The sequence below is a fragment of the Gambusia affinis genome, linkage group LG05, assembly GCF_019740435.1.
Source record: "Gambusia affinis linkage group LG05, SWU_Gaff_1.0, whole genome shotgun sequence".
Classification (NCBI taxonomy): domain Eukaryota; kingdom Metazoa; phylum Chordata; class Actinopteri; order Cyprinodontiformes; family Poeciliidae; genus Gambusia; species Gambusia affinis.
Genome location: NC_057872.1, coordinates 3,638,150 through 3,760,045, shown reverse-complemented (window position 1 = coordinate 3,760,045; position 121,896 = coordinate 3,638,150). Strand labels below are relative to the sequence as shown.

General features: G+C 39.3%; 4 protein-coding genes across 13 annotated transcripts; 1 reads left to right on the top strand and 3 right to left on the bottom strand.

Moving 5' to 3' along the window:
* Positions 1 to 229: 229 nt before the first annotated feature.
* On the bottom strand, positions 230 to 8,741 carry LOC122830712 (14-3-3 protein zeta/delta-like). Its single transcript, XM_044116304.1, has 6 exons — positions 8,588 to 8,741; positions 5,779 to 6,090; positions 3,034 to 3,157; positions 1,763 to 1,926; positions 1,330 to 1,425; positions 230 to 1,199 (listed from the first exon to the last, which is right to left on the bottom strand). The coding sequence occupies exons 2-6, from the start codon at positions 6,079 to 6,081 to the stop codon at positions 1,143 to 1,145; spliced, it is 744 nt and encodes a 247-aa protein (XP_043972239.1). The 5' UTR covers positions 6,082 to 6,090; positions 8,588 to 8,741; the 3' UTR covers positions 230 to 1,142.
* Positions 8,742 to 13,981: 5,240 nt separating this feature from the next.
* LOC122830711 (zinc finger protein 706-like) lies at positions 13,982 to 19,679 on the bottom strand. 3 transcript variants are annotated; one of them, XM_044116303.1, is made up of 3 exons: positions 19,599 to 19,679; positions 17,013 to 17,161; positions 13,982 to 15,396 (listed from the first exon to the last, which is right to left on the bottom strand). In XM_044116303.1, the coding sequence occupies exons 2-3, from the start codon at positions 17,145 to 17,147 to the stop codon at positions 15,301 to 15,303; spliced, it is 231 nt and encodes a 76-aa protein (XP_043972238.1). In that variant the 5' UTR covers positions 17,148 to 17,161; positions 19,599 to 19,679; the 3' UTR covers positions 13,982 to 15,300. The 3 variants fall into 3 exon arrangements, with proteins under 3 accessions (XP_043972238.1, XP_043972236.1, XP_043972235.1); XM_044116301.1 differs by lacking the exon at positions 19,599 to 19,679 and adding an exon at positions 17,873 to 18,077; XM_044116300.1 differs by lacking the exon at positions 19,599 to 19,679 and adding an exon at positions 17,845 to 18,073.
* On the top strand, positions 19,627 to 36,136 carry LOC122830709 (grainyhead-like protein 2 homolog). The gene is made up of 15 exons (XM_044116290.1): positions 19,627 to 19,765; positions 20,224 to 20,410; positions 21,796 to 22,209; positions 22,315 to 22,370; positions 23,923 to 24,139; positions 24,221 to 24,332; positions 25,741 to 25,835; positions 31,466 to 31,624; positions 31,749 to 31,806; positions 32,912 to 33,051; positions 33,148 to 33,185; positions 33,391 to 33,476; positions 33,572 to 33,657; positions 33,765 to 33,829; positions 35,158 to 36,136. The coding sequence occupies exons 1-15, from the start codon at positions 19,752 to 19,754 to the stop codon at positions 35,270 to 35,272; spliced, it is 1,842 nt and encodes a 613-aa protein (XP_043972225.1). The 5' UTR covers positions 19,627 to 19,751; the 3' UTR covers positions 35,273 to 36,136.
* Positions 36,137 to 36,653: 517 nt separating this feature from the next.
* LOC122830710 (neurocalcin-delta A) lies at positions 36,654 to 101,969 on the bottom strand. Of its 8 annotated transcripts, none has more exons than XM_044116296.1 (7): positions 101,851 to 101,969; positions 98,463 to 98,576; positions 87,025 to 87,080; positions 49,298 to 49,708; positions 41,710 to 41,815; positions 40,516 to 40,635; positions 36,654 to 38,435 (listed from the first exon to the last, which is right to left on the bottom strand). In XM_044116296.1, exons 4-6 carry the CDS (start codon positions 49,673 to 49,675, stop codon positions 40,538 to 40,540), a joined length of 582 nt encoding a protein of 193 aa, XP_043972231.1. In that variant the 5' UTR covers positions 49,676 to 49,708; positions 87,025 to 87,080; positions 98,463 to 98,576; positions 101,851 to 101,969; the 3' UTR covers positions 36,654 to 38,435; positions 40,516 to 40,537. The 8 variants fall into 8 exon arrangements, with proteins under 8 accessions (XP_043972231.1, XP_043972232.1, XP_043972233.1 ...); XM_044116297.1 differs by having other exon boundaries at positions 49,298 to 49,705; XM_044116298.1 differs by lacking the exon at positions 87,025 to 87,080 and having other exon boundaries at positions 49,298 to 49,705.
* Positions 101,970 to 121,896: the final 19,927 nt, after the last annotated feature.

Sequence of the window (121,896 nt, the reverse complement as noted above, 5' to 3'; positions counted from 1 at the left end):
TGGCTTTTTTAAAACAACTTATAATAAAACAAGATAATGTAAATGCGTGTCCTGTTTTCTACAAGAAATTAAAATCTTAAAACCTTATCCAGATTACCATGTTTAGCCAAACTGAACTTTTAGGTGACCATGCTTAAATGCTGAGCTTGCAGATGACTTTGAAACATGTCATGAGCTATGGCACTGAAGATTACTACATATTTAAGTAAGAAAAACAAAGGACAAATTAAACCTTTTAAATTGTTTATTTTACTTAAATGAAATTATGCATTACCCCCAAATAACAGTTACGCTCAAGTGTTTAGTATGAAAACTCCAAAGACAGACAAAGCTAACCCGCCAACAACAACCGTTTACTTCTCCACAGACTACCCTTTGACCAACTTTATGCAAGAACTGGAAAAAAAAGAAACTTATTTTCAAAAACTTTTAATTATATAAAAAGTGGGATTTTTTTTATACTTACTGAGGTGCTCATACAAAAACAGCAACAGTACAAGCTTGTGCTCTTGTTCTTTTAATTTTCTATACCTCGTAATGGATACATAGACATACAAAAGCAGCTCCCCCCAACAAAAGAAGAAAAAAAAAGACAGTAGAAGGTTGATAACAGTTTATGGAATGTAACCTGTGTAAAAATCTGGCCCTTCATCATCAGCTCCCCCCCATTATGTCATCATTGTGTCTGCCTTTGCTGTAATTCCTCCTTCTGCCAAGTCAGGTACAAGCAGGCAGGTTGGTATTGAGCAACCACTAATTGATCATCAAAAGATGTGGCTGCTTACAAACAGCACCTTTTATATTTAGGACACACACAGAGTAAATTTTTTTTTTGTGGCTTTTAAAACTGCTTGCTGCACGTCTCACGACTGGAAAACCCCAAAAAATGCTTAGACTCTGGAACAAGCTCAGCGGGCAACCCAACCCCAAAACATGCATGAACCCTCCCATCACACTTTAAAGCCCCTACCTGTTTATCTGCACTTACTGCAGAACAACAGCAACCAAAAAGAGAGCGATGACCTAGATAGAGAAACAAAGGATCAAACTGGATGTCATGGATGAGGTGGTCGAAGTGCTGATCACAAAATAAAGAGGACTTTGGATGGTGTCAGGCAGACGGGGATGACTGAGGGTGAGGCTCATTCTTTGGGCTCCTCTGATTCCTCTCCCTCGACTGCGTTGTCAGAAGTCCAAAGCTGAGGAAGGAGACGGTGATCAAACTTTTGAATCGCACAACTCTTTGCTTTGCTCATCCAATTTTCTCCAATGCCAAAAAAATGTTATTGTGCAAAAATAATAATAAAAATAATAAAAAGGGAAACTTACTGTCAAGTTGTCTCTCAATAGCTGCATGATTAGTGTACTGTCTTTGTACGATTCTTCACTCAGTGTGTCAAGCTCTGCGATGGCATCGTCGAAGGCCTGCAGGATATAAAAAGCCCATTTTTAGAGGTATGATAAGATGATGCGATTTGTCTTTCATGTCTGCCTATTCAGAAGGTCAATCCATTCATCAGTCACTCAGACCTCACTGTAGGGAACATATATAAACTTTGTGTTCCTGGGAACAATTTGAGATGCCTCAAGAAAAAAGCCGGAGAATATTTCTGGAGAGAGGGATGTCTGGGTTCCACTCCATCACATTTGAAAATGAAAGGATAAGTGTGTGTGTGTGTGTGTGTGTGTGTGTGTGTGTGTTGGTGATCTGCAATTAACCGCATTGAATACAAAGCGTCTGCATTCTTGAGTATTGAATTACCTGCTTGGCAAGCTTGCAAGCCTCTTCGGGGGAATTGAGGATCTCGTAGAAGAACACAGAGAAATTAAGGGCTAGTCCGAGGCGTATCGGGTGCGTCGGCTGCATCTCTGCTTTGCTGATGTCAAAGGCCTGTTGGTAAGCCTTCTGTGAATCTTTGATGATGCCTGAAATAATGATGATGACAAAAAATATTATGAGAAAACAAAACAATCATCTGAGCACAGGACCTAATTTTAAGCATTCTATAAAGCAATTGGATAATTGGACATACTGAAAATAATTGGGTATACTGAAAAATAATCAAGTTTAAACTTGATTATTTTTACTTTTTTGAGAGGGAATAATTTTTAAAGCTTTCAGACACTGCCTCTGTAATTCTATACTATATATAACAGTGTGACACTTATTTAGTAATTTATAGGTTAGCATAAAGGAATATAAAGCAAACAAAAAAAAGTTCTGTAGCAAACACTGGAGAATTCATCCTATCTTTTCTGTTTTAAACATATACTAGGATCAGGTTTTTCACATGTCATTTAAATTAAAGGCTGCAAGTTTTAGCAAACAGGATTGCACATGCTGCAGCAAAGTAGCAGTTAGTGTGTATTGCACAGTGCCATGTTCGGCTGCTTATTTTACTTGCTTACTTTTTAGTCTAATACTGTATGAATCACCCAGAACAGATCGATTTCTAAGTGACGTGTTGCTTCTGTAATGTAAAGTGCTTTGACTTCCTGTCTATGAACTTGCTGCTTTGATGCTTCGTTCCATGATGCAGTTCGAACTAAAAACAGTTGTGTGTTGCTGAATATCTAAAAAAGTTAAAAAGTATTGATAAAGGCCTGGCAGAAAGTCTTAAAACACCTTAAATACAGTATTTGTAAGACATCATCGCCACCTGGGAATTGTTTTAGACGGGTTTAGTGAAATAAAAGAAGAAAAAAAAGTCATTGTGGTGACAAAAGTGAACTAGATTATTTTAACACCATTTCATTCTTAGCACTGGAGCCTGTCTTCTCTCAGACCAAAAAACAGGAAATCACAGCCACTGAAAAAATGAAAATTAAACTGATTAAGAAAGAACCAATGACAATCACTTGCTGTTTAGACACACCGAGACATCAATTGGATGTGGTGTGCAATACGTTACAATTTCATATTTGTCATATAAAATAGATTCCTGTATCATTCACAGAAATGCTGTGAATGACAGTAGTTTCACTGTGACACATCAGCAATGTTGCATATAGCAGAAGTGAACAGAGGCGTACCGTCCTTCTCGTCTCCTGTCGCCACCTCAGCCAAGTAGCGGAAGTAGTCTCCTTTCATTTTCAAATAAAATACTTTGCTCTCTGCTGCCTCTGCTTTGGGGATGAGGAACTTGTCCAAAAGACCCTGTGAAAACAAAACCAAAAAAGTAGTTTTATTTTTTCAAGTTTGTATTCATCTGCCCTCTAGATTTTACATCCACTTGTTCCCCCAAAACACAGTTGTTTGTTCAACGTGCAAGTACACAAATTTTCCAATCCATAGATTTCGGACATAAATCGGTGGTAGAAATAAGCGGGGCATGTCTAATTAACCTCTAGGTCTGAAAAATTGGCCAGGCTATATCACAGATGCTTCAGGGACCACAGAGGGGGTCGGACCTATGTGGATGTGATAGCATATGGGCGGGGGTGCATTGGGGGAGAGGAGTGATCTGAAGAGATACTAGGAGTATGGATGGAAGCTGGTGTGAGTAGCGAGAGAAAGCAGGCAGCTGAACTGATGAGGAAGTAGGTCACATAGACACCAGCTTGGCTCTCCATGACACAAGCATGCACCGCTTGATAATCTGCTCTGGTTGATAACCTGAGCGCTAGTTGAAGGAAAGCCGGTCATGTCATTGTGAGCAATGGTAACCTGCTGTTAGAACTCTTCATAATGAAACTTATGACATGATGGCATAAATCTATGGAGTCTCCTGTTAGAGAGAAGCAAAAGACCTTCATTTATAAATAAATTACAATGTGGGATCCCTGCTCAAATCTAAATCGACTGGAAGACAATGGGCCATTTTTAAAGTTCTCAAGACCCTCTTTGAATACAGCTCATTTGCATATTAAAAGAATAACAGGATAAACAAGGCTAATGAGAGCATGCATTTGCTGAATGCTCTTAAACCAATGTGAAAGATAGCGGAAGCCCTGTGGGATGTGAATGTAGAACTAGGCCACTGGCAAGGGCACAGCTAAAATCAGGATATCACTATGGCAGTACAGAGCAGAAGAAAATTACACTGAAGTGAGGATGGTGTTTCTGCACACTTTAAAAACAGAAAAACCCTTTATAGGCAAGTAGGAGTTTCATCATACAAAGGTCTCACATGGCTTTTTGGGGTCAACGGAAAATCCAATTCATGTCATTTAGAACAGGAAAACATGTGCAAGCCAGTGGTTTATTGATCTGTGAGAGCAGAATGGGACAGCAGTGTAGCATAGTGAGCATTAGATTCCACAAGCCCAGCTAATAAAATTGTAGTTAAAACTTAAACAGACCTCTAAATAGCACATCAGGTAGGAGTAAAACTGAGTTTATTCCCATTCACCTCACAATAAAACTGACAACTGCATAAAATATTAAATGTAAGTATTTCATTCACGCAGTATAATGGATTTAAGACTAAAATGGAAATGCATGAGACCATAAATGTGTTATTATCCAACAGTGGCGGAAAAGAAATAACACATGTTGCTGTTAGACTAGTAATTATTGGAGCTTTAATTACATAAAGCATTGTTCTTACCTATTAAAATAACAAGGTGATGTATTTTGATCAAATAAAAAGAAATCTCAAATATATTTCCATGTGAAAAGCGTATTCAAAATATTTTAAAAACAATGCTGTTGCATTCAGGAACAGTAGGGGGAGCCCAGCAGGACAAAAAGCTGCCACACCCTCTATGTTGATTTAAAGCAGCATTATAACAGTGCTGTTACTACTGTTGAATAGAATCTCAAGGTGGGAACAATATAAAAGGTAGATAGTTAAATGCATACTTCATTATATTTTATGATTTTAAAACATTTTCTCCTGTTAAAATGAAAACATAAATAAAGTCCTTTAGTTTCAACTGGACAAAACTTAAACTCAACTCCTCTTCCTCTACCAATACAATCTGTCTCTTTTATTCTCCATAAGGCTGCAAGTGATGCTCAATACTAGAGGGTCAGCTTTGGTCATTAAAGGATTAAGACTTTGACTCATCTCTGGGCAGATGACATGCTGAGGCCCTGCGCTATGATGAAGAAGTTTATATTGGCACAAAATTATAAACACTAATTTAACAAATAAAGTGGCCTTAAGGTGACTGGAATTTAACAAGTACTAAAACTGATTCAACCAAAGCTAAATATTAAATGGTAAGTTATCAAAATATTTTTGTGGTATAACACTACTTCATCCCAACCACTACAGGTAACTGATTAACTATTGTATAGCAAGTTACACATCCTCATGTCAACTGAAAAAAAATATATAGAGATTGGTAAGTTATTAAAAATAAACTTTAAAGCTTCTGCTTTCTTACAACAGTGGTACATACAACTGCAGGAGAGATGACTCACTTGGTATTAGTATTGTTAAGTTGAGCCTTCTTAATAGACTTACACATCTGCTACGTCACATAGAACAGAGGAACCTGGGTAAGACCAGGACCAAAAACATTCAACATATTTACAGATCAGCTTTTTCAGGAAACAATTTGGTTTTGTTAACAAACCAGGCTTGAATTCTAATATTCAGATGACCAACTCTTTCTGTAACTGTCTTGGTTTGTTAAATAGGTTTGTTGAAATCCTATTTAACAAACCTAATATGAAAGTGATCAAATTTAAAGATTAAACCCAATGACAAAAATAATATACATGCATGTTGCTCTCTTTTTAAAGGAAGAAACAGGACTTTTCGTGTCCTCATATGAAGCCAACAAAAGGGAGGTGATAAAGAATAAGACGGACGGATCCAAACTCACCAGAACGTCATTGCAGATTTCTTTCAGCTCTCCCTCGATTTTCTCCCGGTACTCTTTGACCTTGGCTTGTCTGCCCTCGCTGGGATCTGCTTTCTGCTCGATGCTGGACACCACGCGCCAAGACGAGCGTCGGGCACCAACCACGTTTTTATAGGCCACCGACAGCAGGTTGCGCTCCTCGTTCGTCAGCTCCTCGCCCTCCTCCGTCACCGATTTCATGGCGGCGGCCATGTCGTCGTAGCGCTCGGCCTGCTCGGCCAGCTTGGCCTTTTGTACCAGTTCCTTCTGAGATGATTCGCTCATGGCTGCTCACTGTAGAAGCAGGGAGCAAAAGACAAAGAAGTCACACAGAGATAAATTAAAAATTAAATAGACAGCTGAGGAAACTGTAAGGCTGCAGTGCAGCACTGCTAGCTGCCCTTCATTAAGACATTCTGCACTGACAGCATGGACCCTAATGAATGCCATCCATCATTCTTATTAAAAATAACCGTTTTAAAAGAGCAATTTTTGAGCTAGCAGTAGTATGTCTATTAAGCAGCTCACTAATGGTTGGCTACCAGAGCAAAAACCCTGACTAATTATTACCAACATTAGAGAATAGAGAAAAACTGCTAAAATAGTTTAGAGTGGAATAAAACACTTTTCTGCTCAATAAGCAGCTAAAGGTTCAAGCTAGTGTTTGCCCTCCACTTTTTTAAATCTATGTATCACAATGCTGAACTATTAAAATCCATGTCTGTCCTTACTGGACTTAATGCACAAAAATACACAATGGAATTCTTATCAGTACAATAAAAGCCTAATAATTGTATTTATTTTTACAAGAAATGATAAACAAGGTTTTAACTAAGTTTTCATATCATTGACCCATCACAAAAATGTAGGAAAAAAAATTGGTGGAAGAATGTATGCCAAAAATATAATCCATCCAGATTTAGTTTCACACAAAGTTCTGTCTAAACCATTATTAAGTGGTAATGTTCCTGGTGTTCCAAACAGAGGGAAACTTGTTAAATACCTCAACTATGTGGGCAAGGAAAGTAAAGGTTTGAACACGAACAGACTGGCAGTGTACCTGTGACGACTGGCATTTTCTTGGCTACAGCAAAAAAAAAATTAAAAATAATGAGCTATTAGGCTATTATGTAGCTGCCATTGTGGTTCCAGTCACTGGATTTATGCTTTTGCAACCTGGCAAGGCCAATTTCTCTTTTAATGAAGCAAACTGCTATCGAGGCAGATTTGAGAAAAAAAAATAAAATAAAAATACACCCATAAATTTGCTTAATAATGTTTGACTTTCTAACTGCTGGAAGGTTAGGGCAAATTTAAAAGCATGGCTGATTTTGTTGCGAACAGAATTCTTGAAAAGAAAAACAAAACTGATAATTATATACATACTAAAATATGATTGCTGTGATAATTACATCTTTGATGTCAATAATGGACTTTAAGATATCTGCTAATGGGGTTGTACTATGTTTTTTAAAAACACTAAAATGCACTAAATATATTAATTAGTGAAAGGGCAAAATAGTTCAAATGTATTTGTTGAATGGTCTGTGGTAAAAACCTAAAAATCTGTAGAATCCTGGCATTTTTGTGCTAAATATTTTCTTTGGGTTAACAGGGGGATTCCCTACAGGGTGATAATTTTATGGATATTTCATCTAGATGGATGATCTCTGTATCATTCTAAAGGCCATTTCACGAACTTTCGCCTTCAAGCCCGTTTTGTCAGCCACTCCTTATTAAAATGTTGCTAATCCACCCACATTCGCAACAAATGAGCGTTTTGAAGACTAAAAAAAAACACCTAAAAGAAATGTTGCAATCACAGTAGTGTCACTCCATTCAGTAAGGCTTTTCTAGCCTTCAGCGTTAATGTGGGGCCCCCCTTTTCTCTCATTCACACTCACCACACCCATCCCCATACCTGTAGCTTGTCCGACAAGCGGAAGCTAAAATACGAAAAGTTGGTTTGAAGACTTCGTTAAGACGACACGTTCTGGCAGATATTAAAGCAAATGTGCAACTGGTGAAGAGGATAGCATATTCCCTCAACAGAAACAGTCCCGTTAAAAAGTGCAACGGGCTACAAGCTAGGCCCTCGTGACCGACGACTTTCTACTATGGCGCCAACTATTTCCTGAAAAAGACGCTTTCCAAGTTAGACAGCTTTTCCAGACGTAATAACGGTAAAATTAACACCGTTCTTGCAGCAAACTGAACATAACATTTAACAATGTGGTCAGGCAAACTGCCCACTTGGAAATGTTACGTTTATTTAACTCGTTTGTTGTTTTAGTACCTGAAAATAATCACTTTAGGGGGGAGGGAGGGGGGAACGGAAATTACTTTGTCACAAACGAAGTGTGTAACAATGTAAATTGACCATATTCGCAAGATGTCATATAGATGTCGGCTCTGGCTAATAGTTCACTGCCACAATGCCATTTCCAGCAAGCCCTCATTTGCCTTATCGGTTATCTACGGCATAGTTTCAGGTAACATGTTTAACATTTGTGTCAAGCAGGATTGTACGCTACTCTCAACTGACACGCCTTTCTATTTTCAGTTAGAAAATCAGCCATTAGACACATCCCGAACTGAAACGTTAGCTTAGCTAGCCTTTGTTCTGTAGTTTGATGAGCGTCCCCGCTACACCCAGTCCTGCCAGTAACCCGCAGACAATGGGCTTCTTCGACCGCCAGTTATTTATTTACAGTCATTAAAAAAAAAAAAAAGTACATATAAAATACATCAAACCGAAAAGACCTTTTCTAAAGCCGCCGTTGTTTCATACCTGAATTTTTGCGGATGTCGGCGTACCAAGGTGCAGCTGATTCTCTCAGCCTGTCCGAATGAGTTCAGTCAACGGGGTTTCCTCCCAATCACACCGGTCCAAGACACGGCCAGAGTAGCGCCGAGGCAAATGAGGACTGACGTCAAACGTTGCCAGGGCGACCAAACGTGACGGTTTGTGGGAGTTGTAGTTTTCTTGTACATCCCTTGCTAGCTTTATTTTAAAAACAGTATGGAAATAATTTCTAACTATGGCCATCCTTTGCTGTGATTCTGTGAAACACGGAAAACTGTACTCCCCCTATCGCGGTTTTCTTGCATCAAGAAAACCGAAACCTATTACCTTTGAAACCCTTCAATGTTCTGAATCACATTCTCTGAATCAGAACTTTGGTGCAGGAAAATAAATAGAACTAGCAGACACAGAAATTAATGGAATATCCTAAGTAGTAAATAGCTATGATAATCATCTAAAAAGTCTTGTGTTTTTGAAAACATCAGGTATTTGCTCAAGACGCAGAGGGCACCACAAACTGGAACACAAGACACAGCTATGGTACTTTTCTAATAGAAACTACTATTTTTGCATTCTGGTTGGTTTCCAAAGGGAGAGAGTGAAGCTATTTTTGCTATGTCACATGATTTCCCCTTGAGCAAAGATTTCAAGCTTGTAACCTATTTAAGGACGAATCAGATAATATTGGCTGCAATGTACAGAGACAGGAGCAAAAGAAGAGGAAGAAAATAAGGGGGGAAATACATGTCTACTTTCGAAATAAACCGTGGTCAGGGAAGGGTGAAACTCCAACCCATAGGGATTCTACTATAAAAGCTTTAGAAACCAGTTAGGTGGGTTTTACTGTCCGTGAGCCATGTCTTGTATGCACATGCACAGACACACACAGACAAGCAGCTTCTGCACACCGGAACAATGGCTAAGTGTTGAACACAAATCTTTCTGTAATGGCAACAGTTCTCATGTTAGATTTAAGTTGAAAACACTAAAGTGGAGAGGATTTGCACATAGAATACAGTAAAAATGACTGAGGAAATTAACACAGAAAAAAAAAGAAATGTGTCACATAATCAAAGTAATTTAAGTAATTTTTATTATTATTATTATCATTTTTACTAAGACTCAAAATCTTCCCTTATTTTGAAAGGGCAAAGGCAATAAAGCATTATTATCTGTGAGAAAAACTAAAACTACAGAGGCAGTCTGAAATAATTGCAAATAATCCAGAAATGAACAGATGGGGAGTCCTAGGCAAATCATTTCCTATATTATGAAAGCCATATGTTGTGTCTTTTTAGCTCTCTTGTGTAACATTCATAGTCACATTTCACTGAAGTGATATTGAAAAGCTGTCTAACAATAGTAGAATTATTGGTTGCACTGTGCACACCATCTATTTCTTGACACACGGATGCCGTTATTAAACTCTTCTCTGGTGTGAAACCAGGAGGACAAACTGACCAATTCTTCCTGCTCTTCAATTTTGCATTATTCCCAGTTATTTCAACATTTAACACTATGTTAAATGTTCTTCACTCTTCATAAACATTCTTTGTAGCTTTGACATCTTTATGATTGTTATGTCCTTTAGGTTAGTGCTGTGAATGTGACCCACCCTTTTGTAAAAGTGGCCAAAAGCCGATGACTAATTTCCAGGTGTTACATTCCTGGCCCTGGGAAGACATAACATGCTATCTGACTCTCAGCTCTTCCCACACCCATGATGGGCCAGCTGGATGGTAGCAACTTAAGGAGGTGAACAATTTTCATGGTAGCTAAAAGTTCATAAAAGCGTGTTGTATAAATATCAGAGTTTTACCTTAAGCCTAAGAGAAGTAAAGATTCAGTTCAGAACAGATATATTTAGAGAGAAAGACAGGTAAGTATGTCAGAAATCTTTATTCTTCAAGGACATGACTGTAACTTTCCACTACCATCCCACATAGGTCTCTCATTAACACTCACAGAGTAAATACTGAATGCGAGTCAGTTGCGGTAAAGTGTGAGGAGAGAATGACAGTGGTGTTGATTGGAATTTAAAACACAGCTCCTCTTTAGTCCCAGTGCACACACACACACACACACACACACACACACACACACTTTTCCGGAGGGGGAGAGATCTCTTACAAAAACACATTTCCAAAGGAGACGAGCAGATGGGCGACACTGAAACAAAACAAGCCGGGTGGCCTCAGAGGGCCACCGACGTTTCTGAGCAGCAGAAAAGCGACTCAGGTCTGGTTAGGATCGGGAGTGATGCAAGCGCACGAGAAAAGGTCTTACGTAAACACCGGGAAACGCCCAGCATTCCTCTGAAAACAAGAAAGTGCATGACTGTATTACTGGAAATCCAGGAGACTCACACCTTAGCAGTGGCGTTCAGGAGTTTACACACAGCCATCATCCGGTGTGTAAACCTACCTCCATCATGTGAAAACCACATTCATTTTGGCCTTCTGATGAGGTGGTGAACCGTTAATTTTTTTTTACTTTAGTGCTTTCCGGTTAGGGTTATACTTATAAAATAAACAGTCTCACTGATTTTTAAAAGCAGAAATTGCGGCCATAGGGACTTTTTCTAGTACACTCGGGGTAAAAAGATAAACACAATTTGTAATATACAGGGCTAACATACATTTTATGATATTTCTTTCACAATGTTTGAAATTAAATCTGAGTAAACCTTTTTTTTTTTTTTTTTTACCAAAATGTATGTGATTTAATCAAAATAGAGATTTTTTTAGAGCAATTTTATACACCAAGATAAAGTATAGACAGTGTGGAAATATTCCCTATTTTACTAAGGGTATGAAAGAGTTTTGTTACATAATGTCTGATTCAGCCTGTGGAAAAAAAAGAACCAAAATACCCTGTGAAGAGGCTGACTGAAGCTGGTGAAAGAGCGACTGCACAGTGAAATCAGTTCTGCACCAAGATGGGCTGGAAGGCCACTCAGAGAGGAAGAAGCCATTATTCTAGAAAATACATAAAAATCGACATCATAATTAGAAAACGCACATAGAGACAAAGACCATAATATTTAAAGACATGTATGTCCTGGAATTCTTGAGGCATTTGGCTGTAGCGACCGTCCTTACATTTAGAAGAAAAAGAAACATTGGAAGCATGAGAACACCATCCCAACTGTGAGGCCAGGAAGTGGGAACATCCTGTTAGGAGGCTGTTTGACTGCAGGACGGACTGGACTGACTCCACAAAATAGATGATCGGTATCACAAGGAAGAGATTTTATGTGGCAAGTTTGAAGGAATATCTCAGGATATCAGACAGGAAGTTAAAGTTTGACCAAAAAGCAGGTCTTCCAAATGGGGTCTGGACGGAACACTAAGTGTATCATCAACACTGCAAAAACTGCAAAAATCTCACCAAGTATTTTTGTCTATTTTTAGTGCAAATATCTTAGTACACTTGAAATAAGGTAAAATTGACTAACAAGTAACTTTCCAGCAAATTTTAAGTCAATAATGTTTTAATATTGATGAAAAAGTACAAATTCCACTGGCAGATTATTTCACTTATAATATCACATTTTTCCCATACTTTAAGTGAAATAATCTTCCAATGGAATAATTACTTTTCCATGAATTTTAAGGAATTACTGACTTAAAACCAGCTCTTACATCTTTGCTGAAAAGTCACTTGTTAGTTAATTCCGTCTTATTTCAGGTTTTCTAGGATATTTGCACCATAATTCCTTGGTAAAATTTAGTGTTTTTGCAGTGAAAGTAGTTAAATATCTTTAAGACAAGTGTTCCTCGCAGAACCCTGATTTCAGTTTTACGGATTTACAACAATCATTCCTTATAAGTTGGAAAGCTACAAACCTCCAAAGATGGATGCTGTGATGAGGATTTTCCTCCTCTGCAGCAGAACAGAGCTTCAGCTCCAAATGTTCCTCAGCTTGTTCTGAACTGTTTGCAGTCCAAAAAGCGTTCGTTTGTCTTCACAGCAGGCATTCAGTTACGTTTTTTTTTTTGTTTTTTTTTTGCTTTATTTATTTTTTATCTTAAGAGCTTCTCATATATGCTATGAAATCAACCTTACAGTTCAGGTAAACCTTTATTCCCTGAAACCTGAAAAAAATGAAACTACCTATAGAATTTATGAAGTGGCTTGTCGGGATCAGATAGTTTATTTTACAGACTGTGACAATACTTGTGACAGGAAGCCATGACTGATGACTAATGGCATTAAGTCATTAAATTCCTAAAATCCCCTGGACTGGTTTCAATAGTGAACAAGTCCTGACAAGCTAAAGAAAAAAAAAGAGTTATTAGATATCTCTTTTCTAATTAGAGATTAGAAATCTGAGAGCTGATTTAGTGGAACATTTATCTACTTGTTCCAGTTAAAATAACTGTGTATAATTTTACATTCATACATACACTTATAAATGTAAGTATTATAGTACATTATCCTTGACAATTAAATTATATACTACTCATTCTGTGTTATTTACAATATTAGGTGTGTATGTTATTCAGCTGCATTTTTTAAAATATGTATTAGCTTTAGATTTTTTGTTAAAATTTCGTACAGATTTTAATTACCTTGCTTAAGCTATTCCATAAATCCATTCTCTGTAACACCCACTTGTTTTGTTGTAGTATTAGCACTTTTTTTTGAAGGTTTTCCCAGTAGTTAATTTTGTTTTGCTTTAGAAATTGTTTGTAAAAGTTTTCAATTAAACAAAATCTCCAAATTTTAATATTTTAGATTTTAAAAACCCTGTGACAGACTGGCGACCTGTCCAGGGTGAACCCCGCCTCTCGCCTGGAATGTTAGCTGGGGATAGACACCAGCAACCCTCCCGACCCCATTAGAGAAAATGGATGGATGGATTTTAAAAACAGTGGATTTGAATAATCTCTAAAAATCAGAATAGTGGGGAATTTTAATTATTCCGTTTTGTAAACTGAAAACTATTTCTAAATTGCTCTTGTAGCCTCAACTCCTCAGCTAATGTATGGTAGTGTAAGTGTGTATGGAGTTAGAGACTAACAGGTATTTTGATTTCTCCATTATAGAAAAGCTCCTGGCCATCTTGGATTGTGTGTTAGCAATATAAAGTTTCCAGCAGACTTTATGATCGAGTTATGATTCAAAATTTGTGCCCAGGTTTTTAATAGATTCATAGCGGTTCTAATATTAAATGTGTTTATTAGCATTAAGCCCCATAAAGCATCCATCCGAGTGTATTTCATCAATGTTTCATTTAGTAATTCAAGTCAACGAAATAAACTTTATTCTAATATTCCAATTGATCAAAAATAAATGTAAAAATGTTCCATGAAAAACATATCATGGGACATTTCTGCTTATTCATGCAAGAATGCTAAAAACAAACACTGAAGACCTGATATAAAAGACCTTTATTAAAAGACTAAACATTACATTACACTGACAAGATATGATTATTACAAAAGTAAAAACAAGGCTGGTCGTCAGTCCAGACTTAGAGCACAGTGATACAATGTTCAGTGGTTCAATACCAGAAGGTCCAAACCTGTTGGAAAAACTATTCTTTTCAATAAATTAAATCTGGTAGTTGGTCGTGATAAGGAAGTTTATACAAAAATAACCAAAGCTGATTTACAGTGTAATGCAATTCAGACTTTTAATGCAGGTTCAGAGTCGGAACACTTTACCTCAATCGTGATTGGAGAACAAAGACTTGCACTTAAGAATGTCAGAAATTTGACTGTTAAGACCGTTTACACTGGAAAACTCTACAGTGATGAACTAAATTGTTATCAAAACTGCAGCTGTGCACGCGTATGTCACAAATGTCTTACCATGGTAACCTCTGGGAACTGGAGAAGCCCATTACCATCATCTATACTCACTTCAAACTAAATTTAGGTAAGAGATACTTCATGAGGTCAAAGGATTTTCCTCTGGATAGAGTTTACTGTGAAATCCTCCATTTACCTTTCACAGGAAGTGAACTATGTACAATTCATGAAAATCTGAGGGGAAGACGGAGGAATTTCAGTACCCGTGTAGCGCAGTGTCTTCAACATATTCTTCATATCGACAACAATAACCAGCATGCTAGGCTCTGTTTAATCTTTCCAGGCAGGAATGATATCAGTGCAGCTTGGAAGTAAAAAGGAACAAACCAACTGATTTGACATTTCTCTTTCCAGACACATGAACTCGAATATTTTGCAGAAATCGCTGGATTGAAAAGTGGAGGACAGATTGACCGAGCGGAGCCACTGCCACCCGGCTCATTGCTTTACAGCCTGCTCTGCAACCATGGGAGACCTGAGACGGTGCAGTAGTCACAAAGCACACAGACGAGCTGCTCTTGTAACATTAGCATTGGAAATGAGCAAAGAATGTTTACAATTCGACATGCAAGACTTTTTAGAAGTGAGGCGAGGGGGGAATACCGGTCGGTTCTGCCTCATCTGTCCCTCGGTAACGGGCCTGGATCAAATTTTGGCAGGTTAGGGAAAAGAAAAAAAACAAAACACTGGGGGGTGAAAAAAAAAAGAAAAGAGAGGAACCAGTAGGTACATACCATCTCTGCATAAAACACTCAAAGACAGATAAATCAGCTGGAGAAACAGATATTTCTTCTGAAACACTCAATGTTATGTGTCCAAAGTGGAGACAGAGCCTGTCCTGAATCAGCTTCAGCTGTCTCATCAGAGGAGGTGGGTGTGTTACGCCTCCACGCCAACTAACTCCGAGGGCATCGGAGACTTTGGATGTTTGCTTTCGAAGTGCTGCTTGAAGGTTTTAGGGTCGGGCATTTGTGTCTGATAAAAAAGAAAATATATAGAAAAAAAGAAGAGAAATTGGAATATGAAAACAGAAGTTAACAACTGCAAGTACAAAAAAAGATTCTTCCTACAAACAAGAGGACTGTATCAAATGCATGCAGTAACAAGAAAATGAAAATTTAAAAAACAAGTCTTTTCCAAATAATATAATGAATAATCAACCCAAAAAGGCAGGAAGTCAAGTTGAAAACGTCAACATGACTCAGCATTGTTGGAGTGACCCTTTTATTTTGTTTGGTTAGATTGTTGTCACAATAAGGAAAGAAATACCACAGTCTACCCAGTTTCCACTTCAAATTAAAATTCAAAACAGGCAATTATTATTTTCACATTTTAGGTGCCGATTTACAGCTTCGGAGTAGAAACTCATGTTACCTATTGCTATTTATTTTTTCAAATAAAGAAGGATGTTTAAAGCTTCTTTCTAGGGTTCAAACGATTAGTCCGATTGATCATCGATGAATCAATTATTGGAATAATAGTCAACTAATTTAGAAATTGATAAATCGTTAATGGGAGCATACAGACTCAAAAAAAGGTTAGCTGCTGAAAGAACAACACGCTCAGAGCGGTAATTAAACCAAAACTGTATAAAAATATATACATTTTGCATTCTAGACATAAAAAAAAAAAAAAAAAAAAAAAACTATCAACAGTAAAAATGTTCTGCCTGAACCTCCTCAAGTGGGAATTTTAGCTTCAAATTCTGCAACACAAAAAAAGCCAAACAAAACAAAATAAAAAATAAAAAAAACTTCTGCTATGCACCGTTTGCTATCCAATTATTAATCGGTTAGTCCAAAAATAATCAGCAGATCAGTTACACACTGTATTGATGTTCTGTCAGACAGAAAGGACTGAATTTTTCATGTAGATGTCACAATTATTTTGTTAGCTGCAGAGGCATGCTTTGCAACAAATGATCAAGCATACGCTAAAATGAAATGTTATTGCATTTAGGCAAAAAGAAAAATAAAAAAAATCTAATTTGAAAAAGAGAATTGATTTGTTTGGTTGCTATTTTAAAACAAACGGATTTAATGAAAAATCTGCAGAATCTGCCAATTTTTTGTACCCAATCAATTAATCAACAGAATAGATTAATTGCTAAGTAAAATAGTCAATTATCGCAGCCTTTATTCTTTACAAATTGAACATTCATATGCACCAGATCTGATGAGAGGAAATTCGTCTCATGATGCAGCATACAGTAAAATCTGCTGAAATGTTTCATTTGAATTTGGCAGTAAAGCACTTAAATTAGTTTGCCAACAGTCAATAAAACCAAAAGAATAAGACGAAAATGGGATGAACACATACAAGCCACACTTTTCAGATTTTTCAAAACCATTCACCATATTTCGCCCACTTTTACAATTTTGCACTACCATGTGACGACTGTCTCCCAATTCAATAAAGCTTGTGATGCAACATGACGCGGGTACAAACACTTCCGTAAACCATAGATGGTTTGGGTAATACTTAGCAGGGAGTGCATTTTTTATAACTGAGACTCTCCTGTTTTCTTTTTAAAAGCAATTTAAACACAAAAGCATAGCATGTGCTCAGATTGAAGCATATAATTTACGTACCCGGCATACACTGCAGGTGTACACCAAGGCAGCTTTGGCTGCTGCCTTCTGGTCATGACCTTTGCTCTTCTTTATTTCCGCCTGCTTTTTGGCATTTTTCTGCTGGGACTGAAACTTCTGGTGCCCACGGGCCATATCTGTTGTTACACCTGAAGGAATCAAGACAGGAGGCGGAAAATGGCAGCGTGTGAGAGAGGATGGATGAAGAAAGTGGTGGAAAAACAAACTATGAAACCAGGAAATCCATTTAAAAAACCAATGATGTTTGAGCACGTCCAATGATGTTGATGTGTTTTAAAATGTTCAGAGCAACATGAAGTGTCAAATATCTCTCAAAACTGGGTTAATTGTCTCTTTTTAGGTCACAAGCAAAAAAAGCAATTAACTTGGAAATTTCCCCAAAGAAAATTAAACAGCAGACCTCTATAAATTTACCGGAACTGGGTCAGTTTTAGTGGCTGTATGAACCCTGCTTCAGAGGGGAAACGATAAATGTATATAATTTTACTATCAGCAGTCCAAACAACACCAGAGTCTTTCTAAGCCTGTACAGTACGTGCCGTGGACGGAGTGACGTAAGGCTAGCATTGTAGCTTAACCGCTCATTGCAAGCGTTGAGTTAAAAGCAGTTATAAACGGTAACACTGACAGAGACGGTGGAAAACACATATCACATTTTGGTAAATATATACAAGATGGACATTAATGAAACCCTAATGTCATTTTAAATTAGCTCAAACATACACATTTTATCAGCCGGTTGCAATTTCATACTAGCAGAAGTAATACGTAGACATGTACAAAAGATGCTAAATGTCGGCTGTTAACTTACGTAAACACAGCATCTGTAAATGGCTTACCAATCAAAAAAAAAAAGTATTATTCACAACTGCCACAAAAATGAAATTTAACAAACGCCAGCTTCCTCTGAACAATCCGTCGATTTCGAACGGTTTGCATACAAAATGCTCTAATGCGCATGCCCAAGCCGTCTACCGTGCTGCCTTCAGGGTCGTCCCTAAACGCTGGGAAGAAAATTGAGTTCACTTTTGTACTGATATGGATATAGTGGATGTTTTTTTTTTTATTGACAACACATTAATGTAAAATCGCTACTGAAAAAGAATTCAGAGCGAAATGAAGATTTCTTTTCAAAACAATGATGTCTGTTATTTTTTAAACTGTTATTTTGTACAGTTTACAAAATAACATAAACATTTCTCAGCTCATATGTATACAGTATATATACACACACACGTCCGACCTAATCGTGTAAAATTAAATGCTCGCCACTAGATGTCAGGATACAGCCTAAAAAGCCACTTTACAGGATGAAGGTTATTTGAGGAATTGATTGACTAATCAAATTACACTAGTATCATATTTTATGATTTGTATGAAGACATTTAAAACAAATGTAATTCTTCTTGTCATTTCATTGCACATGAAATAGCAGAAATGTACCACAAAATGAGACAGAGTCTCTGAGCTTTCTAAAAACAGATAGGCAATTGAAAACAAAAGCAGATAAAAGGACAAATCTAATATATAAAACAAGTATGTCTATCTTCAGCAAACATTTCGGGCGAGAGGCAGAGTACACAGGTTACTAGTCTGTCGCAGGGCAACATAGAGACAGACAGGACAAACCATGCACACACACTCACACCTAGGGAGAAGTTAGAGAGACCAATTAACCTGACAGTCATGTTTTTGGACTGTGGGAGGAAGCCGGAGTACCTGGAGAAAATCCACGCATGCACATGGAGAACATGCAAACTCCATGTAGAAAGACCCCATGACGGAAATTGAACACAGTGCTACCAACTGCACCCCTGTGCAGCCCAGTTTTCATTTATGTTATTTTATTTTTAATAAAGATGCTCAGCGTGAAAACTAGTCTTACATACTAAACTATTAAAAAAGCGTATGTAGTTATCTTTGTGCTTCCCCGGAGTGTCCACACTGTCAGCTATATATGCTACATAGTCTCTTGTGTATATACACAAGAATATTTAGAATACATAAAAAATACTGCAGACAATGCAACAATGCTATTTGATGTTATTTGCCCCAATACACCCAAAGTTGTGCAAAAATGAAATTAGTAAAAATGACCAAGAAGATCTTGGTCATCTTCTTTGACCAAGAAGATTAACACTTCTTGGTCAAAGGACCAAGAAGAATTCAAATATATTCCCTGTAAACCAGCTGGTTTCTATTGTTTTTTGAGTTATTTCCATGAACTACATAAAATAATAGACGTACAGCCCACATCGCTTCCCTGTCCTTTTAAGTCAACCCTCTCGTCTGTGAATCCACCAATAGGAGCAAGAATGCACCACCTGTGTGGAGTCGTTTGACCAATCAGCAAAGCCGCCCCCTTTTCCTCGTTCGTCCTGCCTGTTTAGGTGCCGCATTGAACACCTTTATCCCTCGCAACTAAATATAAACCCTGTCCAGTTATACACAAGATTCTTCTTAATGAAGTCAGTTTGATGTTTTGTTGGTGTTGTTGTTTTTTTTTTTAAGTTGACAGTAATAAGATGGACATTGGACCACGGTGTAGCTGGTAAGATTACATACTCTTCTGTTGGCTGTTTTCATCGAGAGCTTCCTCCGAGACAGCCTCAGGGGCCCAGGCTGCCGAAGTTTGAAGAGCCCCAAACAAAGTGACCAGATCCAACTCGAAAGGCCGGTTTCTCGCGCCAGTCCAAAGAAATTACGACAGAGTGCAACATGGACCTGGATAGGTAAGACAAAGCCATTAATATTATTTCTCTCTTCTTTTTTTTTACACGCTGGTTTGAAATTCATGCGGAGTACTAATACAACCCCATCAATATTTAGATAATTAAGCACAACTAGAACCTAGCTTAATGGGGGGCGGGAGGGAAAGGCGGTGTTTAAGCTCAACATAAACATATTAGAAGATGTGTTGGTTGCTAAAGCTGTTTCTGATTTTAAATGATAACATATTCTCAAATGAAGATGTTTTATGGTTATCTTTTGAGTATCGTGGGTAACAACAATATGATTTACGTTCATAGTTTGTGTTCTTTGCGCATCTGAAATGAATCCCGTTCACCCACACAGACAGAAGTCTGGTGAGAAACGGCCTGAGGCATGGCTGTTGGCTCCACAGACTGTTGTCCCGTGTTGACAGATTGACTTTGATCTGACACCCAACGCTTTCCCATCGCCTCAACAGCAAACGGCTGGTGGTGGTGGTGCCAAATGAAATGTCGGTGGCCCCCCGCAGAGTGTTCGGCAGCGAGGATGAGGCGTGGAAGAACTACCTGGAAAACCCGCTGATCGCCGCCACCAAGGCCATGATGAGCATCAATGGAGATGAGGACAGTGTGGCAGCTCTGGGGCTGCTGTATGACTACTACAAGGTCAGAAAGGACGGCCTTGCACGCCAAATAATGGAAAAAAGAAAATGTGCATTTTTGATAATTAGTTGACATTTAAGGGATGAAAAAGATGTGCTTTTGACAGAGAGAGTGCAAAGATTTTTGCAAGATCCAATTGGGAGAAGTTACTTTAGTATCCCATCTACTGGGAATTCATGATCTCCACTAATGGACGTTTGTGTATTATCAAAAATGTCTTGTTTGCTTTGGAGATTGCTTCAGTTGCACAAATAGCTAGACTCCTGAATAAATGTGCCAGAAATCTAAACACTAAAGAAGAGTCCACTCTTGTCTTGCACATGGATAACACTTATAAAGTCTAAAGTTGGTGAAAGGTTGAATGTCAAACTTTGACAGGTAAATATTTCAGAATTCTTGTTTCAATATTGTGTGACTGCACCTTTCCTGCCCTCCCTTTTTGTGCTTTATTTTGAAAATCCCTGAGCGATTTAACCATTTAGAGAGACCAATTTACCTAACAGCCTTCCTCCCACAGTCCAAAAACATGACTGTTGGGTAAACATACAAATATATATTATTTATTTATTTGTTTTTTCTCTTTTAATGTTAACTATAACCTGCAGAAACCAAGAGGGAAAAACAAACTGAAATCCTGAGAACAAAATGAAACGCTAAAACAACCTGTTTGCAAAAATGTTCATACTCTGGGGCCTAGTCCACATGTAGACAGATATCTTAAACAAATACATTTTTTATGCTTTTTGGCCTTTCATCCACACAGAAACTCTATTACTCATAAAACACCCAACCAAAGTGGAGATTTGAGAAAACTCTGTATGTGTGCTTCAGTCCCAGCCGAAGAGAAACGAACGTCTTCACTGTAGTATATTTATCATCTTTCTCCAGACTAATTTGGATTTGACAATGCAGTCCCTCTAATTTGTCATTAAAATTGAACTAGAACAGTCAGACGTTACTTGTTGTCATCGGAGGTATTTTAAATGTGGCAGGTGTGTATGCACTCCTATTTACTGTGTGTGTGGGAATTCATTCTCAACACAGTTGATTAGGTTTGCACCGATCGCAGTTTTCTTTACCGATCTTTAAAAAGCCTGACCTGCTGATTCCGATTTAGACCGCTATCAAATTTTATTATGTCTTTGTCTGGAGTGTTGCTAAATATAGCCTAAAAGTCGCTGAGTTGGTAACAGTGTGGTGACTAGAAGTGAAAAAAGGTCAGAAAGGATTTCTTAATTTTTCTTTTTAATATCAGAATCTGTCATTTGAACAAGAATGACTTTAGATATGCATCATACATCATTTTTCCCCCCCTTCTGTCCTGTGTGGGGCTTGGTAATGACCTCAGGTTTGAGTTCTTATCTTTTCCATTGCCTTAATACGTTTAGGTTCCTAGAGAGAGAAAGCGCTCGTCCGGCGGTGTCCCGCCCCCGGACCCTTCCAACGCCTACGGCGGCCCGGACGTCCTGGATCACCACAGCCAGGCCCTGAGATCCATGCCGGTGAACCTCTCCCTGAACGGCTCCGCGGCGGAACACCACGGCTCCAAGCGTGCCGCTGCCGCCGTCGCCTCGGATACCAGAGGAGGAGACGGTAGAGGCGGCGGCTGTGCGCCTCTCGCCCTGGTGAAAACGGAGAGCCAGGCGTCCACTCCAGTTTTAAGCTCCCACCTGGAGGAACCCAGAGAGCAGCAGAGGATGCTTTATGAGCCGAGCTGCTACCACTTATCGCTCTCTGGGTACCAAAAGGACGAGCAGAGCAGCCCTCCGGACAGCACGTATGAGGAACGGCTGGAGGAAGAGGTCAGGTGCCGCTTCCTGCATACGAGTTCTGCCTTCCCCGACTTCTGCTCCACTTTCTGTTTTTTTTTTTTCTCAAAACACACTTGTTTTCTTTGTCTTTTACAGATTTATCACAGAAGTCGATCTTCACGAGTCGACACGTCCCTCCATCAACTACCAATGTAAGACTTTATCATCACACATAACCTTCTGGTACTAAAAGCTTAAATGAGGCCTGTCGCCATGGCAAAAATGACTGGGTGGTAAAATGTCCCAGGAATTATTGCGATAAGCGGTAATACTAGGGGGCTTTTTGAGACCATTTCAAGTAACACATTAACGACATAATAACTTGTAAAGAACTCTAAACAGTGGAACTGGAAGATATATTTTAAACAACCAAAATGAAATGAACAAGACAACCAAAAGCAATCAATAAAGCAGAAATTAAAAACACAAGTGAAACCATGAATAAAATGAATTATGAAGTCTCTGCAAACAAAATTGCCCTTCAGAAAATAGTCGTCCTCACAATGGAAATGATCAAGCTAATTATAATTCATTACGAGATCAATTAATGAATTAATTGCTTATTTTGACCGGTTGACTGTCGCTATCATTTCCAGTTTAGTTTCAGGACATGAAAGAAAACCTCATCCAGTCCAAGGTTTTTAATATTCTTTGCTTCAGATGAACTTGCTAAACAGGTCGGACTTCTTAAATCTACAAACCGTGTTTGCTCTGGAGCCGAGGGAACCGCTGGATCACCCACGATCTGTAACCGTTTTTATCTTTTCAAATTCAAATCCAAAAATACGTTAAAAATCCCAAAGGGAAATTAAATGAACTCCATTTATTTCAGAGGAACAAAATGGATAGAAAACCTGCTCACGTCCTTCATTGTTGGAAGAGTTTTAAAAGTGTCAGTAAAGAGATAAAAAATGAAAGGATTTATCGGGATGAAATAATCGTCAACTAACTTAGCAATCGATTAATCGTTACCTGGAGAATACAGAATACATTTTGCTGAAAGAACAGCACAGTCAGAGTAAAATTTAAGTTAAAATTGTGCAAAAAATATTCTCATTCTACATTTAAGAGTTACAAAAAAAATCCTTTCACTGTAAAAAATTGTAAATGTTCTCCTGAAGCGGGAGCTTTAGCTTCAAATTCTGTTTAAAATAAATTCTCCTATTAACCACCTTTTGCTGTCAAAATTAATCCAAACCATAAACACCAGATCAGCTCTTCACTGTATTGATGTTCAGGCGCTGAGCTTTTCACATGTTGACGTCAGAAAGATGTTTTTAGCTGCAGATTCGTCCTTTGCTCCAAACGACCCAGGCGTCGCTAACGGAATCCTGTTGATGCATTTTAGGCAATAAAATCTTTATTTTCTCATTTTTAGAAAAGGAATTGAATTGTTCATTTACATCTTTTGATGTTTTTCTAACACTGTACAAAAAGGCTTTAGTGGTTAAATGAAAACTCTGCAGAATGTTTCTTTTTTTAATTTTTTTTCCTCCCTGATTAATCATGACAATAATTGATAGAATAACCGATTGCTAAACTAATCGTCAGCTCCAGGGTCCGAACGGAATACAAACCACATGATTTGAATTGTTAGTAAAAAACCTTTCCATGGTCACTACCTTGACCTGTTATTTGCATGAAAGCTTGTGGGCATATTATGACATGACAGTTTAAGGATTTGACAACTCGATGTCTTTGCAGTGACTGCTTCTCCTACAGCCTGGAGGCCAACATGTCGCTGCGGCCGCGCCAAGGGGAGGGCCCCATGGCCTACCTGAACCGGGGCCAGTTCTACGCCTTGTCTCTGTCCGACAGCGGCTACAGGTCGGCCCACTGTCAGCCCAGGGGCCCGGCGTCCAGCGGCGAGCGGCGCGCCTCTCTGAGAGGCTCCGACCTGCAGCGGGACACCGTGGTGCAGGTGAGGGATCCTCGGAGTCCCGGCTAGGAGCTGGACGCGCTCGGCCCTCGTAACGCTGCGTGACTGTGTCTCGTCACGCAGAGTGTGATCATGGTGGTGTTTGGGGAAGACAAGTCCAGAGACGACCAGCTAAAGAACTGGAAGTACTGGCATTCCAGACAACATACTGCAAAGCAAAGGGTACTGGATATTGGTAAGAGGATTTAAATTTGTTTTTTATATACATATAATTTATTTATTTTTTTTACACAGATTAGCTTTAGCTGTTACTCTCGGGAACTGCTAACTTCCTCCCCCCTTACTCTACAAGAAAAACAAGGTGGGAGCAGGCGGCACTCCTGACAGAGAATCCCTCCACCTGCTGGGCGGTAAAACCGGATTAGATTTGAATAACAGTTGATGTTCGATTCCCACAGGAGTCATGTGAACAGACAGCCAGTGGGGCTGCATTTGAATAGACGTTACGGAGAAATGAGTGCAGGCCTGGATTGCGGCCATATCCTGTATGATCATTCAAGAGGCAGGCCTCAACCTGCGGCCCAAAAACTCCGGAATGAACCAGATCTGTCATCCACTAGAGGGTTTTTCTGTGCGGGGCAAGTTCACGCCACAAACGCTGCTGGCATGGACTTGCTGCACAGTGTGGCAGGAGAGTGGAAGTGAATGCGTGACCGGGGTGTGTGCTGGGATGATTTTTTTTATTTTTCTATTTTTTCTTAGTTGGAAATCGGATTAAGAAGCGAAAATATTTCCACGTCAGATTTTGATTTACTCAGAGATGCTGCATGTAAGATAAGGGGATAAGAGGTGGAAAAAAAAATGTTGTTGAACTCATAAACTCTGCAGATTGTTTCGGCGGACTGCTGAACGTTTATTCAAATAGATTAATAAACTTCATATTTTCAAGCTGAACAAAAATATTACGTCCCGATATATTTGGATTATTTTGTCTGTTGAACTGGTGAAATCGGACGTTTTAGGTTAAACAACGTGTTTGTAATGTGTGGAATTTTGAAAAGTAAACAAGGGATCTGGGAAATACTACAGTTGAATCCATGATGTCACCACCACGTTGTTTCATTGATGGAATGAAGTGTTGACATTATAGTGCTGTATAACGTCATCTTCCCATTCACCCACAAAACTATTTGAAGTATTCCAGTTAATTAGTTCAACTTTAAACGAGCTGTAAAATAGGATTTCCTCCTCCTTAACTAGTCACTGTCGCTAACGAGGCTACTATCGGCCTGGTAAGTAAAAAAAGAAAAAAGCTTGATGTCATCAACTGATATTGGTTTCCATCTTGTTGCTGTTTGTTTTTCGGGGATTGGTCATTTGGTGTTTGTTTGGTCATGTGACTGTGGAATGTTTACATTATTGCATCCCTAACTGTCCAGTACAGTTTTTTTGCATATAACATCCCAAAAATAAGGTTTTAAATCATAATCTTTTTCGACTTTAAAGTTATTTTAGGATATATTCCCCCCGTTGTAATTTTGAGATTGCATTGAAATATTAAAAATGATGACAGATGGACGTTTGCCCGGACGCCACCCCGTCTGAAACGGTTCTCTCTCGTGTTTTTCTGTCTTTGCATCCAGCCGACTACAAGGAGAGCTTCAGCACCATTGGGAACGTGGAGGAAATCGCCTACAACGCCGTGTCTTTCACCTGGGACGTGAGCGAAGAAGCCAAGGTAAGAGCCAGCAGCAGCAGAGGCGTGCTGGGATTTGGGGTTTTCAGAACCCGGCCGATTCCCTCGACGACATGCAGTCCAATATGTCCGTCGGTCAGATCTCGCAAGAATTACAGCTCCATTTTCACTTCCATTCATTAAACTATTCCATGTTGAGCTTATTGTTGAGCAGGTAAAAGCAAAAAATAAATAAACAAATAGTTTCGCTTGGATGAAGACAGAAACCATATTTGCAGGCAGTCTGCGGCCAGCTGCAGCGACCCCGTCCTCTCACACTCAGGGCCGAGTGTCACTCTTTAAACGGCTGTACAGAAACGCAGACCGGTAATTGCGGCTTTGCAGGTTTGACTGTAAATATTTACTGTTTGCCGCACGCCTTCACTGCGCTCTGTTGGTTTTCGGCAGGTTTCCGCTGCGGAGCGCCCCTCGTGTGTTCACTGTACCGCGTTCCTCCACTGCTCAGTGAACATGATTGCACACACAAGTGGTTCCATCTGAGACAGGACAGTTTAATTATCAGCGTTTTTTTAATTCATATTGTAGCTGAAAAAAAAAAAAGAGGTACAGCTGAAACCAGAAGTTTAGATACCCTGAATAACAAGACACACACACACACACACACACACACACACACACACACAGAGTTTTTTTCCTCACTAGACTAAACTTCCCTTGTTTTAAATCGGTTAGAATTACCAGAATTATTTCTATTTGCTAAATGCCACAATAATGAAAAAAGAGTATGCCAGAGATTTATTTATTAATGTCTTCAAAATTAGTATTTTCTAGCATTGCTGTTGAATAATATGGATTTGGATGCTGAAGGTTACACACTGTTTTCACTTTTATTTTGGGGTTGATTTGCACATTTTGGACCAGAACCCGTTCATCTCTGGAACACAGAATCCGTGTCCTTCCTGAGCGCTGTGTAATGTTTGAACGAGGCTCCTTCAAGCATCGGTAAATTGTTCCCAGGATGCATCAGACTAATGAAGCTCATCAGTTCTCTTCCTGAAATCTTGGCTGATTTTTTATTTTATTTAATTTATTTTTTTGACTTTCCCATTGTGTGAACCATTGAGTTCCAGGTGCGGCCATCGCTTTGGATGTGGCCTCATTTTCTTTATTGCGATGAAGGCTGTGAAATTCAGTGTCAGGATGAAGTGAGTTAGTGCTTTGTGATTTCATCTTTGTATTTTTTTTTATTCCTTATTTTCTCAATAATATGAAATAATTAAAACATGCATTTTGACATCTTTTAGCTTATGATTTATCTTTTAAACGCTTTGCTGTGGCAATTGGAGTGAAATTAATTTCCAGTTGCTCAAAGCATTTATTTCACCGGTGTTATTACTCAGAGTGACTGCCAGTTAATGTCATTATTATATCAGTAAATAACATCCTAGGACTTGAGTGCTTCTACTTCTGTATGCATGTGTTTTTAATCTTTCTACTCAAAATGAAGTCTTCGAATCTTTAAGTCAACACATTAGATCAAAATTTTTGTCTTTGTTTTTCCACAGCCCTGCCATGCCCATCCTTCCCTGGGTTTTGACTAGGCCTTGTCTGTGTAAATCTGCTGCAGTTACTTCATCTTCAGATTTCACTTTGCAAACGTGGCTGACTTCTGATGTAGATTTTTGGATCATTTATTTGGCACAAATATATATTTACTTTTTATTTGTCACAGTCTGTTGTTGCCAGGCAACAAGCCGCTCCATCCTCATTGCTAGCGGGTCTTCCAGCAGCATGTTTGTGTTTGCTTCGTGGCCGGCGGACGGCCACTTCACAGCGTCCTCTTCAACTTTCCGCTTTTTACGAGGGCATTTGAGCGCCCTCACACAAACACAGCAACCCTCCTGCAAACACCCCCCCGATCCTCCCCCACACACACACACACACACACACACACTTCCACTGATGCTGGCAGCAGCGCATGTGCCGCTGGCGGAGGAACTAAATGGCTCGGGTCGGTGGAGGTGGGAATCGGCGGAGCTGTGTAGGAGGCCCGTTTGCGCTTTAGGCTTTCAGTGAAATCAGCCCTCACCTCTGCAGGTTGGGGCACGACGCTGTTGACGCGGCGCAGTGGGAAAATGATCGCTGAGCCGCGGTGAGAGCTCACCTAACCGTTATCCGTCTCCGCCGACCTGTTTGCTCGAGCCGCCCTTCCCGTTTTACCGGAAAAATCTACAGGTGTTTGTGTTTGGTTTATGCGATTTTGGCATCAGTCATGAGAATATGTTCCTCCTTGTCGCTAAATTTGTGAGGCCGCCGCGTGGAGGAGTGTTTACACTGTACTCTGCCTGGCCGCTCTGTGATTTTTCTTCTTTCGTTTTGGGTGTGGTTTGAGTTTTAGAAGTTGAACCAACATGTCGATTTTATTTGTAGTCTTTGAAATTAAGGCTTTTATTTATTTATTTTTTTTACGCCTCCCCAAAATGTACGATTTATGAGAAGTGGGGCTTGTCTGATTGGCACTGTGAGCTGTTCCTATTTACTTAATGACACTGTGACCTTCTGTCATCACTGTGCACTAAATCACTCACAGATTCACAAGGGAACAACCGATTTATTTGTCGATGACTGACAAAAAAACAAAAAACAACAAAAAAACCCTCTGCTTTTATCAATAAAATATAACTTTGTTACTGTTACTGCCAGCAGAGTATCAGTTAAAAACCCAATTTTAACGGTAATTTCTCTCTTTAGTTCTTTTAATTTTTTTTGCCTTATGAGTTTGTTGCAGAGAATTTTTGGAACTAGTTTATTTAAAACATTGCTTCATCATGTTGAAGTTTGAAGACATTTGGTTCTTCACAGCTCTCTTCAAATCCAGACACAGTTTGAGATCTGGGTTTTGACTAGACCTTGATTTCTTTTTTATTTTTTATTTTTGCTGTTGTTGTTGTTGTTGTTTTCAGCCATTCTATTATAATAATTATCCTGCTGATGTGCCAGTTTTGTGGCTTTGCTCTAATTTGACCAGAGAATACAAACTTTCTAGGTTCTCGTGGAACTTTTTTTTTTTTTTTCCAGTCATCAAACCTGTCTGCTTACCCACCCCTCACACTCAACCATTCACACACGCTTTACCGCTTTCTTCTTTTTCATTAAGTCTGATGTAAGCTGTGTATACATTACAAGACTTTGATATATAAAAAAAAAGAGATTAGAAGTTTACGTGAACAGACTGTTCTTGCTTCGCGACTTGGGGGGGAAAAAAAAAACCTCCAACAGAAACAAGGTTCTCACACTTGTAGCGACTGCACCTGCTGCTGGATCGCAGACCGCCGCACTTTTCAGATTCTCTTCAGGTCAGTTTGGAGGCGGTAGTGGAAGATAGCCTCAGGAATTTGATGTGGTCTCCAATAACATGATGGAGCTTAAGAACTGCTTCTCTAATGGTATTGCAGAAGTCTTTACATGTTGGGGGTCGTGTTAACACTCACCTAGCAACTGTCAAAACTTCACATTTTCTTTAAAATGGAGGTTGTGGGTTGAATAGCAGTACCTGGCCGTCTGCTGTTACCTGTTAGATTCAAAGGAAGGGTGTTGGCACAGTCACGGGGAACGACGATGATGGACTAGCGGTCACGGAAACATGTTTTTTTTTTTTTTTTATTCCCCTTGTCTGCACTTGGCTGAATAAGTTTACTAAGAGGGAGCGACCCAAGCAGCCTTCGCAGTCCCTACACCGGTGGAACAGATGAATGTTTCTTTCTCTGGGAGGAAGAAAGAAACTCCTGTCACATCCCACTCATCCTGCTGGCTCTCCAACATGTCCAGACACAGACCGTGGATTTCTTCTCACTTTCCTTTTCCTTTTACCTGCACACCAACTATAAACAGGGAGGTGTTTACAGAGAGAGCTCAAAGTGCCATGGCATTGTCAACCAGGTGGTTTTTATCTGATCGAGTGTGGTGAAGCGGTACTTAAGGTGGGACTAAGACTGTGATGGCGCATGTTGGCAGGCTTTAAGGCCAACATGTAAAGAGTTGCAGGTGTGAGTCAGATGTGTTAAAGGTTGGTCAGATGAGGCATTCTTGGAAGAGATGAGTCTTTGGTACATTCTCGATGGGAGCGAGACCGCCGTTGTGCTGGTGCAGAACCAAGGCTCCTCGTTTTGCTGAGGTGGCGCTGACGACGTGGGAATTGAGAACCAGTTCTCAGTCACCTCACCACGATAAAGAACGGTTTAAAAAAAAAAAAAAACCTCCTTAAAACTTAAACGCAACGTTCGAAGAAGAAAAAACAGTCTACATACTGCTTTCCATGTTAAGTTGACTTACAGAGGAAAAGCGTTACTCCCTGAGGAAAGAGCCCAGAAGGAACGATTGATTTGAATGCATTTTGACACACATGAAGGCCTGCAAATCATCTGGGTTTGCATGATGAGCTGCTGCACCCACAATGAACACCAGGGGGCATAACTGGAAGCATCTTGATTGAGCTGCAGTTTCTGAGCCATCCCTGGGAAAAAGTCCAGTGACAATCATCAGCTGATGTGTTGCAGACAAAATAGGGAAGTCAAATAAAAACCACATACTGGTGGTTGTATTATAAAACATGAACACACGTCACATGGGCTCCTGGTGTAAACATCTGAGGGCTGCATAGTCACCAAATCGGCTCCAGTGGAGGCAGGTTCCTTTGGGTCCCTGAGGTGGACGAATAGGTGAAGCCATTAGGTTGTGCAGTTCAGCAGTCTTACCTTCAGGAAGTTGATCTTAATAGAGAGGGGTTAGTACTTTCAAAATAGAAGCCTACCTAAAACAAACTTCTTACCAACTAGGGCCTTGCATCCTTCACCCCAGTGTGAGAGATGCTCGTCTCTCTGTCCTTCTATCAATGTAACCTGCTTTCAAACAACAGCTGTGAGCATCTGTAGAGCTGTTGTTTAGGCCTGAACGTAGAGGCTGTGATGGTGATCTAGGTTTACTCGGGAGCAGTTGTGGCAGTAAATCGGGTATGTCTATCATAAACATCAGGAAGTGTCAAGATCATCTTTTCAGATGATCTAGTTTAAATAAACACAGTTCTGAATCGGGCCGATGTAGCAGAGTTGAAGGCTGAAATATGCAAAATTGGAGAGTAGTAGGAGAATGGAGCATGATGAGGAAAAGTGGTCAGTCTTTCCTTCAGTCTATAGCAGCATATGTCTATAAGCTTTATCAAAAAAAGGAAAGTTTTAAACCTGGTTGTGAAAGTGGGCCGGGTCTCTGCCTCATGGACTAAAACTGGGAGTCGGAGAACTAAAGGATCCGTCTCCCATTCTACCTGTAGCAGCTCTAGGAACCAGCATAAACCCGCAGTCCGAGAGCAAAGTGCTCTGTTAGGAATATACAGTCACATCTCTGATGTGAGATGTGATTATTAAGGGCTTTAGATGCAAGAAGGAGAATCGTGGATTTAACAGGGAGCCAATGAAGGGAAGCTAAAACAGGAAAAGATATCATCTCCCTTTAATTTATCAGAACTCTTCCCAGTACCATGAGGTGTTTTACAAGAAGATACTTCAAGTGTCACTGCACTTCACCTGTCCACCATCAGCAGCAGCTCAACGGTCTGATCGTGGTTTAAGATCTGACCTAGTTTTTTTCTCTTTTTCTTTTGTCTTTCTGTCTTCCAGGTCTTTATCTCTGTCAACTGTCTGAGCACAGACTTCTCGTCTCAGAAGGGAGTGAAGGGCATGCCTCTGATAATCCAGATCGACACCTACAGCTACAACAGCTGCAGCAGCCGGCCCGTCCACAGGGCCTTCGCTCAGATCAAGGTCTTCTGTGACAAGGTGAGGGAAGGTCAAAGGCGACGGGGAGCCGTCTGCTCAGCGTGGCTGACTGGCCCCGGGTGGATCCGTTCTTTTAATTGCCGTTTCCCCTCTGTCCACCTCCTCCCCGCCACCCCCACTGCAGGGAGCTGAGAGGAAGCTACGCGATGAGGAGAAGAAGCAACTAAGGAGGAGGATAAAAGGTGACGCATGTTGTTTTGTCCTTTCTAAACATTAAAATGTCTAACTTAAGCTAATTTGATGTAAAAATGATATTTTCTTTTATGGAAGCAAATGTTTGAACTATACTCTAAAGAGGCAATATTACCTAAAACCGACTTTTTTGTAATTCTATGCTTTGATTCTTTCCTGCATGTTTGAGAAATCCTTTAATCTCCATGGCAACCATTCAGCTGTGCTAAACGCTGAATGGCGTCTCGAAGGCGGTGCAGCTCCTCCGCTGAGCTTCTGCCTCACAGAGCAGCACTAACCCCAGGAATCCTCCACTCAGATCCTTCAGACTAGTCGGCAGCAATTAGCAAACACCTGTTGGAACTGCGCAGCTGCTGAGCTCATTGTAGAAAATGTGACACCAAGGTCTGACGCTGGCAGGTTTTATGATCAGCATCGCTAAATGGTTACAAACGTAAACCGTCTTCTCTGTTAAAAGAAATGGTGTTTTTCCTCTTAAATAGCAGTGGATGATCCTTCAGGATTGGACGCTTCTCAGTGCACTGCTGGTAAAAACGTCTAAGGGTTAATCAATCAATCAATCAAATTTTATTTGTATAGCACATTTCAGCAGCAAGGCATTTCAAAGTGCTTAACATCAAATCAAACACAGAAACACAACGCAACATGGAATCAACAATCAAAACACGACATTAAGTCAGGTTCCGTCAATAAATTTGTAATTGATTACGCTCCAACTACAACTCTAAACAAGGGGATTTTTAGTTGAGATTCAAAGGAAGTCAGTGTTTCGGCTGTTTCACAGTTTTCTGGAAGTTTGTTCCAGATTTGTGGTGCATAGATGCTGAATGCTGCTTCTATGCATTCTATGCTGCTTCTATGAATAGAGGGACCATGTGACCACTTCCTCAAGGCAGAGTTTAAGAAAGACAGAGACCCAGTTTCAAGGAGTTAAATTACAAAGTCAAAAATGTTTTAAGTCATATTTGATACATATAGCATTTTTAGAATAAGTGAAGGTAGCATAGCTACTTGTTAGTGCTGTTTAATAGCTCAATGTGTCTGAAAAACACATTCTTGCCTATAAAGAGATGCTGAGCTCTCTCTCTTAATTAGGAAAGAGCAGCAGCTTGGGGCCGAGCTCCCCCATCAGGAGGGCAGAAAGCACGCTGTTCAAAAGCATACTGGACCTGGACTCCCAGCCGGTCCTGTTCATCCCTGATGTCCACTTCGGGAACCTGCAGAGAGCGGGGCAGGTGAGGATCCAGTCGGTTTGCTGACAACATCCGCCGTGACGCGCGCCACCTCCGTCTGGCCGAGCGCTTCTCACTTCTTTCTGACGCTTCCTGCAGGTGTTTGCCGTCAGCACTGATGAGGTTCTCGTGGAGAGGTGAGCGTCTCCGGTTCTGTTAGACATCCTGCCTGCTGCAGCTCAGTACGACACAGAGGGTTTGTGTTCGACGGTTACGATGTGTTGTCCTGAAACGCGGTGCGACAGGAGAGACTTTGGAAACAAAAACATTTGTTCTAAATGATTGATTTTTCAAATAAAGTGCTAACATTCTGGACTGTTTGTCTGTTCATGTGTTCATCAGAGGGCAGCCTAACAAGACCATGTCGAGTCAGGAAGAGATCTGCCCACCGCAGCCCAAGAAGTCCAGAGTGGAGCCTGAACGGAAAGGTGAATTTTTCTAATCCCAGTCAGATTCTTTGTTTCCAAATATCGATTATAGTTTATTCCATTTTTTTTTAAATGTTTTTCTCGTTCTGTTCTAGTTCTGCTGTATGTGAGGAAGGAGTGTGATGAGGTGTTTGATGCCTTAATGCTGCACGCCCCAACCCTCAGAGCGCTGAGGGAGGCGGTGAGTGACCGGCCTTTTGATGTTCGACGGTTGAAATGTGGAAGGCTTCGTCTGGACCTGGAATACTTTTCACAATTTTTATTTATTTTTTTACTTTATCTTCACAGATTTCTGAGAAGTACACAGTGCCTGTTGAGAAGATCGCCAAAGTTTATCAGAAAAGCAAAAAAGGGTGAGAAAGTTCACAGACACAAGACGTCCGATTGATGACACGTGGTTAACCACAGGGAAGCAAAATGCATACTAATGCAAAATTATATACACTTAAGGTTTCGAAAGGCTGCTTTTCTTCCACCACAATAATTAATCTAACATTGAGGAAAACATAACTGCTGTGCTTATACAAGCAAATGATTGCCATTGTAGTGGAGAATGTAAATGAAAGTGTGATTTCAAATATGCAACAAACTAAGATGTTGCTAAAAATGGTCAATAAAGCTGCATCAACATGATGTAACAGCGTAATAAAGGACTATCGCAGCATAATATCCAAAAGTAATAATGTAGTTGTGTAGGATGAAAGTTGGATCTGTAACTAATATTTCAATGAAACTACATAATTTAGGACATTTCTATTCTAATTTGTAGGAAAACATATTTTCTGGTGTTTACAAAGTTAAGTCAAACTAACAGAACACCACAGCAGTCTTGTTTATTAAAGTGCTAGAAACGATAACGTGTCTACGTATGCTAACATTCAGAACTTGAAGTTGTAACTTTTTAAGTCATATTTGGATAAAGGGCAAATTGAAATTAAAAGTAACAGTTACTTATTTTATTCCTTGTCTTTTTGCTAACTGATGTAATTTGACCAACGAAATGAAAGCTATTACTTGATATCCCAAAATCTGCAGTTTGCTAATTGTTGTGCTAACTAGAGTTAGCAACACAAATCCGTAGCAATGCCTTCCTTTGTATTTTACATGCTTAAGTACTGTAGCAACATGTTCATTGGATATATGTGTGAGACTGATTTTATAATATACAAAGTGAAGGAACGGCAAATAATTTTTACTGCCGCCATCACTGCTATTTATTTGGCAGCCATATTGAATGTTAGCTTTCCAAATCAGAATTTCAACTTCTGGGGATTTTACTTGGAATATGTGATTTAGGACTTGGAAATTCTGTCTTCAGAGTACAAATGTAGCACACCGTTACATTTGTGTTTCTAACAGCCGCTACATGATTACCTATGCATGTTAGCATGCTACGTTAGCATGCTAATTTGTCTTAAAAATGGGGACTGAAGTGGACATGTCTTGTTTTGTGTTGGACTGGAGCTGAAAACTAGTGGTGAGGATTAAAAAATAAATGGCTACCATATTATGTAAGGTTTTTAAATAAATTCCAAGCTGGGCAAAAACAGTGTAAAACGTTTTGATAAAGTCAATGTATATAACGGAATAACCAGGAAGTAAGGTATTACCTATAACCCTGGCTCTGTTTTCTATAGTCTCTTCTGTTTTTAACAGCATTCCTTGTTTTTATGAACCAAAGGGTCCTGGTGAACATGGACAACAACATCATCCAGCACTACTCCAACGAGGACACCTTCATCCTCGCCCTGGAGAGCTCAGCCGACTCGTTTCACGTCACCCTGTCAGAAATCTGACCTCCGTCAGCCTCAGCGCCGGATTCAGTCATTACATTATACGGACAGAGAAGATGCCTGCTGAGTGAGGCAACAGAACTGGGTAGATACTCACAAGCATCACAGGTAACCGTTAAGAACGGCACCAAACAGGGTTCCTTGAATGCCACGCGGCAGCCTGGTTAAGAGGAGATTTTTTTTTTTTATACAAAGAGCCGAAATGTGTGACAGTTTATGAATGTTACGTTGTAGCAGTCGCTTTCTGCTACAAGGTTGTTTTTTTTTTATTCCGTTGTAGCTGATAATATTCCAGATCTACATAAAGCAACATGCTGGTTTGCTGAGGTTCCACAGGATGAACACAATCAACAGCAGTGAGGTCTGCTGTCAGCGCCTCGTCTGCTTCCTGTCTCAGCCAAAAGTTGTGCAGGTTGTGCATTACTCATGTTTCAGGCAGATTTTCTTTGTTTGCAGCTGTACATGATGCCTCTAGAAAGTAATTTTTATGTTTTTCTTTTGTTTAGTTTTTTTTTTTACTCTGAATTTTTTCAGATTGTTGACCTGCATTTTTCTTTTTTTTTTTTTTTTTTTTTTTGGTATGTCAAAAGTTTGCATGTGAGTTGTAAATAGATGTTTGAGAATTTTAAAATGACATGATATCAGTATAGTGTTTTTTCTGGGTTCTTTCCAACATTATTTATGATATTTGCTCCAAACTGAAGAGGTTTATACAATTTTCTGAGATTTCAGATCACACCTTTACTTTCCTCTACTTTTAACCATACTGAAAATGATATTGAGTGTCAACTTCTGTATCATTCTGTCTTTGGCACCATGATGTATGCTCTTATTCATGAATCATTAAATATAGTTTTATACGCAGAAGTCTGCGTGTCTCCATTTGGTTGCAACAAAATCTAAATGTTGAGGATTAAGTCACTTTTGGAGGCTTTAAAATTTTGTTTTTACTAGAAAAAAGCATTTATTTTTAATCTAAGCCTTGAAGTGTTGCACTTCTTTTTCTTTGTCTAGTTTGGATTGGAGCACCATATAAATATGGTAAGCTGCTAACGGTGCAGTTCTAGTTAAAACACCTTTGAAGTTCCACAGAAACAAGTTCTGATCTGACAACGAACTTTGTGGTCATAATTCCAAAAGCTACGTTGAGTACAAAAACGACACAGCACGGTACCAAAAGAACACCCACGGTGAAGCAGGTCAAAGGTCGCATGGCAGGTGAAAAACAGTAAATGATCTCATTCTAATTTTTTTACATTATAAAAGTGACATTTTAACAAAAAATGCTTGGGCTTTTTCCGTCCAATGTAAGACGGATTCACAATTTTAACGAAACAAAAAATGAAGCACACATACAACATGAATACGAGAACGCAGTGTGCCATGGATTTAATTCTTGCCTTTTAATTGACCAAAAAAGAACAAAAAATAAGAGATAATCCTGTGTTTCAAAACGTCAGTCACTAAAATACAGGATACCTTACAAAACCTACAAAATTCAACAATTACAAACATTTTGTTCAACATATAACCATTCTATAGTATAAATGTATACAATACTGTTTTGTTTTTATTTGGCACTTGATCACAATTCGCTAATTAGTATTCGACAGAAATATTACACCTGACGCATTTCTTTTTCGTTTTTTTTTTCCTTTTATAAGAAAAGCTTCTCCGTGTACATTGATAGAAAACAGTAAAAGCGACACATTTGTGACAGCATCGTTGCAGTAGTTCGCATTCTCTGTTGGTCGTCTTCTTTAGCATTTTTCTGAACATTCAGAGCTTCTCGATGCTCGGTTACATTCACGGGGCGGCTTCAGGCGGATCCTGCTCAGACTCCAGACTCTCTCCTCCCGAACGCGGAACGAAGCCGAGCGAGGAGACAGAGGCGATGAATCCGAGCGAATCCTCCCGCGCGCATCCGCTGGGACGCGCTCGACGTTTGACCGCCTTTCCGCTGGCAGTTTGAGTATCTATGAACTTATAGTAAAAACACACATGCGATTAAGTCACATGCAAACGTGTCGTGTTAGTTTTACACGCCCGTGTACCCGACGACTACATGCAGCATTTCATTAAACAAGTTAAAAGAGAGCGCGAGGCGTTTCGGTGCGCCTCACTTTTTAGTCGAAATAAAATAATCTGGTCCGCATGCTTGATATCCGGCGACATTTAAATAAACATCTTCTATTATTATTATTTTCATTATTATTATTTCATCACAACTTTGTTCGGAAGCGAACGTTCTGGACTACAGGGAATTGTTCAATGAGTTTAGGTGCACTTAAAAAAAAAAAAAATACCTACACTGTACTCGAAATACCTGGAAAGACTAACGTGTGTGTCGTGTGAGAAGCTCGAGCACAGCAGCACTTCCTGTGCTCTTACTTCTGATATTTCAAAATAAAACACATAGGAACAGACGGAGGGAGAGGGACGCTTGTCACAAAGTCCAAGTACGGATCCGGGAGCATATGCATAGTAGCATAATGTTACGCGATGTGTCCGTTCCAGCACGATATATAAAACAAACAGTCTATCAAGTTTACAAAAAAAAAAAAACCCCAAACCTAAAACAAAAACAAAAAAACACATCTTATGGTAGAAAATGAAATAAAAGTGGGACTCATTGTGAGTGAAGGACAGACTTCACAGGTCCTCTCTTGCTCACCTACAGCGCATGCCGTCTCTTTTCTGCACGAGCTCAGTCCGTCACACTCAGCGCTCTGTGTGGGCCTAACTGGAAGTTTCGAGAGAACAGAGAGCCAAGCAAAGACACTGATACAGAGACTCCAGTTTACACTGCATATATACACACAACCTACGGTAAACCTTCTCTACACTCTAACAGGCCTACAGGAGAACTGAGGAGGCTCATTACAGTCAGAAAGGGGCGGTGATGATGGTCTGTAACCAGAAGTGCAGTGGATTCTGCCTGGATTTCAGACACAGACAACTGTTTAGTTGGTGGGTCGGGCAGAGGGCCGTAGAAGAGGGAGGGAGGGGAATATTAACGAAGAATTAGGCTCCTGCGGCCATCTTTAAAAAGTCCTCAGTACATGTTGAAGGCCTGGCTTCTTCTTCATCTTCATCTTGTCATTCTTCATCATCAGTCTGCTCCATAGTGCAGAGTTACAGGCATGTAGAGTCACCCAAAGAAGCACTGTGAAGAAAACAATCTGAAGTCAGTCAATGTCTCCGTGCGCAGATTATTTTAATATCTGAGTGGATCTACATAACGTAAAATGTCTAGCGAAGCCATTCATACTCCCTGAATTTTTTCCCTTTTATCGCTTGCTGACAAGTGTCAGTGGTTTTTTGTTGTTGTTTTTTTTTTTTTTTTGTCAAATTAAAAGCTTCTTTTGAAAATAACACCCTAATAGCAGGTATTAAACAGATGTTTCACTAAACTCACAATTCTGTATTCATTTTTTTTTTTATCGGTCGGATATAATATTCTCATTTTAAATGTCATGTTTTCATTAGGTGTAAGTGGAAAATCACCATGAATAACAGAAATAAAGGCTTTCGAAACATCCAAATGGGTGGAATTGATCTATATAATGCGTGGGAAAGTGTTCAAGAAATCTGTATATTTTAAAATCTTGTCAGGATAAAAGAAATGAGTTGCGATCAGGAGTGCCGTCCCTTTAATGCAGCGCTCAGATGACACGCTGTACATCGGTGTATTGTTATTGCGCAGGGACAGGATGCTTTCACCGCGCTGCAGTCGGTCGGCAGCATCACTCGGTGAGTTCTGGCTGGGAGGCGGGGCTCCTGTTAATCACCACGGCTGGGAATCCACTGACTCACACTGAGGTCACACCGCTTTCCCTCTGCCTGTTAGAGCAAACTCACACTTCACCCTGAGTGAGTGGAAGGTAATATCTCACCAAACACAGTGTTAAAAAGTGCTACTGAACCCATTATGTTAAAAGGAGCTGCATAAAAAGCAACCCCAGCCCTTTTGTTTTTTTTCTCCACAGCGTTTTTTTTTTGTTTTGTTTTTTTCAGTCAGCGTTGGAGAAATGAGAAAATGTCTTTCACTGCAAAAACTAATTCTTCAGTTATTGTTGATCTGCTTTCTAGTTTAGCATACTTGAAATTAACCCAGAAGAAAGTTTTCAGCAAGATGTAGGAGCTTGTTTTAAGTAAATAATTCCTCAACATGGATAAAAAAGCAGTTCAACTGAGAAATTATTTCACTTACAAGACATTTTTCCCATGTTAAAAGTAAAATAATCTGCCAGTGGAACTAGTATTTATTAAGTTATTGTTTACTTGAAAGAAGCTGACATATCATTGGTGTCCACAGTGTGGTATGAGGGCCATTTGTGGCCCTTGAAATGATTTTGATTGGCCCCATGACGACGAGTGAACAACGGTACAAAAAACGTACTAACAAAATAGAAAACAACTGACGACCCCAAACATTTGTAAATTGTCTTTTTTCTTTTAACAAGGCAGCAAGTTTTTGTTTACGTTTTGGATCATTATAGATTTCATAAAAATGGTGTTTACTTTCAAGCATGTAAAGTTTAAAACAAGACAAATCCCAATAAACTCCTTTTTTGCATTTTAAATTGAGTGAATTTTGTGGCCTGAAAGCAGTTTCCATTTGCCAGTTTTGGCCTCGTGGGCAAAAGGTTTGGACACCACTGACCTATAACTAGCTGAAAAGTTATTCGTATGTTAGTTTTATCTTATTTAGACTAGAAACCAGATAATAAAAATACTTGGTGAGATTTTGTGTTTTTGCAGTGTTCACCGTTTGTTAGGCTGCACTCTGGGAAACTTTTACAATATGCTACAGAAAACGTGAATCTGATCAACCTGGACCCGTCTTAATGAGCAGAGATGGTGAAAATACGACTTCAAAATAAGACTGTACCAATACACTTTTTATCCATTAAAGTAACATTTCACAAATGGCTATAAATGACATTTAAGGGCTTTAAATCGATTTTTCTGCAGGTTTAGCTCCAGCCTACCAGGTCACCTCCTACAGCGCTGCAGCTGAGCCCTCCCACATCAGCAGGGCCGGCTGCCGGGGAGGAACCAGGCTTCGTGGGAGAAGAGCACAGCTAGTGAGGCTGGACCTCTGCCCTGCCTCGGTTACATCAGCGCTGCAGCCAGGTTTGCACGACTCTGAACCGATGAGGCGTTCCCGCGCTTCATCACCTGTCCTCTAACTGCCTCAAATAAACTTTTAGTGGAAGACCCTGATGGAGCGTGAGGCTTACAGATCGCGATGCTGCCCCGGGTTTAGAACTGGCCGGCACTGCTGGGGTCGCACTGCAGCAGGCGAACGATGGACGGGTCACTTTTTGCTCCTTTGATGAACTCTTCCAGAGACAGTTTACCTGTACACACACACACACACGCACACGCCCACACACACACACACACACACACACACACACAGCAGCAGAAACAAGAAAGCAGGAAATGTTTCAATGATCATGTGGAAATTTGAGGATGAAAAGACTCAATCACATAAAAGAAACGCTAACTTTTATGTGACTTTGGCAAAGTTACTTTATGAACCCTGGATTTTTAGTGCTCAGGAATGGCCACCAGGTGGCAGTGTTTGGCTGTTCAAATCACCCTCAGGTTCTGGCTTCTTCCGTACAAGCCACCCATTCGTCCTCCTCCTCCTCCTCTTTCTCAGAGGATAAATAAGTACTTTCTCGTTCTGCTCCCTCACATCATGTCTGTTTTAACAGCTTCACACATCACGCTTAAAGCATCACGGTGGATACGCTTTGGTTTGGTGTGTGTGAAGATCATGTGTCCCAATTCTACCGTCACAAACTGTTAGGACTCTCAGAAAAATGTAAACAGAGGGCAGAAAGTCTGATCTTGGAGTGAGGGAGATTCCACTTCCTGTTTAAGTTCAGCTGCAGAAATACTCTGGCTCTCTGCTGTGAGATTTCAGAAGACGATTCTGCAAATTTTCAACAGGAAGTGGAATGAAACTAGCAACATCTGCAACTGGCACAAAAACAGTTGAAAGGGCTCAAATGTCAGAATTGTATAGAGATATTGTTTATAGATAATTAATACTGTAACAATTGATATTGTATACAGTCTTGGCCACAGTGGAAATAATTACAGCATCTCTGTTGTAAATTCAATTAATCACATCACCTTCTAGTTTTCATTTTAGTCATTTTCATCAGAGGTTATGATTCTCATACTGATCCATGATTAGTGTTGTGTAAAAAGGAAGCTTATTTTCTTTTCTGTTTTTTTTTTTTATTTTTTTAGCTGAAACAAGAAGAAAGCCTCCTTCTGATTCTCTTCAGATGAATTCTGAGACACCTACAGGAATGTTCATTAAACTGGTTCTTTCTGAGGGAGGCCACTGATCCCAGAGTCTGCAGATGACATATGAAGACCCAATAAAAAAACAATACTGTTTAAGAGAAACTCACCGTCTCTGTTGGTGTCCATCTGCCTGAAGATCTTCTCCGTCCTCTTCTCAGGCGTCGACTCGTCCTCAGGCATCTTCATCACAGATGACACCATTTTATATATCGCCTAAAGAAAAGGACACATTGCTGTTGGAGGAACATTTTAGCATCTCCCCTGATTCATAAGGAAGCTCCGCTGTCAAGGTGCATCCAGGGCTTGTTGACATTTCACTTTAGAAGGTTTCACATTAAAATCTTACTCACAGGAATATCTATTGTTCCTTCTAACTGTACGAAATATGTCACAAAAACATACAGAAAGAGAGAAGACTGAAACAAACATGAACTCAGTTATGTTCCATGGTAACATGTGAAGCTTTGTGATTTCAGAAAACCTGGAAAATGATGAGCAGTCCACAGACGTCTCACCCATATAAAAGCAAAACTGTTTCCAGGCAGAAGAACTTCGTGTCATTATGTGGCACAGCGGGTGGTGCTGTTGCCTAGCAGCAAGAAGGTCCTGGGTTCAAATCCCAGCCTGGGATCTTCCTGCATGGAGTCTGCATGTTCTCCCAGTTGATGTGTGTGTTCTCTGCAGGTACTCCGGCTTCCTCCCACAATCATGAGGAGGCTGAGCTCACATGACCTGTGAGGTCAGCTGAACACTTAGTGTGTTTTGTGTGTAAAGTGTCATTAAACCAGAATCTATTTATTAGCAGAGCATATTAAAAATCTGAATCAAGTGTTATGACTGTAGCATGTGAAGCTTCTGCTGATAGGAAACCGTTTTCAGAACAGCACAAGCCCAACAACTGGAGAAGTTATTGCAATAAACCACAATACTGTTGTTTGGAGACCCTTTTCAAGTGATTCGATGGTAATGGCATAATAATGCAAGAACACATTCTTAAAGATCAATAAACTTTCAATTCTAATCAACATTTAACACAGGAACTGCAAGACGTTTTACATATCCAAAATAAATAAACAAAAGAACCAAGAAACAACAAATAAAGTGAATTATAAAGTCTCTGTAGACAAAAAATGTCCCTCTAAATATGGGTCTCCTCCAGACCAAAACACCAGACTGAAGACTTTTATCATCCAGTTTTTTTGTAGAAAGAGGAAAATGATAAATCATGCAAAATGGAAATGATTGTGTTTTCATTCATGATGCGATTTACTGATTTGCTCCTCATGGCAACAGTTTACTAACAGTTCACAACCCGTCTCATTCAGAGTGAGCGAACATCATTCCGGTATGAAGCCGTTCTGCTCGCTCCGCTCCGCTGCCCTGCGATTGGACGTTTGTGGCTTAGGTAGACAAAACATATGCACGCACACAACCCCTGACAGACCATTTCCCAGTGTTGCGTCTCCCCCTGCTCCGCGCTGCGTGGCAGGCTGTTTGGCAGGCTGTTTGGCAGTAAACAGTGGAGTCACAGCCCACTCTCTGTGCCTTCAATAGGGAGGTGGGCTTGAGGGGAACCGGAGCTGACATGTGAGCAGAGCAGGGCTGATTGTGATTACAGGCCAGCCAGAGCTCCAGATAGGTGTTGATTATGCTGCCTATTACCCAGAAGCAGCATGGAGGAGCGGAGGGACAACCAACACTGACACTTAATATCAGGGCCTGATTTCAGCACAGAGCCGCCTCTGCTGTTATCTGATGAGAGTTCAGGACGTTTAGCCAATATCACAGTCAGCTGTCGGCCTTATCGGGAGAAACACACTCACACCGGATCTAGTTCCTAAATCCCTACATGACAATAAGGAGCGAAATGATGGGAAGTGCACCGCGTATCGTCTTAACTCGATTTACTCTGAATTCATTCCCTAAGATCTCCAAATGCTGCAAATCCCCCCAACAGTGAGCTGGTGTCTATTTGATGCTGTGTAATCTCAGACGTTCGTATGATCAAAATCACGTTTCCCACTGAAGATGAGACGCGCCAAATGTGTGCAGAGTCTCGCCCCCAGGGGGCGCACTCACTCCCAAATTCAATCAGTCCAGTTAAGATTTTTTTCTCTCTTCATGTAACTTCTGTAGCAGAGCAGCAGGGCAGTTGTAGGTAGAAAATGGATCAAATTTCCAAATGTTTGAGATTGATCTCAGAAATGTTCAAGACAAAACAAGAACACTTCTGAGTTCGCAAAGTCAAAAAATTTGCTAGAAAAAACTTACATTTTAGAATTAAATTTTCAAGAAAAAAAAAAAAGTCAAAATTTCTGAGTGTGAGAAGTCAAAGACTTTTGACTTTTAGAAATTTTGTGAGGTTGAAAAGTCTAGAATTTATCATGTTTTGTGAAGATAAGGCAACAGAAACTCACTTTCCATAAATACTTAAGGTGCTGGTAGGAGCTTAACCTCATTTCTAAAATCTGATTTTAAATCACTGTAAGAAGAAAAGAGTACGTCATTTTTACAAATTTCTTGAGTTGTTGCTTTCCCCCCCTTGCTTAAATGTTTCAGAACATTAAACGAATAAAATGTGCTGTTGGGAAATTAAGAAAAATAACCAGAGTAAGCAAAAAAGTTCTGTCACATAATGGTTTCATTTATTAAAAGGGAAGAAACCTATCCAAACCGGCTTTGTGAGAATATAGCTGTTCCCTTTCAAATATGGTATGTTTGGCTCCAGTTTCACATTTTACAACCAAGCCTAAATAACTTCAGACTAAAAGAATCAAGACATCCTTTAAATAGGACCATTCTGACAACATGAAGTAGGCAGATATATCTCAAAAAGCAGCCCTAATACAAAAAAGGAACATATAAACTTGTCAAAAACTATTTCCAAGTTTTATAGTGGCCTAGTAAAAGTCCATACTCAAATCCAAAAGAGATCATGTGGCCTTAAACAGGTTTTCCATCCATACTGAGGATGGAAAACCATTCTGCAGCAGTAGTGGGTTAACTGAGGACTTGAAGCAAACACGTCATGGCAGTTATCGCCTCAAACCACTTTGGAGGTTTTGGGGGTAATTACATTTTCACACAAAGCCAGGTTGATTGAGCAAGTTTATCTTAATAAATAAGTGACTGCACATGAGGGTAAAAGTAAAAAGTAGCCAGCAAACATTTTTTCTCAAGTAAGAGTAAAAAAAGTATTTTGTAAAAGTCTACTCAAGTACTGAGTAACTGGACAGATTATCAATCAACAAAATATAAAGTTAAGTGGAAATGTTGGTGTTTTAAGAAACAAAATGACAATAACTAATAATATAAGAAACACAAAATAACAAAATGAGGCAAAAGAAAATTTTTTCCAAATCAGTTTCCTTGGAAATACATATATCAGACATCTCAGTCCAGAAATGTGCAGTCCTAGGCACAGCCAAGATACTGCGCAGAACCCTCAAGCTCCCAGGCCTCTGGTAGAGGACCCGAGCTAAGAGGAAGAAGAATCACCACCCGCGGTGGGTGAGAAGGGAATTTATATATATATATATATATATATATATATACAGGCGTCTTTTAGCAGGATATATATATATAGTGGATATATATATATATATATATATATATATATATATATATATATATATATATACATATATATATATATATATATATCCACTAACATAGAACTCGTGTAAAAATATTTAGCAGACAGTGAGCTTGTTTCTAACCACAAAGCACAAAGCTCTCTTTCTATCGAGAGGAAGCGCTAACCACACTGGCTAGCAGTTGGGTGAACCGAACTGGTTAGCAGCGGTTCTGCCTGGGTGGCTCAGTCAGTTTTATGAAGAGAAAAGGCAAAAGAAAGAGTTGCCATCCATTTGTCAACAGTGTCACCAGAGCAAGCTTTAAAGCCAGTCTGACCTGCTCTAGCTAAATGTGAATGATTCTTTTCCCCTGAACTGCTTTCTTCTGCCTCACCAGATGACCTGTCTGCATGCCCCCCTCCCTCCGTCTGCCAGCACCCGTCTGCTCTGCTGGCAGCACAGCCTTCCAGATGAAAGATACGCCGGCGTGAGATATCAACTGCTGATGAGTGGATGATGCAGCTTTATGCGTTTCTGTGTTCGGCTTTCGCCATTGTCTGAAGAGCCGCGCCGACTCTGATCTGTCCCATTCAATTACTCCCACAGCAAGGCTAATTACGAGCATCGGCAGCGTTTACACACTCTCTGCAGGAGAGAGCATTAAATAGTGGGAGAGAGCTGGAGTTGGCCAATGGCGGCCGGTGTTTAGCGAAACATAAAAGCATCAGTGGGAGAGATGGCAGCGTCCTCTGGGTGAAGCATCGGAAAGTGGCAGCAGTCACGCGGCTGGTGATGGCTCTACTCGTCACCAAAACAGTGAAATCTGAACAGCAAGCTGTCCAAAATGAAGATTAGAAACAACAACCATTATGTCCTTCTGAAGCAAATAATTCCAACTAGGTGCTTTTTAATACCTAACATACAAACTCGAGGAACCAGAACCGAAAGTATTCGGATCAGATGGAGAAATTCTCTTTTTTTTTGTCCTAACCTGAAATCTCACTTTGTGCTGCGGAGAGCGGTGAGCCGTCACGTCAGCAGAGAAAAGGTGAACGGATGACAGCGTAAACGTTGTGCCTGCAAGCAATTACAGTATTTTATCTGAATAACTGGCAGGTGGAGTAAAAGGTACAGAAGACCTTCTTGCTGCTGATCGATGCAGAAAAAACTGCAATACTGAGAAGAAACGATGAATGTGTGACATATACTGGGACCCGCAGATCAGTGCAAACACAATTAATTACCGCAGGTTAGTGTGAAAACTTTTTAGATAAACTAATTAAATAATCAGGGGCCCAATTTAGCTCTGAAGTCGTCAGGCTTGAACTCCACCTTTAGAATAATTAAACATTCCTTGTTATGCCAGCAATAACCTGTTGAAATATTGAGAAATAATGTGTTTTGGTGCCGCTGATGGTGAAAGTAAAAGTATGTCCTGTAAATTCGATGCCAAAATGTAACTTCATAAGACTCTCAGTATTCCTCGTTTTAATTTTTTTACTGTATTTTGTGTAGCAGTTATCATAAAATTACTACTTCATTTTTCTAACATTATGACTTTATTCTCATACATATTTCTCTCTTATCTTATCACAACTATATTCTCGCATTATTATGACTTGATTCTAGTATTTCTCTTTTTTTTTTTATCTTACCCTGTCAGTAATACTCCGTCATATTAATGTGATGATGATAAACTGACTGATTAGCATTTTTGCCACTGGTGTTTCTGTGAGAAGACCCACAAAAATCAATATATTTCAAAATAAGGTTGGATGCAGTTATTTATGTGTTGTCAAGTGACACTACTCGTAACCAGTGTGCTAAAAGACGCCTGTAATGATGATTATAATAACAGGAAAGTTTTATTTCAGACCAGTTCTTGTGTTTCCTCCTCTGATTGGATGTAGTAAAGATTTGTATAATCTTGTATAATCATAATGAAATTTTGAATTTGAGTAATAACTACAGTAAGAAGAAAATTCTTTCTCAGTTAACTGCAGTTAGATAATTTAGTAAATGGATGCAGATTTGTCTACTAGTCATGTTCTCCCTCGTTTGAGCAGGTAAGGCTGGAGAAAATCTTGACACAAGAATCTGAGTCACTGCGTCCAGCGCTTTAATCTGGAAACAGTTTAAGAATCCAAAGGGAAGTAGGCAGAAGGTTGATGTCATACGGCTGCAGAAGGAAGTGACAGGTTGAGGTGTGACTCACTGCAGTCTGGGTAAGGTTAAGGTAAGAACATGGACCACATGTCAGATCTCTTTCCTTTAACTTCCTGCAGCTGCCTTGAAAAAAGTGAGGGAGGCTTAATTTAAGTCTAAAATGTTCCTACATGTTCCAACTGTCACAGGAAACAATTTCACTGGATATTAGAAAGGGACCGAGTCATAAAGTGATGAGGAAGTAAAACCAGCCGGCGGAGCTCCTGTCCCAGCCAGAAGTTTTCATCCACTCATCATCATCATCAGGAAGATCAGAATCGTTTTGAGCTTTTGATGATTTTTAAAACTTTTCTCCACCATAAACTTAAAAATGATTCCACGCAGTAGTATTTAGGAGCCACTACATTTGGATATCGTGTTTTTGCACCAGCAGAGACTGGTTTAGGGTAAATAATTAAAAAAGGAAGTGACATCAGCAGCTCACTGATGAAATCATATGGACTGAACTTTGCATTTTTCTAGAGCTGCTGACCGCTCACTACATGTCTCAGTCAGCTAGAACAACACTACTCAACACTAATGCACAGGTCAGTAGACAACCTGGGGTCAACTGATCAGGGGTCAAGTGCCTTGCATAAGGGCACAAAGGTCGTTTCCTATCAGAAAAAAAAACTTCGAGCTTATTAGTTAGTGTAGAAGAATCAAAAAGAAGCTGTCCTGTGGACAAAGCTCAGACCACAAAAACGCATGTTTAATAAAAAGAAATTCACTCTAAGCTGTAAAATAAACAGAATTTAAAAATGTATCAACATTGTTGGCAATTTATTGCCAAAAGAGAATATTTAATTCTACATTTTTTGGTAAATAAAATGTGTATTTTAGTCACATTTTGGATCTGTAAAAATATTAAGCAGTCTTTGTAATATAGTTGACATGCGGATATCTGGGAAAACACATTTTTATGCATCTTGACATTTCATTAATGCAGAAACTCAGCTTCATATCACTAAAAATGAATATTTATAAAAACTCCATCCAAAGTGTAGATCTGACAAAATGCTGCATTTGTGTTCATGGGAAAACAGAGACTCAGGGTCTGTGACAAATAATGCACCAATATATCCACTCACTTGCTTTGACACGATTCCTGGTCAACATCATTTTGTCTTACTAACTTTATATTCTAATAGGCTATTTAAAAGTAGTTCAACCTATATATCTGCCCACATCAATGAACCTTCTGGTGCCATGTTTAATTCCTGACAGGAAGTCCCGATTGCTTTGAAGCAATCTGATTGGCTGACAGGTTTCAACTTTGCATTACACCTCCCCCTGTTGTTCTAGCTGGCATATTTTTAACAACGTTCAGGAGCGGATTTGTCCGGGTTCATGTGGAAGAAAACTCTCCTGAACCCGATCCAGCGCGTGCCATACTATTTATTTAAACGATGTGGTGAAGACATTTGTTTTTATGTGTGGACAAGGCCTCAGAGTACTCTCTGCCCCTTAACGTCCACCTTTAAAAGCTATAATCGGATACAACTTTAAAAACATGCTGTGGCTAACAGGGCAGTGGCAGTCGGAGCTTAGAGGCAAAAAGAGTTTCTACATCAACGAAACGTATCATTAAAGCTTAGATGCATTTCGATGCTCGCTAAAAGTGGGATCTAGAACGACTTATCTTCCAGAAACCATGTGGTAGAAAGAGCCATATCCAGCTCCTTGTCTTTCAGAACTTCCTCTCACTTCCTGGGTATTCTGTTCTTAAAATATCAGCAGAGGCTCACAGTGTCAGACACGGTCTGTGTTACGGATGCAGCTACAGCGCTGTTAGTTTCGGCTTTAGACTGAGGAAAAGTTCTAGTTCTTACATGTGCTCCCTAAAAGTCAGTGAAGGCACAATCAGGGAATTTTAGAACGTTTTCTGTACTTAAATATGACGCGAGACACTCACCTGTACAATCTCCAACATCTCAGCTTTACTGATGTACCCGTTCCCGTCCAGGTCGTACATACTGAAGGCCCACTTCAGCTTCTGCTCCAGCTTGCCGCGGGACGTCACGCTTAAAGCGATGATAAACTCCCTGAAATCTATCGTCCCGTCACCGTTGGCGTCGAAAGTGCGAAAGACGTGCTCCGCGAACTTGGAAGCGTCTCCGTACGGAAAGAAATTTCCGTAAATCTTCTTGAACTCCTCCATGGACAGGTTCCCGCTGGGGCAGTCCCTCAGGAAGCCCTTGTACCACTCCTGGATCTCGTGCTCGGTGAAGTCTGTGCTCTCCAGCAGGTCCTGCATCACCTCGGGACGGAGCTTGCTGTTCTGCTTCCCCATGTCTGCTTGTCCTGTCAGTCGCTCAGCTCGCTGCTGGGTGGGAGACACAGAGGAAAGACGGTTTGATTTTAGGACGCCACAGTTAGCAGACACTTCAGGACGTCTAGCTTTCATCTCAGGAGAACAGTTCAAAGTTTACATGTTCTTTTGAAGTGTTGAATTTTGATAAATGCATGTTACGCAGGTCTAAAGGTGAGGAAATAAAGGTGGATTTTGTCCAACGAGAATCTGTCACTTCTGATGTGTTTCTGTTCTGAATAGTTCAAGTGTATTGGGATCAGGAGTGTGGAATTAGTAGTGGGATGGGCAGTTTTAGTTTGTGTGATGTGACTTTTTTTATATAAATGTTGGTACTTTTCATACAAATGAAATGAAATGTGTGATGTTGAGTCCATAAAAGTGGTGTGATGGACATGGTGTGTGAGAACCGAATCGGTGTTGTGGCCGAACCGTTCAACGTGTCCAAATAATGTAATCTCTAGCTTAGCTGGAAAATGATTTTCCTTTGCTGCTGCTGTGTTACTACACCACTGAATCAAAAGATACATATCCAATAATGTGGCAGGACCAAAGCATAAATGATTAATTATGAGACTTTTTTCAGTTCATTTTTCACTACATCCCAACGTTCAGTTTTCATCTGCTGCTTCTGACTGTTCACAATTCATTATAGGCAACTAGAACCAGCAAAAGTTTGCTAACATAAAAAAAAAAGTGTTGAAATGTGAGGCAGGAAAATGATCTATTTGAATAGTTAAATAGGAAACTTCACAAAGTATGACCCAAAAATGAAAACACCTCAAAGACACCCTCATTTGGACAGAATAAAATCCCTCCTTACAAACTCCTGGAGCTTTCCATGGAAAGCAGATCTGTGTGCTCTGAGTAAACACAGCACCATATGCACACCGTGCCTGTAACAACCCTATTAAACTCTCTCGATTGAACACCAAATTAGGCTGAGATGCACAAGAAGGAAAACGCGGTCTCATCAAATATTATGTAAGATGAGGTATTTAAACAAGATCCTCCACATTGATAAATTCTTCTGAAACTATTTCTCCCCATCCAGAAGTTGCCTACAGTGTTTGCAGTTCAGATCTTTATAGAGCTTTACAATGCCCATTTTCACTGTTTGTACTCAAATTTATAAGTTCTTGGTAAATGAGAAACTCAATATTTGCTGAAAATATTCACCCAGACAGGATGGCCACCAAGCATTTGATTGAGGATAAAGTGACACGTCCTCTTTCATGGAACACTGTTTGACTGCAGGCTGAAAGTGGAGAAAGGTCAGCTGAAAATTATAGTCATAAAACATCTCAAGGAAGAAACCTCAAAGTACTTTATCACAATAACTCACTCACTAGAAACTATACAGTGTTTCATTTTCAGATCAGCTTTACGGTGACATCATGGGCAGATGTTCCCAAGTAGCTCCGTTCATAAAAATGCTTTGAATCTGTACTTTTGTTCGCACAGCAGTGTTGGACTTCTAATGAGAGACATGAGAGACATGAGCGACGCGGACAGAAAGTCAGCCTGCTGAGATCAGAACAGTGAAAAGAGGCACACTGGTGATGACTTGAGCCTGCCTTTTTCTCTGCTAGCACAAACAGGAAGTGCCTGGTCATAAAGAGATTGCACTCAAATATCGCCTGTATTTTTCTCGTACAACAGGCGTTCATGCTTGTATTGAAATAGCTCTTAATTTTTTTTTTTGCAGCAATCCAATGCAACTCGGGGTGAGAAATAGCTCAATAGCCGACCTCTTTGGTTTGCACACGCCTCAGTGTTTGAGATTGCATTTAAAGTGTCAGGAAATGAGTCACTTGTGTCCACAGAACCGGAGTGAATTAGAGGCTGCAGTTGGAAACCATTGGAGATGGAATCGACTGCACTGGTGTTGGAGTTCACTTCCCTTCAGTGGCTGCAGCAGTCTCACTTTTCTAACATATCAATGTTCACCAGTGGACCACGTTCTCACAAATTTGCTCTGACTTTTTTGTGTTCTGTACATGCAGATATACATATAAATGTAAGTAGCACAGTTCATAACGGCGCACACTGTAAAAAGCTCAGGCGGGATCTTAGAATGAGAGGTTCAAACTCCACTTATCCATTTTTAGCTCACAGAAAAAGCAAACTGACCGACAGGGGCTCAACTACATATTTTTGAGGTGGATTCGAACATCTCACCGGCGCCCCCCCCAGGACATAAATTTTATACAAGTGAGCCAAAGAGCTGCAGGTCTGAGGCTTTTTGTTAGCATGTTTTCTATCATTCTTACAGCTTGATAGGAAGCCTGCTCCAAACTGGCAACACACATTAGTAAAATGGTGAAATAATATTGACCACAAAACACTATTTATAAAAGATATTTCTATTTATTATATAATTTTGTTAATAGTAAAGAGGGTTAGATAATAAAAAATACAATAACTTTTCTTTTCTTTTTTTATTTAAAGGAAAATCTCACAGCTGTACAGCTGCAGCTGCAACAATCCGTACTTTCAGTCACTTGTGGGCAATTTAGAATCACACAGAAAATCTCCAAAAGGGAATCAAACTTAAAACTCTGAACTAAGAACTTCTGATTCCATAACAGCAATTAACCATATCTGCCATGGTAAACCATTACTGATAACTATTGTCAGTAGTCCCTAACATTAATATGATCCGGCAGCATGTAATCAGATATGTATATATAAATACTATTGTTATAAAGGCTGAGCCAAGAAAATGTAAGTTTGTATCAAACAAATAGCCCTTCGTGTTACTCTGTATCCGTGAAGTAGCTCCCAGTCTCAGAAAGGTTGGTGACCCCTGAACTAGAGTTTAAATAAATGTTACTCGCTTCATTTTTTTTAATCTGCTTTTACCAAAAGCTACTAGAAAGAATATTTAATCCATAATTTGTCTTTCCACAGCGTAAACAAGATGATGGCTTGGATTTTCCTCCCTGGTAACATTTCAGTTTGTTGCCAACCTCTGTAACTATGAGAGTTCCCACCTGACAGTAAGTACTGACACCAAACAGCTCAAACACACACACACACGCACACACACACACACACACACACACACACGCACAAAGCTGTTATCACCGACCCTGGGTGCTTTGTGACCTGTAATGATCCACTCTACCTGCAGCCTGCAGATATACACCTGTTCCCACTCCACTGCTTTTGATGAGATCCTCAGCCAACCGAGGTCACTGCTGCAAACCGATCTGTGTGACTCTGAGGACTCTTTGTGGGTGTGTGTGCGTGTGTGTGTGTGTGAGTGTGTGTTAGTGTTAAATTACTAAAAAGCAAAATTCCTCAGACGGTTGTTCAAGGAATTATTTTTTTGTGTGCTAAATCTGCTATATAAGTGTCAGGGACTTCAATGAATGCAGATAAGACGCTGAGTGGACCTGAGGATACCGAAATGTCAAATCATAATAATTTAAAGAAAAATTAAGCTAATCTTTAGAATACAATAAAAGCAAGTTTCTTCACATGCTTTTTTTTCTGTTTGAACTCTGTGTGTTTTCTTATTGTGCATGATTTCCTCTCAGATCTATCAGTATGAAAACATCAAAAGGCAATGTGGCTGAGCTGTCACTTTACGACAAATACACCACAATCTAAGCAGCTAGCTTAAAGAAATAATAGGGCAGTTAGGCTAGATTGACCTGTCTTGTCTCTCTCTCTCTGTGTGTGTGTGTGTGTGTGTGTGTGTGTGTGTGAGTGTACTGAACTGGTCTCTGATAAGTGTGTTGTATCTAAGCAGCTGACATTAAAATGAGTAGGCATCGCTGAGTGGCAGGACATGTTTCTGTCTTTCAAGGCTGACGCGAGTAGGAATCACCTCTCGTTAGCGGTTCCAATGAAGCTTCTGGAAGCTCGTCTAATACAAGGCTGTAGTGTTGGTTTGCTCACTGAAAATGAAGGGACAGTTTGTTCTTCAGATGACACCTGTTATCCACACACACAGTGTATAAAAACACACTGTTGGCAAATGGAATCTGCGACAAAGATCTCAACATCTGCACGTGTCCTATGGTTTAACGCAGTGATTTTTTTAAATCTGATGTCTAAGATGTACAAGTTATTACATTTTCAAATATCAGACCTGTTGTGTAGTGTAATACATCAACAAAGTCAAACAAATCAAATAGAGTTTGGTTCTTACTCAAGATATTACATTTTGGTTTGCAAAACCCCCCATCAGTCTTTGGACTAGTACAACATTTTGTCCAAATCTTGAGTGATTTTGTTGATTAAAAGTCACATTTTGCTTTTAAAGCAGCAGCACTAGCTGCTCAAAGCGACTTGAAATCCCCTCAGTCACAAAGGGCAAACATTTAACTCAAACAGCTTTTCAAATTCAGATAGGAACACAAGCGCCCTCTGGCTTGGATTCAGATGTTCATCTCAACAGCCTAACCCACCAGTTCAGAGGCAGATACTCTTCCTCTGTAGAGACTCTTGGGTTTTATGTAAAGCCCTTCTGAGACTGTGATAAAGCTGTTTGAATATTAGCTCGATTGGATCTGGTAAGCTACCAGTAATCAGCCATGGAGACTAGAACAGATCAAATGGCAGACAGCACTAGGCAAACATTATGACTATGTTATGTATGCCTCTTGTTTTCCTGAATCATGTCTTTGTTTTCCTATGTCTGCTCTACAGATGACCTCAACAAATCTTTTCTCTCTGCCATTCATAAATGCCTCATCACTCTCTCGCCCTCCTGCCTACATCTTCTATACTCTTTATCCTCTGATTTAATTCAGCCTACACATGACCGTCTCTCTCTTATAAAGCAATTTCTCTGCTGTTACCATAGCAACATTTGGCAAAAATCTCACAGCCATTGAGAAGCTTTCTGGCTGAGGGCTCCGTGCTCACATTTGAATAGAGGCACATGCACAAACACCCACAACTTTAAAAATATTGTAAGATAGCACAACCAGTGCAATGTGTGTGTGTGTGTGTGCGTGTGTGCGTGTGTGTGTGCAGGAGAATATGTGGGTGTACAAATTTGAGGTGTGCAACAAGTACACAGATGTGATCCACTGTTATAAAAATTAATAAATAGATATATATATGCAAAAAGCATAGCTGTGAAGCAGCCAGTCATGTATAATGGATCTGATACCAGTGCAGAATTGCTCACTCAGAAGATCAAATAGAAACAGTGATATCATCCACAGACTGGATGTGTGTCAAGACTGATCTCAGTCTCTTCCAAATAATGAGTCGCAGCGAAGTGGAAGTGCTACTAAACAGGAACGCTTCAAACTTCCAGTGCTCTCTCTCTTTTTTAAGCTGTAGGAATTTGGTGCAAAGTATGTAAAGCAGCTGCTGCAAAGAGACTAACAGGACTTAAAGGGCCACTGCATAAGGAACAGAATAGGAAACGGAACATTACCTACCTACCTACCCACCCACGCACCTCTAGTGGGGTTGGGAGGGCTGCTAGTGCCTACCTCCACCAGTCAACGGGCGAGAGGCAGGGTCCAACCTTGTGAAGCTGTTGGTGTATGTAAGTGTGCTATACTGGCGCAGTTATTAAATACATTTGTAATTCAGTACATATGTGTTTCAAAAAAAGAAACATTTTAAGTTCATTTGGCTGTTTGTCTGTATCGGATCAGCCGATACTAAACCTCAGATATCGGTATCGAAAGTGGAAAAAGTGTATCGGTGCGTCCCTAATGTATTAGCTTTGAAATCCAAACCATACCACTATAAAGACAACATTAAGAACTGGCTGTGGCTGCCATCACCAACACTATGACATTTTATATAGTCATTTAGATGCAAAGAAATGTAAGTTTTCAGTGAAGTTTGTTTGATTCAGGGGGTCAGAGGTCATTAGCTGTAACAATCCAAATGTCATTTTGGATCACATGATGTTTCCTGAGCTGTAAAATTTACAAGGTCAATTAAAAAAAAAACTATGTACAAATAGTTAAAAAAAAGAAAAAGCTATTGCTATACTTTTAAGATTCAGAAATCCGTCTGTCCAGAGATTTGACCTTCTTCGTTCCTATCCATATTAACGGCTAATTTGTGTAATGTTATTACATTACTAAGAAAGGGTGTGGATTAAAATGAACCCTCTTTTCTGGCTGCAGACCCTGGGGGAGTTCGCCCAGCCTTGGACTGAACCACATCGATCCTCAGTGCTGGGTTTGAAGAGCCTCCAGCATCGGGCTCTTAACTCCAGCTGTGCTCTAATCCCCTCAGACAGGAGAGGCTTCTGTCGGACAAATCCAGCCAAAATCACACACACATACACACACGCGCAACGGCGGCGCATGTCCTACAGCTGGAATATATGATGCAACACCTGTGATCAAATGTTTATATGAAGCATAAGTACTTCATCATGGAATTATTTCTTGGACTCACAAAAACACATTTTAGTAAACAAAATCTGATTTTGTTTATTTCAACATAGTTAGAGGCTATGTATAAAATATGAAGATGGAAAAAATAAAAATCCACACAGGAGGTAATGTAGTTATTTGACTGTGCTATAAAATAGCAATATGAGGCTGAAAAATACATAACACTGCCCCCTTAAGCCAACATACATTAACCATGGGTGCATGGGTAGAAGAGGGAAGAGGGAAAATAAAAAGTGAAAATAATAATAGAAAATAATAAAAAGTTTAATGATAGGATGATTCTGTCAACCTGCATAAAAGATGAATGTCCCTATTCGCTAGAAATGAATCGCTACAGCTAACCCTGTCATCTACGATGACAAGTCTCAACCTATAGTCATTCTGCAACATTCCACAGCTTCAAAGACAATTGCAGAAGAAGAAACCTCTCCCATCAAAACTTCCTGCCAAAGGCTGAGGCAAACGAGGGGAAGCCACTGAGACAGACGCTGGAAGCAGGGTGACAGTGACGGGGGTGGATGAGTTTTGTATGCGTTGGACTGAAGCCAGATTTTCCAGGATCTGAACCTTTGTTCGTTCCCTGCTTGCACTCACAAGCAACCTCCTTCTTGGAAAAGAAAAGTGCATGCGAGCGCATGAGCTGGTTTCCTTCCAATCATCAGCGAACCCGACGGCGCAGGCCGTGTCTGAACTCCTGTCACATCGATTGTTGCTTCTTGCTGGTTGGCTAGCTTGATGCTGCCCACAGTGGGTATTTTCAGCCTTTACACTTTTAAATGGCCTCCTTAGCCCTCATTAGGTTGCTATGGTAACAGACTTGATAGAAGGAGGTGGAGAAGGCAACCAGATGAAGTGCCTTATTGATTCAGGAGAGCAAGAGTGAAAAGCTAAGAAGCCAAGATGACAATGTTATTCAAGTCCATTTCATAATCAATTTAAGGCAGTTTTAATAGAATCTGGGAAACAACTGCATGAATATCTGTGGAGCAGCATATTACAAAGAAATATTCACAGGGTTTCTGCAGGTTTCACCAAATCAAACTCAAGACTGTTCAAGACCATTCTGAATCAAATGTAACACCCATCTTGCGACAGAAATGTACAAAATGGAAAATTATTGAGGAAGAAGTGGTACTACGTATGAGGTTAACGATAGATCTTCTCACATTCTTACTTTAGTTGAAGACATTAAACCATGTTTTGTGTATTTGACATTAAACCTGTAGCTGTGAAGCTACAGGTTTAATGTCTAGCAAGGGTATAGCTAGCTGTTATTATTTTGCCCTTGCTTGCTAGTTAGCATGTTTACTATGTCCTAGCCAGCAAGGGTATAGCTAGCTGCTAATAGCTGCTAATAGCAGCTAAAAGCAGTCTGCAGGCACCACACCGCACAGAATCATGACAAACGTGTTCAGGATCATCAAGAAAGGCTATCATGCCATCTTCATCAATGTAGCCCCACTGGCAAAGGCGTTCTGGGCAAAACTACTGTGAGTGGACAGAGCTTCCTGCTGCATCTGTAAATGTAACCTGAAACTGTATTACACAAGGAGGAAGCCGTACATCAACTCTGCGCGGAACTCTGCCAAGTTGGAGCACAAGCTTCTCAGACAGAGAGCATATGTGGCCGACAAGCCTGCTTGCAGTCTATATTTATCTCCTATTTAAGGTGTAAGGAGAATCACGAAAGAAAAGAGACAAACGGTGCTGAGCAGCAGAAATGTTTTATTTAGTGATAATTTTATGAGAATTATCTGTAAAACAAGGGGACACAGCACCATGCTCTATGCTAACTTCCTGGACTGGGTGTGTTGGTGCCTTTAACTTAACACCCCCAACATTTATCTCACTATCTTCATCACCAACATATTATCTGTTTAAATAACATGTTTAAAAAAAGACAACAACTTTTATTGTCAAAAGACAAACAGAAAAGAAAGATGTGTTTCTGTCATTTCTCTTGCAGATTAGCGGTAAGATCAGTACGGATACAGGCCTGTCACGATGATCAACTTTGCTGGACAATAAATTGTCCCAGTAATTATTGCGATAAACGATAATATTGCTGCTTTGAGACCGTTTTCAGGTAATATATTGCTAGTGGCATAATAAACCAAGTTCACCCCCTCAAAGACCAATAACACTGGAACTGGATGACACTTTAAATATCCAAAATAAAACACGACAATCAAAAACAATAAATAACAACGGAAATAAAAACCACACGCAACCAAAACCATAAATAAAATTGAATAGAAAGTCTCTGTGAACAAAATTGCCATTAAAAAAATATTAATCATGAGAATGGAAATTATCAAGCTCATTTTCATTTATTACACAATCACTTGATTATTGCAAAAATGCTTTTAGTGGTTTTCTAAGTTAACCAAAACACCACAATTGTGAAATTGTGTTTTTCAACATTTATACTGAAAGTTTTGTGCACATTTGTAAAGGAAACGCAGCTACTGTTTTAAAGCACACTTCTTTAAATAAACTGAGTTTTGAAGGAGCCTATTTCAGTAACAGAAAACCTCCTGAGTTCAAAGACACTTTATTTATTCTGATGGAAAACGACATATTGTCATAACTCGATACCGCCCAGCAACTTCAGAGTCGTCATGGATTCATGGTGTGGGCAGGAAGGATCTTCAGTAGCAGTCAGTTTCGCAACGAAACTGAGGCCTCTGACTGAACACTGTTACTAACAGCTCAATATCCCAGCAGCAGCAGAGATGATATTCCACAGTAACATGCGCCGAGCAGAGGAGCTGAAGTTCTGTTCTGCTCTGTGTCCAACAAGCCTCCTTTTCAACTCAGCTGGGATGTGAGGTCATAGTTCAGCTATTATTTGAGCTCAGTCGCTCCCAGTTGTAAAAACAATACCTTGTTGCCACGGTTCCGCATCATAGCAACCGTCCGAAAGTAAAACAGTGAGAGCAAAAATCCTGCCAGATGCACAGCATCCGAAACATCAGGGAGTAATAAAAAAACGAGGTGTGACGGTTGTACGATTGTGCAAAGCTAAATTAACCGTGATGAAATGTTGGCACATCTGCTTGTTAAAGGAATAACGGGGAAGGAGAGCAAAAACGGAACATCGGGTGTGTAACATGGGAAGAGGTGGGCAGTAAGAAAGAGGGAGAAACGGAAAGAGAAATGAGAGGCAGCAGCTTGGAGATATTTCTGATTGATAAATGCCCCAGAGGTTAGCAACAAGCTTGTGCTTCCTGTGGTCAAGGAAAAAGATAGAAACAGGAAATAACATCATGGAAAGAAAAATCTAAAAGGAGATTAGTGACATCACAGCGAAGGTCAGTGGTCAGGATGAACCCGCTAAACTGGTCAAATAGTTTTTCAGGGTTAAGATTTCTGAATTGGCCCACCAGCAAACCATTAGGAGTCATTTCCTGTGTTGTGCTAAGTCAGATAACATCCTGCCACTGTTTCATGTAAATATAATTATCTCTAAAGATAGAATAGGATGACTTTTTGCCGGTCACATTATAATGCCGCTGTAAGAGTGGTTTTTCTGGATAAAGAACGGTGGCGTTCTGTTCTGACATCGAGTCGATGTATCACGTCTGAATGGGAAGCCAGGAAACGTCGTGTACTATTTATTCACAGCATAACAAGCCGGCGCGGCTCTGAAAAAGCTTGTCGTTGCGATCAAATACCATCAGAAAATGCACAGATTCGGCGTCATTAAAATCAAACAACAACTTTGCAATGCAAACTTTCTAATTCCATTATTATTTCTCGGGCCTACGCAGCGTTTATGCAAAGCTTTAGGCAAACCAGCAGATAGAAAAAACACTTCAGCCAAATGCCTGGGATCAGATTTTGCAGGCTTTCCTCGATGCCTGACAGATAAAGCTAAATACACAGCCGACATGGAAAAAATGTGCAAAGTGGATGTTTCTGTTAAGTTTCACCAGCTGCTCTCTCCACACACACACGCACACACACACACTCACGAGTTAAGATGATATCAGACAGGAAGGCTGTTCCTTCACACAATTACAGCTATAGATACTAGTAGCTACAGTCAACTAAATGGACTGAATGATGAAAGTATAATTATTGTGTGCCAATTCATAGAAATGATCACTCTATTAAAATGTGCTAAAAAAAAATAGCTAAAAGTGTTACTGCTCTCATCAAAGGATGCCTTCTTTATTACATTAAGTCTGTTTTCAACCAGATATTTGGATTTAAGAATGAGACCCGCTGTCTCAGCAGGTTTGGAGGACCTGCTAAAAATGTAAAGAATAAATGAAAATCATAAATAAATTAGGGCTGAAACCAACAATTATTTTAGTAAATCGATTATTCTGACACTTAGATAAAAAAAAGCAATATTCTAATTTTTTATTCAGCCTTTTTTTAAACATAAAAGATTGGAAATATAGGAAAACATGCAATTACACAAACAATTCAATTCCTATTTGAAATAAGAAAACATCTTCTAGCCTAAAATCAAGTAACAGCATTCCTTTAGTGAATGCTTGATCAATAGTAGCGAAGGATGCATCTGCAATTAAAAACAATTTTCTAACATCAACATGTAAAAATCTCAGGGCTTTCTGCTTGGCTGTCCTGGTGATTTTTATTTTGGATTTATCAAATAATAAACGGACAAAAGAAAGTTCTTATTGGGATATTTATTTTACACAAATATGAACCTTAACAGGAGAACAGAAAAGAAATCACGTGACAAGTCTCCAGTTGGACAGCACTAGATAATGTTACCATACTTAAGGGGGCAGTATTATGTATTTTCCAGGCACATAGTGTCATTTTATAACACAGTCAAGTAACTATGTTAATGTCAGGTGTTCTAAAAATACTTTATTTAAATCAAATATGACTTAAAAGAAATTTGACTTTCTTTGACTTTCAAGGTAATTCAGCACCTTGAAATTGAGACTCTGTCTCTTTAAAAACTCCTGCTCTTTGAGAAACTCCGCCTTCAGGAAGTTATCACAACATGGCTCCTCTGTTAACCCTTTAACTACGTTTTTACCAGCGTTGCTCTGAGAAGCAGCAACATTACAGGTATGTTTTTGATGAGGGAATAACATTATGACATGATGAAAAGCTCAAAACTTTACATACTCCTGTCCCTTTAACAGAAGTTGCTTCCTAAGGTGGTCTGGATAATTAGCATTATTAGCAGTCTAATTGCAAGCATTCATGTGTAAAACAGACAACTACTGTAATCTGAGGTGACTCCCCTTAGGTAACCAGTTTGTATTGGTTAAAAATGAACACCAATGTTATAATCAGGCTAAATTAAAACCATTAAATAAATTAACCATTAACCATTAAATACACAAATTTTTAATAAAAACTTGAATTAGACAATTTCAAACTGGTTCCTGTTTTTTAATCACATACAGGCTTGACTGCAGTAAAACACATTGAAATGCGTCAAAAAGATTCCTTCAAAATATTACAGCTAATCTGGAAATATGCAGCCTGAGAGCCATCAGATCCAACAGAGACAGAAAATATTATTCTAGCTTCCTAATGTTGGAAGCTAGTTTTTGTACATGTTCTTTTTTTTTGTCATTACTGCCACTTGTTTTGCCCACTTTGTTTAGTCTGGCTCTTTTAATAATGTCTATGTGTTTGAAAAGTGCTATTAAAACAACGTTTACTAGATTTGAAATTAAAAACATAAATTGTAAAAATCGCCTAAACCGTGCAGACAACTCCTCATTAAAATCATTTTAAGCAGGCTCACCAGGGATTGAATTATACAACAGCCCAAATTCAGGTTTCTCAAAACCACAAGGCTGTTTTGTTGTTTTGCAGAGCCAACTGTAAGTTTTACAGACCAAGAACACGGATTTTGGATTTTATTTATTCCTTTATAAGCAATAGCTGAGCTCCTGAGCACAGTTTATCTCTGCTAATGAGTCCTGTCCAATGGCCGCCGGTGTTTACATAACGTGTGTGTCTGTTTGTCACCACTTTATGGAAAAAAACTGCAAAGCAGCTTGTTAGGAGTGATGGAACCCGGTAGGAGCCCCTTGCTCCATCTTTCTGCTCAGGATGCTCCTCTTATCTCTCATAAGCCTTCCTGCAGTGGAGACTTTGTTGACACTAAACAGAGCTTCAAACCTGACAGAGCGATTAAAGAATTTTACGCTGTTGAAATAATGGTCCTGTCGGACTTCTCTTTTAATGTGATGGTGTACTGAATTGCTAGGTATTTCATACACTTATCGTTTGAAACATAAGGAACCGATAGCCACTCAGCTCCAACGTTAACAGCTCTAACTATTAAATTCATACATGTAATACAAGACCAACTAAAAAACACACAAATAGGAAGACAAAAGCCCTACTTAAATCCATACATTCTAGTTATGTCAAACTCAAATGTAACAATATTTAAAATTACAGTAACAATACACAAAGTATTAAGTGAAAATTCCCCATTTAATATAAACAGCTTACAACTGGAGTCAAGATTAGGGGGCATACCTGCTTATCCAGGATCTTAGGCTATGTTAACAATGGACATTTTTCTCCAACTACAACACATATTTTAACTTCTTCACAGCCGTCTGAATGGCCCAATTCAGATCTTTTCCCCTCACAAAAAATCCCACTTCCATCAGTGGTAATAAATTGGATATGTATCCGATAGTTTTCAAAGTGTCTGCAGTCAGAATGAACATGTCGCATTTTATCCGATTTTTATGCCATAAGAATCTAGACACTGTAAATCCGGAAACAAATGATGGCTGAAAATTACAACTGAAATTCAGAAAGAGGTGTGTGTCACAGCCTCGCCACTCTTGGCTCAGACTTCAAATCCAAACAGACTTCTGAGAAGATTTCAGTCAATGCTGCAGTCACAACAGACCATTGCTGTTAGTTGTGCTTGACTTTTCTTGTCGGCTCCCATTGCTGTATAAACTTTAAAACTGATTCATAGACGGCGGCATCCATTATTACTTGTGTAAACAGTGCGCTGCTTTGTGACGTTTACTTTCTTTCTTCTTTGCTTCGGGGTTGTAAACCGTTCACACAGCAGTCTGACTGTGGCTGCATTTCATTAGAAGTATAAATGATAATACAGAAAAAGAAAATTCTAAAATCAGAACTGAGCATCTAGACCTGCTGTGGGGAAGTAGCTTTAATCTTAGAAGTGTGCTTTTGCATAGCAACAGGTGGAAACTGCAGCTGTATTTAAGGTTTAATAGTCATAATTTCATAATCCTGCTTTTTCACTTCTGCAAAAAGCAGGATTGCTGATTGCAACTTAAAATGCAAAAGAAATGCATAAAGTAAAAATAATTAGCTGTTTAAGCAGAGCACGAGTTTTTAAGTACTTATAATACCAGTTATAGTTTACCTCAGAGAAATATTTATGAATTCTTACAGTTTTCATAGCCACTTGTCATTCTTCACAGCAACAGCTAGTACCAAATGCCCCACAGTGCACGCTAATCTATATTATCAGTAACATAAAAAGGAATCTCAGCTATAGTTTGGAAAGCAAATGGGGCTGGTGATTAGTCCCGATCTGATTATGTCCTGTTGAATTTTCCGTTGTGTGCTGACGTAAAACAACAGCGATCAGGAGGTCAAGTAAACTCAATCAGCCGTCCTAAAGTCCAGCTTTTCAAGAGACACTAAGTGACTGTGCAGATAGCTACAAGCAAAGCAAACACGCAGTTTAAACAGCAAGCCAAAATTCTAACACAGCAGGAGCCGTCTTAGGCGAAACGATATCCAAACCCAGTGTGGACTTATAGGATCTCAATCTGAATTGTAAACAGCAACCACCATGACATGTTAGACAAATCTTCATCTTATTATTAGCACACACCTTGGAGAAAAGAGAGGACTTGGAACGCTACAATTAGTAACAATTGTTTAAGTGTAGTTTAGTGACAGCCATCTTTTTTTTTGGCATCAAAAATTCTTAAAAAGGCATGTGTCCTCCTCGCCAAGCATCTCCACAAGCACGGAGGAATTCTAAGTGGTTTTGTGTCTAACATCCATCGTCTCCTTAGGGCCACGCTAATATCCAGTGACGGTGCATGCATGTCATCCTTCAGGAAAAGATTTACGAGATCTATTTTAAAAGATTACATTTGGTTCAGCAGCACAGACAATAAAATATTCAACAACTTATTTGGGGAAGAAAAAGTTTTACTTGAGGTATGACATGGGTTTCGGTTTCAAAGTAAGAGACAGTTTTGAAGTCACGTTTAAAACCACTAAAATGTTGTGTTGCACAGTTCTTCCAGTTTAAGCCATCTTAAGCCACATGCAGTGCAGAGTTTTCTGAAACACACCAAAGTGTTAACAGGCATAAAGACCTCATCCAAATGTAATTCAATTTTTTTCAAAAACAGAAGAGCTTTCAACCATGTCTGCTTGCCGTCCACACAAATACACCATTTAAGGAGATCCTAACTTGTTTTGTTTTTTTTAAGGGTTCCAGAGTCAACATGTTGCCCGGGCGTATTCACGTGTACAGCAAAAACACCTTATGTGAAACACTTACGTATGAGCCCAACCTCGAGCCTGACCTATAACCCCAAATGCTTCATACAAAACAACAAGAACAGCTGCGGATTACATGTTTGTCTTGAAGTTTATTGGTTTTGTAACCCAAAGTGACACAGACAAAGAAGCTCAACTTTAGTACGTCACACAATATACTCTACTCTGGTTTTGCTGTTTTCCTTTCTGGTTGTCTTGTTGCGTTTACTCCTAGCCTCACATGATGATTTCATGTGTCATACCCAAGATTTAGTGCCACCTACAGGCCTGGGGGAGTAAAAAGAGCATCTTAGGCTTTTTGCTAAAATTTTCTTTAGGCTCTTCTGGCCTTTATTTGAAAGTGTTGTGACAGGAAAGTAGAGTAAAGACAGAGAGGGAAGACATGAGGTCACCAGGCCGGGAATCGAACATGCGACACCCACGTCAAGGACTAGGCCTCCTTCTGTGGGCTGTGTTTAACCCCTGTGCCACCACAGCAAACCCTTTTCACTGAGTTTCTGTGTGGATGAAAACATTTCCAGAAATGTGTGGACAACCCGCGTTTGAAAAGAACATCCCTATGTGGACTGGGAGAGAATTATTAAACATGACAGGAAAGGAATTCCTTAGGAACACATTTTCAAAGTGTTAAGAAGAAGACAAAAGCAGTTTCCATGGAAACACCTCCAGTAGTAGAAAAATAGAGAACCTTAGAGATCAAAGGAGTGATAGGTATGATAAAACAACCAATGTTGTTTTCTATCTCATGTTTGTAACAGGAGTCATATTTATTCCTCTTTAAAAAGAAATCTCTCTTCTGGTCAAAAAAGTTGGAATACATGTGCTACAACAGCGAGTGGCAATGACATCTATATTACCTACACTAAAATTTAGAAGAGTGCTAGTGTGACTAAAGCAGCTTTGACACATTACCTTCTTCCACCTGGATCTGACGTTCCATGGAAACAGAGTCAGAATAAAGCAAGACAGATGTGAAAAGTTCGCATAAAAACATCCCTCAGCCTGAGCAGAGTAAGTCTCCATGTAGTATTTAATCATGAGCAGATATCCAGTCTACACGAATGCACCACAGTCAGTAGTTTTATGTGTGTTCTTCTTGCAGACTTCTCTGCGTGAGAATTGATACCACGGCTACAAACAGCAAAAAATAAAAACCAAACACCTTACCTGGAAGAGGCGGAGTTCTTGAGTTTGAGTAAACCTTTAGCTTTCATTCACAACTGAATTGATTGGAATAATCACATTGCCAGAATCTTGCATGTACATGAGAATGTGAGCAAAGCCAACAAGCATCATCTGGTTCTGTAGAAACTGGAAGCTTACAGACAACTATGACCTACCAGCGTGTGTGAATTCCACCCTGTGACTAAAAATAGAACATCTGTTTCCCATAGCTTTCCCTCCTCAGATGCATGGATGTTTCTATGCGAGAGATTTCTTTTTAAAACCTGCCACTTTGCGTGCTACTTTTAGCAAAGGCTAGCATGTCCTCAGATCTGATAAAACCCTATCATGAAAAAGCCCATTAGATAACACACAAAAAAAATCTAACGTTTCCAAAATACCTTTGGAATTTTTCATTCATATACTGAACCAAAATAAAGCATCGTATTTTAGAGGTTTCTACTACATCCCAAGCTCATGCCTACAACGATAGGCAGGGCTGTTTGTTAAATCATTGTTGTAGAACTATGAGTAATGTGACCCTTGATTTCCTTTTTGTTCTCCAACAGCTTTTCCCCACAGTCGCTGAATAATACTGGAAGCAGCGTAAGTCAGACAGGCAGCCATAATGCCAACTCATCCTACTTGATCCACTAATCATTAATAACCAAGCTGATATGATACACATACTTAATAGTTTTATAATGTCTCTTGTTTTTTTTTTTACATTAAAGCTTTTAATGAAAGCGGTGTAATATCTTCTCCGGCAGACGCTGACACGGCCATCCGGAGAGGTTGTGCTTTGACAGTCGGTGAGTAAGCACACTTCACCCGGGGTGAACCACGCAATCAAAACACAACACCTCAGAAGAGAAGTATAATTGTCTCTTAAGTGTCCCGGGTCCTTTCTGTTTTGACCTTTACAACTGAGAACAGACAAAGTGCTGGAAAATGTCACATCCGCTTCGTTACAGTTATCACAGAGAGGCTTTTAAGTCTTCGCTCTGACTTGTTCTCCAGGGCTTGCTTTTCTTTTCTTTTCTTTTTTGGAAATGTGGAAAATTTTTGCAGGGGAAAAAAACAACAAAAAAAAACCAGTCGTGAGGATGTGAGTATCATGCATACTAATGAAGTGTAAGTGAGAGAGCTATTAGTATTTCATCCTGTAAATATTCAGTTGATTTTGACACCAGGGGTGGTGTTGATGTTTTGGCTTTCATGTTCAGTTTAAGTTTTGTGCAAAAAAAAAAAAAAAAAAAAAAAAAAAGGAGCTCTAAATAATTTTGTAGAACAATAATTCTATTAATAATATAGTATTTCCAACACAACAACTGCTGAAACTAGGCATCCCTCCAATAAGACGCTGACAGAATTAAATGGCTGTAGAAAATGGACGAATAAAGACGGACCTGCTCAGTCGTGGCCTGGTTATCATTAAACGTTGTATTCTGAATTTGTGGAAATCCAACATGCCTCCTCAGTGATGCTCACATAGTTTAACGCCCCACTATCCACACCTGGTGTATTATTTTGTTTTGGTTGCTATAGTGTTTTCTTATCTCTTTCAATATTATATATATATTTTTTGCTGTCATGATTTGCAAACATGATTTTCTTCAATCTAGTCACAGCTGCATTTTTTGGTATTTGTTATTGTACTACAGATTTAATGCATTTTCTTCTATTTTTTGCACATTTTGTTCTTTTGTGATTTATGATGTAGTAGTCCCTTGTGTAACATGGACAAAAGACAAATACTTTGAATGTTAAAATTCAAAATATGTAAAAATAAAGCTGAGAAACGGATGAATAATAAAGGACTTCCTTGAACGCAGGTGTTTTACAGTGTGATGTTTCTGGAGTGTAATTAATTAGTCGTGAACTTTTTGTTTTCATGAGTTTTCACAGCTAGTATCACATCTGCAAAGTGTTTACAGGACTATTTATTATTTTTTTTATTTGTGACAAATTTATGACAGGTTTAAAAAGTTGCATCACATGAAATTGCATTTATTGAGATCTGTTTTTACAAAAAAGAAAAAAAAAAAGTCCAATATTTGATTTAGGCTTTAATTCATCTAGAGAGTAACTTTTTTTTACTAAATAATTGACTAGGTAAAAGAGAGCCCAGGTCTTCTGGGTTTTAAAAAAGCTCCAGTACTTTCAGCTTCAGTCACCCAACACCAGGTAAGAGAGTCGGAAGAACGGAGCAAGGAAAAATGGCCGACTGCCTCCCCAGGTGCCTGCCTCTTCTCATATCTCAGAGTATATTTCCCACTTCAACTCCTTCTTTCTTTCTGTCTGTGGACATAAATCAACAGTTACATAAACTGCCTTCAAGTTAACTTTCCACCAGCGTTACAAGAGACTCCCTGTTGTACCAAACGGGATGTTTGAGAAAAATTGTTCATATGGCTCAGCTCAGCTTGTATGTGTGCGTGTGTGTGTTTGGCCAGGCTCTTTAAACCAATGTGGCCATAAACGCATCACTCAGATATCACTGTTAGTGTGTGGGCTCCTCTGCTGGAACATCGGGAGGCACAGGTGCTGACTTTTTCCATGACATAACCTTAAATCAATCGAGAACTAATGCGCAACCCACACACACACAACACACACACACAAGGCGACTCCCCAGGCCAAAGAGATAGCTTTTGCACTCATAATGACAGATGAGAAACACACTCAGCGATATGTAAATATATAAAGCCAGAGTCAACCATGCTCGCCCATCTGTTACCACAGACACACACCCACACACACCCGCACACACATAGTGAGGTGATGGGGATGATCTCTGTGCAAAGTTCAGGTCCTAATAACTTTAGAGCAGATTAAAAAAGGCAACAGCATCGAAAACAGTTAAACAAATAACAATGAGTTATTACATAACTCAGTTGTTTGCTAAAACATTGTTATTTACTTCCAATCCCAGGTGGTGGAGCAAAGTAGAAGTAGCTATTTTTTAACTCTTTACTTTCTGATTTTGTTTAAATTATTATTATTACTTTTTTTTTTTTTTTTACTTTTAAGGCTGTTTGAGGAGTAATTAATTTTTGGATTATTGTTATACTGTTTACAACCATAATTGAACAGATAAATCTTTTAATCAGATTTTAATAATATATATGTATATTTTTAAATACACTCAAAAATGTTTTAGTCTCATGGGATAGAGTTAGGTTCTGAAATACAAAATCTACTCAATATTTTATACATTGTACTTGTTGCCTTCTGAAAAACCAAATCTCATGTGACTGGTTAGCAGATTATTAGATGTTTTTTTAAAAAAAAACAAACAAACAAAAAAAACAGACAAAGAACAACATTAAAAGAAAACTTGTGCAGAAACAAACCTCTGAATGTGGGATGGCAAGAGGTGTGATGTATCATCAGCCCTATGGGTGAAATCTGCTTGGTAAGGACTGGCAGCCCTTGGTTGTTACTAGGTAAAAAGATTAAGATTCATATGCTTCAGAAATAATCTTAGTAAGATGCAATCAAATATTTCATTATGGAGAAGGAATGCATCTAATCAGTAGTAACCAAGGAGAAAATACCCCATCATCATGTAGCCTACCATGTACAAAAAACTGGGAAGCATCTAGACTTTTGTATACTTTTAAGTCTGCTCTGGTGTAAATGCTGTGTAAGACATATTGATATAAATCATGTGGTATGAATTCAGGCAGATTAGATCACATCAGATATGGGTCGTTTTCACAGGCATGTCCAATTTTTGTAAATACATCCGTCTGTGAGCACAACTAGGTCTACTACTTCCACAGACAATAAATTTGACTTGAATAAGTAGAAGCTGTGGGTTTACTGGCAAAAACAAATTGGGAAAGTGATCCTTGTTGCTCTGTTCAACCCTCCCGTCTCTCAAGTTCAACAACCTGACGATTCACCGTGACTAGGTGACGGAGTTGTAAAGGGTCAGTTCACCTCTGGACGAAATTCAAATCAGAGAGCTCACCATTTTACTCTTCTGCTTTGAAATGATTTCTGAGGCTTGCCTCCACCTGTACATCCTGCGGCTGACCGGTGACACAACCCACAGGTCATCACTGCATCACTCCCTTGACCCGTGAAGTTGGCTTCCACTAACACGAGTCACCTGACAAGCCTGTGAAGGGAATGTATCGGACCAATCAATGTCTGGGGTAGAACCAATATATCAGTCAAACTTAGATCTTCACCAGCTGCTCTTCCACAAAGATTTTTATGGCCTTTTTAACTCCAAGGTGCATTGAGTCAAACCAGACACAAAGTTGTCCAAACTAAAATAAGTTCAGGTTGAAGTCAACAAATCAAATGTCACATAGGTCGATTCCCACATATGTGGGCGAACTTCATTCCACAGAGGTCTCTTCAAAGCAAGCGTCTGGCAGTCCCGTCCACACAAATGTCAATTTTCACGACTGCTTACGCATACTTGGTGTCGCACAGTAAACTGCCTGGAGGGAAACAATGCTGACATCAAACATTTTTTTATGCAACACCGGGCCAATACGTTTGACAGTCAGCTCACCAACGTGTTTGGCTTTGGCTCATTCTGCCAAAGTCTACATGCTCCATCACTTTTTAAACTTGAAGAACTGCATAAGTCTGGCTTTTTTTTTTTGTAGAGTTAAAAACCAGTACAGCATCGTTCTGCTCATCTAAATGCTACAAAAATCTCCCAGCTGAAGGTCAGATTTGTAGTGTGCATTATGAAAAACAATCTTCTGCTCCCTGCCATCTTCATACATCAAAGGCTCCAATGACAGTAAAAAAAAAAAAATCGATAGTAAGCTTCACCTCTCCTCTAGTTTTGTGTTTCTTTTGGTGCACTGCAGCTCGCCTCTTTCTTTTTCTCTTGAACCTTTGTCAAGCTCTCTTACAAAGTGGTTAGGGTGATGAAAATGATTTTGTTTTGATGGATCTGACAAACACAATTCACAAAAGTTTTGTCATTACAGAGATTTTTAAGTCATTTTCTTTTGTTTTTATTCCTTTCATTTGATGTATTTCTGAGTAGTGGCAGTGTGAAAATGTATGCTAGAATCACTGCAGTGCATGCTGCTTGAGATAAACTAGTGTACCAAGAAAACAAACTGCAGAAGAAAATCAAATAGTAAGTAAGTTGAACTGTTTCAGCTTCACATCCGGCATTAAATTCTGAATTTTTAATGATGCTATTCAAAACTATGCTGGTGACCATGGGACACCGCCCAACCATAATGATCTTAGAGCAACAGTGAACATTCTGCCTCCATTGTGATCCTGCATCTTGCACCATTCATGGAGTGTTTTGTTCCACAACATAAGCGCCTTGTAAAACCTACAGTGGTCTGTCATTTTGGGACGTTTCACATTCTCAAAGCAAATTTAATAACAGACAAGACAACCAAATGTAGGTTTCATTCCTTAAAGTAAAACTCCATCAAAACAAACATGGTCCAGTCTGAAAATGTAGCTGTTTGAAAAGTAATTATGAATGGTGAAGTTTGATTTACCACATTTTGTTTTCAGCAGCCATAACTTGAATCAAGACATCTTTAGAACAGAAGTAGGCTGAAAGATCTGAAAACACTTCTCAAAGTTCTTTACATGAATTAGAAGGAAATACAAAAAAACCCATATATTTAAATGATCAATGTTTGGGAAAATATAAATCAAAATAATACTGTGGGCAGACATAAGGGAAAGTGCCATAAAACTAACACCCATTTCAGGAAAAATAAGTAAATACATTATGTTCACACTCAAACATGATGCTACTAGTGTGATGGTCACAGAGTGCTTTCCTCCTTAGAAATAAAACCTGAAGGAGAACTCCCAACTCTCCCACACTTGGGTTATGCAGCAGGATAATGATCTGAGTCACACCAGTAAGTGTACGTCTGAATAGCTTAAAAAAAAAGGAAACAACCCAAAATCTAATAAAAGTTTTAGAGCAGCCTGGTCAAAGTCTTGACAGGCATCAGATTTAGGTACTGTGGTGTGAAAAACATTAAGATGTGGCAGAATCAAAACCGTTGTGTTCAGAATAGTGGGCCAGCGTTCTCCCATAGTGAGATTCATTGGCTGTTATCTCCCAGCCTGGATGGCAGATGTTGTTGCCAAAGTTTGGAGCAACCGGTTATTGTCAGGTTTGTTAAACCTTTTTCCCATAGGAGCAGCATTACTTTCACATTAGGCCTGCCACGGTGACAAATTTTGCTGAACGATTAATTGTCTCAAAAATTATTGCGATAAACGATAATATTGTTTGAAGAACTTTTTACACCGATTTAATGGAAATGACGTAATAATGCATGCAATTTCTGGCCAAAGATAGATACACTTTATTTTCATAAGAACATTTAACACTAGAACTGATAAACAAAATAAACAAAACAATCAAAAATAAAATGGATTCTCAGTCTCCATTAACAAAAAATGTACTTGAATAAGAACTAAACAGCATAAAGCCAATGTGGAAATAAGTACTGCATTCAACCAAAAGAGAGCAGATTATGAAGTCTGTATACTATATTGCCCTTCAGTAATCATTAGATTTAAATAGAGAAAATGGGCACATCCGACTACCTGATGCAATAGTTCACACTACACGATTTTCCCCTTAGATCGTTCTAAGATTGTCTCATGTGATTTCATAACCGATCATCCTGTAGAGTGTGGTGTGATAAGGTAGATGTCCGATCTGATCTAAATCAGGGGTTTTCCCCGACTGGGAGCATTAGCGCAGCCTGTTGAACGTGACAGGTAGCCAATCAGAAAGCCCGGATTCTCCTCGTGCTTTCTGAGGGGAAATTACAGAGGGGAATCCCAAACAGCTGACACGGTGCAACCCGAAGTCCAGCGGACATTGGAGATGATATGTGGAAACAACATTAATGTTTATAAAACATTTCGTGCAAAGAATACAGAAATGACAAGAGGAGGAGTTGGAGCAAAATTGCTACGCAATTGATAAACCTGGTAATTTTTCAGCTGTTCTTCGTTAACGTGACATAAATAGGTTGTAATGATTTTCATTCAGGCAGGACTGACACTAGAGCCACATGCATAACAGGTAGATTTTAGTAAGGCATTGATTAATACCTGGTTTTAAAATTAGTTAACTGGACTTGTAGCCATTATTTTTTGCCCAGTGTTGGACACCACACGGCGGACGCTATACCTAGGATTTCTGTCGGCTGTGTGGTCCCTCAGGTTTTGAAAATGGGCCGACAATCAGCCGGCAACTCTAAGATGGTGTAGTGTGAACTAGGCATTACACTAAGGAAATGAGGAAGGGAGGGTCAGTGGAGAACAGTGGAGTTGAGCCTGTTTTCATTCAGTGTCATCAACAGAAAGAGAAAAAGGCCGGAAGAGAAGATAAAGCCGATAATTAAAATGAGGTTGATAGTTTTAATTTATCGTGTGATTAATTGATTTATCGTTTATCATGACAGGCCTACTTCACATGGCTTTTTTTCCCCTCTATAAATGGAATTAACGTTTCAAAACTGCTGTTTGCTTTCATACAGGTTGTCTTTGACTAAAATTAAAATTTGTTTCATGAGCTGATGTATTTTATTTATATTATTTTAAGTGTTACATAAAAGAAGAAAAGAAAACCCTCAAGAAATCCTGAAATCTTAATCTTTTCCATTACTGCACTTACTCATCTACAAAGCCTTGACAGTGCATTTCAAACTTTTGCCTGAAAGAATTTTATAAAGCACTGATTGGTTCTATTAATTGTATTTCTTTGCAAAACACCAAAGATTAAACCTTTCCTCTTAAGCTGAAAGCGTTTCTTTAACTCAACGTTTTTTTTTTTTTTGTTTTTTTTTTGCCAGACCGTTATCTAATCTGGTACGTTTCACTGACAAATGCACCATGCAGGATATTATGTCACCATGACATTTCTCTTAAATCCAAGCCATAAATCCTGATGTAATCAACAAATGCTAATTTTTTGTCTTTATCTTCTCAACAGCAGTGGACATTTAATTAGATGGGCTGGCAGATATCTGCGGCTTTAAGTCTTCAGATTGTGTCACAGAGAGCTGTTACATGCCACTGGCAGGTCTCCACATCATTAAATAAGAGGAGGGAGGCTCTGCTGAGCAGCAGAGGAGCAGATGAAGAGCTGTCTCGGAGCTGAAGAGAAGCAGTGACAGAGAAGGTGGAAAAAAAACACGCCAGAAATGATTTATTCTACAGATTATCGGTCTATTTGAGCCGAATATAAGCCCAAGTAATTCATTTATGCTAGGTAGCTTGCTGGCTGATCACCGATCTTTAAAAAGCTTGACCTATCAATTTTGATTTTAGCCGATTTCATTTTTGTGGTGTGAAAATTTGCTAGAAATAGTGACAAAGTCACTCATTTTCAGACCTGTTAGTAGATAAATACTATCGGTGGATAACACTGGTTTGTTGTGTACGAATCAGCTGCTCTCTAACCTCCCAAAACGAACAAAAACAGTAGAAATGTTGAATTGGAGTCGTGGGCCACACAAAATCAGTCCAGGCTGCTCTGTGCAATCTGAAAACGGATACATGAGGTCGACTGTGGAGGGTACTAGTTTAGTCTTCGAATCATGATGTTGTATATTTTTGTGATCCGAAATATTCAGTATTCGTCTTTCCTTTCAGATAGCCGACTAGTGCAGCAACATGTGGGGGAGGGGCGCTGTAGAATTAATTTCTGCTTCATACGGCTGGATGAATCTATGAGTAGGCCTGTTGAAATAAGCAATAAATCAATTAATGGCATGATAAATTAAAGCAAGCTTGAACATTTCCATCTAGATCATTTAGTGGTTTTCGCTTTTCTCTCTTTCTATTACAAAGCTGAGGGTAAAAGTCTTCAGTCTGGTGCTTTGATCTCAGCTATATCCTTTTTTGAAGAATAACTTTGTCTATGAGACTTCATAATTCATTTTATGTGTTGTTTCTGTTTTGTTTATTTATTTGGATATTTAAATATCTTCCAGTTCTAGTGTGAAATGTTCATTAGCATTTAAAGCTCATTAATCTTTGAGAATGTGTTATTGCATTATAATGTTGTTATATTACTTAAAAAAAAAAAACGATATTATTGTTTACTGCAAAAACTTTTGGGGCGATGTATCGTCCAGTGAACTTTGCTGCCTTGTCAGGCCTGTCTATGATAACTCCATGACTTTCTCTGGTATCGCAATAAAAAGAGGAGATTAAACCAAAGGAGGGAGTTTGGAACCCTTGGTATTATTTGATACCAGCTATAATAACCAGGGGGAAGAAGCAAGAAATTTCCCTCAAATATTTCTGTAAAAATGTTTATTCCCCCCCGACATATTTGTTGGAAAATAAAAAAATAAAAATCTCAGATAAGTGTGAGGAATCCAAATGCATGCGTGTTTTTTGAAGCGGCTGAGGCTTTCCCACCTCATCGCAGGGGGCAGGTGCCAGCTGCTCTGCTCCCCCCAGGCCCCCATTCCGATTCTCTGGCAGTCAGCGCCAGCAGCTCCCAGCCCACACTGCTGCCTCTAACATTAGCAACGCTCGGGGAGGAGAAGCCATGTGCCGCTACACATCACGACACCCGCACAGTCCTAATGTTCACTCTCTCCTTCCTCCTCTCCTCTGTGATGCACTCACTTCCTGTTGGGGGTTTGAAAACAGATGTAGCTATGTTTGTTGATGTGAAGGAACGCTGACGGAAGGGTGGGGGTCTCCTTGAAGCCCCCCACCCCACCCCCGACACACACATCACACAGGGTTTTCTGCGATCACTCAAATGTCAGGTTTAGCTAAGAACGTGAAGGGCTGACTGAAAAAAAAAACAAAAACAAAAGGAGTTTCACAATTCACAACTTCCCTTCTACACAAGACTGACAAAACCAATGAACCCCTTCTTTACCCAGGCAGATCCTGGCTACTAAAGCACACATAATCCAGCGCGCGGAGACAAAATATAGATTCTTACCTCACTTTTGTAGCCGACCAAAAGCTGTTCAGCAGCCCATCACACAGGAATTTCACTAAAGACTAAGTTTACGGCAACAGCAGCAGCAGGAGGAGCAGAAGAAGCAACAGGCGAGAACAGCGGACAGCGCTGGAGAAAACAATGAAAGAGAGGAGGAGGGAGGGGGACAGCACACTCGAGGTGGGGGAGGCGAGAAGGAGCGACTGAAGCAGAGCTAACGGTAACTGACAGACTCCCGGACTGAGCTGGAGGTTTATTCAAAGCCTGCAAACTAACTCGTTTCTCAGCCTGCCTCCCCGGTCTGACGTCAATGTCGTCACATGACCGTGCTCTAGTATGTGGACGTGTATGTGTGTGTGTATGTGTGTTGGGAGGGTGTTTTAAAGTAGACGGGAGAGAGAGAGAGAGAGAGAGACGGAGGGAAAAGACAGAGAAGCAGAAGCCCATGTTGCTGTGGCAACAGGGCCCACTGCACCCCAATGATTTCAACAGGTCATCTGAGATATGAGGACAGGTCTTCAAATATCTGTCCTTTAATTTTATTTCGTTGTTTAAGCTTCCCATTGTTTGCTGAGCTCTGCGACAAGATCAGTAACTAAACTGGAAAACGTTCAGCTCAATGTCATTTAATGAACGCAATCAGATGTGAAAACGTGTCTGTAGGATTTGAATTTACCTGAGCTAACCCAGCGCTCTGCGTTGCTATGGTCTGTCTGGGGCTTTTATTCCTTTGTGAGACTGGTCATGTTTTACCCCCACTGCACATACCTCAGAGACCCTCCGCGTTCCCTCCTACACCCACCGAAGCAGCGAGCACCAACAGCTTTCGTCTGCTTCCATTCATTCCAACAGCATCTGCCCGTCTGTTGAATGGGACAAAGTGGGGCCCAGGGTTGGCAGTGGGTGGGGCGGGGGAGTAAGGACTAGCCTGGAGACAGCAACCAGCCCCCCACCGGTGGAGTGGGGTGAGTTAGGGTACGCTGGAACTGGCGAATCAGGGAGAAGATGCAGAGTAGTGGAGGAAATTGACAGAGAGAGAGGATCAGTCATTTAATAATGTCTGCAGCTACAATAAAAATGATTAGAAAGATCCTGCTGAGGAGCCAATCAGACGCAAGGAAGACAGCTGTAGGCACACTTTCGATGATGACAGAAAGTGAAATGATGCTCAGGTCGGTAATCAGTTTGACACATTATTTTTTGAACTAATGTTTGTGTCTTCTGAAATAAAAATGTCTCCACCATTTTCCTTATCTTTATTTGCCATTTGCACACATACTGAGTCAGTTAAATGTCTACATTCATACATGTCTTGATGCTCAACTCAAGATTTTTTTTTAGCTGAAATCCTTTTTTTTTGCGTGGTTGTTCATAATATTAATTAAACATGACTGCAACCAGACTTCTGTGTGAACAGTTTATGGCCCCTAAGCGACCCGCATGCAGAAGACGAACGTAGACATCTCACAGCAGTGCATTGTTTACACAAGTAATAATGGCTTGATGCAAACGCAATTGGAGCTGACAGTATTGACACAAGATCATAGCAAGATGAAGGAAGTTAATAAAAAAACAAAATCCCACCTAGTAGCAGAGGTCTTATGTGCAGCATTGGCTGCAGCTTCTGTAGAGAAGTCTGTTAGGATGCAAATTCATAGCGAAGAGTGGTGATGTGCTTCACTGACACAAACTTCTTTCTTAACTTCAGAAATGTAATTTTCAGCCAATGATTTACAGCGTCTGGCTTCTTCTGGCACAGAATTCTGACGAATGTCTCACGTCAATGACATAAATGTCGGAAATGCTTCATAGCAGTTCAAACTGCAAACGATTCGAAAACTATTGGGTGCTTATCCGATTTTCTTTGGGTTAAAAGATTGAATTTTGGCCTGCTCAGATTGTCATGAAAAGTCAGATACAGATCGCATTCGCTGTGTGGACGAAGACTCATGGTCAAGTCAGTGATTCGACTTTGACCACTAAAAACAATAACAACATGGCAAAGTTTAAATTTTAACTCTTGGAAAGATGTAACATAAACAAGAACATAAGACTTTCACACTAGTTCACCTGATATTTTTTGGCAGGAAACTCAAAGGAAACAAAATAGTAACACATAGAAATTAAAGAAACAAACAAAGGCAAATAAAAATATAGGTGTGGATCATAATGGCAGTTATGGTCCACGCCTGAATATGGTTTTGCGATTCAGAGGCTGTCATATAGAGCTTCAACCCGATTTGCTGTTATTTAATGCAATCCAAGCATATCTTTGCGATACTGATACTTCATATACTACATATTGTGATATCTTTGCGATATATTGTTCAGGTCTATTAAAGAACTCTCTAAATAAAATAATTACAGCACAGTCACTGCATGAAGGCTAAAACAATACAGAATTCCTGACTGATTACATTTCTTTAAGAGGAATTTAAATTGGTTAAAATCAGCATTGACTGGGGAAAGTTTTACAAAACCCAGAGATCACATATCTAACATAAATCAGTGCAACACTGGAAAAACTAAATAGATTCTATTAAAGAGTCGCACAACACACAGTCAGTCCTTTCTTTATTTCATTCATTTGTTTAACCTATTTTGTTAAAGGAGAGGGAGTGCTGGATAACTAAAGCTCGTAGACTGGAGAAAAATGTCAAACATAAATGTTGAAGCAAGCCACATAGATTATATAAGAAGCATTTCCATGGAGTCGTAGGTGTGTGTGTGTGTGTTTTAGCGTGTTTGCATGTGTGTTAGGATGTAGGGTGGGTAACAGGCACAAGAAGGAATTCCTTCCTCAAAACTCTCAGGAAGTAGCAGCAAGAGCGGAAGTGAAAACAACTTTCCTTCCAAGGCAAAATCCATTGGAAGTTCTTCCTCTGGATGCTAAGAAAAACAATCGATGCACAATGGCTGAGGGTTTGAAACCAACATAACTCCACTTCTGACTGCAGTGTTACTAAAATCAGATGAAGGAATGATAAAAGGAGGGAATAAAAATAACCATTGAACCCTGATCAAATAGTAACAAGGAATGCAGCCTATGCTGGATGAGTTGAAAGACACTATCGGTCACACTTGATTGATGCTGGGAAGTCAGATTGAAATTTAAAAAGGCAACATTTGTAGTTGAAAGCTGGGATTATATTCCCTACATCTGGATTTCAGGGATTAGGATGCAACAAATCATAAACTGGATAATCAGCTACCGGGGACGAAAAGGCAACAACAGGGCAACAGGATCGGAGCGGCAGAATAATCAACTGACACACACACACACACACATACAGTCCTGTTTTCCTATGTGGAGGTTTTCCATTGACTTCCATTTATTTTCTACATCCTAGCCCTAACCCTAACCGTCACATACCTAATCCTAACCCATAGTTAATTCACATCTTAGCCCTAAACCTAACCCATAAACAACATTTCCCCTTATGGGGACCAAGAAAATGTCCACACGACAGAAATAGATCCCCACAGGTATATAGGAACATGGTTCTCTCACACACACATATATGTATGCTCGAGTTAGATTTGATCTGTCCTTTTATTGTAAATGTATTGTTGAACCTCTCTGCAGCCACCAGAGGTCCATAGCGTCTGCTCTCATCTTTCATTCTACTTAAAACATTTCTGTTCTCTGCTTAGCATCGGTAGACCTCCATCCTCTCCACAGAAGGGAAACCTTCAGGTCCGTGCTTGCTTTGCACATTAGTATCCTGACATAAACTCAATTAGGCCGTAATCCAAATAAATCGCTGCCATGTAAACAGCTTTTCTGATGAACTAAGTCTAAGGAAGCTTAAATTCGAAGTAAACAATTATCAAATGTGCCAATCGTGGTCACTTCCTAGACATGCAAGCATGTATGCTGGTTTATTAGTGTTTTGTGGGGCACTGCTGCATTACTACCATGCAATAAACACAAGAGAAGCTGAGCAAACAGACTCTAACCAGACTGTCTATTGTGGAAAGTTGACAAGAACAGGAAGGAATTATCCAAGACAGAGGACATACAAAGACCTTAATAGGAATATTGTTTTACTCAAAATAAATTCAATACTTACACCTAAGGATGTTATTTTTTGTTTGTTTGTTTAGTTTTCTCCTAACTAGTTCCTTGGTGTATGGCACATAATTTCATTTCACATAGCAGGTTTTGAACTAATTCATACCAAGATCCTTTTAAATGGGAAAGAAGACTTTGCAAAAGATCAAATTGACACAATTTGAGCAACACAGTTATGGCAGTGCTGTACTTTAGCTCAAACTACAGCACTGTACCCAGCTGTGTCTCAGATATTGCAGCATATCTGGGTATTTAGATATGCTGCAATTTCTTAGTCCCCAAGATATTGGGAACCACTGTCACATGTTGGCCATGTGACAGTGATGCAGCAAGGGATTGTGGGGAATTTAACTGAAACAAAAAGCAGTGGTGAAGTCAGCAGGGTGGTCACGTCATTGTAAAAAGGATAACGACTTTTATATAATATATACAATATAGGTAAGTATTGGTTTCCAGCCATAACAGTAATATTTATATTGGATATTGATATAGTCGGTGGTTCCATACTTGAAAATGAAAGTGATACTGACTAAATAATCCTCCCACCAGTAAGAGGCACTTATGGAGCCCAACATTAAGAGCAGGGAAGTCAAACTCCAGGCTTCGAGGGCTGGAGTCCTGCAACATTGTAGATGTATTTTGGTTTAACACACCTGAATCAAACAGCTGAATTACCACCTCAGCATGCAGTCAAGTTCTCCAGAGTCCTGGAGATCGCTGGAGAACTTATTTGACTCAGGCGTGTCGAAGCAGAGAGACGTCTAAAAGTTGTAGGCAACTGTCTGGAGTTTGGACCCTGTGATTAAAAGGAACTCATGGATCAACTCCAGAGTATTTCTGTCATCACACACAAGTATAATTTGCAAAAGACAAAACAAAGAGGAGCCTGGTGTTGCACAATAAATGTGTAGCACTTTCCTGTGGATGCCAGTTATATACCCAGAAACCATCAGAAACTTGGCTGGTAGCCTGGGGACTTCATTCAGCTCCCACATACCATATGGCTGCAAATATATCACAGCTTAATGCCAAAAGGAATCTGTGTGACTGCACTCTGCTTTATCCTACAGCAGCTGGAGTCAAAGGCACAAACAGCAGGCTGAACTCAGCTGATCTCAGAGCTTTCATCAGTGCAAGTGGTTAAATTCACAAATCACCGGGATGAGTAGACAAATCTCCTCCTGGTGTGTTATGTAACAGCAGCACAAGGGGTGGGCGAGCTGATGCACCTCGCTGAACAGGCTAATCCAACACACCGCTCTGGGCGCCAACACGAGTGACGACAGCATCTTGGAGCTCTACGGTGTTGTGTAATGTTATAGCCTGTTTAACAACACATGGATTTCTAACTTTAAAAACAGCACACTATAAGAAACAAATGTGATAGGTTGACAGAAGTTCAGGGGAAGAACATAAATGGAATTTTGCTAGTGGCACAAAGTTTATGCAAGGTTGTGCACACTTGTGCTATCAAGGTATACTGTACATTTTCTACATATATTTCCTTCCTAACAGAATCTCAGTAATTCATGAGCCGAGATTGGGCGGTAAATTCCCGCCTAATCTCGAATCAGCACTCACTCATTTTTCATGGAAGATAACGACAAATCATTGATGGGAAAGTTACTCATTCACTAATATCTTTTGTGGAGCATATGTAAAATACTCGACAGAAAATGAAGCTTGGGAAGTTGAGATACATAGGTGCCATTTTACTTTACAACCTACAACACAATGGTGTTTGTAAAGCAGCCAGTCAAGGAGTACCATTCAGTTTCCTTGGCACTGACTGGCTGTTCTCCTGATAGCGTAGATAAGACTGTGGATGTTAGCTTCTGTGGTAGTGCCAAGATATTTGCCACTACCAACCATCTTGGCACTAGATGGTATACCCTAAAATATACCCTAAAATAGATTTTAGGGTATATTTGGTTTTTGAACTGTTAAAATAGGTAATTATAAGTATTTTAGAGGGGAATCATCAATTATTCGCCAAATCAAACTATTTGCAGGTGGTTTTGATTACTCCCTGTTGTGATCCACTGTATACAGCGTGTCACACTAACGTTGGAACAAACTCTGGAAATGGTTTGTCACCGTCTTAAGTTTTAGAAACGGAAAAATCAAAAATGCCAACAGCTGTGTGCTTTGTTGGAGGATCCTTCAATGCACAATTCAACTCACTCTTCCTTCAAAATAAAGAGTTTGAAACAGAAGTTCAACATAGTGTCAAACTTTAAGTGTTCACTTTCATACCTGGAGCTCCAGATAACAACATCCTCTAACCTGAACAAACTATATGACACGATGACAGCAACCAGATAGCACTTCACCTGACGGATTTCACTTTGATAAAAAATAGCGCTGCATTTTAATTTAATTTAAGGACTCATGTCAGGAAATCTTACAGGCCAGAATTAGATCAAAGTTTGATGTGACTAGATTTTAGTGAAGATTTTCAGCTTCGAACAAACTGAACAGTGTCATTAATCTCCTGACAGCCACGTTCAGTAATTCTATTACATGAGGATGAGCCAGCCTTTGATGTGAATCCAGAGTTGGGCGAAGAATATTATTTACATAACATCTGAATGTATCCCGTTAATAGTTAACAAGGTAGACAGTGAAGAAACAGGAAATTGGAGGAAAAAAAAACGAGAAAAAACCCCCCAGGTTTGTTACAAAAGCTGCAAACTGTCATAAGAGTTATTCAACAACATTACAGCCCACTCCATCCCCAGTGATTCAGTAACTATAAACAGAAGGCAAAAGAAAAGACTGATGACCAGTCCGACTCTTCCCATTTTCTTTTTCTTTTTCCTTTTGACAGATGGTCGGCTGGATGCAGTGAGAGGATTAACGAGAGTCCACAGTCTCAGTCTCCGTCTTATCAGAGAGCAGCAGGTTGAGAATCAGGAGCAAAGGGAGATGCATCATCGCCTCATCGATGAGTCACCCTGCGGTCCCCTGCTCTGTCTTACCCATGCACTTCTAAGCAAAGAATACAGAGAGCCGGAAACGCACATGCAAACACACTCCTACACCTGCATCCATAACGGTCAGACAGAAATAGAGTCATTGTCCCTGCGTGTCAAAGACTATATCCAGGGGTGGTGAGAATGGACAGATGTTGCTGCCTTGTCAAATGTCTAGCAGCTTAGCTGCTACTTTTACTATCTTAGAGTTGGGACGTTTCAATTTGGAAAAGATGTCAGTGTAGCATATAAGATTACATAACAAATGTGTCACAAAAAGATTAGATTATAAAATAAACTATGATGAGAGTCTTCACACCAGTTCAGTTTGCTTTAATCAAACTCTAGTCGGTTTGCCTAGAAAGCCCAGTTCGCTTGGGGAGGTGTGAATGCTTCATCAAACTCTGATGTGGACCAAAAGAAACTCGGTCTCTGTTTGGATGAAGTGAACTCTGGTTAGGGTTCAATGCGAAGGGCACCAGAGACTGCTCCAAAAGCAGGAAGCAGACTACAGCAAGGGGCATTCTGGGTAAATACAGCCTAAGCAAAGGCCCGAGTCTAGTACTGGTGGGAGAAATAGATTCTGGTTTTTTACCAGAGACAAAATAGGAAATCCTGCAACCGCTAAAATCTGATGGCACTCCATTTATGTTCCCATTTTCTGAAGTAGGAAAACACACTCAGTGTGTTCTTCATATGTTTTTTTTTTTGTGGTTTCCTTCAGTGGTTCTTGGTGCAGCGCCATGATAGGCTGTAGGGGGAACAGGTTGCTTAAAGGGATTGGTTCATTTGATACAGTGCAGTGTCAAAGCAAACTGCACCAGCTGAAAATGGAACAAATGTTGCAATTTTGGCCCCCAATCAAACCGAGTCTACTGAACTATCAGGTATGAAAACCCTACTGCACCAGCTCCATCATAATAAGATTTAAATACCAGCCCTTCGAATAATCTTTTTGAAAAACCTACAAATCTCTGCAGAGACTCAGTTCTCAGAGTTGTTACATCTGATTTACACCTGATCTACCTTTGTTCACTCAGTGAGCTGTGAGTCAGAGAGCAGTTTGGTTCCATCTTAACACCCCGTTAAAGTCAGGGGTTAAAAATCTATAAGTCACATTACACTACATCGCAAGAAGCATGCACCGACGTGTTGTGCCAGTGGTGCACTGAATTCACAATGAGGTTCTCAGTTATTGTAACACTTCAACACAGCGACTAAAAAGTTTTAAATAGTGTGGCTGTGAGCAGACACTGCTGTAATACAGAACGGAGGAAAAACCCAAAGTAATATTTGAAGAAAAAAAGAACAAAAACTGTAACAGAGCAGGTTGTAATGATAAAGTTTGAGATCGACATTATTTCAGCTGCCACACCAATGTTCCTTGTCTTTGTCTATGAAATGTATAATAACTATAACCAGTAAGGGTTGGCATTCATGGTATCATTTTTCATAATAAATGATAAGATCATACATGATGAATTCCAATTTAATGATGTTTAAAAAATCCTAAAACTGTCAGGATAGTTGTTTTGTTTTTTTTTCTTTTCTTTTTGCAATTTTTCCTTATTGTTTGTTTAATAAAGGTGTATCAATAAATATTAAGGAATGTAAAAAATGATTCAATGAAATGTGTTACAAATGGAAATGTTTTTCAAGAGCAGCATTTGTGTGCTTATGATTCTTGTGCCATGCAGTCACACCTTTACAGTCACCTAAAAAAAGGAATACACAGCTCTCATCATCATGTTTGTTTTTGCAAAATATCACGATCAAACTTTGGGCCAATTCAGATTTAAATTCAAATTAAAAAAATACTTTATTGACCCCAAAGGGACATTAAATGTTGTTGTAACTCATATCAATACAGGTTCTTCAAAGAGTTATTCTTCAAAGCCCACCCCTAATTACATGTAATAAAAAGTGTGTAATCAACCCGCTCTACCTGCAAATAAACACAAAGAGCTAACATCTCACATATTTAGGTACAAATGTTGTCTACAAAAAACACAACACTTAAAAATCATAAACTCCTTTAAATGACCTGAAGTGGGGATGTGAAAAATAACTGATTTGTACCGATTCAAACAGGTGAGTGAATAATGTGCGTCATCTCTGAAGCAGTCATGTTTTCACTTAAAATCTTCATCCAATCTGGCCAGAGACTTTACAGATATTCTGGGTGACTTCGTGTGTGAGTGTCAGTCTGGCCTTTTTACACGCAGCGGACAAGCAGCAGCTGTGAGTTGCTCCCAATGTGTGGAGCTGTGGCTACGAGAACATATGGGCATCAAAGAGCAAAGGATGTTCCAGCCATCTATCTCTTTTAATGTTCGTAATATAAACAGGCACATACACAGAGACATATTTGTTTCTGACTTATGAGTGCGCGCGCATGTGTGTGTGTGTGACTGTGTGTAACAGTTCCCAGGCTCCCAGATCTCTCCAAACATAAACTGAGTGGAAATCACACTGGGCTTCCTCTGGCTCACAGCAGCGTCATGGGAAACAACAATGCCCAAGGTCAACAGAACAGTTACACTGCAGACCATCCAACAGCCAGAGGGCCCATTACACACCTTTAGCAAACTTCACACTTATCTGTAGCTTTAAACTTTATTTGTGACACAAAATGACATGATAAAAAAGGATAATCATCTGATTATCTGTAAATATGATCAGGGCATTATAATTGCAAATTAATTGCCTCGAGGCTACGTTAAATTATGTTTTACAATTTAGTATGCCTTGTTCCGGCCGGATGATTATTTGTGATGCGCACCGTTCTCTGTGTCATCGCTGTTGATGAATGCTAAGTGTTACTCCCACCTATGGAGGAAGACAGCGAGGGACAAGAAGAAGTTCCACCAAGAAAGCGAAAAGTGTCAGAAGTGTGGGATCACTTTAAACTAAAGAGAAAAGACAGCACAACTCAGTGTACATACTACAAAATGGACCTGACGTTTCACAAGAACACGTCTTCGATGCTGCAGGAAACATTCACTACATGCATCGTGCTCGTTTGTGGCTGCTAACAGATGTCGTGTTTGTTTCTTTTGCTAAAGATGTTAACTTTTATCTGAGACTGTTAATACAGAATATGGCAGATTATGCATGTTCAGGGAAATACGTTTTGGCAAGCACAGCATGCACTTACTGTTCAAGAAGAACAATTATTCAAATGTGAAGCTGAAAGACAACTGTAATGCAAAAGACACTTTACTAAGGCCTCTATTTAGGTATGGTTTTTAATTTAAATTTGATTTCAAATCTGTTTTTAAAATTCAAGAAAAAAGTTTTTCATACTTCAAACTTGAAACTAAAAGTGAAGTTTCAAGCGTTTTGTATTTTAAGAAGTACATTTTTTTCTTATTAAACAAAGGAACTGATTTTTTTAATTTTTTATTATTTTACTAACATTATCTTTCATGTATTTTTTTTTACCTGCTTATGTAGCCACTACACAACAGGGCAGTTTTAAAAAATTCAATTACTGGATTAATCGCCAGAATAAATAGATTAAATAAATAAATAGATTACGCGATTATAAAAATAATTGTCTACAACAACCCTACTAAAAATAGCTTAAGAGGCAGAGAATTTTGACCGATGTTGAACTCAGGATTTAGTGTTGGCTTTTAAATTACGTCATTTGTTTTTATTTAAGTCAGTAGGGTCAGTAGAAAGACAAACCCAGTCAGTCCATCAGCTTTTCACCATAATGCTTGGTTCAAATACAGAAACCGAATCGGGTCATCATTCTAAAATTGTATAACAGTATTGATATCCTTCTTGTTGACCCTGAGCCTTGTATTCTGTTTACACCTGGCACCAACATCGGTCCTGGGTGATCCCACTGCAGCAAGACGAGATATTATGTCTGGACTGTGGAAGCAGCTGGACTACTGGAGAGGATATGTAAACTCCATGCAGAAAGACGCCAAGCCCAGATTCAAACTCAGGACCTTCTAACAACAATCAGGATCATGAAACCCTGTTAATAAAGCCATCCCATACATTTTAGAGACTGTACTGTTCTATTGAAAAGAACATCATAGGGACTTTCTACCAACTTAATGTGTGTGACTGCAGAGTCACTACAGAGCACTGGTAAGCAGAAGAATTGTAGTGTTACTCTATTGCTGCAGTTTAAAAAATAAATAAAATCTTATTCAGCAGTGAATATAAAAATAACTTATTAGGGTAAAAGAAATGACAGAGGTATATTAGTTTGGTGTACAAACCTGTCTTCTTCTGGGCTTACAGCAGGACTGCTACCTTTCCCAACTCACACTTAGACCTGAGGGAAAACAGAACACAACCAGGAAGTTCAACAGGTTTAAAAATCATGTTGATAACTAATGATAAGTTGAGTGGGGCTGGTAAAAAAAAAAATCCTTAAGGTTCTTCTGTGTTTTATTAGTTTAAAAGTATCTATTTTAAATGTCTGAAATCAAGAATGCCCTGACTTAAATAAGTGTTGGGAAATGGGAGAAAAAGAAGACATGAGGGCAAATGGTTTCAGGTTATTGTTGCTCTTTTACCACTAAATGAGCTCACTCAGAGTAATTATCACTGAGTAATTACTTGGGTTGTAAAAACAAAGTGCCATCCTGGCTCTGTCAGCATGTCTTTGTCTGATGAAGATTACGTCTACAGACATAAAGGAGAGCGCTTTAAGCTCAACACTCTGTCGGCCCGGGTGGCCTGTAGCGTTGATGGAGTCGGCTAATACAGACAGCTCATCAGAGAATCCGCCGTACTAAACGTGGTAGCAGCGTTTTGGGTACCGAGTTGAAAAAACAAAGAGTGAAAGAGAAAGGAAAGGTTGATGGAAACAACAAACTTTGGTTTAAGTTCATTTAAGCAAAGATTTTTGTCTTAGCTGACTTCTGACATAGCAAATTTATCAAGTCCAAACCTCCAGCATGGAGGTGACGACTCTCTACATTTTCCTCAGATGTGTACTCCATGCTATTTTGCAACCTCTACTTCCTGTTTATTGCAGGAAATAATAAACAACCTCAACATCTGATGAAATCACCCTTTGTGCAGCCTGGTACATTTATTCCAAATCAATAAATGGAGACATGCGTAATTCACATTTCTCGTTTCTGATATCTTAGAAGCTTGCTCAAAATTTGCATGACAACCGGATGGAAACATAGCTACAGTTAGCCGCTAACAGTCCTGAGAGTAGCATCCTCTTTATAGCTTCCTACAGGTGCTAAATAAAAAACGCTGTCAAAGTCGATGCAAGGAGTTGGGACTGCATCAGATAATCACCTGATCATTTTTAATTACTCTTAGTTGCACTTTTCTTACAATCTGAATATGCTCTTTGTAGTAACTGCAGTATTATTTTTTGCCCTTACTGTACTGGGTTTTATTTCTTACTTTGAATTATTGCATTTTACTTTTTGGTGCATGCAGGTGGACCTGAACTTTCATCCTGAGGGCCGAAACAGGATATTTATTATCCATTTTATTCTAATAGTTACAATTTCATTTGTGATTAATTGAACTTTTACTTGTGAAAAGAAAAAATTAATTAGACAAATCTCCTAAAAATCTTGTATTGTCTTGATTTCTGAGCTTCCTCTGTCGTTTCATGCCTAACATGATAACTGGTTCCGCTACAGGATGCCTTCAATTTTTACCAAAAACATGATGAAAGTCTTCAGTCTGGTGACTTTGTTTGAAGGACAATTTTGTCATTTTAATTATTTTTTGTTATTTATTTTTATCATTTACAATGTCTTTCAGTTCCAGTGTTAAATGTTCATTAGAATTTAAAGTTTATTAGTATTTGAGAATGTGTTCTTGCATTATTATACTATTACATTATATTACTTTAAAGAGGTCTTAAACAACAACGTTATCATTTGTCACAATAACTTCTGGGATAATTTATCATCCAGCAAAATTTCTTATTGTGACAGGCGTAAACATGATGCGTGATCAAGAGACAATGTGTGGAGATGGCGTCACATGAACTAAAAATCTAAGAATCTCAATTTTTTTATTTTTGTCAAATGCAGTTTACCGATTCCAATGTGTTTTGTGGCATTGTCAACCAGTGGAGAAAATGTTATGGCCAACATTCTGGCCAGCAGTGGTAGAAGTTTGTGTCCACATCAAAAGGACCTGGTTAAGATGGCTTGGACATTTGATCAGGAGTCCTTCTGGACATCTTTCTTTGGAATCAACATATCAGGGTATCTTACTTAAAGTACTTTCTATTCTGATTATGTGAGACATCTCACAAGCAAGACAAACCAACTTCATTGTCCTACTTAAAGAATGAGAAATCAAAAAACAATATTATGTCTTAAACCTTAGTTTACTCAATTCAATTGAAATTCAATTCAGAAATACTTTGTTACTTTGAAATTAATTGTTGTAACTCATTGACTGAAAGTCTTCAGAGAGTTATTGTAGATGCTGATGGCTGTTGTCAGGAAAGATCTCTTACAGTGGTCTGTATTACAGGGAATCTTCCAAACACTACTTAGAATTCTCCTAAAAATGCTGAATTTCAAATACATTGCTGACAGAAGAAAAAGGTTTGTTGCTAGTTATTGGCAGAGGAAGACAACTACCACTTCTAACATTTTGGACCATTATTCCAAAAGATAATGGTCTTTTGGAATTAATTAAAGTTATTGTCCCTCTCCTTATTATGCTGAACGTGAATAAAACACACATTTCTGATAGTATGAACATATTAAGAAACCATACAAGAACGTGTAAGTCACTGTGAAGAAGTCTCGCAAGTATTTCAATAGGCATTTCAAAGGCTCAGTTATTGCTTTGAGGTGTGTAGAACTGTGTCAGCAAAGCCCAATTAGCTTAAAAGCATTAATACTGATATAGCACAAGGTGATAATAAAATCAAAGTTAATTTTGATAAATTGGGCAGCCCTTATTTGAGAGAATCTGTATTCCTAGCCATGTTTTTATGAGATATTCTGAGTTACATTCCCTACTTTGCACCATGCAGAGAGAGAAAACCAGCAAGAGTGTAAAATAAAACACAGGACAGTAATGAATGCTTTAATCCACTGACACTTTAAAAACAAGGACTGTTCCTCTGGCTTTGTAAGAGCTGGTTTAGGTAAACAGGTCTTTTATAGCCCCATGAGTGAAAACAGAACATCTTCAGATAAAAGCAGAACGTATGACTGTAGACACCACAGACTGTCCCAAGTGTGACCATATTTCACACACCATTTGCGACTAAAACAAACATCAATACTCTAGGAGTTGGCTTGTCTAACAACCATACATGGAATGCAACATTTGGCTCAGTAACAAAATTACTCAGAGAAAAAAAGGGAAAAGCAGGACACAGCAACTAAAATTAGATCTAAACATCCATGATGGAGGCCAGAGTTGTTTTCCAGACTTTGGTTTTAATGCCATTACATCATCTCAAAGCCATTTAAGTAAGCCATAAAAAAAAACAAAAAACAGCTATCTACAGTGGCCATTTCACCACTTTGTAATTTTTTTGGTAGAAATTAGTGTGTCGTTTTTCAGTTTCTAAAAGCCACTAAAGAAGTGGTGCGATCCCCCGTGGAGACAAATGGCTTCAGTCTGAGCACAGCGGTGAGAGCAAAGACATAAAGGAAATAAATGCACTGAGACACTGACAAGCACAGAGTTTGGAGAGCTCGTGTTGTCTTTGAACAAAATGTCACACCAGGGAAACCACAGGCTTTTACTGGCACCATGGCAACGTGTTCGGTGCGTATTGGAGGTAAAGCGAAAGCTGCGGAATCAGGTGTGAAAGCTGCAACGCGAGATCTTTCGCACAGAGAACGAGCAAACGTTAAAAAGCTCAAGTGTTTGCATTTATGCGTTATATGAGGCGTCGTTAGCTACGTGGCATGAGCAGGAAGACTGAGTAACGACCGGGATTGAAATGGAAGAGGGACTCTATAGCTTCCTGCTGAAATGGGGAAGCTAACACTAAACATTAAAGAAAGAGCAGAACCACAGATCATATAAATGAAGAGATCAAACTAGTAGATGTTGATTGTGCTCCTCTTTTCTGGGTATTTTCTCTTGAATATTGTCACTTTCTTTTCCTGCCTATTTCTGTAGCATGAAAGTCACGGATCATTTAGGGCTGCTGTGTGGAAACATGACACCAGACATGAAAATTAGGCATATATGACTGGTACATTTTATGAAAATGAAGAACAAATTGCTGGCCACTAAGCAAATTCCTTCTGCTAGCCTGTGCAGCTGTCACACAGGGGAGATTCTTCCCTTAGGGACATTGTTTCAGACACATTCTTCACGCCGCTGTGTCAAAGGACCTAACTCACACATCAAATCCCTCAAACATTCCCTAACGATGTTTTGAACAAAGTCTGACCGGTGCAATGTGAGCTCTGCCACCATCAGTTAAGTGACCTGTCTGTTTTACGAAATATCACCATCAGTTTTGGTGGGCACATTAGAATAAGCCGTCACTGCTCTTCTGAAGCGACGACGTGAGTCTGGTTGCTGTATAGTAATGGTGAGTGGGATGGATCCCTTTTCAAAAGCTCGGGAAAAAAAAAAAAAAACAAAACACAGCCTTGGATGCATCTTAAAACGGTGTTAAAAACAACATAATGCACTGAGAGGCGAACAGAGAAAGACGTAACAATGTCTTTATAATCTCCTTGGACGCCGGCCCAGGCAGAGTGGGTGTCTGGACGACACGTGCTTGCTTGCTCATTCGCTCATCTGCTCCAGTAAACTGGGCTGAAGCCGCAACGTGTTGCCGTCTATGTTTGCCGTGGTTACCTCTCACATGTAGCCCCTCCACCCACCCATCACTCTCTGTTGCTCCCTCACTCGTGGCTGTTGTGGTTTGGATCCTACTCATTACAGTCCCTCTAACAAAAACTGTCATTTCAAGATTTTCACATCCTACGTCTCCTTTGCTGCACGCTGAACTTTTTCTGGTTTTGGTTGGGTTATAGCCATTAAATTCTAGGTATTTTTGGAATGAGTTTATGTGACACAAAGTAGTGTGTAATGGGAAAGGATACAACGTTTTCAAATTTAGCTTTTTACTAATAAAAATGCTCCCCCACCAGGCTAAGCAAGGCTTTTTGTTTTAATACACCAGTAACAGTGATAACAAAGGCAAGTTGAAGGAGAAGTAGTACAAAGTATGGATTCAGTTGTTGGACAAGTTGTTTTGAAGCTTGGTTCCCCTTTTTTCATTAAAATGTATAAGTAAGTAGTTTTCTTTTTTGTGCAATTATTGTGATTCTGGTGATTTCAGCATCATATTTTCTTTGATGGACAAACATAATCAAAATGGGTGGTTGTCATGGTTACAGTTGATAAATTTTTAGAAGCTTGTCAGGTTTAAGAAAACGCACCGGTTCAAATGTAAATTGTCACTTTCCTAATGCAACATTTTACTTAATTAAATCGGCTGTGAATCCAGAAATCGACAGGCGATTTCTTTGTGTCATGTTTAGGCCTTTGAATTGTATGGATCTCTGGTCGCAAAAGGACTGGTTTGACTTGCAAAACTAGCTTAAAATTGGTTTATGTTTGCTACATGTCAGAAAAATTAAACTGCAGACTAAAAAAAAATCTAAATAATACAATTTGTGAGGAAACACTCGCACTGTATTCTCCTGAATGCAGCTTCAGTAGTCACAAAACCAAGTACAACAAGTACTTTTGTGGGTTATTTTTACTGTAGAAGTAGTACCTTTTAACTGTTAACTAAGTGTTAATTAAAGTAAATGGTACCCAACACTTTACTGAATAAAACATGGATGGAAACATAATGTGGAGCTCATGTTGTTTGACACTGACAGTCGAATTCTGTATTTTGATCTAATGTTACGGAAGAATGGTAAGGCTGACATAAACAGAAATATACACGCTGACCTGAGTTATTAAAGCCAGCTGGTGAGTACAGCTGACATTTTGAAGAGCCAGTGAGCAATGTTGTTTTTCAAGCATCCAGACAGATGGGTGAAGTAAAAGATGAAGTGCTAAATCAAAGATGATTTCTCGAAGTAAATATGATGAAAAAGCCCTCAGAGTGTAACTGTAAACTCTTCAGACCTAAACCATATGGATCCAAAGAAGAGTCACATTTGTGCCGCCTACACACAGCAGAGTGATTAGGAAACGACAAGTCTGCGGTCCAAAAAAAAAAAAGTTGTTGAGATTGCGTGTGCCAACGCTATTACAATGTACAGTGCCGCATCATAAAGACAAACACATGTTCTCAATAAATGGCTTCAAGTTCTCTCCAGTTTATAACAAAAAAATATGACAAGGTTGATTAATGTCTGAGCGAGTTCTGGAGTACCTTAAATACTTTGACTATAATGAAAAGAACAGATTGGAGAAGAACTCTACCAGAGTCCGAACCAGTTAGTGGTAAGGACTGTATTGAAAATCAGAAAATCCTACACAATGCAGCCTTTGAACTCCAATCTGTTGTCATGTTTAAAGTCATCTATGATCTAACATATGACAGATTGACAGTGGATTGGCACGACTTTTCACGGGTCAGAGAATGGCATGAGACCAATCACAAACCCAGGAGTCAGCTAGCAGTCATCTGCAATCTGAAAGTGTATTTTTACGCACATTACTTCACACGGGCCAGCCAATGATAAAATAATTATAAACTTCGTATGAGCTTTTCAAAAACAACAAAAAAACAATTTTTCCTTTCATTTGCATACGGTGAAGCCTGATAAGAAACCCTTCACTTTTCCTGCACAAGTGTGACATTAGCTGCATGTCCACTGACCATTATTTGATGAAGTGCACCAGTTCCACAAGATGATGCTACTTCACAGTTGTGATGGTGTTCCAGTTCCTTTGCACTGGTTGCACTGGTGCACCAAAGTTTTTTTCTCAAGTGGACCCACATTTTCAATCTCGTAGTTTTTAAATCACTGTCCAATAAGACAACATGGACTAGTACAATATTTCATTAACAGCCCAGTAAACATAAAGTTCTGTAACTGAAGCAGAACACAGGTAACTTAGTGAACAAGTGTTTAAAATACTTCTATAAGTTGAAATTTACTCTTAAAAAACATCTTGAGATAAAATGCATGAAATGAAAAGAAGATCTAAATTACAAGTGCAAATGTCAAGTCATTTTTTTGAGACAAATTATTTAGGTCGTGAACTTAGCAAAGGGAATGTTAAATTTTATCATCTGGTCTGATGATCTGTTTGCTTCTGGTTGTCGATGAAAGGCGTCAGGGAGAGGGGACAGTTGAGCGATGCATTAGTCACAGCATGTTCTTTAGCATTTTCTGATCTCAGATGGGGAAATGGGACTATTTCAGATTAAACCGAGAGAAGTTTAGTCTGATTTAACTCCAGAGAGTATTATATAGAAAGATGTGAGTCTTTTTTTGTAGTATATATGAGTATATATGTTTTCAAGTGTATCTACATCATGCAACACCTTGACCAAGTGTTGTGTATGTCTTTATCTCTGTACAGCTTTCCTGATCAACTCTTCCTCATTCTTCTTTTAGCTTCAATGTGGTCACTGCAACACCTTGACTGTTTTTGGAAACCACCGTGCTTCACAGCCGGGAGGATGTGTTTGTGCTATATCGTTCTCTCAAGCTCAACATTTCCACTTTGGCGGCCCAAATGTTTTATTTTATAATTTTTTTATCTGATGCAACATGGCAGTCATAAGCTGGGATGTTAGTTTGTTTTTAAGAGAAGCAGCAGTCTCCAGCCAACCATACTTCAGCTGATGTAACTTTCATGACCTTCTGCTCACCAAGGCCTGTAATGTGCTAAGCAGCTTTTGAGTGTTTGTGTCTGACCTCAGGTTGAACTTGCCTGGATGTCAGTTTCTGTACAAACACAGTTTGTGAATGGTGTTGAGGTGATAAAGGGACTTCAATGACATACAATTTTTAATCCACATGACTTAATGTAATGCTAACCCACTCTGTGAAGTTATAGCAGTTTCAACTCTTCTGTTGAAGCTGTGTTTATAGGACCTTTTGACCGTTCTTCAAGAAGCGCATTTTTGAGGCCAGACACTGATGTTGGACAATGTTGATGTTGGTCCAAAGTCTCTGCACCAAACCAGTAGATAGTTATGTTGTAAGATAGCTCATTACATTTAGACACATAATACAAAATGGTCAAGCTCTGAAACAGAATCATAATTACGTCTAACTATATATTTTCTCATTTTTGTGGCATTTAGAAAATAGAAATACATTTTGGTAATTCTAAGTGACCTTAAACGAGCCTGATTTCTGGCTTAATTTGATTTTTTTTTACATCTGGTAAAAAGACACACAGTGACTATGATGCAAAAGTTCCCAAATAGTTGTAGGGACATTGTGAGGAGGAAAAAAAATCAAGAAAATATGGGTCAATCGTGACCAATCCCATCAATATTTAACTACTATTGCAATGAAATATTTTCCTTTAACATTGATTCTCATCTGTTTCTGGACACGTCATGAGAAAAGTAGGAACAAGTTGCCAGAGCAGAAATGGAAGGAAAGAAAAATAAATAAAATCCACCAATTTCTGATAGTGATTTCTCATTTTGTTGAAGTCATGAAAACACCCTGTGCTTCCGGAGGTTTTAAAATGGTAATATTTATATTTGAATTTAGCTTCGTAACAGAGTAAATTGGAGCTCTTTTAAGGGATGGCGGAAACCCACAGATAATGAACATACCTGACTTTATTGGCCATTCACACAGCTTCATTTTTGGCAGAGATTAAAGTTTGAAAGAGAAACGTTGTGACTTAACATTTTTGTAAACTGACACCAGCACAGGTCAGTGTACCTGTCCTGCACTTGGTCCACGGCCGCAGCAGATAACTTTTGCAGTTTGGGTAAATGCTTGAAGAGAAGGAAAGGGAACTTCTCCAGATTACAACACGCAGATGGAGAATGTAGAGAGAGAACAGCAGGACATAAGACTAATTGGACGTCTTGAAGTCAGCAGGAGTACATCCATACTTCTGATATGACAACGTTCACCAGAAAGATATCAGTTGAAAGAAAACTCCGGGACGAGTTATATAACTGGAGGCATTTATGTATGCAAAGATATTTTTCAGTTTCTCATTGGGAAAGCTTCAGAATTTTTATTGCTTTTAGAAACGGATTATAACACAAAGCCTGCCACTGGCACACAGATCTGGGCCTTCCCGCACGGGCGCCCCACGCTGACTAACTGCACCTATTAGCTGTAACACTAAAAAGAATAATTATTCTTCTAGCTGAAAGAAACCATAATTTAACATGTTGTATGTATTACTATCCTTTACTTCCACAATAATGTGACACTCACAAACAACCTGATATTTTTGAAAGGTTCTTCACTCTGAAACATCGGAATCGAGACTCTGTTAGTGAGAGCAGTTCTGTGTTTTTACAACTTTGCTTGCTTATAATGTTCTGCACACACTGCAACAGCTACTATTACCTTTAATTCATTTAAAATGATGCTTATTTAATTGGTGGATAAATACAATAACAGAAAGGGGTGGAGGTATGAGAGCAGGGAGTGAAGGATCACGGCTGGTTTTCAACACGTGGCTTCATGCAGCGCTGATAAGAACGGTCACCGTGCGCTCCTGGGTTAATGTTTATGGTTAAGTGTTGTTCACTGTTGCTATAACTGTTATATTTAATGGTGCCGAAGGAGATTTTTGTTTCTGCCGAGCAACTCAAGTGCTTTTGGAGATCTTTTAGACTACTTCGGGTTGTCAGACAGGTTCTGTTGTAATAACTTCTTAACTTTGCTGGTTAGGCGGTGAAGCATGTTGGTGACAAGCAAAATTAAATAAAGAAAATGTGTCTAATTACAGTTAATTCATTATTTAACAATTGAGGGGGGAGCAATATTTGGAGACTGGTTTGAATCACACTTGCTCTTAATAAATGAAATAATTTATTAACATTTTAATACAGTTAAAATGGAATCTGTGTGGACGCAAATACTTTTTAATTGAACTGTGTCTGCACTCTGTATTAAACTATAATATTGTAAATCTCATGAAGAGATTATAAATGCACCCCTCTGTTAATGTAAAGGCTGCAGGGTGTGGCATGCAAGGTCTTTTAAGCGAAGCTGAGGGTAGCACAGCTTGTTTCTAGAGTGAAGCTCTCATCATTTTATCCATGGGAAACAACAGGCTGGCAAATGATGATCGCGTTTGATCCAAGCCACAAACCCACAGGGGTGTGAAGCAGAACAGAGCCACAAGACAACAACTGCACAGCTCTCTGAACCACAGGATGAAGGTGTTATTTGACAGCTCTGTGACTCTACAAGGATCTATAACGAAGTTTGATCACACAAAAAGTTGGAAGAACAGTTTCAGGATTGTCTTCAAATTTCAGATTTTATTCTTGGATTTCTTTGCTTCTTGTTCCGCCCACATTCTTTCATCCTGTGACGTTAACGTTAAAAAGGAGCACGCCAACAAATACTGCCATGACAAATAATAAATTTAAAAAATCTGTAATCTGCGTCTGCGTCAAATATTCTTGTGGGAGCAGAGGACTGCAGCATAGCTGCATCCTTGGTTTCAATGAAGAATGCAAACAATCCAGGCTATCCATCCTGGGAAAACTGGAAGACAAATGTTGAAAGCGTTTCCCACACTAAGGCTGTGTGAGATAAGGAATATGAGATTTAGAATAAAACAAACAGACCAACTTCTAGGCACATTGCAGAAAAGATTGAGTGGTTCAATTTTGCTGCAGTGCAGGTTTAGTTCTGTAACTTAAGGTCCATGTTTTATACCGGGGTTGAGACAAGCTTATGCCTCTCTAAGGCTCTGTGTTATTGGTAAGAAAAGCTAATGACTGTTTATTATTGGTTTCAGTGACAGTGCGATATGTCCAGGATGACTCACACACTGTTATCAAGATGAGATTTTTAAATAAAACCACATAAATGTGGAATTCAGTCTGAGTGAACTTCAATTTTCTCAGACTCAGATTGTAGATTTCAAACATTTTGTTCTGTATCTCAAAAATATATTGTTAGTTTCACCTAGGGATGCACAGATTTATTGGCCAGCCGCATTATTGGTGCCGATTTGCTTAATTTTGGGAGATTGGTGATTGGTCGATAGTTACATGTGAAGCCGATTGTATCCACTGATCTTATATACCTCAGGAAAGGTCTAACCATCAACCACTGTCCTCTTCTGCTCTGCTGTGAGAGGTTTGGCTGACTGACAGACCACCAGGTCAGGTCTGCACATTTGTAGTTAACAACAATCACTACACTGTTACCAACTCAGCAACTTTCTTTCAGACAAAAAAAATTGGTGGAGTGTCGAGCTGTGTGTGGGAACTTGATGACAGTGGTGTCAGAGATTTTTACACGTTTCATGCTGTATAAGAAACTAATAAAAATATCTTTTTAAAACCATCTATATCCTGACTGTAGAATATGAGGTAGATAATCCGTGCAAAAGATCAAACTCCTCTGCCTCCTTTCTGTGGTCCTACAGCTCTCTGAAGAAATGCACCACTCCCTGTCATAAACAACCAATCAGAGCCAGCAGGAGGGTCTTAGTGCTGTCAATCACCCTCATGTATGTGCCGTTAAGCTAGTCACAAGAGGTTTGGCATAATTCTCATCCTGAGATCCACTGCTGTGGTTCTGTTGCTTACCAGCTGACATGTGTGGACATGTGCTGAATAAGTCTGCGCTTCCAGGCTGCAGGAGAACCCTTTCTGGAAGTCCTTCCTTCACCGTCAACAACTGTCTACGAACGCTGACCACACCTGAGACAAAATAAATCTATGAAAACATTCTAAATAGCAATGGATCAATTTACAAGTAGAATTGTTCTCTATGTCTCCTCACTTACATGTGACCCAAGGACAGCATGCAAATAATGATGCAAATAATACAAAACCATTATTATCACGCGCATTCTATCTTCATGCCATCTAGACATTTTATGAAAGTTAAAACTGCTCAGATCTGACTGGGTTTTGTTTATGTTATGGTAAACTTCATGAGTTAAAAACAAAAATCAATTAATCATCAGAATTATGGAAGAATTGGTATTCATCAACAGTAAAATTTATGGTACTGAATACAATGTCTCAGCTGTAGAGTTATCATGAAGACAAACTGGCCCTTATGATATTAATAAGAGCTGTTGATCGTTGATAACTAATTAAGTCTGTTTGCAACAGTCTGTTGATGTGCAGCTTGTTTCACATCTTAAGGGAAACAAGTTACACAAGCTGCTACGCAAATCTACACTAAATCTACACTTAATTTCTGTTATTTACAGTTGAAATCAAAGTTTACAAACACCAAATAAAAACACACAACATTTTTTCTCAGTCTGAGGTTAAAGCAGGTCAACTTTCTTATGAGTTTGGAAGATTGGGTATCGTATGATTTTTAGAAACCCACCTTATCCACCAATCATATCCAACTCTACAAAGGTCTAAAAATCAGCCACTGTCCTCTTTTTTGCTCTGTTGTGAGACAGACCCACCCACCAGATGACGTCTGTGAATGTGCAGTTAACAATAGTCACTCATTTCTGCCAATTTTGCAATTTTTCAGACAAAAAAAACAAACAAACTAATGTTATTGGCTAACATCAGAATCAGGAAGTAGAGTTTTCTAATGATTGGTAATCGGCGAAAAAACTGGAATCGATGCAACCTTACTTAGAATGACCCCATTGAATACTCCTCACAAGTTGAACCATTTTAATGTGTCAATGTGACATTCTGTATATATTCAAATCTGACAGAGAAACATCACAACAATGTAGCACTTACACTAAACGGTGGTTCTATGGAGTATTAACACAGAAAGGTTAAAAAAAAAAAAAAAAAAAAAAAACGCCACACACTTCAGATCATTATTTGGAAGAATTTCTGATAACCATGTATAATTATTTAATTAGCAAACAAAGGTCAGTGGACAAACGGATGGACATCTTGTACATTTTTACAAGATGTTGCAAATTTAACTATTTTCGAATTATATTAAACATAGACAGACTTTGGAGTCATTCAGCTGTAGATTTAAAATGTACACATTGAGTGATATTTCATTGTAATGCTCCAATAAATATTGGATATTTGTCTCTATGTAAATCGGCACAAAACTTCATTTTTAAGCCAGCCTATGATTACTGTTCTCAGAATTTAAAAATTACTTGATTGAGTAAGATTTTCTTAAGTGCTATCTCTCTTTTTTTTTTTTTTTAGCTGAAAAATGCTAAAGTTGCACAGTGAGTGGGACACTTATGAAGCTGTCCTGTCAGTGCTCTCTGGTGGACAAACTAATACGATGAGGACGTTTTATCAAACATACCTTAACATCTCTATGTTTTCAGCACTTTCCTTCTACGTGTATAAAAACTGAAAAACAAAAAAAATAACACAGCCAACCAATCTTTCCGTTAGTGGAGATCCCAGTAAATTCATCTCAACTTCAGAGAGAGAGAGAAAAGCTCAAAGAATCTGTAAAAAAAATAAAATAAAAAAAATCTCTAAACTCAATCCCAGGTTCTGTGGGCCTCACTTAGCCTTGTAAATGTTAAACTCCACAGAAGACACTACAAAACAAGTCTGGCTTGTATCCAAGAGTTCCCAGGAAAAAGTCTGCTCTGCAGCACGACTTTGATTTGCAAAGCTGCATCTGAATGATTCCCAGGACTTCTGGAGAATATATTTTGAACAGATGGGACTAAGGTAAAGGTTTTTGTCCTTAATCCACAGCGACATGTTTCTGCAGAAACTCCCCTTAACAACTGTTCAGCATGGTGTTAGAGAGTTGGTATTTGGGCTTGTTTTGCAAACAGAGCCCCAGGGTCAAGATGTTACAATGGCTCAGTCAAAGTCCAGACCTCAGCATTATCAAAATTGTGTTGGGTAATACTGGGCATAAAGAGAGCTGGGCATAAATGAATGTCTGCAAAATGCAATAATTGGAGCAAATGGGCGCTAGCCATTTTGTTAGATCCACCTGTCCGATTGCAACAGAAATATCAAATCGGCCATTCACATTGCAATAACTCAATCCATATCACCAAAAAAAGACTAATTCTTAATTTCTACTGAGCGGGAAGTCAGCGCAGAACGCTATTTTGGGCCCTCTCAGTTGGAGGTCCACAGGACAATAGTACGGCACAGTTAGGGTGGTGCTACTAGCATCACAAAACACCATTCATAGTCCATTGACTGGGGGACATAAAAACATGACTGCTTGTCACAAGCACAAGATATGGAAACGTTCTTCGTACATCAAAAATTAGTACTTGCTGAAGGTATTACAGAATGTGAAGTATATAAAGTACAGAATAAAGAATACTTACTTACATATTGTATATTCTTTGCATCTAATTCTCAGATTCTGAAAAGTCATTTCTACTACGGGAACTTTTTGGATTATGTACATTGAACATGGGATAATGTTCGATGTTTGAAGACTTAATCTAAAGCAAACTAAAAGGCTCTATGCAACCAGAACAGTCGTTCCAGAAATAGAAAACATAAGAACATAAGTAGAAGTGTCTTTGCTTTGATATATCAACATTGTGAGCATTTCCATGAACTCTACACTGCGACAAAGCTGTTCTGAACTTTCGATCTTACAGAACAGGGTTGTAAATCCATGCTGTGTGCTTATGCTACCCGTGAACACAACACCAATAGCACAGCTACATGTTGACAAATGCAGCAGGGTCTGTGTAAGAACAGCGGCACAATATCGAGGGTACCATCAAGTCTCCAGCATCCAGTCGGTCGTAGACAAAATTTCTAACCAGAGAACTCCAATTAGCTTAGCAAGCTAATGTGTTAATGGTTTTATGAATGTCGTTCATAAGGAGCGTTAATAACTTTGTTGCACCGTACATGCTGCATCAAAAACAATGTAATGGAAACTATCTATGACAAATGTCAGGGTCCTAAGCTGTGTTTTTCTTCAATGAAGTGAGGAGAACTCATTTACTTCATTTTGCTTTTTGATATATTAATATTGAGAAACAGAAACACGTCTATTCTCGGACAGGTGACTTACCCCTTGGAAAACAAATGTGCCCCTCTTCTTCCACCGCTGGCTCGGCACTTCTGCAGACTGAAACGAGGCTACACATGTGTCCACAAGTGTCAGTGTTTTTGGAGTTAGATAGAGCCAACACATTGTACAGAGGATGATCTGCTTGTGAGGAAAAACGGGTTCCTCTTCCGGTCCGAGCGGTTGCGTCCGTTTAAATTATTTGGGCTCTTGCCGAGCTGAAAGTACAACCATAGTTTTATGCGTTCCTTTTCAATGCTACTCTTTTATATATAATATGTATAAGTTACAACCATGTATAATTTCTGGCATTCAGAAAAATAACAGAGTGAGACCTCCTCGGGTTTTGTTCTTACTTTCTCTTTGCCGTATTGTTTCTATAGTTATACTCGATTTCCATCTAGTGGACGATTGAGATATAGACGATAACTAAAACTATAAATTTTATTTGTGAATAATTTGAAATATTACTCTTAATAAGAAAATGAAATTTTTCTTGAAAGCTTCAATGTTTACAGCAAAAAGGGTAGAGAAATGCAATTTGCTTAAAGTGTGTTTCAATAGGCAAAGAATTATGTAAAGGTAACCAGGTATAGTTGGCTCAGTTAGTGACCAAATAACCTTCATTAAATGTCTTCAGCATCAAATGAAAGCAATGCATTTCTTTTTAGTTTATTTTCAGTTTGACAATAATTTTTCTGAACAAACTGTTTTGAGCTTCTCAATAATCAATATTTTACAACCAGACGGCTTCTTTGTGTCATTGAATTCACTTCAATTCTGTTCAACTCAGTTCAAGATCGGTTTATTCATAAAGCACTAACTCACAACAAATATCACCTACGTGTAGGTAAGAGGACAAACAGTTCTGCTTTACAGTGTTTTCTACTGATACGTACACTCATCTGCCTCTTTATGAGGTAAACTCTCAAATTGGATGGGAAAGCTGATTTAGAAAAGCGTGAGTAGATTCTAAAAGCAAATGGGGGTCCAACATGGTATTGTGCCTAACAAGTGGCTAGTAAGTGTGTACCGTAATCAAATCAATTTGACATAACCCAAAACATACATACTAATTCAGTATCATAAAGCCCAGTTCAGTCTTGATCTGTTCCTCAGACTATAAATACTTCATATAAAGTGTTAATTGAGGTTTATTTCTGGAGCGTCTTATTTGGATAAGTGTCAAACCTGAGCGTAGCTGCTGACAGGAATCAGTTTAAAATCTCTTTAGCCAACAGGCCTCTTCAGTTTTATGACAGGAAAACATAGGCTGGTTGTACATGACAACTTTTAAAAGATTGTTTTGGCATCAGGAGAAATTGGATCTCTTGGTTTTATTGAGATCTGTATAACAGACGCTGACTTGTTTTTCTTTTCTATTCTAGAGCTGTCTTAGTTTTTTACACGCTTGTCTGCTTTTCCAACTCCACCAGGTGGCGATGGAGTATCACGTACGATCTCAACTTCTCCCTCTTAAATCTAATCACCAAAAATGAAGAATACTGAAGATTTGATTTTTAATTTTGTCTCAAAACCTTGGTTTCCTCATTACCTTGTTTTTAGCAGCTTTGCAGTACGCAGAAGACAATGAATAGATCTGCATGGGTTTAATATTAAGGTCATATTATTCTCTAAACAGAATAATATGAGGCTTTTCTAAGCTGCTATGTTGCCATTGACATTTCTTTCAGGAAGGGGAGAAGGGAGATATGATTTGTCACCTGGACATTTTAACTGTGGTTGTTTCAGAGGTTGTCTTCTTGAGTACAATTGTCAAAAGAGTTGCATGCCAAAACAAAAGGCTTCACCAAAACAGACTTTTTAAATCATTTTGTGTAGATTACATATTAAGACTGTTGCTACATGCTATATCTAAATCCAAAAGTTTGTAGAAATTTATTTCCATTCATTTACATCAAGCATGCAAAATTTTATGATCCAAAATGGCATACACATCAGCAAAACACTCACAATCTGAACCTTTCCCACGTTTTCCAGAAAAGGTTTTTCTTCTACATTTTTCTCTGATTTTAACAAATAATAAGTCTTCATGGTGTCCTAGCCACAGTGATGTGTCTCCCCCATGTCCGCATACATCAGCCAGATTGCTCTATAGATCTGCTCCCGCTTTAATGAGCAGAGAGGTAATCAACAGGAAGTGGTGCCACACATGCTAATAAATTTTGCAGGATTACTAATAGGGGTGTTAAAGGGTCAGAGGACTGAACCCTGAACATAAAGCATTCACACACTCTACTAACGCTGTGAATGAATGCTAGAATGGCAAAGTTTGGTTTAGAGTTAAGAAGGCAATTAAAGGTAACAGATAAATACCAAACGTTTCTTCAGTTTTTTCCTTTTTGCGTGGGTTCTTTTATGGCCTCCTGGAGGAGTCGTCAAAGAGTCGATTGGACTCACACTCCTGGAGAGATTCACCACTGTTCAATGGTTTTTTCCATTTGTCCCTCCCCTTTGTTGTAACAAGTTTCCATGGGCTTTGTAAACTTGTCATGACTGATATTTTTTTATTTTTATCAGCTTTTCTGAATTTCCTTAGATTAAGGTATGAATTGATTCTTTGTGAGGATAATTCACTCTAATTCATGTCATCAGACAAGTTTCATTTAAGATATGTATGGATTCTAGTTATCAGTAAGACGTCAGGCTTAGGTGTGGCCTGCAAATTTAAATCATAATTTAACAAGCGGGGCAATCATAGTTTCACATATTTTGTGTAGCTTTCTTCTCTAAATAAATTAAATCATAGGTAGATTTTGACTGGGGTCATTGCTGTCTGACCTTAAATAATAACAACAACAACAACAAAAAATTTGGTGGTTAACGCTGACACATCGACACCAGGCCTTTTAAAAAACAGCAGACATATTAAAAGCTTTCCAAACTATTATGTGTTTATTAACCAAATTTTCGGCATTCAGTTTAATTTGATAGTAAATAAGGCCCCAAACATGCACTGATTTCTACTCAAATGCAGACTTGGTGCACTGATTTATTAAGCTATGCTAAATAAAAATAATGAGTTTTTGAGGACAGAGAAACCCATATCCTATTCATGTTATTCAGAATCAACGTGTAGACAAAAAAAAAAAAAAAAAACCCAAAAAACTCCAAAGAGGAAACAAACATTTAATGAACATATTTTGTAGTTTATGGTAGGGTTGGTGAAAATGAAAATGTTTAATAAAAATGTGAAAACAGTTTTGAGGCCCTTGATTAGCTCTAACCCCAATGCAAAAATGTTTGGGCAGCTCTGATCTAAAAGCTTTAAGTGTTCCCAAAAAAGAGAAAGAAAGTAAAAACAGAATAAATCAGTACGACTGATTATTTTCCACATCATTAATGAGCTCATTTTATTCATCAAGTAGAAACAATAGCAGCGAGTTATCACAGAACATATCTGCGTCCCACTGTCGGCATATGCCTAAACGACGTTCTGGAAGTCAATCTCCGTCGGACGAGAGCGTGGTGAGGACGAATCTGGAAGTAGGGATTTCATCAGCGGCCGCTCCTTTTGTCCCGGAGCCACAGCCAAATCCACTTTCCATCCGGCTCAATCTTAATTACTGTTAATTACAATTAACTGGACAATAATGCAGGCCGAGATGAGGGACAATTGAGGGGCCGGATGACAATTCTTTAGACTAACAAAAAGCCTCAGAATGGAGGCAGAGAATTCCATTATGAGGGGAAGCTTGGTGATCAGAAGGGATGGGGGGGGGGCATAGAAATGGCCTAAAAACAAAAGAACGTGTCCAGAGGGGAGGATTACATTTATCAGGTCTACAGAGCTGCCAAGCTCACAGAGGCAGGATCAGAGAAGAAACACAGAAACTATCTGAATGATAAAATGTGTGGAATAGGACAAAAAAAAACAAAAAAAACAATAACAGTTTTTAATTATTTCAGCTATATTTTGCTACATGAAATTGCTAATTGCGTCAACAACGGCTCCGTAAAATCGTTATCTCCAGAAGTGATTTGCTCGTGCCTTTTATGCCGTGCAGCATTTTTAAATGAATTAATTAGGCGATCACAGTAATTACTGTTTATATTGTTGTTAATGAGCCCAAAGGCAAGCGAGCTGCACTCATCCAAATTACACTCATGAGGCACGGAGCCAAGAAAAGGTCCAAACCGGAGCGCCTCCTGCTAAATACTCCCTGGGTCTTCCTGGTGAAGAGACAACTGAGAAACTGCCGGTGTTGCACTCCAAACTTCCGATTTCCCATAGAACGCGTCTGTCTCATTAACACGTGTAATTAGATTTTAAGGAACTGATTTTAAATCATTTGTTTTTAAGAGAGAGAGAGAAAAAGAGGGGCCTCTTCTGAATAAACTGGAGTTTAGTGGGGGAATACAGTGAGAGTCCTCAGATCCCAGTCCCTTTCCTGTGATTGGATTTTGTCAGGAATCCTGTCTCAGCTTTTACCTTCCTGTCCGTCAAAATTTGCTCTGACATTTACTGACTGCATCCTGCCCGTGTTCCTGCATTTCATCGGGCGCTGCAGCTATCTGAAGCACAATGACCGTGCTGCTATAATAGAAAGGTCTCATTGTAAATATGATAATTCCATCAGACACGGTAATCAGGTTGGGATTGAGTGACATGCGCGCAGATCGCAGCCTGAGGAACGCCTTGTCCTTTTGTTTTGTTTTATTAGTGAAAATGTCAAAGCGGTTGAAATGAAATGGTGGGAAAATTTGGCTTCAAAATTCTTTTATTAGCCATATGCTTCGGTACTTGCTGAAATGTTAACCTTGAAATTTACTGGAATTTTTAAAAATCTATTCCAGTGTTTGTCAACATTTTAGTTCAGAGCTACAAAATAGACAGTGTTATTCTTGGATGATTCAAAGAATTACCATAAACCCAGTGTAAAGCAAATGCCATCACACAAAGTTAATATTCTTAACCTCTGGCATAGCACTGTAACCTTTAATTGAATCCCAGACAGAACGCTGTCTGTGCACAGTTTGCATGATCTCCTTGTACATGCATAGATTCTCTGGCTACTTCCTGCAGTCCAAAAACATGACTGTGAATTGATTAATTGGTTACTCTCCATTGTTTTTAGCTGTGAGTGTGTGTGTGTGGACTTGTATTTGTTATCTTGTAAGGACAATGTAAAACCTAGTATGTCATGAGGACTGACTATTATTCATGGGGACCAAAGCCTCCATAAGGAGCAGTGGTGTTTTAGGATCTAGGGTTAGGTTTAGAACTAGAATGTGAATTGGGTTTAGGTCAGGCTGAGGGTTAGGTATGTACATGTAGTGGTTAGGTTCAAGGTAAGGGTCAATATTTCGCGATAGGACAAAAAATAAAGGGAAGTCAATGCAAAGTACTTGTGAAGATAGAAAGACATACTATGTGTGTTTGTTTAGCTATTCTCCTTTGGCAGATTTGTTAACCTGAAGACCGATGGGTCTTATGGGGACCAAGGTCCGGCCTTAATACACTGAACCTCCTTGTTCGGGATTAGGTTTAGTGGTACCATGTGAATTAGGATTAGGAATGTACTAGTTGTGGATAGAAAATATGTCAGAATGGTCCAAAAAAAGTAGACACACATACACATGTCCACACACACACACACACACACCCACATACCCATTCATAGTGTCTTTCTATCTTCACATGGTCTTTGCACTGACTTCCATTCATTCATTTTTCATTCATTTCTACAGTCTAATGCATACCCTTACCATCAACCTAACCTTCTGAAGGTCAAAGAGCCTTATGGGGACTTAAGTCTGGCCCTACTATGGTTGTTTTGGGCTAGGGGTTAAGTTCAGAGTTATGGTGTGAATTGGGTTTTGGTTTAGGTTAGGTATAGCAAGGGATAAGGTTTGATAAAAGGCCGGGTTAGCCATAAACGCAATTACTATGATAAATAGAACACAATACACAATTCTAATATGCAAATACAAACTTGTGTGAGTGTGTGTTGCCCTGTGATATTGTATTTCAGTAACAAGGCAGTTTAAAGTGCTTTACATGGTGTTCAGATTGTAAGGACGATGCTTTACAAAGCATCATCAAGGAGGTGAATATCTGGCTTCTTTCTCTTTGAAAATCTGTTTCTTTAAATAAAACCAGATGATGTATATATCCTGTGTTCATTCTGCGCCTAAAAGGGCAAAAGAACCACATCAGGTCACTGGAAAAAAAATTAGTCTTGGATGGCTGTAAAATGACTCACTTGCTTTTGCTGCTCCTGCTACACCATGTTGGAATGAAAAGCATGGAATCCAAAGGCAGGATGATTTCTGGGAGCAAATATATTCGACAGAGCTAGACAAAGATCCACAGAGGAGGGGAAGTGGGAAGCATCAGGAGACTCAAACGGACTGGCTCCACATCTTGTATCTTTTGTTTCTGCAGCAGAGAGACAGAATAATGTTCCACCTGAGTTTACAGGGGGTCATCCAGCATGTATCAATTCTCTTTGTTTTTCTTTTTTTCTGGGAAAAAAATAGAAAGAAAAAGAAATTTTTCTGTTGCCTTGGTTACAATTATGCTACCCCCTACCTGCAACACACACAGAAACACACGAACACTTCCAAACTTGTCTTGTTCTCTGGTTGCTGATGGTTTCTCTGGGGATGAACCATTTCAGAATCTGCTTCAAAGCAACAACTCTAATTATACAGAGCTGGGCACGTTTATTAGCACTCAAGGTAAAACATGTGTAAAAACAAAAAAACCTCCAGATCAAGTCCTATTTATTTATTGAAATAGTATAAAAATTCTAGAAAAATCCATCTCTCCTTTTGAGAAAATGTAGGAATAAATATCTCAAATTCTTTAAGCAAAAACACAGAATGCATTTCAATGCAATTTGTATGTTATGTTTTTTTGAGTTGGAGAAGCACTTCAGAGAAATCTTTAGGGTAAACATTGCTAAGTCCTTTATTGGTGATTTAAAAAAATATATTTTTTGTTCATCCATCACAATCACAAACCTGTAGAGTTTATCTATTTGCAACATATCCATCCATTTTCTGTTCACCCTTGTCCCTAATGGGGTCAGGAGGGTTGCCGGTGCCAATCTCCAGCTACGTTCCGGGCGAGAGGCGGGGTTCACCCTGGACAGGTCACTAGTCTGTTGCAGGGCAACACAGAACACACAACCATTCACACACACACTCACACCTAGGGAAAATTTAGAGAGACCAATTAATCTAACTGTCATGTTTTTGGACTGTGGGAGGAAGCCAGAGAACCCGGAGAGAACCCACCATGCACAGGGAGAACATGCAAACTCCATGCAGAAAGACCCCGGGCCAGGAATCGAACCCAGGACCTTCTTGCTGCAAGGCAACAGCTCTACCAACTGCACCACTGTGCAGCCCGCAACATATCCAATCTACTGGAATTTTAATTGGAAACTCAGGTATTTATGAGATGAGACAAAGATTGAGACAAACAAAGATTAATGTAAACAACTGCACACCAAAGACAAAGCAATTGAAAAAGTTACATTTCTCATCTACAACAAAAAAAACTACAGTAAACATTTTTGCTGCTTAATTAAATTAAATAGACACACGAGCTACAACAAAGATTTTTATTGTTTTTAATCTGTTATTCAGATTATCATTATTATTATTTTTTCCCTCCAGGGGTTCTTTTGTGGGCTCTAGTGTCCCTTATATGACAGTAGGCTGACAGGAAAGGGGGAAGACATGCGGCAAATGTCGCCGTGTCCGGGAATCGAACCCGCGACGGCCGCGTCGAGGACCCAAGACCTCCAAATGTGGGTCGTGCTAGCCCCTATGCCACCACAGCACGCCCCATATTCAGATTATTTTACCATCAGATTGGTTCAAAGTGATATTGTACACATTCAGCTTTCCAGTGTTTCAGAAACCCCTGATCATCCATGCAACTTCTTTAAAGAATTTCCTTCTCTGAACTGTGGATGCTGACATTAGTATTATGGACATTAGCGTTGCTACTTGTGAGTCAGATTTACAGGCAAACCAGAAACACAAATACAACAATTTCAGTTGTATGTAGAAAAAAGTAATACATTTAGCTGGGTTAAAATATTTGACGAGTTAAAATCAATGTAATAATTAATAGGAATCAACCTGTTAAAGCTAAAAAACAATTATTTCTTTATTTTACCCCAATCCTTCCTCCATTTAATAAGTCCATTTTCATTAAAGTTCCATGAAAAGCTTGGTGTTGGGGTTGATTGGCTCATTTCTGGATTTATTTATTCCACAAATGTCACTGATATTAGTTGTCATCGTTGGTTGATGATGACCTTTATCTTGTATGGGTTGATATTTAATGATGTTTTGGGACACTGCATTGTTCCTCATTTTTAGAACTTTGATTGTATGTCTCTTAGTTTTTATATTATGTTTTTTTTCTTCTTTTTATAACATTAATTGCCCTTTGGGACTCGAACGAACCTGAACCTGGACCTGAACCAGTCCATTTTAGTTCATGCAGACTGTATTTACTTTACAAAACAACAAAAACAGGAACTGTGATTGTAAATTAAAAGTGACAGATTGTGTCCTATTCAAATATATTTACCAGTTGTGGCTGACGGAATGTGGAAATGGTAGAAAAATTCCCCAGTTTTCCACTCAAAGTTGCATTCCACCCATACAGAGGTGACATTTGTTAAGAAACATATTAAGAAGAATCACATCCAAGTATTGTCATGTTGCATATTTATAAGTTCCCCTGCATTCCGTTTCCCCTGCACCTACTTCCCTCTCAGACATTTATCTAAATAGAAGCTCTAATTAATGTGTCTGGCGGCCTTATTATTCTTTGAGGGTGATATTTTCCTGTGATGAAAGGCAGAGAAGGTCAATTTTAACAGAGACCCATGGGAGAGAAGAGGACGAGAACAGACCACGTGTGTGTGTGAGGTCGGTGAGTATTTGTGTGTGTTGGGGTGCGTGTGTGTGTGTGTGTGGCCTTCGACCAAAGAGAGAGAGTTCAGCATGTGGTTGGATGGTGTTTGGCCTTTGTGTACACCTCAAGTTGTAACACCACTCTGCTTCAGTTTAGAACCTGTTGAAAGGACATTTAATATCAGCAATATATTAACAGTCACGCAGTAAGAAACATGAGGACAAATACTGTGGTTATTTCTGCTTCAAAGTTTGCTTAGAAACTTTCCTTTTCCTTTCACTCCCAAACTGAGCACCGTTAACATGATATCAGGGGGAGCTGTGTGTCCTACATCATTCTTAACGTAAAGAACAGCAATGTTCAAACATCTTAAGAATGTGCACTTCACTCTATATGCAAAACACTATTTGTGAAGATAAAGTCCAATAAACAAGACTGTTGATCATAATAAAGGACAGCTTCTCAATTGCCAACAATTGCAATTGAGAATATGAAGGAATCACTGCACTCTATTGGCTTATTTATTGTTCACTTTTTAGTCTTACCAGCACATTATATGTTTTTAATCTACAAATCTTGGTTTTTAACCTCCACTGGTGAGGGAGATAGGCACCAGCACCCCTGCTGACCCCACTAGGGACAAAGGTGTTAGAAAATGGATGGATGGTTGAAGCAATAAGAATCAGTGCCCTCTGGTTAAATATTAATTGTTTGTGCGCTGTTGCTTTTTTCTTCTGACTTTTTGTAAAATTAGTAACACCCCAGCAGAGGTGAATCTGACCTGGTCTAAGGTAAGCATCTATCCACGACTGTTTTATTTATTTATTTTTTCTGAAAGTGCATGCTCATTATAAATACCTGAATAAACAATAGTTGCCCAATGTCATTAAAGCTGTATTTATCCTGCCAAGTTCAGCAAGACATAAATCCAGGTTTACCTCTGAATTCTGAAGCTTTGATATCGCAATTGGCTGAAACCTCCAGTAATGAGATCTGCAATTAGCACTGGCCAATCAATGGGGTAATTGCAGAGCAAGACTGATGGACCGAGCGCAGAGGGGAGGGGTCTGCTTCATATTGATTTCCCCCCCTCAAACCAATTAAATGGTTTCAACCACTTTGGCTTGCTAGTCCCCAGCCATCTGCTTGCAGCATGCAGGGAGAAAGAACATAGGGATATGAAGGACAGACCACTGCCTGCCAGTCTGGATCCATACCTTTGTCAGAAAGTTGATCAAATTTTGACTTTCACTAAATATAATATGTATTGCGTTGATTGTTATAGACCAGATCTGGTAGAAAAATTCCAAAACAAAGCCTCAAGAAAACAGAAAAACAAACATTTTTAAGACAGGAATAGGGGTTTAGTGAAAAGTATGTTAATCAAAGGTTGTTATTTTCAAAAGGTACATTTAAACCATTAAGCACACCTCGTTTGAACTAATTTCCTAATTAATTGAACATGACTTAGAAGAATCAATTGTAGCCCTGGCTACCAGTGTAGCTGTTAGCAGGTTTTCACACTTCTCTGTAATAACTTGAAGAATGCATTTTTTTCCTAATGTATTTTAAAGCCTCTTTCTCTCTCTTGATGAAATCACTTTGTCCTCATTATGCCACCTGTGATGATGTAAACACACAGTCCCATACAGGTCCAGTATGGATTTACAACATGTCTTTTTCCGTGTTGGCCTGTGCAAAAGGCCAGCCTCTTCCCCAGGTAAGAACCATTAATGTGTGCAACCTGTCCATCCAACCAGAATAATAAACCCACTCGAGATCATAACAACAGCAGCATATTTTCTTTTTTTCGTCTTCCTTTTCTTTCGGAGACTAAAAAAAAAAAAAAAGAGAAAAAACGTTTTTCTTCTTTTCACAGAAACACTAACTGGGCCTCTCTCTAATTACAACGACCTCCTCTGAAAAGGTTGAGCCGTAATTGGAAAACAGCCCCAGAGTACAGGCCATCTTCAGTACAAGTGGCTGAAATAAAGGGGAGAGATGAGGGATATTCAAGGTGATTGAATTCGGGCAAAATGGAAGAAGTGATGGAAAATAAAATGTTTTTCTTCTTCTTCTTCTTTTTGATCCACTTCTTCTTCTGCAGTCTGCTTGGTGCATATTTCAGAGTGAGAATAGGCTGTTTAAATACACTACAGTCATCATCTGGCCTATTGGAAATATGCCAATCTATTTTTTTTAAATAACATAGAATTTTAATTTTAGAAACGTCTGCGTCAACACTAATGTTTTGAAAAGTTTCAAAACTGTTCAGAAATATTTCAAGTTATAATAAACACGTTCATATAACAATGTTATAAAACTACAATTCCAGAATTGTTTGTTGATTAAAAATAATTCTGTGATAATACTGATCAGTTCTCATTGATCCGGGTATAATGTATATGTTGTGTTTCTCCTGCTGTTTTATAACAGTGACAGTTTACCAGCAATGTTTTGTGTGTTATTTTTGATTGTTGTTTTGGATTTTAACTTGTATGTCACCATGAGTTTCATGAATGTTAACACGATAACATTATTTTATAACGCTATAAAGTTATTTCAACAGTCAATTATGAATGTTGAAATAACTTTATATTCACTCATGTCTCTGTTACAATAACCAGCAGAAAAGAGAGTGATAAAATAAAGTTTGTATAATTTGAATCCTATAATTTAACTTAGGTTTAACTGATGTTTAGTTTTAAATAAAAGGAAGTTTATTATATCATACAGTGCTATAAAAATAATCTATTCTGACCTTTGGGATCAGACCTTGATTTTGGTGGTTAAAACTCCTTTAGGAAGGTTCATCACTGTTTGATGTTTTCTCCATTTCTGGATTTTTGTTTTCACTCAGGCCTTGGAAATGGCTTCGTAACCTTGGAGACAGAAAGATGTGAATGACTGTGTTCTTGAATTTCATTAGTTCGTTTAGAGGTCTTTCTTTTTAAGACCTTTTTGCCTACTTCACATCGTCAGAAAAGCTCTATTGAAGTGGTTTCCTGATTGTTCAGGTATGGCAGTAATCAGGCTTGGGTGTGTTTGCTGAAACTGAACTCTGTTTTCCAAATGAGATCAATCACACGTGATTCATGTTTTACCAAGGGGATTAATTACATTTTCATACATGGCAGACTGGGTTGGATAGCTGTTTCCTCTTATAAATGAGATTCGATATTGTTTTCTTTGTCTGAATATGAAATGTATTTGGTCATTTAAAACTTGACAAAAAAGCAGAAACAGAAAAAAAAAGGGGAAAAAACCCTGGGAAATTTTTTTCAGAACCAATCCAGGTGCAAATTTGGACCAAAAAAAAAAGGCAATTCAGTTACTATTATTCATTATACTTGTGCGCTACATTTCTCTTTTACTTTGCTGTGAAAATTTTGAGAATAGCTGCATTTTCAGTGACGACTGAAAATGCACAATTTGGTATTTCGAAAACAAATTCACTTCATGGAAACATGGCAAATTCGAAAGCCAAAGGTTCGGCACCATGAGAAGGTGTTGTTTTTTTGTTTGGCCATATCAACATTGGTTTATTTCACCTTTTTCGCGTCACAGGAGTCACATGATTAACAACTGGATGTTGCCACTGGAGCAAACGAAGGAGAAGAAAACAACAGGAAATACGCTTTGGTGCAGCTTTTTTAAAGTCTTATCACATGAACAAATTTATTCATTTGATTTTAATCGTGTTTCTTATTTAGTGGATACACAGCAATTGAAAAATTGGGTTTTTTGCCCACATTTCTAAGGGGAAATGTCTATTGAGAGTCAAAGGATTTTTCTATTCCATTCTAAATCAGTGTAGCTTTGCTTAGGATTATCATTACCATCTCATTCCAAGCCCAAGCCTCCAATATGCTTGACTTTTTGCCTGTTGTCTGGAGCTCATGATGGGTTTTTTTATTATTCAAAAGACTAATTTAAAGCATATCTGCCAAATCACTTTTTATATAGTGTGCAATATAAACCGTAGCGCTCTCTAAGGGAGCAGAATTGAGGCAGGAAAAGATGGTAATTGCAGTAGGAAATTAAAAAGTACTTTTAGATAAGTTAGACGTTGTTTTCCCAGTCTGTTTTCATTCCCATAATGTATCTAAATGTTTTTATTTTTATTTTATTTCAGCAGCTAAATTAGCATACGCTATACTTGCGTCCTCTCTTTTCATTACCAAGCTAAAAGATTTTAATCTATTGTTTTTTGTTGTTGTTTTGTTTTACTTTCATTTCACCCAGCAGACTCATCAGAACATGGCACACAAACTGAGAGACACACACAAACACGCACACACACGCACACACACACACAAACTGCACTGTCTGTCTGTCTGTGCTACTCATCCTTCTCTCTCCTCTGATTTTCTTCCTCAGAAACCGTTACAATGGCGCTGCCAGCGAGAAGAGAAAACTGCTTCCTTAAGCACACTCTCTCGGCTCTTTTTTGTCTTCAACAAAGCCGGTTTATTAATCCAAAGGAGGACGTGAAGGGAAGGGAAGAGGAGAGGCAGAAAAAAAAAAAAAAGCAGAGAGTGGTGGGGGAGAAGAGAGCGAGCACAAAAGCAAGTCAAAGCAGTTTTGAATTTCATCTCATTTTTCCCCCCCCCCCACCTTTCTTTGAGAACTCAGGGGTGAAGTGGAAAAAAAGAAATCAATTATGGAGCACACCTGAATATTATTTCGAGCACCCAGCCACCCACTCGCTGCCTGTCCCCTAGAAAACCAAATTACTCAGCAAACTTATCGCTTGCTGTAGCAGGTTTGGTATTAAAGAAAACAATCAAGCGGGCTTGGATTAATCTCTGACGGGCGCCTTATCTTTAACTTGCACCTTTGTTATTTTCTGATGAGTTGCTTTTTTCCCCCCCGCCGCACCCGCCACATTGTACCATACCTCACTGCCCCCTTTCATTTTCTCTATGGGCCACAGCGGAGGACCTTTCAGTTTATTAAAAAACCCTTTATTTGTGAAGAACAAAGAGGAGGCGAAGGCAAACAATAAGGTCAGGCAATCTCCTTTCTGCCAGCAGTCGCTCACCTGTTAGGTGGAGTGTTATCAGTGCTGGGGAGGGAATCGCTGTAGGTGAGGGAGACGGGCGGGACGGCAGAATCTGCTGCTGTAGCACGGGAGGAAAAAAGGCTGATTGACACGTATCAGCCTGCAGCCTCGGACCTGTTGGCTGCTACATATCAGAGGAAACAGTTCGCCGCTGAACACCTGCAGGAAGCAAGGGTTCCACCAAAATCATTTCCCTACACTGTAAAACACAATGAGTGTGCTTCACAAAAAGAAATGTATGCAAACTCATTGCTCCCCCGCAAAAACAACAACGCGTTTTCAAACCATAAAATGTCTGTATGTGAAAGCTGTACGTCTTCAGTTTACACAGCTTGGCTAACTTGATCATTCTGAGTAATTTAACTCTTCCGTTAGACCTAAAATGGTTTTATGTCAGAGTGAGAATAGGAGGAGCCTCGACATCAAAGGCGGAGCTAGGTCCACCCAGGCGTTTTGCACAGCTGAATGGTTGCCTTGGAGATTAAGGTATTTATCAAACATGCATGATATAATCAAGGCAACACACCAGGTATGTTTATTATGAGGGAATAACATTAACATGACCTAAAGCTGAGAAAATAAATCAGCATAAGTTATCATGCTGTGATCAATAGTTCACAGGCGTAATTGCCTAAAAGCTACAAAACCACAAAAAAACTCTTTGCGGGAAATAACAAGTCTTGAATGGAAGTGAACATGAATGGTGAGACGTTTTCTACAAAAATTTTGACATTGAAGGTTTGAACAGTAAATCCAGAGAGATGGAGAACCTGAACAGCTGGTGAGTACCAAAATTTCCCTTGTAGGTGGCTTTGGGGATGGTCTCAACCTTAAGTTAGCAACTTTTTGAGGTGACCCAATGAGCAGAATGCAGACAATGTCTATCATAAAGGTCAGTTTCAGGTGAGAAACAGGAAAATACCAGATTGTACAGGAGGCAACTTGAGTTGAGTTTAGTACGGGGAACAGAGACAGAGATCAGAAGCTCATATAACTTGGAAAGAGCTTAAAAATAAAGAATATATACATTCATTCATTGTCTTTACCTGCTTTTTCACAAAGGTACGTGGTGGGATAGGGTCTATACCCAGAGGGATTAGGGTGAAAAAGGTCACTAGTCCATCAAAGGATGAAATAAATATGTAATAATATCTGTTTTTCTATTTTTCTTAATATAATTTTGTGACATAAAAGTGTGAAATATTTTGTGGTCACACTTTTTCCTCCAACAACTGCATCACCTTTGACACCTGCATTGATTCAGTTTGGGCTACGTGGAAACTCAGTTAAATGAGGACATTAATTTTTTTTATTAGAATTAATCAGACAGTGGAAAAAAAAAACAACAAACATTTTAATTAAGAAAACTCTCCAGTGAGTGACACAGGGTCAGAACAACTCTCATTAGGGTTTCACCATTTCAGGCAATGTAAGAAAATAACGGGAGCAGACTTCATTTAGAGACGTTATAAACGCAGCGCTGCGTCCCAACACAAAGATCCCAGCCGTTTCTTCCCCCTCAACCAATCCCAATTGTGCCGCGATTCTATTAAATTCTAACCGCCTCAATCTGAAGCAACATCGGCCGTGACAAGTGTTGCTGTTTACTCCTTCCCGGTTATCTTCCCCCTACCACATAGCCCTCTCTCCTCTTTTTCTTATCACATTTCCCTCTTCTTCTGCAACCCTCCGAAGTGAAAAGAAAGACAACATGCATACCCGCCCGAACGCGCAGAACACTCGCAGATTTAGAATTGCAGAGCGCAACTTGTTAATTAAGATTAAAAGATCCAAACTGAATAGTGTACACAACACAGTTCACAAGGTTCTGACTGAAATGTGTGTGAAAATGACGGCGGGAGAATTCTTGCATTTACAGAACTGGTCATAAGCACCAAATTTTCTGTATCGTTTTTTTTTTTTTAAAAGCTCGACGAGTATAATAGATGTATAACAATTACGTTGGGAAGAAAATCAACTTTTTTGTATCCAGTCAAGCCAGAAAGTTTCAGCGTTATGATTTTACATACAATGGTGCAAAAAAATTACTTAGCAAATAATAATAAAGACATAGCAAAGAAATCTTGTTTTCATGTTAGCTGATAGATGATAAGGCTTACTACCCAGGGTGTCATCACACCATGAGGTGAGGGGAAAAACCAGGAGAGGTTCCTGATATGTTTTCTGTTGCGTCCTTGCATGTTGAGTCGACAGAGGTTAGACAGACACTCTGTGTTGCTAAAATGTAAACACGGTAAAGATATATGACCTTAAACTAATAATATAGTTAATATCTCATTAACTACATCGCTAATGTAGTTAATGAAACTACAATAGATGTTAAAAGTCTGACTGTTGGATGATCTGGAAACTGGCTGTAACTCCTGATGCTATCCTAGACGTGCCAGTCTATTACAAATCAAATCATTTTGAAGACTAGAGTTTAGATCGGGTTTAAAACATGCAAGCCGACCCCGGCCCGATCTCATTGGTCGATCCGAGCTCACTAATTAATTTTAATTACAAGGCCCGAGTTCATTATTTTAATTAAGATTTTGCTGCTTTTGTGTTTAGACCACCATTTAAGTAAGAAACACAATGTCTCTCATTTTTAGCTTTTCTGTGACGTCTTCCAGCTCCATCTTGATGCTTGTAGTAAACGCTGTTGGAGTCAAGTGCAAATCATCTGGGATGTGGAGGTTGATAGGATCCTGCACTCGTTACAGTCTGGAGAACTTCCAGATAGCTTAACCTCAACAGGTTAAACAATTTCCTCCTCTATTTAGACTATCATAAGAAGATTAACACAACTTTATATCAAACATTCTCATTATGTTGTATGTGTTGCAGTTTTATTAAACGCTCTACAGAAGTCGGAGCCTGACCCGACCATCTAGCAAATAATTCAGGTCGGGCTCTGAACATCGATCTAAGCTCTTGAATAGACAGCGAAATCCTTTACACACTGAACTGATTTCTTCATGTCATTGTTTTAATACACAACTTATGTTTGTAAGCTGGCAAACAAACAGCGAAAAAATGTGTTTCCCCCAAATAAACAAGGGTGTTTAAAGCTCTAATCCCCCAAACTGCAAAATTCAACTTGGTGTAGCAGAGCCAACTGGGAGACAAGGCGCAGAATCTTAATCATCTCCAAACTTTTACACGCAGACATGTTTGACATATCAATCATCCAGCTAATTATTCCAGTTCCTGTAAAAAAATAAAATAAAATAAATAAATCTAGACTTTTAGGTGATTCTGACATTTACTGAAAACAGCATAAATCCTGCTTTACTTCTTACTCCCGTGAGCATTATGCATGTCTTGTTTGCCAATGCTCATCTTGAAAATGATTGACTCCATCTATTTGCATTTTAGTCTCATGAAGAACTCTCCCCCCCCCCGCCCCCACCCTTTTCAACTTGACCCGTTGAAGGACTCCCCCCCCTCAGAAAATACTGAAGCATAGTTTCAGTATTCATGTGAAAATACCTCGAATTGCCTAAAACAGAAACTAGAAGTGAAAGAAACAGCTTAACAGGTTCAGAGTGAGTTCTTGCTCCCCTGGCTTTGCTCCAAAGAAAACCTGCAGTGGACACCGTGTCGTCCCCACAGCGCTGCTGATACACAGCTTATTTTCAGCAGAGCGAGGACCTGATGGGGATGCAGCGGAGGGGGCGCGCCTCCCCTTCCTCCTCCTCCTCCTCCTCCCGTCATCCTCCACTGCCATTGTAGCCCGGTGTGTGCATTGTTTGATGTTTGCTCGAGAAGTAAATAGGCGCCGCGAACACTTGACACAGTTGTTGAACACGAAGCCTCTAAATGTCTCCTAACTCGACATCAAACGGCTGTGCTAATGTCTGTTGCATTAGTGATAGGGAGCACGGCGGAGCGGAGGAAAGTGAAGTCAACGCAACACAACAGAACACGACGGCACACCTAGCCTAGCGTACCAAGGAGAAAAGATAACGAAGGCGACAGAGTGGCGTGAAGAGGCGCTTTGTTCGAGGCAAGGGCGCGTTGAAGGGGCTCCTCTGTGTACAGGAGCGGCAGAGAACTAGTTAGTCTGAAGCTGTGGAATGGTTTGCACCTCGCAAATGAATTTTCTCACTTCATCTTAACGTTTGACATTTGTCTCACCAATTGGGCATGAGTTCTGGCGGACTGGTAATTAAATGATTATTCTCCTCGGCAGAGCGCTCATTAACGGAACGCCGTTGCTGCTTTTCTAATTTTTATAATCCTTTTACCTTGGATTTGTTCATAATTGTGTCAAACCGAACGCCACCTCAGGCACATCGTCTTTCCCTTTAAGAACTGATTCTTAATTGTTATTGAGGCCCTAGACACTGATATTTATCTGAAATCTTTTTCTTCCCAAGCTCTGTCTGTCCGTCTTTTTCTGGTTGGAAGAATTTTGAAGCAATGGCTTTTGCTAAAACTGTTAAACAAAGACCCAAGTTATATTTGAAACATGTAGCATTTGTATAACAAATGAAGGTAACATAGTTACTTGATGGTGCTATAAAATGACGCTATGTGCCTGGACAATACATAATGCCGCCCCTTTAAGAATAAAATTACAAGGGAAAGTTGGCAGCGTCTTCTCTTCAGGTGTTTCTCTTTGTGACTTTTGTTTATGATATTGTATCTGCCGGTCTCTCTTGACCCAGCTTTATCTCTGAGTCTCCACTGAGCTTTTGACTTTGTGTGTGAAACACAGACAGAGATTTCCTGACATCTAGAATGACGATTTAACACCGGTGTGACGCTCTCAGAAGGCCAGCGCTTTCATTCCCCTCAACTCTCTTCTGCTCCTCTCCTTCAGAGGGAATGGAGAGAACGCTCTTTCCCACCACCCACCTCGCCTTTCTTCTCTTCTCTGCCTCTCTTCTCTTGCTATCTCTCCTCTGCTTCTTTCACTGCGTCTGCTTGCCCCTGCTCTTTGCTGTTTTCCTCTCTTTTCTCTCTTTGGCAAGGATGCTCTGTCAAAATCGATTCGCCCTCAGAGAAATTGATCTTTTTCTTTTCCTCTTTTCATCGCCGAAAACAGGAAAGTGAGGCGCAGCACACCAAAGAGGAGACAACTTGACAATTGGTGAAAATCACTGCAAACCTAATGGCGAGAGAACTGTTTGAATATTCCTAAAAATAATTCCAGCTTGAATGTAGCGTTTTTAAAAGAACAAGGTATACTGCTAAGAGTTTGATCTCTCTTCAGTGAAGGTCTTCAGATGAAGAATTGCAGTGTGCCACGCCACGCTGTCGTTCTTGTGCTAAATGATGTTTTGCACATGGACTCTCCCCTGTATCGACTCTCTCTCAGTTCTGCACTCTCGGTTTTCTCGTGTGCTCCTGAAGCCACCCCGGAGGAAGCCGACTAATAAATTACCCAGTCTCCCCTGCTCCCCCCTCTATCCTGACGCTCCAAACTGAAAGTGATGGATGTGAATAAATGGGCCATGTAGAAGCGATGGGACTCATCCAGTCGGCTCGGTCCGTCCTCTGTGCCGTATTAGATCTCTCTCTGTTACTATGACATGCTTTATGAAAATATAGGCCACGTCCATGCAGGCTATAGATGGAAAATTTGAATATTCTGTTATTTATTTATTTTTTGCAGAAGTGCAAAGAAACAATCAAACTTTTAGTGATTTACATTTTTATAACCACAGAGGTTACATTATGATCCCATAAGGCATTTGTATTTTATGAGTCAGTCGTACAAAGAAAGTTCTGGGTTGTATTTATATATTATGAGGGTTTGCTGTTGTGTGTGTGTGTGTGTGTGTGGTTGGGGGTGAGGGTATTGATGTCGTGCATTTGACCCTTTCCTCGTGTGTTCAGTCCTTTATTATTTTACTGTGATCTTGGAAGCTCACATTCTATATTTTCAATTTTCTTTCTCTGTGGATTTTTTTGGTTTAGTTTCTCAGCTTTGCTAAAAGGAAACTTTGCTGCAGTTTTTTGCATGTATTCTTACCAGGATTGCGCCGATACCAGATTTTTTTTTAAAGCCCAGCACAAGTACTTAGATGTCAGTACTTGCCGATACCGTCAGTACACTCTTACA

What these genes read in the sequence shown, in the direction of transcription:
- LOC122830712 (XM_044116304.1), bottom strand. Translation starts at nt 6,081, where the DNA reads ATGAGCGAATCATCTCAGAAGGAACTGGTACAAAAGGCCAAGCTGGCC. An exon ending in GACAGGAGACGAGAAGGACG is followed by an intron (nt 1,927 to 3,033) that starts GTACGCCTCTGT and finishes TCATTATTTCAG; the next exon opens with GCATCATCAAAGATTCACAG. An exon ending in CTTGCAAGCTTGCCAAGCAG is followed by an intron (nt 1,426 to 1,762) that starts GTAATTCAATAC and finishes TATATCCTGCAG; the next exon opens with GCCTTCGACGATGCCATCGC.
- LOC122830711 (XM_044116300.1), bottom strand. An exon ending in ACACCTGCAGTGTATGCCGG is followed by an intron (nt 15,397 to 17,012) that starts GTACGTAAATTA and finishes CTTTTTTATCAG; the next exon opens with ACACAAATGCCCGACCCTAA.
- LOC122830709 (XM_044116290.1), top strand. An exon ending in ACCTGCAGAGAGCGGGGCAG is followed by an intron (nt 33,052 to 33,147) that starts GTGAGGATCCAG and finishes CGCTTCCTGCAG; the next exon opens with GTGTTTGCCGTCAGCACTGA. An exon ending in GATGAGGTTCTCGTGGAGAG is followed by an intron (nt 33,186 to 33,390) that starts GTGAGCGTCTCC and finishes TGTGTTCATCAG; the next exon opens with AGGGCAGCCTAACAAGACCA.
- LOC122830710 (XM_044116296.1), bottom strand. Translation starts at nt 49,675, where the DNA reads ATGGGGAAGCAGAACAGCAAGCTCCGTCCCGAGGTGATGCAGGACCTG. An exon ending in AGATGTTGGAGATTGTACAG is followed by an intron (nt 41,816 to 49,297) that starts GTGAGTGTCTCG and finishes CCTTTTCTTTAG; the next exon opens with GCGATATATAAAATGGTGTC. An exon ending in GATGGACACCAACAGAGACG is followed by an intron (nt 40,636 to 41,709) that starts GTGAGTTTCTCT and finishes GTGTGTGTACAG; the next exon opens with GTAAACTGTCTCTGGAAGAG.